This window comes from Arvicola amphibius, chromosome 5 (assembly GCF_903992535.2).
Source record: "Arvicola amphibius chromosome 5, mArvAmp1.2, whole genome shotgun sequence".
Lineage (NCBI taxonomy): Eukaryota > Metazoa > Chordata > Mammalia > Rodentia > Cricetidae > Arvicola > Arvicola amphibius.
In genome coordinates this window covers 139,501,174-139,631,784 of record NC_052051.1, presented here as the reverse complement: position 1 = coordinate 139,631,784, position 130,611 = coordinate 139,501,174, and the positions used below count along the sequence as shown (strand labels likewise).

General features: G+C 45.5%; 1 protein-coding gene across 1 annotated transcript; it reads left to right on the top strand.

The window, feature by feature from the left end:
- Positions 1 to 23,300: 23,300 nt before the first annotated feature.
- Alpk2 (alpha kinase 2) lies at positions 23,301 to 130,179 on the top strand. Its single transcript, XM_038330954.1, has 12 exons — positions 23,301 to 23,409; positions 28,450 to 28,567; positions 50,016 to 51,717; positions 90,166 to 93,415; positions 96,981 to 97,128; positions 103,807 to 103,934; positions 104,035 to 104,070; positions 106,876 to 107,150; positions 108,665 to 108,753; positions 114,505 to 114,722; positions 119,136 to 119,184; positions 129,214 to 130,179. The coding sequence occupies exons 1-12, from the start codon at positions 23,301 to 23,303 to the stop codon at positions 129,428 to 129,430; spliced, it is 6,339 nt and encodes a 2,112-aa protein (XP_038186882.1). The 3' UTR covers positions 129,431 to 130,179.
- The last annotated feature ends 432 nt before the right edge of the window (positions 130,180 to 130,611 follow it).

Below are 130,611 nucleotides of genomic sequence, written 5' to 3'. Positions count from 1 at the left end.
AGACTCAGAAAACACCGGGCTGGAACCACCACTGGCTTTGCTGTGTCTCCACCTTGCTGAAGACAGAAGGCTGGATCTTCTCAGCCTCCATAACAGCGTGGGTCTTTTCTGCATAATGCATTTGTCCCCAATTCATTCCATATTTTATGGAGAATCCTAATGAAAGTAAGGGCCTGGATTTTCCCTAGAATTCAACTTCAGGTGGGCCTCTTCACTGAACAATAGAGACCCCAGGACAGCATTTTCCTGAACACCAGAAGATTCACACACAAGGCAGAGAAATGAACACTGCTCTGACAACTGTTCTCTGGGAAGCCTTAGCTCCCGTGATGGCTGAGGGGCTGTGGCAGTGTGCTAATGATGGATGTGGAAAGGGAAGGTTAGGAAGCTAATGCTGTGGGCCTCTAACTTGTAATGGGATCTAGACAGAGAAGAAAATGGGCTCAAAGCTGAACACCAACAAAGCACACACATTTGGAGGAGTATGTTGTAATGCACAGATAGCCGGAGCCTATGCCATGCAGCCACCATTGTGGGTCTTCTACTCTAGAACTATGTTCTCCTTTTGCCTTTAGGAATCCAGAATTGAATAGCATCTGAGAGAGAGAGGACAAGAAAACAGAGAAAAGTGTTGACTGAGGATTCTGTCCCACCCGCGTCCTGCAGTCTTTCAGTCTTAAAGAAACACACAGAGGCCTACATTAATTATAAACTGATTGGCCTAGTATCTCAGGCTTCTTATTAACTCTTATAACTTATATTAGCCCATAATTATTATCTGTGTTAGCCACGTGGCTTGGTACCTTTTTCAGCAAGGCAGTCACATCTTGTTTGCTCTGTGTCTGGCTCTCTCTGTGTCTTGTTGCCATGCCTCTACTTCCTGCCTGGTCGCCCTGCCTATACTTCCTGCCCGGCTACTGGCCAATCAGTGTTTATTTAAAATACAAGTGACAGAGTACAGACCATCGTCCCACAGCAGAGAAAAATGTTGTGTTGGTGAAGGTATAGACATTGTCTTCTGGGGTGAGAGGGTGGTCAGCAAAGGTCAGAGTTTGTTGGGCTGGCAAAACTGAGCTCACAACTCACATGAGGACTGCCCAGGTTGACTTCAAACCTGTGATTCTTCTGCCTTAGCCTTCTGGGCTGAGTCATAGGGATGACAGGTATATGCAACTGTGTCTGCTCTTGAGCTTGTTACCATTGATTGCTGCTATGCTTCATCGGTCTCTGTTGAGCTCAGGATGTAGTTTTGTCTTTTATTATAGCAATAGCACACAGTGTCAATTGTCAGATGGGAAACCATTCCTCACATTCCTAGGACCTTACTCAGTCATGCGTTTGGGATGAGCCTTACATGGTTTTAGATTCAATTTTTATGCCTTATTAAGGGTAGTTTTCTTTCTTTTTTTTTTTTTTTTTTTGGTTTTTCGAGACAGGGTTTCTCTGCAGCTTTTTTAGAGCCTGTCCTGGAACTAGCTCTTGTAGACCAGGCTGGCCTCGAACTCAGAGATCCGCCTGCCTCTGCCTCCCAAGTGCTGGGATTAAAGGCGTGCGCCACCACCGCCCGGCAAGGGTAGTTTTCTTTCACGTTTCTTAAAAGTTTGGGTCTTTAGTTTTATTTTACTGTAATATCTTTCATTTTAGTAGCAGGGTAATATTGAAAAATGGTTTCTCTTAATTGATTTTTTTTAAGAGTTTACTTTCTTATTCCTTTACACAGCTCATACTTTTTATTGAAAATTTAAACTTTCAGATAATATAATTTAGGAACTCTAAATTTCCCCTTGTTCCCAAAGATTTTTGCTGCTCTTTGGTTTATTAATTTGTTTAGTTTAGTAGCTTGCCAGGGTCAACTCTGAAATTATTGTTCCTCGAAGTATATAGACCTGGATTTATTTATTTATTTATTTATTTATTTATTTATTGAGCTAAGAACCTCATCCAGGGCCTTAAGCTTGCTAGGCAAGTTCTTACCACTGAGATAAAGTTCCAACCCTCTTCTTTCTTTTTTTTTTTTTTTTGGGGGGGGGGGTGGAGTTATTTACTTTTTATGTGTATGAGTGCTTTGCCTGCATGTATGACCATACAGCACATGTGTGCCTGGTGCCCATGGAGGCCAGAAAAGGGCATCAGGCCCCCTGGAACTGGAGTTACAGATGGCTGAGAGTCACTATGTGGGTGCTGAGAATCAAACCCAGGTCCTCTGGGAGAATAATCAAAGCTCTTAACTGCTGAGCGAGCTCTTGCTTCTGCTTCATTTTTGGACATGTTTTTGGTTTGTTTCCTGAGATGGGCACTCACTAATATTATCCAGGATAGTGACAAACACCTGGACTCTAGTGATCCTCCTGCCTCTACTTCTCAAGTGCTGAGGAAACAGTTGTATGGCATTGCACTTTACCTTCTTAAATCTTTTCTTCCTTAAAACTTTCTCCTGGGGCTGGAGAGATGGCTCAGCAGTTAAGAGTACTGACTGCTCTTCCAAAGGACCCGGGTTCAATTCCCAGCACCCACATGGCAGTTCACAACTGTCTGAAGATCCAGTTCCAGGGGATCTGACACCTTCATACCAATGCACATAAAATAAAGTTAAATAAACTATAAGAAATATTTTTTAAAAAAAGAATTTAAACTTTTTCCTGACAATGTCCCCTGTGTCTGAAAACTTGACAGTATTTAATAACTGAACAGAGATTGTGCCCCAGTCCCTTCAGCCGTTGTATCTCCCATGTTCTGCCAATAGATTAGTGAGAGCCAAGAGGAGGGTAGTTAACTTTCTGCCGTTTTCAAGCCTGCCCTGGGGTTTGCTTCTGCAATGCCCTGACCTGAGTCTTCTGTTCATTCAGAGGCTATGCTGACAGCTGGGTTCTCTCTGATCTGCACTACCCGTGAATGTAGACTCCATTGCAGTCTCGTTCTTAAGCCAAGAACAGTGTTGACGGCCTTCTCCACTCACCTGCCACAAAGATTACACCCAGCACTGACACTGTTGAGTGCAAGCATTTCTGCTGTTTAAATCTAATGAGCACCCGTCACCTATGACAGTGAAAACGCCCATGACAGTGAAAACATCTGTGCCTGAACCTTTGTGCTTCAAAATGAGGGGAGGAGATGGGAACAGGTTCAGGCAGAGCATCATAGAGATTCACTATTAATGCCCCAAACCAAGAAGGTGGTTTTTTTTTTTTCCAAGACAGGGTTTCTCTGTGTGGCGTTGAAACTTGTTCTGGAACTCACTCTGTAGACCAGGCTGGCCTCAAACTCACAGAGATCTGCCTAACTCTGACTCTGGAGTGCTGGAATTAAAGGTGTGTGCCACCACTGCCTGGCACTAAGAAGGTTTTCAATCATACATAAGACATCAAATTGTGGCATGCCTTTAGGTGATTTCCGCAAGCATAGCAGCTGTGGTTGGTCTTATACTGTTTGGTTTTTATTTGTTTATTTTTGTTTGGTTTTTCTTTTTTTTCTTTTTTATTAGGATTTATTTTTATTTATGTGTCTGTGTGAGTGTATGTCGTGTGTGTGTGTGTGTGTGTGTGTGTGTGTGTGTGTGTTTTCCTTCTCAAACACTGATAGCTCCCTAAAGCAAGAGACACCTAAGTAGCTGCAGCTTGTCCCGAGGATTCTGGCAGAACCTCTGATGAGACATGTGATTGGTACCAAGCCTCAGCCAAGAATGTGTTCAGCAGGGGAGGGTATGACATCACTTCTGCCATCCTACACCAGTGTTCACAGACCTACCCTGCCAGAAGACGAATATGAGCAGATAACTTCTCCACGTACCAGTCCTAGCCCAAGATATGGGAGCAAAGAGCAGCTAAGAACCGAGTAGATTTGCTCTAAGTGTTCAGATTAGTTAGTGATCAACTCAGTCTCTACCCCAAAACCTCTGATGCCTTTGATCATGATGACATCCACTCCCTTGTGAAGATAAAAAATAACAAAAAGGATTCTGGGAAGAGGGATGTAAAAAACATCTGTAATAAGACTACATTTCTAACAGTACTCAGTAGAAGGGGAATCTCTCTACTGAAGAAATATTTTTCTTTTGCTTAAGCAGTGGTTCTCAGCCTTCCTAATGCTGTGACCCTTTAATACGGTTCCTCATGTTGTGCTGACCTCAGTAATACAATTATTTTGCTGCTATTTCACAACTGTAATTTTGCTACTGTTATGAATCATAATGTACCTGATATGCAGGATATTTTATGTGAACCCCGAAAGGGTCATGATCCACAGGTCGGGCACTGCTGGTTTATAGCATCAGAAAAAGAGATCACTGAAACCTCTTTTCTTATATTCTATTTTGCTTTACTTGAGATGGTGCTAAATGTTTTACCATTTTATTTTTATGCACAAACTTGTAGTTTTTAATGTAATAAAAATGTATAGGCCTTACCTTTCCTCTTCAAAAATCTTACTTCTATCTTTCCCAAGTAAAGAAAATTCAGAGCAAATATCCTGGCTAAATAGGACTTAATTCCACGTTTTGTTTGTTTGTTTTACTGATTTTTGTGAATCCATGCCCTTCAAAATCTGTTATTAAAACAAAAATTCTAGTGTCTGTGGGCTGATGAGATGATTGACAAAGCAAATGTGGTCAGACCTAATATATATATAATATATATAATATTTATATATATATATTTCAGCTTCATACATTATTTTACTTTCATCAGAATCTAAATTGCACAAAGCGATGGGTTTCATTATAACATTTCCATAATGCTTATATGTATGCTGCCCTGCTCACCTGTTAGACAGGGTTTCCCTGTAGTTTGTAGAGCCTGTCCTGGAACTAGCTCTTGTAGACCAGGCTGGCCTCGAACTCAGAGATCCGCCTGCCTCTGCCTCCCGAGTGCTGGGATTAAAGGCGTGCGCCACCGCCGCCCAGCTCTTGTTTCGCGTTCTTGTTCCTTCACCTCTCATGTCCTGTTCTACTTCTCTGTTCTAGCCCATGGTGATAAACACCATGATCAAAAGCAATCTGGGGAGGAAAGGGTTCGTTTCGTCTTAGAGTTTACAGTCTATTGTGGAGGGAAGTCGGGGTAGGAACTTGAAGTAGGAATTGGGGCAGAAGCCATGAAGAATACTGCTTACCAGTTTGCTCCCAATGCTGGATCAGCCAGCTTTTGTATAGGGCCTAAGACCACCTTCTCTGGAGGTGACACTGCCCAGACTGGGCTGCTGCCCCCTTCATTGACCATTAATGAAGAACATACTTACAGGCCAGTCACATGGAGGCACTTCCTCAATTGAGGGTCCTTTTATCCCAGATGACCCTAGCTGGTACCAAGTTGACAAAAAAGCCACGATCCCCAATTCTACATGTGATAGAAAATACATGATGCTTGTTGTGTTGCTTCTTTTCTAGTTGCTGTGATCAAAGAGCAGGCGAGAAGCAACCTGACTGAGGAACGCTTTGTTTTGACTTAGTTTGAGAGGACACAGCCCATCACAGTAAGGAAAGGCATGGCATCTGGTACGCGAGGCAGCTGGTTACGTGACATCTGCGGGGGGGGGGGGGGGGGGGGGGAGCAGCGGGGAGGATGATGATGAATGTGCTGCTTAGCTAGCCTTCTGTTCATTCATCCCAGGACCCTGGTTCCTAGAATGGCGCTGCCCACATTCAGGTTCGTTTTCCAGCCTCAGTCAAACCTTCTGGAAATACCCTCGCCCACAGCCAGAGGTGTTTTTCAGCAGTGAGTTCTCAGTCCAGTCAAGTTGACAATGATTAACGATCATCACATTTGACTTTGTAAGACTGGCTTATCTTGCACAATGATCTCCAGTTCCATACATTTTCCTGTAAGCAACATAATTTTAATTTCTTGACTAGGTGATTGAATAGTCCATTGTGCATACATGCCACATTTTCTTTATCCATTCATCTGTTGAGGAGCATGTAGGCTGATTCCTAATTAGCTCATTGTGAATTCTACTGCAGCAAACATGGGTTTGCAGATATCTATAGTATGACATTTATTTTTTAGGAGATAAATACTAGAAAGTCAAGGAATTGGTCATGAAATAAAAGTAAGCCTCAGAGTGAGTTTCAACTCTCCCACATAAGAACTCTTCTTTCCTAACCACTTCATATTGGTCTATTGTGTTGGGCCATTTGTTCATTTTTGACTTTATCCTCTCTTGTTTTGTGTGTGTGACATTCCTTTACTGTTATTGTTTTGAGTACATATGTTTGTTTATGTATTTACTGTGTCTATGTGCATGTGCCTCAGCACACATAGTGATGGAGGGCAACCTGTGGGAATTGGTCCTTCCTTTCTAGCAAGTGAGTCCCGGCATGGGTCTGAGGTTGTCAGGTTTGGTGATAAGTGCCCTTACCCACTGAGCCATCTCAATGGCCCGATTTGTTTATTTGTCCCTATTATTAAGTTTTTCCTCTTTCTCTGGAACAGACCTCAGGCTGAGAAGACCCAGGCATTTGGTTCTCTCTGTCCAGTCCCATGCCACAGATGTGTTTGCAAGAGAGCGGTTGTTACTTCAGGGCCTTTTGACTTTCAGTATCTTTCTTCTGTGTAGATAAAACTGAAGAACTGAACCCTCCATCTGTGCAAGCTTGACATTTGATTACTTCAGATTGTGGCTTTTGTCTCTTTTGTCTCTTCTGTCAAGAACAGGGAGGCACACACTGTAACTTGCATAGTCGCGTTGCTTTTGAGGAGCACAGTGCTCACCACAGAGGGAGGTTTCGGTCATTGTCCCTTTCAAAGTCACCCACTTAGAGGTGCTAATTTTAGCCACGTCTGTCTCACAAGAGGTTTCCTTCTAACTAGTCAGTTTCCAGGTATCAAGCATTAAAATATTTTTGTAGTGAGGCAAGGAGACTTAAAAAAGGACGTCTCTGGATTTTCCATGTCCTTTCTTGGGTCTAAACAAAATTCAAGGAAACGCCCATATCAAGACTGCTTTGAAACAGGAATAATTGCTGACAAACTGCCAGACTAGGGCCTGGGGGCACTTTCTATGGTTTCTCATGATCTTTTTCATTCATTTGTTCGTTCATTCATTAATTAATTACTTAATTTAGAGATAGGGTCTTTCTATGTAGCCCTGACTGGCCCGAAACTCATTATATAGACCATGCTGGCCCCAATCTCACAGAGATCTGCTAATCTCTACCTCCTAACTGCTGGGATTAAAGGTGTGTTGCTACCATGCCTGACTGTTTTTAGGACAAGGTCTTACATAGCCTAGGCTGGCATTAAACTCATTGTATTGCTGAGAATGGCCTCGAATTCCTCGGGGGGGTTGGGGATGGGGGGAACTCCTGTCTTTTGTGTCTTCTGCTCAGAGAATTTCAGAAGGAGACTCAGTGCCATTTCTAAAGGAACAACACGTGAGATCTTATTTTCATCTCCGTCCCTGGGGGTTTCCTTATCATGACTTCCAAATGCCTAATGCCTTCAATATGATTGCTGTCCTCAGAGGAGAGCAATTAAATCAAGGTCCTGCTTAGGCTGCGTGGAGCGCTGTCCTTCTCCAGCCGCAGTCAGCGAAGGCTCATCCGGATCTCAGCTCCCTGGGGCTGTGTTTCATCAAAGTCCCTTTGCCAGGGCCTCTCCGGCAAGCAAGCAGTGTCAACAAGTGTCGCACCTCCTGCAGAAAACGGCCCTCAAGTTTCGTCACAGTGATGCAAAAAAAAAAAAAAAAATATTCTCCGGCTTCAGCCGTGACCTAGTTCATTCAAGGGCAGGCAAAACATGCTCTCCTTCCAGAACTTGCTTGGACACGGACTTTTCCCTCCTAGGAAGACATGAGTTTTTCTGAAACAGACCCAACTGCGCTTTGATCTGTTTGTGGACGAGACCCTGACTCTGAGTCCCTGTCAGGGGACAAGGACAATAAAGACGTCCAATCAATGCTTCGCATACAGCCAGGGGACCCCGACAACAAGCCAGCCCTCCAATAACACCTCTTGGATCAACAGTATTGAAAAGTAAGTATGGAGACTTTCGGTTTTTAAATATATCACCGTTGACATTTTCTATAACAGAGAACAAAGGCAGGCTGTCTCCTTCTGAGACAGACGGAGGCTGGAGGGGATGTTGCGGTGTATCAGGCTTTAAAGTGGCCAAATGTTCAAGGTCTTGTGTCAAGTCGCCTCTGACCTCTATGATACTTGGGAACATTTTAAAATGTTTGTTTATTTTGACTTGCTTGTGATTGAAACCATTCCTTTCACACCACCTCTGTCTCAACAGTTAGAAACAACAAACATTAAAAAAAAAAAGGCCCAAAGGACCGATTTGTAAATGAAGATCATATCCACTGTAAACTTGAGGAATCAAGGCAAATATTTACTTGATCCTAGCCCCGGGCATTTGGATATTTTGTTCAAATATTATTCATTTTGCTTGGGATTTTCTGAATGATTAGAAAATGTTAGCTTTCTAGGTGGGCAGCTTTCTTGTGCAATAATAGCTCAAGTTGCTGGAAAGTCAGTGGGTATTTAAAAATGACTTACATAGACATTCACTGTCGCTAAAACGGATTAAAGAAACCTCGAGATTAAAAAGTCAGCCCAAAAGGGGAATCAATAAAATAAAAAGGATTCGTCAACATGTTACATTTTAGCAAATTTTAATAACTACATTTAAACTTCAGAACTTCCAATTAAGGGTGTCAGTTACAGGCGTCTGACAACCATTTAAAAATAGATCTAAGCAAGCCCAGCGTTTCACCTGCTTCTCCTCAGATTATCTCCTTTCCACAGCTTCCTCCTCGTGCAAAGGTAGCCTTCCTTCAGTCAAGCGGAACAATGCTTTAAAGACGTGTAGTCTGATTAGACCAGCAGGCCAGGTAAGGGGAACGAGCGAGAGCTGTGTGCTTTAGGGTTCGGCACTAAACCAAGGATCTGAGCAACCTTCTGTAGCAGCCGTTCGACACATCTTACATTAAAGCCTGCCGATGGCCAGTAAGCAGCTGCAGATACTGGAAGTCAGGATCTAAATGCATTTTAAGTTCTCAAAGTATATTGTCCTTTTAAGTGTTTATCAAACACGGGATCAGAATTGGGGGACATTTTTAGTAGAGTGGAGTTTGTATTCATATCAGGTTTTGAAAATAGCCTTGTGCACACTCGTGTATACACATTAGCATACGCAGGGAAAATGTGCCTGGGAGTTCCCTGATCTGTACGGCGCTGTAGAAGTCTTCAAGAAGAAAGGACGGGATCCAAAGCTCAATTTGGGATCTGCCTCTAACTCCAGCCCGGTTTTCTCACCTGTGAAATGAAGATAGCATCCATTTTAACAGGCTTGATAGAGGATGGGACTAACCAAACCCCCGCAGTATCGACGGCACCATAATTTCCCGACAAAAGTAGGCTGTCTTCATTAAAAAGTAGGATTTTTGCTGTTAAAAAGTCTCTCCTGCAGTACTTCAGGATATGATCACAGGAACTATACAAAGTAATAGGAAAAACACTTCTTATTGACAGTGGCACAGTGAAAAAATTAGCTACTTCGAGGAAAATTCTGTACTTGAAAACAATATATCAAAACTACAATTTTAAAAAAGGATTCTACCTTAGAATGTATTGATGATTAATAAGAGAAAATATGGTGTTTTTTTTTTTACTGAAGATGATATGCCTTTTTTAAGAGATTTTTTTTAAAATTGATTTTATTGAGCTATACATTTTTACTTCTCCCCTCCCTTTCTTTCCCCTCTCCTTCTCCCCTTCAACCCTTTTCCAAGGTTCCCATGCTCCCAGTTTACTCAGGAGATCTTGTCTTTTTCTACATCCCATGTAGATTAGATCCATGTATATCTCTCTTAGGGTCCTCATTGTTGTCTAGGTTCTCTGGGATTGTGATTTTTAGGCTGTTTTTTTTCTTTGTGTCTAAAAACCACTTATTTGTCTTCTGATCTGGGTTACCTCATTCAATGTGATGTTTTCTAGATTCATCCATTTCAGCCTGCAAATTTCAAGATGTCATTATTTTTTACTGCTGTGTGGTACTCCATTGTGTAAATATACCATATTTTTCTTTAGTCGAGGGGCATTAGGTTGTTTCCAGGTTCTGGCCATGACAAACAATGCTGTTATGAACATAGTAAAGCACATGCCCTTGTTAGATTGAGCATCCTTTGAATATATACCCAAAAGTGGTATTGCTGGGTCTTGAGGAAGGTTGTTTCCTAATTTTCTGAGTAATCGCCACACTGACATTCAATAGGGCTGTACCAGCTTGCACTCCCACCTGCAATGCAGGAGTGTTCCCTTTACCCCACAACTTCTCCAGCATAAGTTGTCAGACGATATGTCTATTATCTTAAAGGATAAGTAAAGATTTATCAGTATCATTTCAGAATACTTTTTCATATCTATTTGTACCATGTTAAAGTCTGAGTGTTAGGATAACCACAGGAATAGAAGGTAGGATAAATCTACATGTACTAGCCAATATCTGTGGTTATTATGGAAACTATGTAAAGCCAGGCAGGAGCCTAGCATTCCTCAAAAATTATAGTTTGTCTTCACATTGATTAAACAGGCCAAGTAGAGCACGGAAGGAGAGATAGGAATTCTCTAAGGAGATGTGTAGTTGGTGGAATAGAACTGACCCCACACCTGAAGAGGCCATTATGGAAGCAGGGTGGTTTCTAGTCTACGGAGGCTCACCATAGACCAGTGCTATGAACTCGGCAGTAGCTAATGAGTCACGGGAGCAGAGAGACAAGAATCTTGCTTAGGGCTCGTGGGACATCTGTATTGTCCCTTCCTTTTTTGAACTATCTCAGGGTTTTTCCCCAGACAGATAAGAATATCTTGATGAATTCTCTGCCTGAGTCACTGGAAGGTCACAAACAGTCCTGTGGTTCTCAGCTTAAATCTGCCCAAAAGGAAAACTAGAAATGTACAATTATATAAGAAACGTGGGTGGGAGCAATTGTGCTGTCTATGACTGGCAATAAAGAAAGAAAAGAACGCTAAAGAATGGTTAAGTTTGGGGAAATAGTTTAGTCAGTAAGAGTTGGTAAGGTTCTTGCCTTCCAAGCATAAGGAAATGAGCCTGATTCTCAGAATTCACAATTAAAAAAAATACTAGACAAACAAAAAACACAGGCATTATATAGGTGAGTGCTTGTCATCTTGATAAGGGTAGAGACAGGCAGATCCTGGGGTTCAGCAGCCAACCTAGCCTGCTAGGGGAGCTGTAGGTTGATGAAAGCTAGTGTCTCCAAACCAAACCAAAACAAAACAAAGACCAAACAAAAGCTAGGGTCACTAAGAAGGTTCAATGGGTAGAGGTACCGGATAGGCAACCCGATTTCAGACCCTGGGACCCACATCGTAGAATGCGAGAACTGATTACTGTCGGCTGACGTCCACATCCATGTCATAGCCCACAAATGCCCACCACCACCCACACACAAACATGTAAAAGTAAAAACATAGCGCCAACAAGAAATCAAAACCAAGGTGGATGGCATGTGGGGAACGACTACTGTGTCTTAAGACCTGCACACATATTCGCATGCAACCCCTACAAGTACACCAGTACACACGTACACACACGTGCTCATGCACACACATACACACACAGTCTAGCACCCTTATTGGAGTTTCTTTAGATGAATACCTAACCAGGACACCCTGGGCTTCGCGTCAAAACCTGGATGCCAAACTAACAGGACCCTCAGCTCTCGACAGCTCAGTCTGGGCACCAAGCATTTATCACCCCAGAGCCAGACCCTCCATGGGTGCTATGGTTTCATCACAGGACACAGAGCTCTCCTTGATCTTCACTTGATCTTCAACCTGCTCCTAGATAACCAGGGTCATCTCCTCCTCAACCCATGGCTTAGGGCCTTCTTAGGTCTAGTTGTTCTTCCAATTCCAAGCACACTAGAATCCAGACAACGTGTCAAATACCCACTGTTGGACTCCACTGAAGAACCTCTGGTTCTGAAGGTCCCACAAATTCTTGTGTTGTCCATATTCTCAGGTGATGCTGATTGTTGTGAAGCAGAAACCACCTCAAGAGAAGCAACTCTTTGGCTTGCAATTTCAAAAGACAAACCTTTTGGAGGGGCACATGTAGTTTTCAGCCATTGGATTTGATTTCTCAGAAATGCCAAAGTTATGGACACATTGTGTTAGAGCTTAAAATAATTCAGAGAAGAGAGTCCAACCAGATACTCTGTAGGTAACGAGTTCTCAGTCTAGTCCTGTGTGGGAGAGCAGTCCATCCTCTGGAAGGGGCTAGTTTTCTTCCAGTTGAGGGTATCAGGGAAGCCGTTAGAGGAAGCAAGTTCTTGTTTAAGTGATTAAGTGATTCTAACTGGGTGGGATTTGAACAGGTAGCTATGGAAGATGTGTAACAGAAGCAAGAAACAGTCACAAGGGCAGAAAAGGAATAGTTACGGAGTAAGATGAGTTTGGTTGTATTTTCCAGTTTCCCCAGTGCTCTCTTAGGGAAGCATTCATTGGGTAAACCATCCAGCCTTAAATCTATTGCTTCTGTCTATAATTGGGTGATCTCCAGTCTGTTACTTCTGCCTAAAACTTGGTTATTATGTGGTGTCCGACACAAGATCTGGAATGTAGGGTAGGAATTTCAGGAATCAGGGTAAAGGAGGAGGAGGTGTGGATACTTTAATATGTCTTCGAAAAGTAAAACAAGATTAGCCTACCGACCATCAGAACAACATGGGGATTTATTGCTCATACAGTGGAAGAAAAGTCTAGGAGATGGGTCAGGACTCATGTTCTGTCTCTGCTTTTCTGGAGGCTCAGCTTCTCTCTGTTTTGGTTTCAACCTCAAGCCGGCTTTCTCACAATATCTCAAGATAGATGATTTCTGTTAAAAAAAAAATCCACTCTGACATCCCCCTCCCCAGCCCACGCCTGCTTTCTCTTTTGTGCTGAGGGCAGAATGAATGGCCTAAGCTCGGCACGGTTTGGATTGCCTCCTGCACTAATTTCTGGACCACGCACACATGATTGGATCAAACTTGGTTACTGAACTGATCAGCACCAAGGAAAAACATGATCAGCTTAGACCAACCAGAGCTCACAGAGTGTGCAAGGTGGGTCTGACCACACCAAGTCACCAGGAAGATGAGCGGTGGGAGATCCAGGGGACAGCAATTAGTGACACACTGAAACAAGGTTTGGAGAAAGGCCTCTGAAGCCATCCCATTACTTCCCTTGGTTTAGAGTTAATAGTATGCCTTAAAGCAGTGATTCTCAACCTGTGTGGGGTGGTCACATATCAGATATCTACATCATGATTCATAACAATAGCAAAATGACAGTTATGAAGTAGCAATGACAATAATTTTATGGTTGGGGTCACCACAACATGAGGAATCATATTAAAGGGTTGCAGTGTTAGGAAGGTTGAGAAAGCCTTGGGATGAGCCTGTTTGAAAGTACAGCCCAGGCAAATAACAGTATTTTTCCACACAGCAATATTAACTGTCAGTGGAGAGAGTCCTTAGATGTAGTACTGTGCTCTGAAGAGTGCTAATTTCTTTTTCAAAAACATGTTTATTTCTTTTCATGTGTGTAAGTGTTTTGCCTGCATGTATGCATGTGTACCACATGCATTCCTCGGGCCTGTGGAGGTCAGAAGAGGCACCAGAACTCTTGAAACTAGAGTTACATATGGTTCTGAGTAGCTGTGAGGTGCCCAGCCATTTCTCCAGCCCCTGGAGCTCTTTAAATGTTTTAGATGTGACATTCTTTATCCCCAATGCATTTCTTGCTTCCTATGATAGTGCTGCCTCAAGAAAAACTGGAAATTTCTAAAGGGCTTATGATTCAAGGTTTGCATAAGCCAGGCATGGTGGCATATACCTGCAATCCTGGCACTTAGGGTGTGGAGACAGGAGGTTACTTCTAGGTCAAGTCTGTCACTGAGGAAGACGCTCAAGGTAGGAATCTGAAGACAGGATACCTTGCTGTCCCACACAGCATTACCTACAATCAGAGAACCATGGGAGATGCTGGTTAGTTGGCTCACTCTAAGCCCTTACTAACTGAACTAAATTCCTCATAAATCTAATCATTGCTGTTATTCGTAACATATAACTTTAAATTGCTTCCCATTTCATAAATAATTCCTACTGTTTAATTTAAATTGGGGTGGGGGTTGGTAAAGAGATGGCTCAGTGCTCAAGGGCACTGAATGCTCTTCCAGGAAACCTGGGTTTGATTCCTAACACACACATGGTGGCTCACAGCCATCTGCAACTCCAGTTCCAGGGAGATCCAATGTCTTCATCTGGGCTCCATGGGCATCTGCTATACATTGTGGGCAGACAGACACACAGGCAAAAACCACCTGTATACATAAGAGATATTACAAGAAGAATAACTGAAAACACAATATCTTCATGGCCTATGCCTGAATCTAAGGTAGTGGCTGGAGAATTCAAGGTCAGTCTGGGCTACATACATACATGCATACACAAATAGGTAAATATATAGATGATAGGTAGACAGACAGACAGACAGACAGGCAGATAGATAGATCTGGAAAATAAGGCAAGTAGAAGCAGTTTAAGACACTCTTTCTCCTAAAATACTTTGACAAGGTTAGAGGCGGGTAGCAAGTGAGCAGGGAGGCCACCCCTCGCCATGTCACGTGTCCTGTCCATGCATGGCTGTTTTGCTCTCTGTCTCCATATTGGCAGGGCCTTAGTTTTGGGTAATAAATTTAGGCTCAGTTCATTCTACCAAGAATCAGTCCTGTTCTTCAGTGTGTGGCAGTGAGCAAGTCTGAAGAGAAACTAATGTCCCAGGCTCTTCCCATGTCATCCCAAGTCCCATCAGCATTTTCCTTCTCAGCCTTGTTTAAGTAAATATTTCCCCAACAGGGTTGCCTTGGGGTTTGCTACAGTGGGGTGTAGTAGGAGACTGGGTGGATGGGGAAAACAAGGGGAGCCAGACAGGAGGTCTTTTCTTTTACAGTGTTTCTTCTGAAGGGTCTTGCTGATGCAACTGGAGATTGTACACAATAGCCTATGGCATTTAGCTTTCAATCAATTAAGAATTGTTAACTCACAAGAGTTGATCTCATTAGCCACAGGATAATGTCCCACCTGTGCATGTATGTATGCATGTCTCGTGTGTGTGTGTGTGTGTGTGTGAATGTGCTAGTGTGTGAGTATGCTGTGTGTAAGTATGCTTGTGTGAGTGTGTTTGTGGGTGTGCCTCTCTGTGTCTGTGCTTGTGTGAGAGACTGTGAGTGTGTGTATTTGTGTGTGTTATTGGGAATTGAATCTAGGGTTAGATGAGTACTCCATGACTGAGCGATAGCCTCAGCCCTCTTTGTACTTTATAGCAGGATCTCACCCTGCATCATCAGCTGACCTGGAACTTCCCATCCTCTCGCCTTGGGCTTGCCAGTAGGTGAACCAGAGACGCGCACCACTAAGGTGGGTTTGCTCTGTGCACTGCGAGCCTTCCTCTCTTCCCTGTCTTCTTCCCGCAGAGGCCAGGATAAGATGGATGAATGTGTATCTTTTGAATACATCAATAAGCATATTCAAGAAACCCAGATGCTTTCACTGAAAAGCTGTGTGACCTTGGGAAGATACTTATCACGTCTGTGTTTTTCAATATGAAATTAGGGAAGACACTAAGCTCTGATATGTTTGACCTCAAGATATTTTTAAAATCCCTCCATTAAAGAATTGAAAATGAGTTTAAATGGCAGAGGAGAAGCAAGGAGAGGAGAGGGAGCGGAGGGGAGGGGAGAACCAGTGGGAAAACTGTAGTCTACCGAAAATTAAAAAAAAAAAGTTAAAAAAAAGCTAGAGAAAGCAGCCACTCCAAGCCCAGCATCCACCCTGTCTTTAGCAGTGAACACACAAATACTGTAAAAGTTAAATTTTGTTACGTAAAACATGTAAATTCACTGTCCTTAAACAATATCATCGGGGCTGGAGAGATGGCTCAGAGGTTAAGAGCATTGCCTGTTCTTCCAAAGATCCTAAGTTCAATTCCCAGCAACCACATGGTGGCTCACAACCATCTGTGATGAGGTCTGGTGCCCTCTTCTGGCGTGCGGGCATACACACATATACAGAATATTGTATACATAATAAATAAATATTTAAAAAGCCAATATCATCGTGTTCCCGAAAGTACTCAGGACAGCTAGTCTACCACAGTTAGTGTATTTTTAAACATATTAAATATACAAACAAGCACATTAGAACACATTCATATTTTATTACTCTGTGTGTGGGTGTGTCTCAGTGTGTGTATGTGCACACGCGTATGTGCACGTGTTTATGCTTGCCAATGCATATGATGTGAGTAGAGGTCAGAGGGCAGCTTTGGTAGTTGTACTTTCTACTTTTACCATGTGGGCTCTGAGTATCCAGCTCAGGTAGTCAGCTTTGGTGACAAGTCCCTTTATCCACTGAATCATCTTATCACCTTGTCGGCCTCAGTTTTTTTTTTTAATGAAGGGCTAGCATACTTAATACTTCTATATTTCGTTTCACTCAGTAATATATTTTGGAGATTACTTTGTGTCTGTGTCATACAGAACTGCCTTAATTCCTTTTTAATATGCATTGCTCTTAAAGGATTCCATCAAGGGCTAGGGATGTAGCTGAGTTTTAAGTGTTTGTATATGTGTATGTATATGTGTGTATGGGTATGTATATATATATGTGTGTGTGCATATGTATACATATATGTGTGTATATGTATGTGTGCATGTATGTGCATATGTGTACATATGCATGTGAATATATGCCTATATATGTACATATATGTGTTTATGTATGTGTATATGTGTGTAATTGTATGTATGTATGTGTATGTAAGTGTATGTCTGTATATGTATACATTAGCCTATATATATATTTGTTGTCAATTAGTCTTCTTCCCACCAGCAGCCACTAACTGACCTTGTGTCCCTACTGTGTCCTTCGAATGTTTCCTATATAGAATCAAATACTGTAGGTCTTTGGGTCTGACTTCTTTTGCTGAGTATGATTTGAGAGCGTTTTGAGGTTCACCCATGTCACACCATGAACATTCTTGTTCCTCTCATTACTCAGTTGTATGACTATTCACCAGTTGGATATTCTGGTTGTTTCTAATTTTTGGTACTCTGAATAATTCTGCGAACGATGTTTGTGTGAAGCTTCTGTGTAGATGGATGTCTTCACTTCTCTTGGCAAGGATTTCTAGGTGCAGAATTGCTAGCTCATTAGGTATATCCATGTTTAATTTTTTAGAAGAAGCTTAAATTGTTTTTCACAATGTCTTTACTATTTTTACACTCTGCCGGGGAGACTCAGGGGCTGCTTCTGTTCTTTGCACGTCCTTACTGATATGCAGCCCTCCTGGCAGGGGTGTGGTGGCATCTTACTGGGACTCTGCTTTGGATCTCTCTAATGACTGAGGATGCTGAGCATCTTTTCACAGGTTTGTTTTCTTGTCTTTATTTTTCATGCACAACTTAGCGTCATACCTGAAAGACAGCATGACACTCAAGTGCCCGCTCACCTGGGCCCATGTCACATTGTGGTCCTGTCACTTTCACAGCTCTCTGTGATGAACCAAAAAACCAGCAACAACAACAACCCCAAACCAAAGGACAAACAACCCCCCCCAAAAACAAAACAACAACAAAAAACACCACCAAGCCAAACCAAACCAAACCACCACCACCACCACCACCACCACCACAAAACCCAAAAAACAAAACAACAGTAACAACAAAATCTGGACTTTTGCAAGTGTTTGAGATGCCTTCAAGAACCTGCCTATAGACGCATACTTTCTTTCTACCAATTTGAGCAAAAGACATTATTTTTATAATTTTTCAGACATCAAGCCCAAAGCCACAAATATTAGACAGTGCTTATACTGTGGTTGTTTTGCTATTCAGAAGACCTTTATAAAATGTGGCTAGTACTATATTTCCACCATCTCTACCCTTCCCTCTTCCCCTCCAACTCCTTCCATGTCTTACTGCTCCCTCCCACCGCAAGTCACAATCTCTTGTTTAATTGTGTGTATGTGTGTAAAACCTCTCAAGTGCTCATCTCTAAACATGTACATTATATGTAGTTTTTAAGAGCAGAAATGTATATATTTAGAATCTATACAATTTAAAGCCTGTATCAGTTTTTAAAAAGTAAGAAACTTGCCCTGAATCATACAGGAAAAAAAGAAAGGAAAGCAGGGAGAGATTGAAAATCTGATGTTCTTTTGGGATATTATGCTTTTTTTTTTTTAAAAAAAAAAAAGATCGATTTTGAAGCCCACCTATGACTTCCTCCGCTAATGCCATTAATTCAGCCTTAATTTGTCACCTCTAGCGCCTTCAATACCGTTTGTCATCTCTAGCATAGAACAATAAATGTGTTATTCTCACCTTCAGAGAAGCCTCGAAACATGAACCACAGCCCGACTTAACTGTCCCTTTCCTTCAGGGAACAGTCAGTGTCCAGGGACTGAGACTCGTGGCTGCTAACCCAAGCTTGTGAGTCAAACATACTGTCAGTGCTTTCACGTGTGGGGCAGAACTGGCAGGAAGTGGTCCCCTGTGGAGGAGTTGCAGCTCTGGCACGCGGGGCGGGGGGAGTTCCTCACCACCATTTCAGCTTTTGTGAGCCCTCTCTTTCCATTCGACCCACAGCAGTGGTCCTAGGAAGAAGAGTGGGAGGAAACTTGCTCTGCAAATTACTTTCCCAGTGAGCGCTACTCCAGGAGACATGTTTACCTGTTAATTGGCATATCACTTTACAAAACAGCAGCCCTGCGGTAACCCACAGCACAAAAGGAAACTCGTGAAAAAGCAGTCTCGCTCGCTCAAGAGCCTCCAGATTACTATTATATCAGCTGCCCACGTAACAGTCTTAGGAGGCAGCCGAGGTGGGCTCTGAGCCTTCTTCTGTTACCATTCCCAGCTGACAGACGAGGAAATATAGGTTCGATACTTGGCCCAGGTAAGCAATAGAGCAGCATCTATATTTGCTCCTGGCAGGCTAGGTATGGTCCGGAAGCCTAGGATGTCTTCTGCTCAGGAGAGCATTTTTCCAGCTGTGAGATTCCCCCAGAGTCACTGAGTAAGTCTTGAAGGAATGTGGAGAGTCAAGGTAGTCATCTTATTGCCAACAGTAGTTCCCAAGAAGTATTGCATCCTGGCCTCAAAAGGTAATGACGTTCATCAGCATGCGTTACAATGCAGACAGACTCAACAATACTGTGCTAAGTGGAAGATTCTGATTATACGAAGTGTCCAGAAGAGGCAAAGCCCACATAGAACCTAACAGAAATGGAATACAGCTTATGGTTGCTGAAGGCGATGTGGACTAGGACTGGGTGTAGAGGTGGTGAGATAGGGAGGTGTGAGGTTTCTTTTGGGGGTAATGGCGTATTCTAAAATTGATTGTGGTGATGATGGTTGCACAAGCCAGTTATAACGAAAGTCATGGAGTCATAACTTTTCAGTGGGTGAAGTGTGTGGTATATTAATTATCTCAATACAGATGTGTCTAAACATCACCCTGGGTCAATAAGTCACAGGAGGTGTCATTTCCAACTTGGAGTCACAAGTCTGTATGTAGGTTTGCCAAACCTTATTCCTTCCCTGCATGAATTTGCTAGACTGTTGCAAAATACCATTAAAAAGTGGGGCTCTGGGGAGGTAGCCCAGCAACAGGGGACTTCCTAGCATGTGCAGGCCCTGGGTTTGATCTCCAGCACTGCAAGGTGAAATTCAAGGTGAAAAAACCAAAAGTGCCTTGGATTTGTCCTTACTGTCGTGTGTGTACCTCTGATTCTAAAATGATCTTCTCAGTATTACTGAGCAATAGCAACCCTAACATCTTAAATACACCTTTAAATAAATAAAAAAAAATCTTGCCAGATGTGTGGCACATACCTTTAATCCCAGCACACAGGGGGCAGAGACAAGTGGACCTCTGGGAGTTCAAGACCAGCCTGGTCTACAGAGAGTGTTCCAGGACAATCAGGGCTGTGACATAGAGAAATACTGTCTCAAAACAAACAAATAAATCAATCTCAACCCAGTTTTTATAGCTCCGGCTTCTACGACCAACTTGAACCTCTAGTGAGGAACAACTATACCGTTGTTGAAGAGCTGTTTCTTCTGCCTGTTCTGCAAAGGTGGGCCCTCCCAGCAGCATGGGGATGACACATCCCCACTGACTTTTCTTGTTCTGTACTTATTCTGAACTATTATCACTGTAAGTCAACAATGCCCCTTGCCTCTCTGTCTCTGTGTATGTCTCTGTCTGTCTGTCTCTCTCTTCCTTCCCTCCTGCTCTCCTCTTTCTCTTGTTTTTTTGTCTTTTTGTGTTGGGGATAAGACCCAGGGTCTCCCCCGTGACAGGCAAATATTCAACCATTGAGTGACACTTTTGCCTTCAAGGTTTTTTTTTTTAGAGCATTTTCTTTCTCATAAAAGATGAGTTATAAGAATTTTCAAATTTTGAAAATTTTGAAACTTTTAAAGGTACTTCTTTCTGGTTAGGAACCTTTCCAATGACACATTACTATGACCACTAAGAAATATCCACAGGTTCATGTCTGTGGGTTTAACCACCTTTAGATCAAAATTATTTTGGAATAAAATTGCATATGTGCTGAAAAAGTAGACTCTCCCCATCCCCGCTACTCCCTAAATGAGGCTTTCTAACTACTTTTTACATAGCACCTGTGGCATCCCGGGCACGGTAAGTCATCCAGAGATGGTTCAAAGAACAAGAGGATATGCGTAGGTTATGTGCAAATACTTTATCATTTTATATAAAAGACTTGAGCATCCTTGGATCTTCATATCTCAGGACGGTCTTGGTAACAATCCTATGTAAAAAGTTAGGATAGGCTGATAGATAAGAATTGAATCTGGGCTTTATGGCAAAAGGTGTAGATTCCTCAGCCAAACATGCTTGTAAGCTAATCTAGAATGGAGTGGCAGGGGAATTCTCTTGCTGTTCTGTGGAAATAATTTGCCATATACACTGAGATAGGTTCACTTGACTATGTTGAATATGATGGGTTACTCAGGGACTCCAGGTGCTTCAGGCTCCCCAATCCATGTTTATAGAAGTTCTGTAAACCAAAATATTGGAAGTGTAGTCCCATGTCTCTTAACAGATTCCAAAAGGACTCACACTCAGAAGGTATCCTTTTTCAAATCTTCTTTTCCATTTCCCTTGACAGGTCCTAGCAGGCACCAGGCATGTCAAATTTCTCTTCCAGTCCAAGTGTTCATGGCTTTTCTTGCTTTTTGATGCTAACATGTACCACCTTCAGCCCTGCAGCATTTTCTACCCACTAAGTGAATCTGGAACCTCAGGCAAAGCACAGACCTGCAGCACATGGAGGGAAGATAACAGCAAGTTCTCTTAGATGCATGTCTTTGCTTGGATGCGCAGAGAGTGAAGGGTTTCCGTGCAGAGGCAATTTTGGACTCACCTTATTCTAAACCAAACAGAACATCTTAAAGGGAAGGAGACATTGCAAACCTCAACAATAGCTGGAGAGGCCTTAGAAGGCATTTGTGAGCAGTGGAACGTCCAGCCCTTATGAGTGGAATGTTCTGGAATGTCTACTAGGTAGTGTCACACAGGAACCCAGATCTAGATCTAGATGCCAAAGTCAAGAGGGCCGATACCACCCTAAATCCTGGCCCTACTTGAACAGGGAGCCCCTTGGTCTTCCTGAGCTGGGTCCTGCCAATGAGGCAAGGGTCCTTCCACACTGTGAAGCCCCCTGGACTTGGTCTCCTCTCCTCACTCCTGCTCATCAAAGGTGGGGTGGGTGCCAGTGAGACCTGTGGCTAATGCTAGGAAGCATTTCCCTGTCAGCCATCTCTCCAAGTATTAGACAGTCAGGAAAACCGAGAGGAAAGGGCAGAAACTAAGTGGGTGAAAAGTTGAAAGGTTGGCATTTGCGCCTTGTAAGGGTGACAAGTGAATGTTAATAGTTCTGAGGCTGACATCTAGGCTGTCTTGGGGTCCCAGCTCCCCTAGAATGACCATTTACAGTTTCTAATCTCCTCTTCTCCATTCTTGCTCCCCACACGATGGCGGTTCTTGCCCTCTTTCTGAGCTCTATGGTGTTTGAGGGTTGAAAGGGGAAGCGGACTCCTGTTGTTTGGATAGACACGGTTCTGATTTCAAGCTCAGGCCTCTCTCTACAAAGGACAACTTTGGCGGGAGACGCTGACATGAGTCTATAGGTAGAACAGGAAAAACAAGTCCTCTGGATTCAGACCCACATGCATTCTCAGGGCTACCAAAGAGCGATGCAAGTGGGGACCCGAGTTGCTCCAGTATCACTCTGCACAGTCCCGAAGGCAGGCAGCCTCAAGGCAGCGGCCACTTGCTGTGATATCTTCAGCAAGTTGACGAAGCTTCCAGAGCCTCATATTCCTTGTGGATGCAATCTTAGAGGCACTGACAACCACTCCTCAGTTAATTTAGGAGTCATTAAGTGATCTGGCATCACCTGGTGACTAGCAAGTCTGTGATGTCTGTGTCTACCAAAGAGGGCGTGCTTTGCTCCAAAGCACTCAAGTCCAGCACATCCCCTCCCCTGGGGTGTTCAGCAGGATCAGTAGTTTCCAAATTTCAGCGTCTCTCCCAATTGGAGTCAACTTCTTTTGGGGAAAGTAAATATATGTATGCATTTTGTGTTTTTTGAGATAAGATCTCATCCAGTCTACATTGGCTTCAGCTTGCTGTGTATCCAAGGATGATCTTGAATTCCTGAACCTCCCATCTATACCTCCAGAGTTTTGCAATTCCATCCTGGTTATGTGATGTTGGGCGTGGAACCAGGACTTCATGTGTGTGGAAAGGTACTCTCTCAAAGTGAGCTGTAGTCAGAGCCTACATAGCAAGAAGAGAGAGCCAGAGAGAGCTGCAGACTCATGGGCTTACTCTCTCTCAGCTTGGGCTCTCATAGCTTTGGAATAGCCCCAACACTGTTCAATTTGTGGTTCTCAGGTAGGGCTACCCAACTGCACCCCAATGGACACTTAACATTGCCATGGAAGGAAGTGGAGTGCCGGGCGTCTAGCGGGTGGAGATAAGGGAGACTGAAAAATGTCTAGGGATGTGTAAGGGGGGCTTTTAACACACCGTCCCAGAGGCTCTCTGCTCTAGGAAGGCTGCTTCGGGCCTACCGTCTCAACTGCAGTTGGCCAGCAGGGCCACACCACATGGCACCTGGGACGCCAAAGGAGGTGAGAGTAATCACAGAACATATAGTGATGGCAACCTTGCTTGTATTTCAGATCACGTGGCATGACAGGATGACAGACCCAAGCTGCCCCCAGAGGCACACACTGTGTTTTCTATCAACCTTACTTTCCCAGAAGGTTCCGGAGAAGTCTGACGTCGTGCTTCGATGCATGATAGCTGGTAATGACCCCTAGACTAGCCACCACTCCCCCTAGACTAGCTGCTTCTCAGACTAACTACTGCTCATCCTAGCCTAGCTGCTAGTCAACCTAGACTTACTACTCATCCCCCCACCCCATGCCTCTCTGCCGACCAGGGTGATTTGTCAAAGGCAATGAAAACTACATTTAAGAAAATTACCTTAGGGGCTAGAGAGATGGCTCAGAGGTTAAGAGCATTGCCTGCTCTTCCAAAGGTCCTGAGTTCAATTCCCAGCAACCACATGGTGGCTCACAACCATCTGTAATGGGGTCTGGTGCTCTTTTCTGGCCTGAAGGCATACACACAGACAGAATATTGTATACATAATAATGAAAGAAAGAAAGAAAGAAAGAAATAATAAATAAGTCTATTCCCAAACATTTAAAGAAAAAAGAAAATTACCTTAGAAATTTATTTTGAGTAATCAATTAAGCAACTCAATCTTCTATGATGTTTTTCAAGTGACTTTCTGGATACTCAGTAATTGCCTCACCTCATGCTGTGGTTCTTGGTTAGGCAGCCCCCTCACTGGCTGATTTTCTTTTTTTTTTTTTTTTTTTTTTTTTTTTTTGGTTTTTCGAGACAGGGTTTCTCTGTAGCTTTGGAGCCTGTCCTGGAACTAGCTCTTGTAGACCAACTGGCTGATTTTCAAGCAATCTACTTGTCACTTGCTGTGGCATCCAGGAACAACTTGGATAATTTCATGTCATCAAACTGAGCTCTTCTCACAGCATTTAGCAATGTCTGCAGGTTGGCTAAATTTGCCTCCCACTGATGCCATCCTCAGGCATGCTGGCAAATAAAGAATTTAAAACCAAAGCAAGAGGTGCTCAGAGGAGGTAAGGCCAAAGATGGGAACTACCCCCGGACGAATGACTAGAGCACTCAGAGCTGATGACTGGGTATTAGTGGCCCAATGGTAAGGGGGTTTCATTAAAGGTAAGGGGCCAGAGAGGTGACGCAGGTGATAAAAACACACACAGCGCGAGCCTGACAGCCTGAGTTTGTTTCCCGGGTCCCAACAGCAGGAGAGAACTGACTCACGCATACTTCCACAAATGTGTTGTGGCACTCTGAAGACACATGTGCGTGTGCACACCCACACCCACGCCCACAGAGACAGAGAGAGACAGACAGAAAGACAGAATGGAAAGATAGAGACAAAGATTCACAGAGAAAGAGACACACAGAGAGATACACAGAGAGAAAGAGACACACATATGTATATACACACACACACACACACACACAAAGGGGAGAGAGGGAGAGATACACACATGCACATACAGAAATAAAGAATAAAAACAGTAATTTGACAGAGAAGTGGGTTTTTAAATCTATGTAGCTGATTCTTTTCTTTCTTAGATTATATCGCTACTTTTGAAAACATGGAGCACTACACCCATGATGTTTCCTTAGGACAGGCAGAAATGGCTTACCCCCTTAGCTTCTCTTCTGAACTCAGAGGAGAAGCGTGGCCATAGAAATAACCACCCTCTGCGGAAGTCAAGGTCTTTGGTCTGGATGCTGGTGTACCCGTCCACACTCAGTCTCTCCAGCTCCACAGCTGGCTTTCTCAGAGCTCTTGGATGATTGCTCAGACAGAAGGAGAGACCACGCTGACCCTGAACCCTGAATCTTCTGAGAGAACCTCCATGTGTTTAGACACATCCTCAACTCGGTCACTGGTCCTCAGACATAGTAGCTAGATCATTTAGAATGGTTCAGGCAGTGACTCATAGAGAGGTTCAAAACAAGGGGAGGAAGGTGGAGGAGTATTGCACAGTGGTAGAATGTGTAAGACCCTAGGTCCCATCTTTAGTGTTGGAAAACAAAGGGAGGAAGAAGCTTTAGGTGAGGTGTCCAGGAGAAAAGAGAACCTTCCGGAAGGTACCACTTTCCTAAGAGCATCTCATTTCTGGCTGATGGTGTAGGCTCAGACTATGCACAGGGAAAAACCCTGGCTGCAATCAGGAAACTGGAGAACAACCAGCCCTGATCGTTCTGAATTAATAGCCCTGGAGGTCAAAATGTTCGAGGGGCTAGCTCTCACATACTTTACATTCTTTCTCCGTGTGTGTGTGTGTGTGTGTGTGTGTGTGTGTGTGTGTGTGTGTGTGTGAAGCCCCACACATGGTACAAAAGGAGGAATTCAGCGCTTCCTAAGCAGGGGCAGGAGGAAGCTGGCTGAGTGAGGGGCTTGAGACAGGGAAGAAGAAGGGGCAGAAATGGACCCTGACAGCGTTCTCTTCTGTTGGTTTCCAGGGAAGTGCCTCTTTACTCTAACATCTGCCCATAGAGAGTTGAGGCAAGCAGCTGCCAGGCTAGGATACGTCCTTGCATGTGGGCCTCTGTGTTTTTGGCCTTGGGGGCAGCCACACAGGCACCTACCTGGAGGAGAAGGTAGGAAAGCCCCACAGCTGCTTAAAGACACATATGTGGCCTTGGCAAGCAGACGAGGAGCTGGACCCTGAGCATTCTAAGGTCCTGCTGGTACGGGTCTCTCTGACTCTTAGCATCCTGACCTTGTTTATCTCCCTACCTCTTTTATATATAGCCTTAGAAGAATAGAGGCTTCTTGGGGCTTTCTGAGTTGCTTGTCAAAAATTACATGATATAGGAACAAAACCCAAGACTGTTCCTGGTGCGGCTCTAGAATGGTGTGTTGTTTTCCAACCCCTGAACTTTGCTTCCTGCATAGACAGCACATTTGGTGATTCTTAGTGGCACAGGGAGTGGTGAGAAACCTCTTTGGGACACACTGGAAACCTTCTTGCCTAGTAACAGGAAGACAAAATTCCTGCTGTGCGGGTTAAATTCCTCCCTTGACCGTTAGCATTCACGGCCTAGCTAATGGCCACCAGGGAGGAATGAAACCTTCCAAGGGAAGAGTGTCGCTGGGTCAGCTTTTGTGATAGCATCATTCACTTATGTATACATAAGTCCAGTCTAGAAGGTTTATGCTCTGGACTTCTTCTTTCTTTAGGAAGAAAATGGATTTGTGTTCTTGTCCCATTGAAGCAACTAACCAGGCTCAACCCTACTTAACTACTTAACTTCCGAGATCAAAAGAAATGGAGCACATTCAGAATGGCATGGCCATAGACACACTGGAATTTTTTTCATTATATTCTATTTATTTCTGTGTATGTGTGTGTGTGTGCAGGCACATTTACACTTGCATGCCATAGCTCACATGGAAGGTCAGAGGACAATCCATGGGAGTTGGTTCTTTCCTTCTATCATGTGGGTCCCAGGCTTGAAACTCAGATAATCAGGCTTGGTAACAAGTGCCTTTACCCACTGAGCCATCTTGTAGGCCCATATAGAAATACACACACACACACACACACACACACACACACACACACACACACACACATATATCTGCTTTGTTCTTTCAGGCTCAGGTTTGAGTGCTATTACATATAATTTCCAGTGAGCTTGAGGCGTAGCTCAGTGGCAGGACTTTTGCCTGGTTAGGGTTTCTGTTGCTGTAATAAAACACCATGACCAAAAACAAGTTGGGGAGGGAAGGGTTTATTTCACCTTACACCTCTAAGGTCACACTCCATCTCATTGAGGGAAATCAGGGTAGGGACTTCAAGGTGGAAACTGAAGCTAAGACGTTCCATGGAGGGGTGCTGCTTACTGGCTTGCTCTCTGTGGCTTGCTCAGCCTGCTTTCTTGTAGCACCCAGGACCACCAGTCCAGGCATGGTGCCACCCACAGTGAGCTGAGACCTCCCACATCAATCAGTTAAGAAAATGCCCACAGGTTTGCTCACAGGTTAATCTGGTGTAGGCATTTTCTGAATTGATGCTCCCTCTTCCAAAATGAGTCTAGCTTGTGTCAAGTTGACATCAAACTAGCCAGCACTCTCAATAATTGCAATATTAAGAATTGCACCACACACATAAAAATTTAATTTTCTCAAAGGTAATGTGAGGAGCTCGAGAGATGGCTTAGAAGCTAAAAATGTACACTGCTCTTGCAGAGGACTGAGGCTGATTGATTTCCAGCATCCACACTGGTTGGCTCACAACTGTATCACCAGCTCTAGTGGAATCCTTCTGCCCTCCTTGGGCACTGACACTCATGTGCACATGTTCCTGTGTAGATACAAGCATTTAGCTAATAATAAAGATAAATCTTTAAAAGAAACGAGAGCAATGTGATCTCTGTGTAAAATTAATGATCAAAGGTTTTGTTAACTCATTAATGTCTATAAGAACTAGAGAATATTAAGCCTGAAAAGCTGCATATTTATAGGCATTTAAAAATGTCAGGAGCACATACATGGGTTAGGTACAATACTACTTACTATCCTATGGGGCAGCAAAACCTTTCAATGTTATCTTTCTACTAGACTGATATTATTTGTATCTCTGTTGGGTAAAACCTACAAGATGACAAATGAGGTCACCGAATCTAGAAATTTTAATCAGTCCTATTGCTGAGTTACTTTGGCCCCATGTGACATAGAAAATCAAATAGATATATCTTTATCTCTTGAATATTTTTTGAAAAATTGACCTTCTCTACTGTTTATATATTTAAATTTTAATTCTATCTATCTATCCATCTATCTATCTATCCTTTATCTGTCTGTCTATCTATCTATCTATCTATCTATCTATCTATCTATCTATCTATCTATCTATCTAGTGGAATGGGGTAGGTACATGCATACCACAGAATGCATTTGGAGATCAGAGGTCAGAGGCCAGCTTATGGGAGTCAGCTCTCTCCTTCCACCACGTGGGATCCAGGAAGCAAACTCGGCCATCAGACTTTAGTGGCCAGAGCCTTTATCTACAGAGTCATATCTCTGACCATTGACCATAGTTTTGGAGACTTACTTTATTTTGGATAATTAAAATATATTTTCTTATGATTAGAGACAGTGCTTTTATTCTGCATTTCATTAACATATCCCATTGTGCTCATGCCTAGGCCTTCTTCTTAATTCCCATTTATAGCTTTACAACTTAAATGTTATTGTTTTTCCCCCCTTAGGTCAGCCCAAGCCAGAGGTGACTTGGTACAAGAATGGTGAAGCCATACAGGAAGGAGGCAGTGTTTCCAGCTATGAGTTCTTTGAGAACCAGTACATTCATCAGCTCCATATCTCATGGTAAGCAGCGTGGCTTCTGTGGACTGTTCACTAATAGTCTGTCTTCCGTACTGTGCTGGCCTGTGAGATCAGGCTGAACAATTTCCTTCTGAGGTCCTGATCTTAGATGTTACTGGCGGGCAACAGTCAAAGCATCCAGCAGGGACTAAAGTGTTCCCTCTATATGAATGGATTATCTGAAGATTTAATCAACCATGGGTTGAAAATACTTTAAGAAAAATTCTCACTGGGGTGAGTGACAGTTGTATGGCTTGGTCTATTTGTGGGACCCCTGGCAGTGGGACTAGGCTTTATCCCTGGTACATGAACTGGCAGTTTGGAGCCCATTCCCTATGGTGGGATACCTTGCTCAGCCTTGATGCAGTGGGGAAGGACTTGGTTCTGCCTCAACCCGACATGTTAGGCTTAGTTGACACCCCATGGGAGGCCTTACTCTCTCTGAGGACTGGATGGGAGGTGGGGAAAGGTGATGGCAGCAGGAGGAAGGGAGGGGGGACTGTGGTTGGTATGTAAAAAGAATAAAAAGAGAGAGAGAAATCTCATTGGGTCTGGACATGCTTATCTCCTTCATTCCCTAGATCTGTGATTATTAACCCTTTGGGGCTGAGCAACCCTTTCACAGGGGTTGCCTAAGACCATTGGAAAACATAGATACTTACATTATGATTCATTACAGTAGCAAAATTATAGTTATGAAGTAGCAGTGAAAATAATTTTATGATTAAGGGTCATCACAACATGAGGAACTGTTTTAAAAGGTCAAAGCATTAAGAAGGTTGAGAACCACTGACCTAGCCAAGATAGTACACTAGTAATTTATGTATAATTTACATCATATTAGGCATTAGAATTAACATGGGGGTGCTTTGTACAAATACTATGTCATGTTATATAGGAAGAGACTTGAGCATCCTCAGGCTTGGCTGTCCTGGAACGAAGATCTCCCTAGGATACTAAAGCGTAACTATATTCATTGTGCTCAGTAACTTTTAACCTTCTCTAGTTTGCCATTGATAGAGTTAAATTTTATCTAGAATTATTCCCCTTTATTAGATGAGTTTTTCATCTACTCTTGTTCTCTCTGGGAAGTTAAGAAAATGTGATAAGATTTCAGCACTGTTATCCACCCTTCCATATTGGATGAAGGAGATAGATGTGATTGACCAGAACCCACAGCAAGTGGGTAAAGGAACTGAAGATAGAAACCAACTTTCAGGCTTCGTTTTTAGGAGGTAGAGGCAGGAGGATCAGGAGTTCAAGACCTGAGATGTGTGAGATCTTGCTCCCACCTCAAGAACAAATAAATAGCAACAGTTCAGTACAGTAGTTTCTAGGTCTTTTTGTTTCCCTGGGAGATATTTGATTTCATGCAATGTGGAGGCCAGAGATGTAGAGAAGATGCAACTGTTGTTTAGGAACTGTTAGGGAGTCTGTGCCCTTGGTCCCTGTATTAGCTACCTTTCTCATTGGTGTGATACCCATCAGAAGACATTTAAGAAGGAGGGATTTATTTGGAATGCAGTTTGAGGGGACACATTCTGTCATGGCAGGGAAGGCACAGAGAATCAAGAGATCTACTAGTCATATCACGTCTGCAGTCGAGAGTGGATGGGAAGTGGGCTGGGTGGTGAAACCTCGGTGCCTGTCTCCGGTGACCCACTTCTTCCAGTGAGGCACCACCTCTTCAAGGTTCTACAACCTTCCAAAACAGCGTCGCCAAATGGGGAGAAAGTTTTCAAACACACGAGCCTATGGGAGATATCTCACACTCCCATGTCAGTCAGTATTCCCCAAAGCTACCAAATGCCCTTAAACAGCTCTAGGGAGGCTGGCAGCACTGTGGAGCATGGGAATGACTGGTAGGCATGAATGTGTGCCATAGGCCAGGGTCTGAGATAAAGAAAGCAGGACTTGAGTTTCATTTCCATGGCTTTCATTTTCTTGCTCCATGACCTTGGTCAATTGCTTAGCCTCTCACTTTCTCTGTCTGCAAAAGAAAAGTAAGAGTACGAGAGCTAAATACGTCAGTTTGTAAATTTTCATGTAACAGGCGTAGATAGCTACGAGCTTGCTTTCTGTTTTTGGATGTTTTTATTGTGTCTATTTATTTTGTATACTCATGTGCCCTCATGCACAAGTAGAAATCAAGAACAGCTCTCAGAAATCAGTTCTCTTTAACACGTGGGCCCCAGAGATTGGACTCAGGTTGGAGGTCTTGGCGGCAGGCACGGTTCCCAGCAGAGCCGTCTCCCAGGCACCTCCGCGAGCTTTCCCACCACGCGGCTGGCATCAAACTAAAGCACATCCATCAGACGATGCATCAGGCCTTGCACCTGACGTTGAAGATGGAGGTAAATAACAAACACTGTCTACATCCTCACAAAACGCTCACTCCAGCATGGAAGACAGGCAGTAAACAAATGGAGCCATTCTCCCCTCACCAGGTCAGATCTAGCAGGGAGCTAAATTGATTTTATTGAGCTATACATTTTTCTCAGCTCACCTCCCTGCCTCTCCCTTCCTCTTCAATCCTCTCCCATGGTCCCCATCCTCCCAATTTACTCAGAAGATCTAGTCTTTTACTACTTTCTATGTAGATTAGATCCATGCTTGTCTCTCTTAGTGTCCTCATTGTTGTCTAGGTTCTCTGGGGTTGTGATTTGTAGGCTGGTTTTCTTTGCCTTATTTTTAAAAACCACTTATGAGTGAGAATCTATTATAATGGTCTTTCTGTCTGTCATGGCAGATGATGTCACTCAATATGATGTTTTCTAGCTCCATCCAATTGCCTGAAAATTTCAAGATGTCATTATTTTTTTCTGCTGTGTAGTACTCTATTGTGTAAATGTGCCACATTTTCCTTATCCATTCTTTGGTTGAGGGGCATTTAGGTTGTTTCTAGGTTCTGGCTATGACAAACAAAGCTGCTATGAACATAGTTGAGCACATGTCCTTGTGGTATGATTGAGCATCCTTTGGATATAGACTCAAAAGTGGTATTGTAAAAAAAAGTCCTTACTAATGCACAGTAATCTGCTGAATTACCTCGTGGACTATCTGAATTTGGACTTGGGAATCATTAAACGTGATCCCTGAGCCTTCACAAGCACTTGTGAAGCACTTGGGGGGAGGTTTACAGACCCAATCTGCAGTCCTGCTCGGTGGCAGTTTTAGTTGCTTTTCTCACAACTGTGACAAAATAACCAACAAAAAGAAGGCAGGAGGGACTTGGGTTCATGCTCTCAGAGGACACATTCCACCGTGGAAGGGAAAGAATGATAGAGCATCTTGGTTTGAGGCAGTGGGAGCCTGTAGCTTATACCAGTTCACACATCTTTATGGGTCAGCAGGTTGAGAAAGGACCAGAAGTGGGGCTGGAATATAACCTTCAAAGGCCAACTTCCAGTGACCCACTTCCTGCCGCCCAACCCCACAACCTCCTAAAACAACGTTACCGTAAGCTCAAACATACAGGTGTGTGTGTGTGTGTGTGTGTGTGTGTGTGTGTGTGTGTGTGCGCGCGCGCGTCTTTTTCAGATTGAAACCACAGCAGGGAGCAAACACTGTGTTTACTGACATTTGGTTTTTTTCTCTTTTGAAACTCCTTCTCCATTCCCACCCCCAGTTCTCAAAGTCTCTTCCTGGGGAGATGCATCAGTGCTTGCCCAGCACCAGGTCGAGGGTGTTTGTCAGGGATTAGAGATAGCAGAGAGCTAATAAAGTATCCAAGAGGAAAACACCAACCATGCCATGAGCTCTTACATACAGCCTGAAAGCATTTTGGTTTTTTTTTTTTTTTTCTTTAAAGATATAGGAATTGGGAGGGGAGGAGGAAAATGCTACGGAGTGTTTTCTAACGCATAATGAAAGCAAACAGCACCAATGTGTGTGTACAAATGGGAAACGGTGTGACCTCTGATGAAATAAACATAAAATCTGCCCAGGACCAGCACCTTGAGAGACTGATCCTGCTCTAGTTAGGGTTATCATCGCCGTGATGAAACATTACAGCCAAAAGCAGCTCGGCGAGGAAAGGGCCTGTTTGGCTACGCCTCCATGTCACAGTTCATCACTGGAGGAAGCCAGGACACGAACTCAAACAGGGCAAGAACCTGGAGGCAGGAACTGAGGCAGAGGCCATGGAGGAGTGTTGCTTACTGGCTTGCTCCTTCCAGCTTGTTCAGCTTGCTTTTTTACAGAACCCAGAACCACTAGTCCAGAGTGGCCTCACCCGTAATGGGCTAGGCCCTCCCCCATCAATCACTAATTAAGGAAATGTGCTACAGGCTTGCCCTCAGCCTGGATTACGGAGGCTCCCAGCACTCTGATGACCCTAGCTTGTGTAAAGTTGACATAAAACCAGTCATAAAAAAAAACAACATAAAAGCATATCTCTCTTGGCCATAAAAAGTATTTTTGTTGTTGTTGCTTTTTTTTTTTTTAAGTTTTTACATAGGGTCTCACTATGTAGGCCTGGAACTTGCTATATAGACCAGGTTGACAAGAGGCAGTTTTTTGAAGGTCATGGTCACATCCTACTGGGTTGAGAGAGAGAGAGAGTATATGCAGATTGCAAGTCAGATGATAATAGAAGCAGCCCTTCCGGCGTGCTCAGCAGTTCTGCTCTGGTATTTGCCTGGGCTGGGGCAAGCCTGAAGGTTGCAAGAAAACATTTGCACAGACACCACGACACGAGACAAGGTGCCCACGGAATGTCCAGGTGAATATTATCCCCCCAAATCTATATACACTTAGAACCTCAGACTATAACCTCGTTTGGAAATAATGTCTTTGCAGTTGCAATTACGTGTCTATGAGGTTAGAGTAAGTCCTAAATTGATGGCAGGTGTCCATAGAGAAAGAGAACAGCCAGAGGAGGTGGATGCTGAGAAAGAAGGTGAAGTAGCTGCGAGCTAAGAGTTGCCAAAGACTGCCAGCAAGGCAAAAGCAAAGAAAGATTCTTCCTGAGAGCCTTCAGGGGGAGCCTGATTTGGATGGCCCTTTGACTTTGGATTTTTAGTCTCTGGATGCTTGAAAGAATACATTTCTATGGTTTATGTCACAGTTCTCTGTCATACTATGCTGCTGTCCTGTGTGCAGATAGAACAGAGGCAGCATTCCTCTTGCTTGGCTGCTCAAACACTCCGTGTATGGGTTTCCTGGGGCTGTTTGTTACAACAGAGAACTGTCTCCCAGCACATAGCCTGAGTTTGTCCAGGTCACCTGGGAGTCATCTGCAGGTCAAAATCAAAGAATATTTTCAGACTGTGCCCTAAACTGGACATTGTACCACCTTCCTGTTGCTATAAATATACCAGAGACAACTAAGAGAGAAGGTTTTAGTTCACAGCTTTGGAGGTTCTGGCCCACGATTGATGATGGCCGCTTTGCTCTGAGGCCTGCAGAGAGGCAGTGCACTCTGATGGAGCAGCTGGAACCGGAGGAAAGCCCTCTACTTCAAGGAGCCCAAAGGAGAGAGGAATCACCTGGCATCCTACAGTACACTTCAAGAGCATGCCCCAATACCCAAAGGCCTCCCTTACTCCCTCCCATTTATTTCTTTATGTTCATTCATGATGTTTGAGCCAGCATGAGTTCTGGTTGGTCTGAAAGGTTTAAAATACATTTACCCATGTGTCTGGTAACTGATATCACTCCATGTCTCCTCTGTACTGACTCTCATCCCAGAGGCAGGAACTAACTTTCTTTCAGGACAGGAAACAAAGCTACAAGCCTTTGGTGCCCACTTCAACACCAAAACCACTACATTATTGTGGCCAAAGAAAGCCACGTGGATGGCTCAGATTGAAGAGACAGGAACACAGACAACTCTTTGAAGGATGGAGTGGTAAAGTCTTGTGTCAGCAAGGTGTACATCCTCAGATTGTACAAATGGCCAATTTTGGGGGTAAAAAATCGTGTGTGTGTGTGTGTGTGTGTGTGTGTGTGTGTGTCGTGAGGTGCACACGGAGGCTGGAAGAGGGCTCTGACTGTCCTACAGCTGTACTGACAGGCAGCCGCAAGCCACCTGATGAGGGTGTTAGGCATGGAACTCCAGTCCTCTGGAAGAGAAGTCCATTCTCTTAACCTCTGAGCCAGTTTTCCGGTCCCACCATAGCCAAATTTTATACTCTATTATATCCTCCATCCATGGATTATCTAGTGGATCTTTAAAAATCTCTGTCTCCATGCAGCCTTGTCTCACTTAAAACCAAACCAAACACGACCCCATCCCATGACTATCTTCTTTTTGTGGAATACTTTTTTAAATCAATTCTTAATCCACTCATTTATTCAACAAGAAGTAAAAGCCTTTAGCACACTTTAGTCACACATCCGGTAAGGGGTGCTGAGTCTTGTGTGATGTCACATTCTAGTGGGAGAAACAGGCATAAACATAAATGGCTATTTATTAGAAGAAAAAATATGATATTTATTATATCCCAGACACTAGATTTTATATGTGTTATATATACGTTACATATTTATATATATCACAAACATATACTTATATATAAACATATGTTACATGTTTATATCTTATAGAACATATATTTATAATATATTGTAATATGTAACATATATCTATATATGCTATATATATTTATATATGTGTTTATACTCATAGCTGCATTTGAAAAGTTGTCTTAGAGGTAAATCTGAAACTGGTAATTTTTTAGCCTTATTCTCTCTCTCTCGCTCTGTAGATATACGCACACACAAGTGTTTGTACACGTGCACATGTGCGCAGGTATATGTGAAGGTCCGAGGTTAATACAAGTATCATTCCTCCATTACTTCTTCACCTTGTTTTTTTAGACAAAGTTCTCACTGAACTTGGAGCTCATTGATTGGTCTAGATTGGCTGGCATCAAGTTCTAGCAAATTCTCCTCTGTCTACTTCCCTAGCACTATGATTCTAGGTGCCCACTTTTTATGTGGGTGCTGAGAATATGAACTCAGATCCCCATGTTTACACAGCAAGCCCTTCACCAGCTGAGCATCTCTCCAGCCCTTTTGATTATTGGTTACATTCTGCTGAGCAGACAGACCTCAAGAGCCTTGGGACTTGTAACATATTTCTTAAGCTACTTCAGTCTGAGAGTTCAATGCCAGAGCTTGTGGTCTGAATCTAAGAACTTTGTCCAGTCCCTGAGAAAACCATCAGTCCATTTCTATACACAATCACCCAAAAACCTCTCAGCACTCTTAGGTACCCCAAAGCCCTGAGTGTCTAAGTGTGAATGAGGCTGGGAGGAATTTAAGACTCAGTAACATCCTCCTTTCTCAAGGAAATACCTCAAAACACACACCCAGCTAACAGTAGAACTGTCACCATCAACCACTTACAAAAGGCAGCATCATTTCCTGCATGAAGAGAAGAATCTGAGGCTAACTTGTCTGTATTGATATTTCAAGCTGTCTCAAAAAAATCTTTTTGGAGAGGGTTGTAACGCAATCTTAATTAGTTTTAACAATGAAAACCTGGAGTCAGATATTGACGGTGGAAGCTGACAGATCAGGGGAGCAGAGCAGCCAGCCAGCCACCTTCTTACCTCTACAAAATCTCAGGCCGAATGGGCAAGATCCTGTCTCTACAAATCCTCAGACTGAATGCTCTGTCTCCCTGCTCCTTATATTCCTCTCTGCCCAGCCATATTCCTTCCTGTCTCCACCTCCTTAGCGCTGGAATTAAAGGCATGTGAATCTCAAGTACTGGGATTAAAGGTGTGTGCTACCATTGCCTGGCCTCTATGGTTAGCTAGTGACTAGCTCCACACTCTGATCTTCAGGCCAGCTTTATTTGCTAGATCACAAACAAAATATCACCACATTCTCACTATGTGGCCCTGGCTGACCTGGAACTCTATGTAGGACAGACTGATCTCAAACTCACAGAGATTCCCCCTGCCTCTGTCTCTGCCTTCAGAGTGCTAGGATTAAAAGTGTGTACCACACCACCTAAAAGATGCTTCTGCAACCGATTAAAACTGGCATTTTGGAGCTAAGAAAGAAAGCTAGTTTGGAGCAACAGCACTTTTCTTCTCTGTTCTTTTCTTGTCGGAGGTAAAATATCACTAACGTGTCTGATCAAGACCTCACTGGTTAGAAATAAAGATGACTGAATCTCATTATGTCTTGGCTAAGCGGCTATGGTTTTCATCCAAGGCTGGAAAGCATTTTGTGAACTCTGCATTCTGTGTGCTTAAGTAGGTCTAACAAGTCTTAAGGATGACTGGTAGAACTTCCCAGCACCTACAGGGCCTCCGTTCCCAGCATGGGGCTTCCCTGACATTCTTCCTGAATGAATTCAGAAGCTGTTCCTCATATCCATTTACTCTTGCCATGCCTGGAGTCTGACTTGAATGGGTTCTGAGGGTCTGATGAGAATCTCCCATTTAGTCTCCTGGATGATAGATCTCTTTGAAGAATTCACTGTCCATCATCACTTCCCAGTTGTGACTTCAGTAGGCGAATACCTCAGAGAATGATCATAGGTCAGCCCTTAGCGCATTTACTCAGCTCTTCCTAGAGACAGACGGTTGGTAGCTCTTCTCACGATGATGCTAATCCTTTAGGACAAACCTTGTGAGTCTTGGCGGTAGGTAACATATTGATTCAGGAGCCCCTTTTCAGACCTTGGTACAACCAGGGAAAGGCTCACTCATCGCTAGTCACTGTCTCTTGCAAGGTCCTCCTATCGATGTCACCTGAGGACTGAGAGCGGATCAGGAGTGTTAGGGACATTCCTGGTCCCCCTCTGTCATGAGAGTCACAGCCCAGAGCTTCTGAGGATTGAAAAGATGTAGAGTCTCACCGAGGCAGAAACCACAGCATTCTAGCACTTAAGAGTGTTTGGCCAACATCCACCAAGACTCTTAGTAAGAGGGCATGGGATGATTGTGGCCGAGCTGAAACCAAACCAGGCCTGTGCGTTGGCAGGACTATAGAGACTGGAACAGGACTGAGGAGAAAGCTATGTGGGCGTGCAGCACTGTGGGGACAGAGACAGGATGGAACACAGGGTCCATTTGTCAACAAGTGTCTTGGTAATGAGCCACCTCAGACAAATTTTCTCCCCCTCATGGCTTACAGCTGATGACATCTCAGCAAAACCCGCAGTCCTTCTCTGTTGCATATTAGGGCCCAGAAACTTCTTCTAGCCTCTTCTGGTTCATGATAAACCCTCACTCTGTGGTAGAACTGTCACCTTGTGCCTCTATTTTGTTTGGGTCTGGGCTTTATCACCTTGACTTCCTGCCTTGTCCTCTCCCTTGTACTGGCTCCTTTGTCTCTGAGTTCTATGACACTGGGTCAGTTGTAGAACCTCCAGCCCTGGAACATAAAACCAGGCTCAGCTGGACCTCTGCTGAATAGAAAGCCAGAGCTCTGGACCTTTTCAGAACCCTTTCCATAACATGCCACACATAAACCTAGAGATGGGGTGGCCTATGAGAAGGATTTGAATGAGGGGTGGTCTGACCAATGCTGCTTATTTATTTATTTATTTATTTATTTATTTATTTATTTATTCATTCATTCATTCGTTTATGTTTTTTGTTTGTTTGTTTGTTTTTCAAGACAGGGTTTCTCTGTGTAGCTTTGGAGTCTGTCCTGGAACTTGCTCTGTAGACCAGGCTGGCCTTGAACTCACAGAGATCCACCTGCCTCTGCCTCCCGAGTGCTTGGATTAAAGGAGTGCACCACCACCGCCCCACTTGATGCTGCTTATTTTAATCAGCTTGGGCTACCCAATAAAATGCCATAGATGGAATGGCTTAAACACACAAATGTGTTTCTTATTATTCTGGAGGTTGGGAATTTCAAGATTAGTGTGTGCTGTAGTCAAGGTCTCGGTTTGGTGAAGGTCTAGTAAGGGTGGGCTATCTTCCTGAATTGCAGAATGCCAGCTTCTTACGGGGAAGAGGTAGAAAGCATGATCCTCCTGTCCATTCTTGCAAGGGCACTAATCCTGTCACAAGGTCCCCACCCTCATGAATTTATCTAAACCAAATCACTTCTAAACATTCTATCTGTAAACACCACTACACTGGGGATTAAGATTTGAGTGAGATAACCCAGACCCAGAAAGACAAATATCACGCGTAATCACTCATAAGTGGCTTTTAGACATAAGGCAAAGAAAAACCAACCTACAATTCATAATCCCAAAGAACCTAGACAACAATGAGGACCCTAAGAGAGGCATACATGAATCTAATCTACATGGGAAGTAGAAAAAGACAAGATCTCCTAAGTAAATTTGGAGCATGGGAACTATGGGAAAGGGTAGAAGAGAAGGGGAGAGAAAGGGAGTGGAGAAAAATATATAGCTCAATAAAAATAAATAAAAATTAAAAAGAAAAAAGAATTCAAGAAGCCAGACATCAAAATATTAAATAATCAAATTTAAAAAAAGTAACCCATGTGCTTTCTGTTCTCATAGACGCGTTTATATTTTGTAGAACTTTTTGTAAATGAGATTGCATGGTGTGTTCTCTCGTATTTGTCCTTCCTCCTCATCCCCACCCTCACCCCCACGTTAGTATCCTGAGCATCATCCCTGCTGTGTGGCATATGGTAAATTCATCCCTTTTGCTGTGTTTCCACATTTCAGTGTGTGGAGGAACCACAATGTATTAATCTGGTCACCTGCTTACGGACATTTGGGCTCTTCCCAGTCATGATGCACAGTTACCTGCAACTTTGCTCATTGTGACTCTCTGCTTCCTTGTATGGGACCCACATGGAATGGAAGTGCCATGGGAGCTAAGACTTGTCCTATCTGTTCCAGCACCAAATGAGTGTCTCTTAGTTGGCAATCAAAGAAGTTTTGTGGCCTGCTTACAGTTGCAGCCAGTGGGTTTTGCTCTGGTCTTCAGGACTTGCCCAAAGGGAGGGAAAGAGCTATTCCACACATAGCTCCCCAAGTCTGGGGATGTGATTTGAGTTGTGGAGGCCTCCTGGTGGTTGGCTACCAGTATTTTGGAGAAGTGGCTGTATAAAGGCATTATGAAGACTGAATCACTTTCAAAGGTTCCCTGCCCTAGCCACAGAGCACCACTGGGTTAGTCACTCTTGTCCTTTGAGCAACAAGGTAAGAAGCTCCCAGTCATTCTGTGGCTGCCCCTGTCCTTGGCATCCTGCATCCCCTGGGCTGGCTGCCCCCCAGCAGGTGGGTGTTCTTCCTCCAATCAGAGTTGCTGGTTACACTTAACCAGTCTCCTGCTACCTGCCACACTGTCCCCCTGCTTACCTCTTTGCCTGCCAGCTGCTGCTCTATCCTCATTTACCTAGCGGGTACCTGATGCCAGCAAGGCTGACACACGAGCTGCTTGGTCAGGAAGCTGAAACTGGTCACAACAGGCACCAAAGCCCTGACAGAGCTGCAGGCAAAGAGAAGCAATTAAGTTGGGATTGATTTCCCTCCTGCTCGGAGCAAGTCTGAGCCGGCTTTTTACAATCTTACTGTTTGTTGTTGTCATGGTTGTTATCATTATTATTAGTGGTGCTGGGGATGGAACTCAGGGTCCCACGTTAGCTAAGTCAGCTTAGGTGATGAGAGAGTTCTCGGTTCCGGTTTTGCTCCTTCTTCCTCCCTAGATCCAGTAATTAGTTTTGATATTTACTTGCTTGATTTTAAAGGTGACACCGATTCTGAACAGCTATGGGATTCTTTACACATGGCTGTAGCTTGCAGGCTCTAACGTCCGGGAATTCAGCCCAACTTGAGTAGTAGGCCAAGTGACATCTGGCAGTTTTCTGAAAAATCTCATAAGGGGGCTTTCACCTTTCTTGAGCTCATGGTGTCAACAGAGCTGGGAATGACTGACTTTGCTGACTGATTTCATCATCAGCATCAGCATCCCTGGCTGTCATGGCAGAAACCCATCACCAACTCTAGACCTAGCCAATCCAAGCCTGAACTTTAACAAGACCTCAGGGGATTCATGAGAACAGTTAAGCTTGAGAAGCCCACGAACTGAGGATTGTCTTGCTTTCCGTGATACTGGAAGACCAAACCACACGGATGCTCAGCCCCGCTTACTCTCCAATTATAGTTTTGTTGGTCACATCCAATTGGTTTGGCCCTCTTGTTACACTTTAACCCCCCACCTGTGTATGTGTGTGTGATATGTGTAGGTCTATGTGTGTATTGTCCATGCATGTGGGTATTCATGGGTCACAGCACACATATGGAGGTCAGAAGACAACCTTTGTGCATTGGTCCTCAACTTTCCACCTTGTTTGAGACAATGCATAGGTCAGGTTAGACAGCCCACGGGCTTTTGGAGCTCCCCTCACTCTCCATCTTCCGTTTTCCCGTAAGAGTACACTAGGATATTTCAAACATTTCTGTTGCTGTGTCTAGCTTTTATGTGGGTTCTGGGGATCCAAGTTCAGGTGAGCAGGCTCATGTAGCAAACATTTTTACCCACTAAGTCATCTTCCCATCCCCCACTTAAGTATACCTTACAATTCAGCGCAGGCCCAGAGAGATCACAGGACCCATGTGAAGTAACAAAGCTAATTAGAATCAAAGCTAGACTTGGAACCTAAACACTCTGTTTCCCAGGACTCCAGGCCCATGATATGGTTCACAAAAGCACATCTTATTAGTTCTTCCTGCAAAACAAAGTCTACTGACCTGTGGGTGGGAAGCACAGTACAGTAGGAATGATGGTAGCACTTCCTCCAAACATGAGGGTTCACTGAATGTCTACAATGTGCCAGGGACCATTCTAGAAACTGGTGACAAACCAATGTACACTAGAGTCCCTGGTCTTCTGGGATAAGGGCAATATGAAGAGCCAGACATGTAACAAGCCAGCAAGAAAATGATGCATCAGGTTAAAAAAACAAAACAAAACAACAACAACAACAACAAAAAAACAGGTAGAGGGAAGGCAGGGCTAGGGAAGGAGATCTCTCTGGTGGTGTGCCATGAGCAGAGAGGTGGAGGGAGAAAGGGGAGTGTGATGTGGTCATCGTCCGAGGTAAGAACATCCGCAACAGGGTGAACCTGGGAGCTGGGAACACTTCACACCGCTGACCGTCTTAGCCTTATTAGCAGGCACTAGGCCCCAGGAAGAGATCCTGTTTTTAAAAAACAAAACAAGGTAGATGACTCCTGAAGAATGGGACCTGAGGTTGACTTCTGGGCTCCACATGCGTGTGCACACATGTTCATGTGTTATTCACACATGTGTATATTCATCCGAACATACATATATACATGTGCCAAAAACCATTTTTTTTTTTTTGGTTTTTCGAGACAGGGTTTCTCTGCAGCTTTAGAGCCTGTCCTGGAACTAGCTCTTGTAGACCAGGCTGGTCTCGAACTCACAGAGATCTGCCTGCCTCTGCCTCCCGAGTGCTGGGATTAAAGGCGTGTGCCACCACCGCCCGGCCCAAAAACCATTTTTAAAAGTATTTTTAATGCTCAGCCGGTCTGGTGGCTACTGACTCCAGGAGGCTGGTCTTGCTTTAAGCACTTCCTAGCAATTAAGTCCCTTACTTTGTGTCATTTCCCAGTGTGGAAGATTCATTATCATCCAGAGCTGTTGAGAAGCTTATCTAATGCCACCCAGCACGTGACATATGTGACTCCAGGCACACAGGCGGCTGTCCCCTAGCCATAGGGCACTTGGAGAATAGTAAAAGCAGGCCTGCCCTGCAATTTGCTCACATGGTTCCTGATGCCGCTGTGTCTCCTGTGCTATGCTCCATGCAGTAGCCCCTGTCTTCTGGGCTGTGCATTGTTTGGCAGACCCTCCCGCATGACCCAGTCATCTACTGCTCTGCAGAGTCCCTCTACCCGAAATGCCTTCCCTTGTTTCCCACACAATCTAACTTTAATCCTTCCCTACTGGGTTCAAGTTCCCTGTGCCAGCTCTACTCCCTGAAGATCTAGGCCACCTTGACCTCTCCCCTGCTAACGGCAAGAAGCCTCAGCTTGCCTGCTGGAATTTGATGACACTTGGGTTTGTAAATCATGCATGCTCTCATTTCATTCCCGAAGTAGCAGCTCAGCTCCCTTGCAGGAGCGACTAAATCTTATGCTAATTTTAAAACTTCCTTTATCAAGTCCTGTGACTTATGCTAGGAACGTAGTGTTGATTGTATTGGAGAATTGGGCGTTACTGATCAATTAGGGCTGCAGGCCCTTTTGCAGAAGAAGAGCCTTCTCTCCCCACCCCTGGTCAGTGGTATTCAATGCAGTGAGCATCTTACACAACTGTCTTCCATTCTGACCTGACTGGATCTTTAATCTGCTTTCCAGCAAACTGGAGCCTTAGGTCTAAACCCCTCAGTGTAGGTTGGAAGACATTTCCCCATCTCGGCTCTGCCATTTCTTAGCTGGTGACTGTATCTCTTAGTTCACCTGGATCAATTTTTCTAGCAGAGTTCCCATCTCTGTCATTTGGGGTGTTAAGAAGACCCCTTTGCACTCCTTAATGTGCCCTGGGAGGCAGCTCAGGGCAGGACCTGAGGTTTTGATCCCTAGAACTCATGTTTTTAAAAAACAGTTGGGTGTGATGGCATACATTTATAATCTCAGCTGGGGAGGTGGAGACGTTGGGCCTCTGGAGCTCACTGGCCAGACAGTCTGGCCTAATCAGCAAACTACTGTCTCAGAAATCAAGGTGGACATCTCCTGAGTATTGACACCTAAGGTTGACCTAAGGTGTCCACACACACACATGCATGCACCCCTGCATTCGCCCATACATACATTCTCAGGCATACTCTCCTGCCCCTCCCACACTGATTAAAATCAAGGATCCTGATTGAATAGTAAATGATGGGATTTCCCTATGTGCCTATCTATCCCTGTCCCTTACTCTAAATAAGGAATGGTTAAATGTTTCTTGTGAGCATCTAGATATTCCCCCCTTCTCAGTTCTTCTGTCTGGGTCGATCTCTACCCTCCCAGTCCCAAGAAAATGCCATCTTTCCTTTCAAAACTATGCATTTCCTACTCCTGCTTCAGTACCCAAGAAACCTCCACTCTCTCTGTTGTCTGGTCCAGAATCCATGCAGTTGACATGACTTTTAGTGGCTCTTATATTTTAGCTATTTATATAGACATTTCATTTCCCTATCAGATGGGAAGGTAGGTTCTATAGCAATTAACCATTTTTTCCCTATCTTGTGGCTAACACACTGTGGTGGCTTAAATGGTAATGTCTTCAATAGGCCCAGATGTTTGAAAACTTTGTCCTCAGCTGGTGACACTGTTTGGGTAGGCTTTGGAGGTGTGGTTTTGCTGGAGGAAGTATATCACTAGGGCTGGCTTTGGTGTTTCAAAGCCAAGTGTCATTCCCAGTTTGCTCTCTGCTTCCTGTTTTCAGTTCAAGGTGTAAAACCACCATATCGCCTCTCTGCCATCATGGGCTTTTATCCTTCTGGATCAGTAAGCCCAAACAAACTGTTTCTTCTGTAAGTTGCCCTGATCATAGTGTTTTATCACAGCAATAGAAGAGTAACACACACACACACACACACACACACACACACACACACACACACACACAGTGTGTATAATAGACATTCCCTATCAGGTTTTCATCTGAGTCACTGAAGGCAAGTCACATCTTCCCCAGGTCTCATATCCAAGATCTACTGAATATGTCATTTCTCCATCTATGAGGAAAGACGAAACCTCATTTCCAAGCATTTGGTGCAGGATTACAATAGGGATTGAGTCAAACAGGGAACAGGGAGATCACCCAGAGATCAATATCCTCAGGAAGCCACCAATGGGAAACAATGGGAAGAGTAATAACGAGGTTCATCACAGACCATAGGTGGGTGGTCCCTGGTACCCAGAGCTGCAAAACACACGCAACCTGGAAAGATGCCCAAGGCTAGCTTCTCCCTTCCTCCTACCCATTAGTCCCCTGTCTTTCTTTGCTTGTATACAGCAAAAATTCAGCCATCTGGGACCCAGGGAGGTCCAGCTGCAAGAAGTCAGCCCTGGTGTCATAGAGCAGAACAGTAGAAAGACAGATGTGGCTGAGGGCCAAATGGGCCTGGTCACAGCTCCTAGCTTCCTTCTAGCTCTTTAGTTGTATGGTTCAACCCATTGGTTGGCTAGATTACTGAGTGGGTTGGTGAAGATATGATCAGTGATTTCCTCATTCACTTTGAAATGTTCTTAGCTGGTTATAGAAAATACAACAAGGGAGTTCTATGTGTCTCTGGCACTGTAATTGTATTACTATGACAAGCACAGGCGTGAGGCCTGGAAAAATCCAAAGCTTTGGGCTGAGGGCATAGTTCAGTGGGATAGCATATGCTAAATATGCACAAAGTCCTGGGTTTGATTCCCAACATAGAAGAAGGAGGAGGAGAAGGAGAAGAAGAAACAAAGGAGAAGGAGGAGAAACAAAGGAGAAGGAGGAGAAGGAGAAAAGGAGAAGAAACAAAGGAGAAGAAGGAGAAATGGAGGAGAAGAAAGAGAAGGAGAAAAGAAGGAGAAGAAGGAGAAACAAAGGAGAAGAAGGAAAAGAAGCAGGAGAAGGAGAAGGGGAGAAGAAAAAAGGAAAAAGACAAGGAGGAGGAAGAAGAGGAGGGGAAGGAAGATGGAAGGAAGAAATAACCCAGTTTCTTCTCCTTTCTTTAGCTATTTCGAATAACGTAATGAAGATCAATGACAGCAATAGGGAGCCAGGGATTAAAATACAGACACAGCCTAAGAAAATAGAATGACCTTAACCTGGTTCTGTGACAAGGTAAGGACACAGTTGTCATCACGGAGTTATTTACTGAGTTATGTCCTCTCTTCTCTCCTCGTGGCATGCCTAGGCATGGCTCAGGCAAACCACAGCCTGGCTGCAGGGAGAAGACCCTGCAGACATTTTCTTCCCAGCCCTTGCTCTCCTCCACTGGAAATCTGGGTATGCGATGAAGTGGAATGGCCCTGGCCTAGGGTGGTGTCTCACATTCCAGATCTAGAGGGAGTCTAAGTTTTACCTCTAGCCAGGAGGCACAGTTTAATTCTCAGCAATGGGTGGGAGGATGCTTGGCATCAGGGAAGTGGCCTCAGAGCAGACACTGAGGAAGAACAGCAGCTATGGCTGGGATAACTCAGTTTTCAACCCACATGGGATTCCCTGTCCTGATATTGTGTGTTTCGGTCAGGATTTCATGTGCCCCAGATTGGCCGCCAACTTATTGTGAATCTGAGAATGACCTTGATATTTTATCCTCTTCCCTCTACCTCTCAAGGGCCAGAATTACAGGTGTGTACAGCCTTATATGCTGGCTTCTTTTGAGTCAATTTGACATTGACACAAGCTAGAGTCATCAGAGAGGAGGGATCCTCAACTGAGAAAATGCCTCCATAAGACCAGGCTGCAGGCAAGCCTGTAGGGTATTTTCTTATCAGTGATCCATGGTGGAGGGCCCATGTTGGTGGTGCCATCCCTGGGCTAGTGGTCTGGGATTTTATAAGAAAACAGGCTGGGCAAGCCATGAGGAGCAAGCCAGTAAGCAGCATTCCTTCATGGCCTCTACATCAGTCCCTGCCTTGAGATTCCTGCCCTGTTTGAGGTCCTACCCTGACTTCCTTCACTGCCATATAGCTGTGGTTAAAAACAATGGAGTATTATTTAACATCAACTCTGTGAACATATTAAACTTGACCAATTTTATTAGATCTTAACAATTCAGTAAAAATCCTTTTGATAACTATATTAAAAGACAGAATACATATTCACAAAAAATCCACTGCTGAACTCCTTGAAGCTATGACTAAGAGCATATGCATTATCATCTAATTTGCAAGCTGAAGTAGACACTTGTTTTCCAGAGAATGATTTTACTTGGGCAAGAAGCAGTGGACAAGGGGCTGGAGTGTAGGTGGGTCAGTGTGCAAAACTGTCCTGCAGGTGTGAAGATCTGTCTGCGGATCCCCAGGACCTATGTGAAGCAGGGCAGAGTAACCCGCGTCTAATCCCAGGGTGCCTAAGAAGGATGGGTGGTGGATACAGGCATTCCCAGAAGCCTGCAGGCCAGCTAGCTCATGCCACAGTGATCAACGAGACATCCTGTTTCAAACAATGTTCCTTCAATGATGAACTGTGATGTGGAAGTATAAGCCAAATAAACCCTTTCCTCCCCAACTTGCTTCTGGCTCATGGTGTTTCATCACAGCAGCAGTGACCCCAAGGAATTTCCAGGATTCACCTCCTCAGCACCCTCATCCCATTGGTGGAGGTAGCCTTCTCCTCCCCAAATTCAATCTCATCTTCCCCTTGATTCAACCACTGAGTCAGAATCTCTGGCCATGGGGTCCAGGCATAAATTTGCTTTCTTCTTATAAATCAAAGAGATGATGCCCTCAGCCTAAGAGGCTGCATACATGATGAGATCAGGCAAAGCCATCGCCCTGCGAAAGCCTGTTCTGGGAATTCCTTCTTGGGGTTTTAGGAATCACCTCGGGGTCTATAGGTCTCTCTGCCAGCATCTTTTGCAGTTTCTGTATGCCCATTAGCCTCACATTTTAGCTGGCTACCACTGAAGTCCTTTCTTTGAGCTATCTTGCCCACTCCAGAATATAGCCTTGCACGGAATGGCTCTCTGAGGCTCTCTGAGGCTGCCGGTGATAGATGCGAGATCTCGCCCATCTCCTTGACTCTCTTCAGCTCTCAACAAAATGCCAGGTATCAACACATGTTTCCCACAGGATTGCTAAGCGGCAGAGTAGGATGGAGACTTTGGATAGAAATGCTTCATTTACACAATACTTTCTCTCTACCTTACTGTTTCCTTTCTCTGAATGGTAGTTTTCTTGACGCATACACAGACCCAGGCTTCAGAGGTCAATGGATCACTGGTTTATCCCAGTTTATCATTATGGAGGAATTACTTAACTTATTTGCACCCCAGTTTTGCATGTGGCTGTAACTAGATTGTTTTAACATAGAAGCATACAACAGATACTGGTATTATGCCCAGTTTCCCCCCCCTTTCTGTGGGATGCTTAAAGATAATGATCAAAGATACATCAACCAAAAAGCAAAACACAAAGCATCCATTAACCAGTGGAAAGTTGGTCCTTCTTAAGTCCAATTCCTTTTCCTCTCTACTCAGGGTATGGAGGGAGGAGTAGAAATTTGATATTAACTGAAATATGTGCTTTAAATTATTTTAACTAAACCATGACAATCTGATATAGCCAATTCAATTATTAACTTATTTTCAATATGGTTACTTTTGCCATTTATCGAAGATTATATTTATTTTCTCTCCTTGATATAAATGAGTATTTGTAGGCAAAACCAGGCTTTCGGTTTGTGATCTTTCTGCCTCAGCCTCCCAAGTGCTCGGGTTAGGCGTGTGCCACCACACCTGCTTCTCCTCAGATCTTGATCAATTGCTCGTCTTCTATGTGTGGCTCTGTGTGCCTCCTGGCCTTGCTTTCTTTCCACATCTCTCTCCATTGGTCATAGTCCCTTCAGGGTTTTCCTGGCACCCATAGGTCAGAATGGCTGAACTACATAGGATTTTCCTGTTGTCCACAATGGTCTTTGATGTTCCCTGTAAACCCATAACTGAGGACAGATCTCCAGGAATTAATCGAGAAGGCTCACGAAGGGAATGGTGGGTATAATAGGATACTCTGCAAAGGTTGCTTTTCCTCAGATGACAGTTTAGCTGGACAGACTGGAGCCTAACTAACGAAGAAAGGGAAGCAGTGGACTGGAGGGGGTTGGGTGGCCGTTACATGGGAATGACTCCTATCTTTGAAAACACATTTTAATTCCTCCATCTAGAAGTTGTGACTTATGAAACTCAATGTTCTTTTTAAAAAGTAATTTTACTTATCTGTTTAATGTGTATAGGTGTTTTGTTTCCATGCATGTCTGTGTAGCATGTGGATGCCTGGTGTCTGTGGGGACCAAAAGAAGGCATCAGATCTCCTGAGACTGGAGTTACAGATGTGGATGCCAGGGATTGAACTTGGGTCCTCTGGAAGAGCAGACTATGCTATTAGCTGCAGAGTCATCTCTTCAGCCTTTGATTTAGGAATTTTAAATAGAGTTCTAAGGATCCCTCCCTTTCCATTTTTTTTTGTTTTTTGTTTTTTGTTTTTGTTTTTGTTTTTTTTGAAACATGGTCTTTCTTTATAGTCTGTTGTGGCCTTGATCTTGCTGCCGTCCGTTATCTTAGCCTTCCCAGCGCCAGAGTTACAGGTGTGAACCCCCATGCCTGGCAAGCTTTTAGGATACTTATGCTCACGCTGGGGGAAACTAAAGGCTACTCGACCTTGACACTTTCATATTCTTGAAGAATACTCCGGGCAAAGAGCTTTCTGCTTCCTAGAGTCCCCCACACTCTTCCATAATAAGCTTGTAAAATAGACTGCTGCCCTAAACTTAGCTCCCCAGGATGTCCTCCAAGGCAGAGTGTCGGTCATGACCACGATCAATCCATCTAGAAACTGACTACCATCTAAATAAAGCGTCCTTGAAGTTGTAACTGAATAGGTGAGTGAGTGCTCCCCCACCCCCACCAAACTCCCATGATTGAAGGCTTATGAACATATATAGGGCAAGAAGACAAAGGGTCCCCCCGCCAAGGGAGGGTGAAGAGGGACTCAGAACTACAGGGTCAGAAGTACCCCTATCTATCTGTCTAATTCAGCCCACCTGAGTTAGATAACTGTACACATTTTAGACAGAAAACAGACGGTGAAAATCTAAGTCTCTCGGAAGGCTCCCTGCAGGGAACAAGTCAGTGAGGCCTGTCAGGTGCAGGCTCCTTGTGGCTCCAGTCAAGAGAGGAAAGAGCCGAGCCATAGGAGCGCTGTCCCTCTTGGAACAGGGAGTGCAAGCTTAGCTTAGCGTGATTCAGAGCTCTCCCCTGCTGGGCCAAAGCTGGACACCTGACTTGATCCACATTAGTCAAGGTGACATGTGGACACACATTTCCAGCAGTGAAGCTCACGGCTGTGAGTTAGATTTTTCAGTCCTATTAAGGAGGAAATGGCACCGACCTTCCGACATACAACCCCATTATGGTGTTGTATAGTTTCTTTGACAAGAAATCCCACTTCTTGGAGGGAGGAAATGGAAGGGGAAATGACACAGCTATAGTATAGTCTCAAAAAAGTAAAACTTTCCTTTCTTTCTCTTTTTTTAAAGTTATGTGTCTTCTACAGTCTTTAAAAAGAGCTACTGCAGGCATTGTTTGAGAACATTGATATAGAATGCCTTTATTATTTGTATAGAATGCCTCTCGCACACAATGCTGTTTGAAATTCAAGAGCACTAAAGCTAACTTAAACAGTAAAATAAAAATAGACTCTCTCTCTATATATATATACATATATACATATATATATTTCCTCCTTCTCAGTATTTTCAGAGCTGGCCATTTTCTCAAACAGCAAGATGTGACAAATGTCACCACACTTACCTGTTTGTCCTTTTTCTAGCTGTACCCAGAGCGATGCTGCTGTTTATCAAATCTCTGCAAGAAGCTGCATGGGGATGATCTGCTGCTCGGCATCCATTGAGGTCCAGTGTCTGCAGGACGCACAAGTGTCTCCTGAGCCAGGAGGTGGCAGGGATGCGGCTGGCAAACGTGAAACAGAGAGACATGAAGGCGATGGCATAAAGCACACAGACGAGAAATGGAGCCCTTGTAAGGGAGGAGAAAGTGTGGGGGGTTGCATGTCAGCTGATTCCTCCCCCCACACATCCAACCATTCATGTTTGCCCCACATAGAGGCCATTTATGACTCTGGTGCTTCCAATTCTGAGAATTCTCTAGATGTTAAAGAGACAAGACAAAGGATAGAGCCGTACAATTCGGATAACACACAAGAAAATTCCTTTCATTCAAATAACACTACTGGAAAACAAGATGTATGTCAGCATAGGACAGGGCATGCAACTGAGCCGGGGTTATTTGGTGATGACCTAGGTAGCGAAGGGGCTAATGAGGAGGGTGTCACCCCTCGTCATCAAAACCCCAGAGCACAGAAATACATCAGTTTTAGTCTCCCACTGCCGGAGGCCACCCTGTGTCCTTACCCAGGTGACAGCAACTCCATCAGTGTGCAGCCCAGTCCACAGGTTTCCAGCGAAGACTCTGACAGTGACTATGAACTTTGCCCAGAGATAACCCTAACCTACACGGAGGAGTTTTCGGATGATGACCTGGAGTATCTGGAATGTTCCGATGTTATGACAGATTACTCTAATGCCGTTTGGCAAAGTAGCCTGCTGGGGACTGACCGAGTTTTTTTATTAGAAAGCGATGACGAAGAGATGGCATTCAATGAGTGTGGTCTGGGTGGGCGTGAGCATTTCCTCAGTGAAATGGGTTGTGGGCCTCGGGTGTCGGGTGACATGGGGCCTATGAATGCCACCACTGGCTTGTGTCCTTATCACTCACAACCCCAGGAAGTGGGGGTCAGGAGCAGCGGCGCCTCCAGGCACAGTCCCTTACCCCTGAATGCAGGAATGACTCTTACTCTGGGACCTCACCAGGATGGAACGGCTAAGATGACTGAACCGGGGAGGGCTCCACTCCCTACTGCTTCCGAGGCTGTTGGACATGATTGTCCAGGAATTCGGGGGGAAACCAGAGACAACCCTGAAGCAAGAGAGGAATTCTCCAGTGACAGTCTGCAAACCATGGACAAGGCAGAGACAGAGGCAGGGGTGAGGCCCTCGTCTGGGGGGTTAGAAAAGTCAGAGGTGAAGCAGGGTTTTAAAAGCCTGGCTGGGGAAGGATCAGATGAAAAGCATCCGGGCAGCAGAAAGGCTGCCCCAAGACCCACCAGGGCGAGGCGGCCCGGAATGAAGGCAAATGCCAAGAAGCAGCTACTGAAAGACCATGCTCCAAAAGACACGCTTGATCTGCTCCCCAAGGAACCGACTAGGCACCCCTTAACTGGGAACTATGGACAAGAGCCCACACACACCGAGGCAGGAGCTGCTGGCTGGAATTCCCACTTCCATGCAGAACCGTGTATTCCGCTTCCTGCAGAGCAAGACTCCAAAACCTCTTGGCGGCCACCGGCAGACCCACTTCCGAAGGAAGGGGCCACAAGCTTGGGGAGAGGAGGGAAGCTGTTTAATCAAATATTTGAAGCAAGCCGGATATCAGACCAGACTGACCATCTTCAGGTAAGACCTGCTTTGTTTTGTTTATTTTGTTTTGTTTTTAAACGGAGAGAGGAAACGTTGTGTGTGTGTGTGTGTGTGTGTGTGTGTGTGTGTGTGTGTGTATGTGGTGTTTGTCACTTCAAACTCACAATTCTTGTACTATAATGTAAATCAAAATAAATATTCCAGGCCGTCGGAGTAGTTGTGAATGGCAGCTGCTGTTTCGGCAGCAGAAGGAAATCTGGCTTTGACAGAAGGCCCAGATAAACCCTGAGCCGTCCTAATTATAGCGGAGGAGAGATAGGGTAAAGTGTACTAATGGGATCCTGGACAGCTGGGAAAGAAATCTGATATTTTGCCTACGGCATGTGTTTTACTAGGCGGTGCTCAGTATTCCGAGAGTTTCTCAATTACTTGTTCATGGTGTTGCCTTTAAAGGGAGGGGGATCCCATTCTTTCTGGTCGTTTTTCAAGTACACTTTGAAAATGGTAGACTTCGGCTTTAGTCAGAACCCATAATGCAAGTGGCAGGTTTGCGGTGGGACTGAAAAAGTTACAGGATCCACTTGCCATGCAGGAGAAAGGAGGAAAAGCTGATCTTGTTGTGCGTGTGATACAATGCTTTTGATTGGGCATTTGCCTTATTTTTGCTTTCCTTAGACCATAAAGTATAAAAGAAGCCAAGAAAATGCCAAGAAGAAAGTGTATTGTCCCCTGATAATGATTTGGGTATGATTTTTAGTTCTGATTTGAAAGAGACAGAATTATAGGAATAATTAATGCATAGAGAATATTACATTTCCTATACTTGTAGTTTTAATTATGTAGTTTTATAATAGGTTTTGGGCTGATGATATGCTATGGACAAGATTTGGCTTTTGGAAACAAATGTCTTTAGGAATGTCTGTGTGACTGTATGTATGCTTGCACCCATGTATCTATTAATCTATCTATCATCTACATATCCATCTATCATAATTATTACTATTATTACCATTTTACTATACTTCTTGTTATTCCCAAACTTGAAGAAACACTGATATTTCTTACTGCCTGGGGATCTATATTAAAAATCTGGTATAATTTTTATAGAAGACTAAACAGTCCAAAGAAATAAATCCCTAATGCAAAGTAGCTGAAATTGATGAGAAGAAATAATAAATCCCAGTGCTCTGGATTCCTAAAGGCCCTGTCATAAAATAGCCAAATACAAATGTCTAGACCTGAACTCTAGATGAACCAGTTGCTCTGTTCTGCTGGTGACATTGGCCAGATGGAGCCACCGTTTCTCCTTTCTGCAGGCAACCCAGCTTGGTCCATTGTGTTCCTTAAACATCCCACGGATCGGCTCACACACCACGGCCACAGGTCTATGCACAGGACGGGTGAATGGAGGAGCTTTGGCTAACTGCTAGTCTGAAGTGCCAGTGTTAACCCTTTCATGCCATTGAACACAGAATGCCCCTTTCTAGTCCAGCTAAGCACCTTTCTACAGTTGGCTGTGCAGTTAGAACGTGTTCCCTCAAAGAGGGCCTTTCCTCTTAATAGATGGAGGCAAGAGGAAGGTGGCAGTTGACCATGTTGGCTTTACTCTGCCCTACGAGAAGCAGGTTCTAGATCTGTTAACTGTGCCCAGGAGGGAAGGGACCCCTGCTTTCCTCAGTTTGTGCCCTAACCAGAATTGGAGATGTGAGCATCTGTGGCCAGCAAGCTGGTTTACTGAAAATGCAACTAACTAAAATGCCCAGTCTTTGGGACCAAGTCTGGACCCATCTGTCAGAGTTCTTTGTGGATCCACATCCGTCCCACCTTGACTGATGTTGTGCAGTGTTATTAGGTGATTAATGAAGACCCTGAACTTCCCTGTTCGGAAAAGTGACAGAAAAGTGGAATGTTTGGGCCAGTGACATTTCTTCTCTTTAGATTAAAGCCAGAGGATTTTTCCCTCTGGGTTTGGCATATGTAAAAAATGCAGATTCTTTTAGCCCTGTGAAAAGTTTCTATTTAATTATGGGAGAGATCTATATTTCTTACACTCTATAAATCATGGCCAACAGATAGCAAGTGGCTAATTGTTATTGCAAATTTGACATAGAAATAGGGAAGTCACTGGGAATTCTATAAACCCTTGTATAATATGATCCAGGGAAAAATGACTTTTTCCATAACTAAGTTCAAATGCATTTTAAATATTATCTGACTCCTGAGGTTTGGGCACCTAAGGATTTTTGAATGCTTTAAAATCCTGCCTTCGGATTCATATTTATAAGTTTTTCCATCCTCGAGTCTAGTCTTACCCACTTACCTCGAGCCGTCTCTTTGCAGGAAGTGACTGGCAGCTTATCTTTTAGCATTTTGTCTTCATCTGAACATCATCAGGTTTAGCATTCTGAGGAAAATTCCATGCCTCTAATTGCCCGTTATTCTGTAAGGGCCTCCTGCAGAATATCTCCTGTCTGACTCACGAGCCTCCAGGTGTCTTTACTTTCTGTCGTCCCCCGTCTCTTTCACAAAGCAAAGCCATCTTGTTAGGCATTGTCTTGAAATAGTTACTGACCCAGGCTAGGATTGGAAAGCCCCCAGTTTCTCTACATTTATGGAAGATTCCAAAGCGCCTTCCAGTTTGGGAGTGGAAAACAGAGAAGGGTACCCCAGGCTAACTTGAATCCTCATCAAGGATCACACTGCCAACTCTTCATCTTGGTTTGAGCTCATGTTCTTGATCCCAGGCCTGAAACTCTGCCCATCTTAAGTTTCTTTCCCCAGCCACGCTGGAGTAAGCTCACCCACGTCTTGAGTTCACAAGGCCTATGTCTGCCTCACTTCACCCCAGAGAGCTTCGTGTTTCTTTTTGCAATTCTGAGACTACAAATGGACAGTACGGGTGTGCAGTCTCGGGTCCTGGGAGTGAAGATCTGGTTGACGAGGAGTTAGCACTAATCAGAGGAAGCGAGCCAACTCTATGGGGGAGTAGAATTTGTTTGGTGTGTGTCGTATCAAGTGCTAGAGTTGTGGCTGCCACATCATAGGCGCCCAGTCATGGAGAGAATACGTAACCTAGGAGATTAACTACCTGGTTAGGCAGGATTCCAGCGATTATTGATTATGCCACAGTCTTTACTTTCCAGAGCCCAGTCTGCCATTATTTCCACATGTGAGATGCTGCTGTCAGCCTCCCACAGAGAAGATGCCCGTCCCTTGGCTCTTCTAGTCCTGGGAATGGTTTGGTTTATTCTAAAGCCTAGCTATATAAACTGTGGGTTGTGACCCCGGAGTGAATGTAGGGGTCAGGAAACATTTAGCAATGGCAAAAGGTTTCTGACCATGCAACAACCCCAAATTAATTCCAAATCAAGCATATTAGTTGCATTAAATGTGTAATATGTGCACAATGTAATTCCATTATACATATTACTACAGCCTGATTCAGGGGTGTTTCTGACTGTAGTGGCCCATGTCACACTGTGGGACATCACTGCAGCACTGGTTCCGAACACACATGTACAATTTGCGCTGGGCATACCATCACACCACACAGCACCAACCCATGCGGCTGAAGTACCTCAGCTCAGATGGAGGTTATTGTAGCTCAAGAATTTCAGTGTTCTTACTGTATATATAAAAATTTCTGCTCTTAAAGAAGTAAGAACAAATATGGAAACCGAGACTTTTCATTTTTCCCTATTCTAAGTTTTCAGCATCAATGTTTGTTGGATTGTGTTGTGCTATATTGTTTAGTCTTACTGACTTGAGTTTCATTCGTAGAATCCATGGGGGACTGTGGAGATGGCCCAGCCAGGAAAGTACTTACTGCATAACCATGAGGACCAGAGTTTGACCCCCAGCACCTGTAGAAGCTGGGGTTCCTGGGGAGGTAGAGACAGAAAGGTCCTTGACGCTTGCTGGCCAACCAGTACAACTGAAGTGACAAACTCTAGGTCCAATAAGAGACTGTCTCAAAAACTAAAATAATAATAACCTATAAGGCTGGAAAGATGGGTCAAGAGCATAGGTCCTCTTGCAGAGGAGCTGAGCTCAAGGTGCGTCACAGCTGCCGTGGATCCTGTGCCTTCCGCCACTGCAGGAAACTGCACTCATTCATGTACTCCACCCTCTTCACACACGTGCACACACACACACACACACACACACACACACACACGCACGCGCGTGCACACACACACACACACACGTGTGCATGCTCCCCACCGTATGAATACACATGCATATACAGATCCTTAAATAAATTTTAGCTTGGAATTTAAGACAGCATATACAACATTTTTTTTCCAGAAAGAGCCCTAAAAATAATTTTTGCCACCTTGCACTACATATTTATGCAACGCGGAAGTCTCATTATTGACAAGTATAAAAATCAAAATATCTATTAACTCTAAAAATCATTAAAAATACTTTCTACCTCGCGGAATCAAGTACTCAACCAAGATTTCATTCTTTAGGTAAAATTAAGCAGGCATAGCTATCTCGTTAGCATGCAAATTTACTTTTGTCTTTAATAAGTGGTAATATTGCTTATGTGTCAAAGAATTGATGTGAAATATTATATAATCAGTAAATAGTATCCATAAGTGCTTGCTTTGTGTATTTGGTTTATGTGCCTATGTGTATACCCTCAGATCATATACAATCTCTTGGGCTGAAAGGAGTTGGGATTGCAAAAGGTTTGGGCAACCCAGTTCTAGAGCATCACGCCTTGCACCTAGGATTCCCCTGTGCACACTAGTGGTTGGTGTGCAACTTTGGCTTTTAATGTCTTGGTGGACACATTCCTTGGAGAAGTGGGCCTCTAATTCCTGGTAGAAGGGGATTCATCCTGGAGGGGGCATGGCTACAGGTATCCCTCAAGCAGGGAAGAGGCTAATTTGTGTCTTATGGGGGTGGTCTCATGCCAGGTGTGGGAGTTGTAATCCCTGGAGGTGGGTTTCCTCCGCTAACACATGGGGTGAGGTTTCCTATCCTGGTGGCTATTGGGTTGACATTCCAGCAGTGCTAGCAGTGACAGCAACCACAGCAGCTGCTCCAATGCCTCTTTCCTGTGGGTCTAGACTTAATGGGATGAACCTCCAGCTCCTCAGATGGGGCCTGTTAATCCAGCAGGATCCTGAAAAATAGGTACGCCATCTGGTACTCCTCTACCAGCCCCCTTCCCAGCCTCCAGAACTGCTGTGATAACACCCAGGCAATATGGGTATTGTCAGGAGGCAGGACCTCCACAGTCATGGGTACCTAGTTCTCTCCGTGCTGCAACACTCGACCCAAACCTAGTTCCCTTCCCGTCCTGGCAGGAGGGAGCTTTGGCAGCTACAGAGGATCAAAATGATATGCTTGTCAGGTGCTGGGGCAGATCTTGTGGGGCACATCTCACCCTTTAGTTAACATGCAGCGTTATGCCCCTCTTTCCCACAACCATCACTGCTGGTCCTAAATGCTTAGGGGAACGCTGTAAATAAAAGGGCAATTTGGGTTCTCTTGGGAATAACGCAAGCTTGGCCGAAACTTCACAGACAACGGATAGGACCCGTTTGCCTAGAAATCTATGGCCTTGATGATCCAACATTGCCTTAACCTTAAGCCTCTTGTGCCTCAACAAGAGCTACCGACTCAGTTCTGCCAGGAAATCAACCACGGGAGCTTGCTGCTTCTGAGAACGCCGTGGGAAGAGGTGTCCCTCCCGGTTGCTCAGGGAGGCTGTCCTCTCTTGCTTTCCCCATTGCTAACTTTGATTTCTCCTTTTGGAGAAAGTCACTGCACCCTTGTCGTCATGCTTGGTACGGTTGCTCCCTACCTCTTATCTGCCTTTCTGCTATCTGTGGTTTCAGAAAGAGATCATTCATAAGAGTTAACTTGTAAGGCATTCTGAGCAGTGTAATAATATCTTGTGTCATCTAGTTTGGCCCCATGTAGCATATAAACCCCTCCTCTGTGCAGAGACCCACACAGCATTCGTATTCACCCTATCCGTCCCTTAGGAGCCGTCTTGATTGTCTGACTGCTGTGGTATCACAGCGCTTGCTCAGATACCTCATCCAGTAATGGCCCTTGAAGTATAGGAAGGGTAATGTTGCCCCTCGGAAAAGCCAAACAGAGGCCACTAAGTGCTTCCTTCAAGAAGTTTCCAAAATTAATAAGGAAAGGGAAGGAAACCGCGTGCCGAGATACCTAAGACCTGCGGTAACAGCAGAAGCCCCGTGCACGGGTGCAGGAGGAATAAGACATTTTGCTCATTATGCTGTCATGCCCCAGACTTCGAAGTCACAGCCTTGGACCACGGTAGAACAGAAAAGGCCCTGAAGAGCAGGGCTGGATGCCGTCCACGGCTGCAGACATCACCAGAGGTCCAAGAATGTGTCTCCCATGAGCAAAGGGGGTACTACCGGACAGAGTGTGGGCTTGAGCCTTGGATCTGTTCTCCGTCCTGCTACTTTGTGACACTGAGGAAAATCATATTAAACCTTCTCGGCTTCTCACCTGGAAAGCAAATAGTGATAATGTCACTGCTAAAGTGTCATAAGGGGTCTGGAGAGACGGCTCAGCAGTTGACAGCACTTGCTGCTCTTGCGGTGGAACAGGTTGCATTCCCAGGACTCATATCAGGTGGTTCGCAACCTCCTGTAAACCTGGCTCTGGGAATCCAATACCCTTTTCTGGCCTCTTCAGGCTCCAGGTACACATGTTTTATATATATACTCAGACATACATATAAAATAATAAAAATAAAAAATCTATTTTTAAAAGTATTTGCATAGCACTATAAGTTTGAGACCAGCTTGGTCTACATAGCAAGTTCCAGGCCAGCCAAGGTTTCAGGTTTGACACCATGTCTGAAACAAACAACTAAATGTCTGAAGGATTCAAGATTATATATAAAGTGCCAAACACAATTAATAACTAATGATATTACCACTTTATAAAATTATTTTTCTCTTCTTTTGCTTTTGTTATTAGATTTTGGCAATGCTAAGGATTGAATCTCTCATGGTTTGCATGCCTTAAGCAAGTACTCTATCCCCATTCATAATTCATGCCTTACTAAAGATTTTTTTTGAGGGCTAGCTACAAATGTTATTTACTTAAGGGTTTTTTTGAGATAACTGTATATTCACATAAAAAATGACTTAGAATAGCTGCATCAAAGAGATCTCCTATGTCACCTTGAACTGTTCACTGGACCCATATCCTTCCTACCCTCTCCTTCTCTATCCCAGGTGACTGCTGATCTGCCCTCCAACCCTAAAATCCTATAGAAACTGAATTAGAAAGTATGTTACCTCCAGGGAATTTTCCCCCTTAGCACAATTCCCAGTTATTCATCCAGGTTGTATGTACTGGAAGTTCACACCTTTTCTTGCTCAGCAGTCTTAGGTGAGGCTTGTGCATCCTGGAGTTTGTTTAATGACTTACAGACTAAAGAATGTTTGAGTCGATTTCTGTTTTATTGTCATGGATAAAACATTTGTTTTTAAGTTGTTACTTCTGTGAGACCAGAACTGGGTGCCCTGGCTTTCATTCCTGCTGCTGTATAAAATACCTCAAAAAAAAAAAAAAAAAAAAAGAGCAACTTAAGGGAGAAAGGATTTGTTCTGTTCACAATTCCAGGTCCCAAGGAAGTCAGACTTAGAGCAGCTAGTCACATCACACCCGCAGGCTCGCAAATGAACATGCCCAGCTCGCTTGCCTGCTTCTGCTTCTACTCTTCCCCGTTTCTCCACTATACAGTTCAGCGCCCCATGCCTAAGGGATGGTGCTGCCCATGGCGGGCTGAGCTGGGAGGATGGAAAGTTCCAAGCCAGTTTGGGCTGGCTACAGAGTAAAGTCAAGGATGGCCTGAATATATCAAAACCCTATCTCAGAAAGTTCCAACACAATCTCCAAACCAAAACCAAAACAAAATGGTGATAGAGCAGGGATTCTCAACCTGTGGGTCATGACCCCTTGGGAGGGTGTCAAATGACCCTTTCACACAGATATTTACGTTACAGTTCATAATAGTAACATAATACAGTTATGAAGTAATAACGAAAGTAATCTATGGTTGGAGGTCAGCACAACATGAAGAACTGTATTAAAGGGTCGCAGCATTAGGAAGGTTGGGAACCACTGTGACAGAGGCAGAGGGGCAAAGACCTTGAAGTCTGCATAGTGCAATTCCTACTAAGTATTGGATTTCTGTCCCCTAAAGTTTCCAATTGCTGTTGTATTGTAATGTGGCAGTTTGTCTTCTGGGCTAAGTAGATATGAAATACTGGAAGTATGACTGAAACTTGGGGCTCCCCTGCGTCCGGCGCATGTGCTTGGGAGGCAGTACAAGAATGTGCATATCTGAGTTTGGAACCTGTGTTGACTGACCTGTCACAGGCAGGGTGCGTCGGAAGTATCCGGCAAGTAATTCCGAGGGGTAGCAGGACAGGAGAAATGAAAGCAGCGCCCCCCAACCCTTCATGCAAGACAGGTTTCATAACAACAGTTAAACAGTGGCTGCAGAGGACTGGGAAGCCAGCTCCCCGGTGACAATGGCAGGAAGGGCAGAGGCTACCCTGGCTCATCTTTCTCAGCGCGTGGCAGTTGAGCCTCCTGTCAACACCACCCCAAGGCAGGGAGGGACTCAAACATTTGTTTTGTTTTAAATCACAAAACCAGCTACACCACGTCTTCCAAACACCGTTAGCCGTTCTGGATGGGCAAGATCCTGTTCAAGCTCACTGCAGTCACTGTTCTCGGTGTCAACAACCAAACGAAATTAGTACTTGCTGCCTCAATCTTTCTGTGTGGTCTGTGGGTTATCTGCTTCTAAGTTCAAGTTTTCCAAGCCCCATGGTCATCCATGAATCAATCAGATTTGCCTTTATTTTATTTTTTAATTTTTAAATTTACTTTTTAAATTTAAAAACCATCTTTTTTCTTTTCCTTCTCCTCCTCCTCCTCCTCCTCCTCCTCCTCCTCCTCCTCCTCCTCCTCCTCCTCTTCCTCCTCCTCTTCCTCCTCCTCCTCCTTCTTCTTTTGATTTTTCGAGACAGGGTTTCTCTGTAGCTTTGGAGCCTGTCTTGGAACTCACTCTGTAGACCAGGCTGGCCACGAACTTACAGAGATCCACCTGCCTCGGCCTCCTGAGTGCTGGAATTAAAGGTGTGTACCACCTCTGCCCGGTTTTGTTTTCCATTTTACATACTAATCCCAGTTTCCCCTCCCTTCCCTCCTCCTGTTCCCTACACCTTCCAACCCCCCCACCCCCATCCATATCTGCTCCTCAGAGAGGGTAAGGCTTCCCAGGGGGAGTCAACAAAGTCTGGCACATCAAGTTGAAGCAGGACCGAGGCCCTCCCCCCTGTATCTAGGCTGTTCAAGGTACCCCCTCCATAGGAAATGGGCTCCAAAAAGCCAGTTCAGATTTGCCTTTAAACTCCATCCTCTCAGATGTTCCTGTGAGCACCTACATTCCAGAAGCCCTGATGGGCAGAGCGCAACATCTTTCCTAGACTAGAAAGCTCTTAAGCGTCCTGGGATGAAGCACAGTGGTAGAGTGCTTGCCTAACATGCTGGAGGCCCTGGCTTCCACCCCCAGTATGGCGATAAAAGTGAATGAATGAATGAATGAATGAATGAGCAAATATCTGAAGGCGTTTTCCTCAGTTCCTTTTGAATCTCCTGAGACTTGCCTCCTGTGTTCTGTCTACCACCAGAGGTCCACAGCCCTCAGGTCTGTAGTGAGGCTTGGACATTGAGAGTTTTTACAGCTCTCAGCTGATTCTTTAACCTCGATGGTGCAGGAATCGAGGGGCGCTTTAGAACCGTGTGTGATGCCTTTTGAAGTTGTACCTTGGAGATTCTGATGTCAGTGTGGCTAACCCTGTGGAGGAGGTTGGGCATGGTGCCCTTATGGAAGCTCAGCTTGCTTAAGACACAACCCGGAAAGAGAGTCTTGGGGCATACATGGAGTGAGATGCAGGGGTCACCCTGGGGGCTCCAACTTCAACCCTGCTGAGCAGAGGAGGTATGGAGACCTGAAGGATAGTTATACTCACCTTAAAGCTTTCCAAAATTTTAGTCATGGAACAAAGCAGTAGATGATTTAGTACCTACTTTTCTAACGGTAGTCATGGGGTTGTTCACCTAAGTATGTCCAGCCTATGGTCCATGAGACACAGGCATCGTGGGATAGCTATAAATGGGGCCCCAAACAGAACTGTAAGCAAAACTGTAAGCTAACTTAAAATGTTATGAGATATTTTGTGTCTGTGTGATTTTTTTTTAAAGTTCAATTGTGCAGTTCTTGAGTATGAGCATTGTAGATAACAATGTTGGATCTCAATGTCAAAAGGTTAGACAAGTCTGGGGCTAAAATGTTTCTGCTTTCCTGGGCTATACCTCACACCCAGCAAAATTTCACACTTGGCATACGAGAACAGGGAAGTAAATTCCTTGTGGGTCATTTGGAAAATAGATCATTCTAGAATCTGAGATAACTGGTTGGCTACCTGTGAGAGCATAATGATAGCATGGCGTGGGCTGCAAATGCTCACCGCCTTTTAGTTGGGGCAGACAGAAGTCAGGAGCAGATCTCGGAGCCCGCTTACTGCACACACGCTCTTAGATACTAGGCCAGCTGCCTACAATCCAGACCCTGGAACAAATCTCTCGACAGGGTCCAGCTATCACAGCAAAAGCTGGTAAAAGTCATCTCTACTTTCTGCTTGAGGTTCTATTCTGTAATTTATTCCAGCGACTCCCATTTATTCCGGCTACCCACTCTGCCTAGCAAGGTATTGCACAGGAACCAACTGACATCATGCTGTTGTTGACATAGCTCAGAGCTGGTATTCCCCCACACCAGTTCATTACAGAAACATTCCAAAACTCTGACAAAGGGACATCTCCGAGGACCTAAGGAAAGTAAACTTCAAGTTTGCTCTGAGTCTATGGGGCCATTTTGAAAAGTGCAGGCCTGGGTCATTTATACAGAGACACAGGCATCTGAGTCCCACACCAAATCTGCCTTTTTAGTAAACTCCCAGAGTGACTCTTGAGGGTACTTCAGTTTGGAAGCCGTGTGCTTAACTAGGCAAATCCAGAGAGACTACTGCAATCTGGGTTATTTCTGTAAAAATTCGCCCAGTGTGGAAACAATGGGAAGACTGGGGCTTGCAAAGCTTAATCCTCCACCCTCTGAGGAACATGAGCCCTTCCTCCCTCACGACCACAACTTTTCTCCCCTTTCTAGCTTTAAGTGAGGCCTGTGCTTCACCTGTCCGTGCAACTGAAATAAACACAGACCCTGGTTTACTGTAACTAATCCAGAACAGGTGTGTCGTTTGCAGCTGAGTTTTATTTTGAGGAGTACAGCAACAGGGATTTTGACGACAGCAGGGGAGCTAGCAAGAGGAGGGTCATTGGACTTTCAGGGTCCCTTTAACTCACCCCTCACCAATACTTGTGGTTGAATGGTAGGAGGAAGGTCATTGGGTAACCCATCCTGCACTACTGCTTTTGGCTGGAGCTAGAAACCAGAATCAGGTTTTATTGGCTTGTTTGGGTGTTTCTCTGACTGAAGATGAGCTTGCATGTCTGAAACAAGATGGGGAAAAGGACATTGAAGTAACCAATCACAGACTGGGATAAGTGATAAAGCTGTAGTCATCAAGGCAATGCAGCCACCAAAACCTAAGTAGATGAGTCAATATGAATAGAGGGTCAAATACCACACTGAAGTGGGTTTACAATAACACAGCCTTTCAGATTTTAGGGAATATTAACCCATGCAGTGCTGACAACTAGGCAAGAAGGAAAATATTGATGCCTCCCAATGGACCTCAGGGAGTTTCTAATGGGTCTCTTGGTTAAACAATTAAAAAATCCTATAAACCAATAAGGAAAACATTAGAAACTATTCTTTTTTTTTCCTTTTTAGTTTTTTATTTTGTGTAACAGTTCTGGTTGTCCTGGAACTAGATCTGTAATTCACAGAGAGAGAGAGAGAGAGAGAGAGAGAGAGAGAGAGAGAGAGAGAGAGAGAGAGAGAGAGAGACAGAGAGAGAGAGACACAGAGAGAGAGACAGAGAGAGAGAGAGACAGAGAGACAGACAGACAGAGAGACACAGAGAGAGACACAGAGAGATAAATTACTTTTTTAAAATCTCAAAGGATGATACCATCAAGTTGAGATTATGGGGATGTGGCTATATTTGCTAACAGGTGCATAGTTTGGCAGTTTTGTTTTGATTTTTTAAGGGTAAGAGAACTGTTGGCCATGATGGGGCATTTTCACTTCCCATTATCTACTCTTAAGCAAGCCTTCACACTCACCCGCAGACTCTGTCACATATGGGTGCTATGAAATTCGTCATGTGTGTCGGAACTTTTGATCCCGTGACACACTGACATCATGTACAAAGTTCATGATCAAAAACCGCGATCCCATTGCAAAACAAAGAACTGATCACAGAAAGTCTCATACTGTTTCAAGTATGTTTATGATTTAGTGTCTGTCCCCATTCGTCACTGTCTCCAGCTTCATGCAGTCACATGTGTGGGCCACAGGTTGACAAGACCTGAAAGGCCATGTTGAGAGAAATGTCTAGACAGACTACATAGCCTGTTCAAACAATGGCCACATCACAATTTAACAAGGCGTATTACAAAGTAATACATACCACATGGTCCAGTTTGTGTTCCAGAGCCAGTCTGTCATAGCATGTGTTATATCAGATGATAGCAAATTCTGGGGGGAGGGGAGGGGCAAGAAACCCCTAGACACTTCTGGTAGAAATATAAACTGCTATAGTCACTCGGGAAACCAATGTGGTTCTTTTAAAAAACCAAAACCAGAACTCCATGTGGTCTAGCTATATCATTCCTGGATATAAACCCAAAGAACCCTCAGCTGACCCTGCACAGAGACCTTTGCCTGTATGTGTTTATTGCCGAACTCTTCACACTAGCTAAGAAATGGGGCTGACCTAGCTGTTCATCAAAAGCTGTGTGGAAAAAGAAAGTGTGTATATACATAATGGAATTCCTGTCGCTGTAAAATGAGATCATGATATCTGTAGGAAAATGGTTGGAACTGGAAGTCATTAAGCAAGATAAGCCAGACCCAGACAAATTAGTACAATTTCCCGGGCAGAGTCTAGATTTGTATTAATGTGTATTTATATGTGTGTGTATATAAATGTGTGTGTGTTTGGGTATCTAGGATGTCAAACTAGAAAGTAGGGTGTGAGAGTAGAGGGTGAGATTGTATTGGGGGGGAGGGGAGAGAAGGGTAACAAAATTCACACGAAACAAAAGCAGAAGAGGGACTGGAACAAGTAACAGACCAGCAAGAGATTTCACTGGAGAGCAAAGTGAAAGCACAGGCAGGTGAAGCTGCTTCGCTGCAGCAGGCTCTCAGAGCTTCACTCAAGGCCGCTGGGTTGCAATTCGGAGCGTGCTTTCATGGGTCCAGGTGGAGGAGAGGATGTTACTGAGGGGCGAGGCATGGGTGACTTCCTGTTTTGAGTGAATCTTGGGCTACATAAGCCCTTGTTTACTGTGCATGTTTTCCACACAATGCATCTGGTTTTTATCGTGCGCACACCTGATTGTGTTTAGGCATAAGATGGCTCGCTCAAGAGAGTTTGCCTGTAATTCAGGCTCCAGGAGATCCAATGCTCTCTTCTGTCCCCCAAAAGCACTGCATACAGGTAGTGCATATACAAAACACACATAAAATAACCCCCCCAATTTTAAATGGACAAAGGGCTCAAACAGTTCCTTAAAGGGTCTGTAAATGTGCCACGAATTTGCCAATCCCCTTCCCCTCCCTTCATTTTCTCCCTTCTTCCCTGTCTCAGTCTTCAGAGACTGTTCTGGAAGCTATAGTAGCTTGTGCTGATAAGCCTGTGGGCAAACAGGTTTTCTCCTGCCCTGCTGGTGGGTGTGCAGATTGGCATGCCCTTTCTAGCTGCAATGAGGCAATTTTTTTTATCAATATCAATCCATTTTTATCAATTAAAATATGTATGGTGACGCAGTAATAAACCTGATAAAACTATCGGGCTAACAAAGCCATCCTAGTTTCCGAGAGCTTTGTATGCATTTAGTTTATAGCAGAGTTAGTCTTAGCAGCCCTGCACTCTTATGGATGACAGTGCTAACACCATGCCCATGGTGTGACATTAAAATGACAACCAGATAAGCATTTTCCTAAAATGAAGTGCAGTTATTAGAACTAAACAGAAAGTCAGAGGTCCTGTTAGTTATGTACTTTGGAGGTTCCATGGTGACACCATCTCAGAAACGTCTTTTCTTTTCTTTTTATTAAAGCTTCTTAGAAATTGTTTTTCTTTTTGTGGGGATGGGGAGAGTGTGGGACTGAGATAATATTTCAATTTCTATACCTGGTCAGAAGTTTGCACTTGAAGGTAGGAGAAGCAAGCATTGTGTCAACTGTACAAGAAATATGAATTTGCTGTGTGTATAGTCCCAGGCTCAAAGCGGGCAATTGGCATAACCAGGGTATATGCATTTTAAGTGGCAAAATTGGAATTCAAGTCCCATAAGGAAGTCAGGTGATTGTAAACCACAGAAGAATGGAGGCCGAGACAGATTATGGCCCCCGTGAATTACTACTGTTTTAGTTAGGGTTTTATTGCTGTGAAGAGACATCATGATGGAGGCGGTAACTCTTAAAGAGAGGAAACATTTCATTGGGGCTGGCTTACAGTTTCTGAGGTTATCATCACGGTGGGAAGCATGGTGGCATTCAGGAAGACATGGTGCTGGAGAAGGAGCTGAAAGTTCTACATCTTGATCTGCAGACAGCAGAAGGAGATTACCACACTAGGCCTAGCTTGAGCATATAAGACCTCAAAGCCCACCTCCACAGTGACATGCTTCTCCAACGTGGCCACACCTCCTAATAGTGCTACTCCCTATGGGCCAAGCCTTCAAACACATGAGTCTCTGGGGGCCATTCCTACTCAAACCATCAGAATGATTGCAAGGAAACAGCATCATTTGGGTAAAAGATCCTATTGACTGGACCATTTAGGAAGTGACTTAATTATTCCTGATGCTGAGGATAGTGCCTGCCCCACAGTTCTGTGATCCACCTGGCTGTTCAAGCATCTGATAACTCTCTACTGCCTTAGAACCTTCTTTGTGATCTGGAGGTTGCTTGGCCACACTCACCAGCACATTTGAAAATCTAGAAAATTCTTAATCAAGGAGGGGTAGGAATCATTAGATAATATCTTAGTCCCACATTCTTCTGCCCTCCAAGGTAGGACGTTTACTCGTGCACTCTTTCCCAGAAGTGTTTGGTTTGGTTTTTGTCTTGTTTTCCTGTCTCCTAGTTCTGCTGTCCCATGTTTTCTGGGGTCAACTCCCAAACAAACTACATGTAATTTCACACATCAGGATCTGCTTTTCCTGTGACGGGATCCTAATTAAGACAACTTCCTAAAGTCTCTCATGAGGACTTCATAAAATCTCCCATACCCTAAAAGACTACGGCATCTCCCTGTCTTTGCGATGGGATTTCACGTAGTATAGGATTGCTTCAGACTCACTATGTAACTGAGGATGGCCCTGAACTCCTCATCCTCCTGTCTCCACTTCCCAAGTTCTACAATTACAGGCATGTACTACTGTCCCCAGTTACATGGTGCTAGAGACAGAATCCACAGATCCATGCATCTTGGGTGAGTAGCCCATCAACTGAGCTGCATCCCATGAGGGCATTCCCTTCAAAGGGTTGACCTTGAAGGATGCTGGCCTACTCATGAGTGCCTCATGTTCAGCGTTCCTTGTTTCATAACCATTTTGAGATTCTAATCTTCCCATATGACCATGCAGCTGTGATTTATGACTCCTCCCTGTTGATTTTATTGACTTTAGAGCCTTTGCAGTAAATCCTACCCCCGTGGGATTGGCAGCATCCTGGTTAACGCCCCAGCTAGACTGTAAATTCCTTGTGGGTAAGAGCGAGGCTTTATTGGGCACAACCAGTACCTGTCAGTGAGAAGATGTAAGGAAATATTATGTGAAGTGGCAAAAAAGTTTCAGAAACTTTGTAAATACCACCACCCAAAAATAAGCATCAGAATCATATTAATTTATTGCATAAATATTGGAACAGTAGTTTACAAGCCACTTAGTGACCGTGGAGCCACTGAGAATTAGGACCTGGAAAGTCATCAGTATGTAAATTCCTCAAAACTCAGATTCTATTGCGGCGAAGAGACACTATGACCAAGGCCACACTTATCCCAGAGAGCATTTAATTGGTTTCAGAGGCTCAGTCCATTATCATCATGGCAGGGAGCATGGCGACTGTAGGCAGGTGTGGCGCTGGAGAAGTAGTTGAGAGGTCTTGATCCATAGGCACACACACACACACACACACACACACACACACACACACACACAACGCAACATGCAGAGAGAGAGAGAGAGAGAGAGAGAGACCCACCTTCACTAACACTCCACTTCCTACCCCAGCCTTTCAAGCAGCTCCACCCCCTGGTGACTAAGCATTCAAATATATAAGCCCACGGGAGTCATTAGCGTTGAAACAACCACAGAGTAAATTCTCCAACTCTAGAAAAACAAAAACTCTCTGCTCTGTTTCCATATGAAATGAAAGCTGCAGCTTGCCTGGGCCCATTTAACGGTGCGGTGCGGAAGCAGACTAGCGCCCTTAAAGGCTTCACTCTCCAGCCCTCACAGGCTGCGAACCTGTCACCATACTACACAGAGGAGTGGGGTGGGGGTTATTGAGCTTGAGACTAGATTATCTTGAACTCTTTGATCCTATGTAATCACTAGGGTCTTTATAAATGAAGAAGGAAAATAAGAGAGGAGTCAGGGAGAAATTTGGAGATGCTGTTTCGCTAATTCCGAAGGTAAGGAAGGTACCGTGTGCCAGTGGTTGCCAGCTCTTGCTAGAGGTTGGAAAAAGAAAGTTTCCTTTAGAAAGAACATAGCCTTGCTGATACCTGGATTTTAGCCCGTGCTGGATGGATTTCTGAACTCTAGGATTCAAGATAATAAACTGATGTACTTCTTTTTTTCTTTGTCTTTGTGATAGGTTCTCAGGTAGGTGTATCCCAGGCTGACCTTAAACTCTTGATTCTCCTGCCTCCGGCTCCTAAGTGCTGGGATTATAGGTAGGTATCAACATGCCCATGAGTTTTTTAACTCTTCCAGAGTTGGGGAATTCACTCTGCCTGAGTTTTGAGGAATTTGCATACTAACTTTTCAGGTACTTTAAATTCAAGTACATTCAATCCGCTAACTGTGGTAACTTTCTAGAGCAGCCATCAGAAGCTAGTGCAGACAAATGGGTGATCTGAGAACAAAGTTGTCCAAGGCAAGGCAAGGCATCATAAGTCTTTGGGTTCTACTTCAGGCATCGTAAGTCCTGTTGTTTTGGACTTGGAAAATCTGTCATGGAAAAGAAAACACGTCTACCTTGGATGGGGCTAACTTGATTTTTGGGTCTTCAGAAATCTCAGAAAATAAGGCCATGACCAACATCTCCATGACAAGTAGCTCCAAGATGGGTGATGGTTCCCAGGGAACTACTTAGAAGACCCTCATAGACCCAGAGCCACTGTTCCCAGGAACAGCGGGCCAGGTTAGCTTTGTGGAAGGCCATGTCCAAACTCTGATTCCTGGGAAGCAGAAAAATGGGTGGAGATGGTGAAACCTGGTAATTGGGACAGGTGACTTCTGGGTAGCTCCTTATGATCGACACTGTGGGTAAGAACGCTCACTGGGCAGTTGGCCTGTACACGGTAAGGTATTAGGCAGCATTCCTGAGAGTGGTAACCCCCCACCTCCCACCCCAGAAACGACTGTCAAAGCTGTCTGCCCACAGTTGTCTGCCACATACCTCCCAGAGGTAAAGCAGTAAAAAGTCACCTTGAGTTGCTGAGCTCTGGCTCAATTCCGTCACCCTCCTCAGGGACAAACAGCAATGAAAACAGATACTTCTGGTTCCGATTTTTAAATCAGGTCTGTCCAGTTAAAATGGATGCCGGCCACACATCTGTAATCTTTTGATAAGGACATTAACAACTTATAACTATGAACATCATGTGATTCCAGAACATCTTCATTATTCTCCAAAGGATACAATTTCCTAATAGGTATGGCTTAGAATTAGAGGTTAGACCCTGTCCTTGGCAAAACTCTATTTATTTCCTGTCGCTGCAAATTTTCTTATCTGGGACCATCTCATATAAAATAGAACCATACTTCGTGTAGCTTTTGTGAGCATGGTTTCTTTCACTTGGTGCAGTATTTCCATGTGAAAATATCGGCTGTATTTCTTTTTATAGCCGAATAACGAAGTCCATGGATTGGATGTATCTCTTAGCCATCAGGAGCTGGGCATTTGAATCCCCTCCACTTAGTGGCTAATTCTGCATAAGCATTCACGCTTTAGTTTTAGGGTAGACACATTTTCAGTCCTTTTGGGCAAATATCTGGATTTGAATCGTTGGGTAACTCTACATAGCATACTTAGTTTCAAGTGAGCTGTACCCTTTTTTATATCCCCATTGAGATTGTAGTTGAGAATAGTGCAAATGCAATTTTCTGTATTTCAAGGGCATTTTTTAAATGACAAAGACCCAGTGAAATAAACTTTAATAATATTTTTTGAACTCAATATAATCATATTATTTTAATATGTAATCTATGTAAAAAGTGTTGATGAGGTATTTTGCATATTTCTGAGTCTTCAAAACGTGGCATTTATTTTATACCTGTAGCCTACCTTAATTGGACGCTAGCTATATACAGTTGGAAACACTTGATCTGTATCTAGCATTCGCACAACTGCCAGTTGAAAGTATAAATTAGTGCATCCAAAATGTTACAAATCTACTTCAATTTTTTCCAAGCAGAATCACATATATCAGTGTTTTATGTATATATTCAGTAATTAAAATTGAACAAGTTTTCAATTCAGTTTCTTTGTTGTGTAGGCACATTTCAAATGCTTGCTAACTACATCTGGCCAGAGGCTGCTGGATCACATGGCCCAGCTTCATGCTATTTTTGTTACTGTGATTTGTTTGTTTTTATTTCTGTTTTTGAGACAAGTTCTCTGTAGCTGTGGCTGGCCTGGAACTCACTATTTGGACCAATGGTTCTCAACCTGTGGGTAGTGACCCCTTTGGTGTTGAATGGCCTACTCACAGGGGTTGCCCAAAATTATTGGAAAACATAGTTATTTACATTACATAACAGAAGCAAAGTTACAGGTATGAGTTATCAACAAAAATTTTATGGTTGGGGATTACCACAGCACGAGGAACTGTACTAAAGGGTTGTGTCATTAGGAAGGTTGAGAACCACTAATTTAGACCAAGACCAAGCTGGCCTTGAACTCATAGAGATCTCCCTGCCTGTCTCTGCCTCCTGAGAGTGGTATCATCAAAGGCATGCGTCATCGTGCCCAGACAGACGTTACTGAGTTTTAAGAATGACACAGTGCTTCAGGTCTCAGCCTTGGTTTTATTTTCTCTTCTGCAGCTGATCTCCTCTTCCCCTTTAAAAACAGACTTTATTTTCTTAGAGTAGCTTTAGTTTAAAGCAAAGCTGAGTAGAAAGTACGAAACTTCCCCAGCAGCTCTTGCTCTCTCCCCACCTCCACCCTAGGCCAGGCTCCCCGTCCCTCTGGCCAGTGAAGCCACAGGACACATCACAGCCATCCAGGGGTCACAGTTCTGCTTGGGGCTCACTCGATGTCGTTTATCCTATGGGTTTAGCAAGTGTGGACGTACCACGTAGCCACCATTATGATTTGTGCCTCGGTTCCAAAGGAAAGGAAGGATTCCTATATGCTGTGCATTCCTAGCTATGGCCTGCTGGTTCTGTGCAAGTGTCAAACAGCAGCACTTGTCACCGAGGTGTCTTTGGTCACTTATCCCTCCGCTCTTGCAGCCCTTATTTGTAACCACCAGCATGGGCTAAGGTGGCCCTTGTTGCCAAGGCTTAGGCGTTCCAGATGGCATCCTGGCAGCCCTGTAGCTTGTTGGACAGGCTCCTCTGTGTCTCTTATATCATTTGAAAAAACAACATGCCACCCTGCCCTGGGGCTGTCTATCAGGTTACCAGCAAGCTACAGGACAAAGGAGGACACATTCCCGTCTACTTTGAGGTCACAGGTTATTGGCCTTGGGATGTCAGATGTGGAAGAGAAGGAGAGGAAAGGGCTTAGGGTTGGGGATAACTTTTTATTCTGAGTTTTTTAACATGCCAAGTGAAAAAAGTGTTTTGTTGTTTCGTTTTTAATTTTATTTATTTGTTTGTTTGTTTGTTTGTTGAGACAGGGTTTCCCTATGATTTCTGGCTGCCCTGAAACTCACTCTGTACACCAGACTCGAGCTCAGAGATCCACCTCCCTTGTCTCAGAGGGCTAGGATGAAAGGCCTCCCCCCACCCCAGCTCTGTTTTGCAGAGGTGAAGGACAGCTGCACTGTGGCCCTTCCTCCATTCCTCCCTCCCTCCCTCCCTCCCTCCCTCCTCCCTCCCTCTTTCTCTCCCTCCCTCCTTCCTTCCATCACCAGGGGCAGGGATCTGCAGTTTCTGGGCATCACGCAGGAGACTGCCTTTTCTCTCCAGGGGCATGTCACCATGCAGCTTCTGCCTCAGCAGGTCTGGGGAGGCCTGGGGTGTGATTCTAACAAGCTCCTAGGGATTTCCAGTGACTCGGCTTTGAGTAACAAGGGCTTAGGGCTTTCCCCAGAAAGTATTTAGCCTGTCCTTCCTCCCCCAGCCCCCAGTTTCCAGTTGCCCAATCACTAATCAGTGTTGAAATATGTGCTGGGGACTCTGCTAAGCCCTCTGTTGGGGTTAGCTGGCTTCATTATCTCAACTGTCCCATGAGATAAACCCTGTTCTTATCCAGGCTCTGTGATTTGAACCGACTCCTTCCTAGTCTCCCACTGACTTAAATAGCATCCCCAGTTCCATTTGAGGTCTGACACCCTTGACTCTCTTTGGAGCTAAAACTTATCAATGAATTTGGTCCTCTCTCATGAAGGCGACAATTTGGGTGGCGGAAGTAGGAGGGCACATATTTGCCACTTTGTACCCTTTCTTTCTGTATCACACCATAATGTGCTCATGCCGGGGTGGGGGGCAGGCGTTCTGTGCTGTTTGCTTTTGCATTGCTGTGATGGTATCCCCACGGAAACTGCGTCAGGGAGGAGAGGTTTATTTTTTATTTATTTTTTATTTATTTAGTTGAATAAGATTTCAGTGGATTATGATGGAGAAAGTAAGGAGAAACCGAGGTGTGATCCATGGACCAGGAAGTAGAAAAAGGCCAGAATCAGGGGATGGGCTAAGCTTTCAAAGGTCTGTTCTGTTTCCACCAGTCAGGGCCCATCTTACAAAGGATCCACAAGCCCCCAAAATATTGCCATCTACTGAAAAACACTTTAAAAATACGAGCCTGTCAGGGACATTTCAGCTTCACAGCCCTAATTACTCATTTGAGTGAATTTGACTAGTTTCAAAAAAAATAGTAACAAAACGAACCAACAAAAACAAAAACAAACAAACAAAAAACAAAAACACAAAACCAAGCCTACAGTCCTCATAGTTAGAACCATAAATCCGATGACTGGATCCATTCCCAAGGCAAGCACTCAGGGCGGGGTGATGAAAGAGGTCGTGGTGCTGGCCACGTACATCACATGTTTGGGAATGTGCAAAACAACGCCAGTCTACAATTCACCATCAGGTGACAAATGTCACAAGTGACAATGCTTCCTGGTTGGAGAGGAGTTTCAGAGAGTAGGAGGCCTCTGTAGTAACATTTAAATAAGTGGGTAACGTTGGTAAAGAGCCTCACTTGAGGCCAAGTGTGACAACTTCTTCCTCTGGGATAGCTTGCCATGGTCCAAATTGTACACTGCTCATCCTCTGTGATATTGCATATTAATAAGGAGCAGAAAAACCAGACAGGACAAGAGATGTTTGCATGTGAGCATTGTGGGTACTCAGATGCTATCTGCCGTCAGACCTCAATGCCATCTCCTCAATCTGTGCTGGCTGCTATAATCGTAAAAACGTGAATTTGAACACACATTCTAAAAAAGTAGTGGGCCATACTTCCAGATCCACACACTAAGTAGACCTAATTGTTAAGGAGAATTTATAAGAAGAAGCTTGGCCATAGACAGTGTTTACTGAACAGATAAACTTCCAATCAAATTAGCTATAACTATAAATAATGCCCAAGTTAGAGTATTAAGAGGCTTAAGGGAAGGCAAGGGCCAGTTAAACTTGAATGTGATATGCATAGAAATAATAATATTGGGAAGGTTGGGAAACTGGTAGGTCCTTTATGATCTAAGAATGGGAAGAAACCCAGTCAGCTGCTGAACAAGAGACACACAGCTCTGTCCAAATGCTTTTGGCCACCACCACACAGCACCCGAAGAAGCCACTATCCCCAAAGCTTCCCTTACCTCACACATGTTCACAACAGCTCTATGGTCCTACCTTGCTCCTCTAGGTCAAATAATTAACAAAGGCAATTCAGGCAGCTTTACAGCAAACCACACAGAAGTCACTGGAAAAAACTGAGTGAAGCTTAGGTGTAAGTAGGCTGAAGGACAGTTCAAGCCACATACCCTCTTTAGATTCCAAAGAAAGTCACCTGAGTTTGTTATTGATCCTCATTTACCCACAGACTATGACAAGATGCATAAGCACTGTCCATGAGCTGTGGGTATGCTGGGGTCACTGATGGGAGGTGACCTTTGTCCTGGCCCATGTGTCTTCAGGACTTCTGGCCCCTGCTCTTTCAATGCCGCTCCAATATGCTCCATATTTCAAGGCACCACGCAGCCATGCCCTCAAAGGGCCTTTACTGTGTCACCCAGCAAGCTCTGGGAAGCTGGGAGCTGAGGCATCCCGTCTTTATCTTCTTCTGAGTTGTCAGGCCAGTGATTTCTCTACTCCTCCTTCCTCCCGGGACAGTGATTTCTCTCTCCTTTCAAGTCTCTGGACAAAATGTGCCTTTTTTTTAAACCTCCGCTCATCCAACAGATACTTCTTGGCTACTCAATAGCATTAGAACTGCTTGTATTGCTAGGGGTGCATCAGTAAGCAAGGCCAAGTCCAACCATGGGGGAGAGAGGGAGACCTTAAGGACACAGGCATGTCCTGCAGCAGCAGCTCGTGATGGCCCCTGTGGATGCTGACAAAGCAGGAAAGAGGCGGTGAGGGGCGCTCCTCCGGAAAAACCGCTTCATGGGTCCTTTCTAGCATCATTTGGTTGCTGGCAGTGCCTGGTGCTCCATGGCTCGTGGTTCATCACTGCAGTGTCTGCGTCCATCCTTGCACGGCCTTCTTCCTCCTGTAAACCTGTGAGTGGGCTCAGATTCCTTTCTCCTTGTGACACCAGTCATTGGGTTAGGGACCAGTCTACTCCAGCGTGACCTTATCTTTGCTTGATTATCTCTGCAAAACTTTGTTTCCAAGTTAGGTCATGTTCACTTTGGGTCCTAGGGGTTAGAACTTGACTGCATCTTTTGGGGACTGCAGTTCAGCCCTGTCTCTCTCTCTCTCTCTCCAGCTACAAGCTGTACTTGGGCTCATCTTATCTGCCATTGTCATCGCTTTCTTTTTGATCATTCTTGTCAGAGAACAAGTGCTGAGCCTAAGTCTCAGCCACTTCCCTAGATGGAAGGTAAGTTCCAACAACATCGATTTTTCCTGGTGACGTTTAATATGCTTAATATTGGCAGTCAATTTAACAGGCTCTAAAACACCCAGGAGGCAAGCCTCTGGGCACACCTGGGAGGTACTGTTTGATTAGGTTAGCTTCTGAGCATGTCTGGGAAGGATTCTCTTGATGAGGTTGAGGTGGAAAGGCCACTCTGAAGGAGGGCGGTGTCATCCCCTAGGCTCAGCCCTGTAAATGTAAATAAAAAGAGGCTAGCTGAGTGCAAACATTTATCGCCACCTTCTTCCTAACTCTGGATGCAATATGACTTCCCCCACCATGATGGACTGCATCCCCAAGCTGTGTGGCCAGAATAAGCCCTTCTTTCCTTAGGCAGCTTTTGCTGAGTATTGTTGTAGCAACCGGAAAACTAGCTGATACACTCGGGCCATGCCTGGAGCACACAGGGCTTCCAGCGTGTATTTGTGAAATAAAGGAATTGAAAATAAAGATGTGTAGTCAGGAGATTAGCCTGCTCTGCATCTCCCCCCCCCCCCCCCCCCCCGCTACACACGCAACCATTTTCCCAGAACTAGGATGAATTTTCCCCATCCCATGTCATTTCCATCCCGGTGAAGCCCACCTCTATAGTACACTCAAGTGCTTCCGCAGCTGGGATGCTGTTCCGTGAGCTATTTGGAGACAGACTCTGAATCTGATTCATCGTTGAAGGTCCAAACAAACACAGGGCTTACCCTATTGGTTGGCTTGAGCTCAATCTAGGCAGAGTCAAGACAGAAACATGAAAAGCCGTGTTCCCACCCCCTCTAATCCACTGCCGCCACCACATCTGTCGAGCTGGGGAAGGGAAGGGAGTAAGAGTTGGGGTAGGAGGTAAAATTGCAAATTCTGTAAGTTCCCCTTTCTGCTGATGTTTGAAATTTTATCTTTCTGAGTCAGCACAGGTATTTTGATACTGTCTTGAGTTCTGGGGCTTTTTTTTTTTTTTTTTTTTTTTTTTTTTTTTTTTTTTTTTTTGTTAAGTGTTGGTTTAAAAACAAGTGCTTTCACATTTACCGTTCTGTACATGGGGTTGAACCAGAAAATAAGCACCATAAGAACCACTTAGCTCTTCATCTCTTCAATTCCTGCTTTGGGGTTGAAATCAGAGGACAAACTAGTGGGACTCTCTGTCTCCCTTGGCAGCTGGGAAACATTCAGCACGGGCATGGGGAGCTCTTTACAAGAACCTCAGAAGTGCCCAGTGCTGATTCCAGGCTACGGAAGGCTGTGCTAGTGGCCAGGATGGTGACAAGGGGTAGATTCTTGGTTGATTGGATTCTACTTCCAAGATAGTCTTTGCTGCCTATAGACCCAGGACTCACCTGCTAGAGGAGAGCAGCTGTTAAAATATCGTTCTAGACTTTTCTCAAGTTCATGTCACCCAATGAAGTGGCAAAGCTTCGATGCAGGGTAGGGATGGATAAATGGATGTGGGGTAGGATGTGGTTGGGCCCGCTGGCTCTGAAGAGAATGGCAATGGATCAAAGTGTCCACTTTAAGTGTACATTTACCTAAAATCTTAAAAGGAGACTTTATTTACCAAGAAGGTCTTCACAGGTATTGCTAGTCAAGATGAGGTCAGACTGGGTTAGAGTGTGCCAGAACTGTATCTTTTTCAAGAATAGGAGGGGACACAGAGAGAATGTGAAGACAGAGGTGGGGTTTGGAGCATTGCATCTACAATTCAGGGAACTAGAGGATGGTGGGAGTTATAGAGGCCAGAGGAGACAAGGGGAATCTTTACTTAGTACCTGCAGAGGGAGCACAGCCCTGGGGATGACGAGGTTCTAGACTTGTCAAGTCTAGAACCTCCAGAACAGAGAGAATAATGCATGTTGTTTAGAGTCACCACACTGTGGTCACGTGTTACTACAACTTTTGGGATCTATGTAGTTGCTAATGGTGTAACGAGGTTGTGATTAGATCCCCTCCTCCCCAGTTTCTCCTTTAGAACCTCCTTCTAACACAGCTCAGGACACAAAGGTCACTGAGGGAAGAGGTAGGATTGGCGATTGGAGGAAGAAACAATAATGAGTTTGTGCTGAGGGAAGCAAACAGGCCAAAAACCGGATTTTGGGCTTTATTAAGCAGGATAATACTCTCTCCAGTTGGGCTCTGGTACTGTGCAGTTTTCTAAATTTCTCTCTCTCTCTCTCTCTCTCTCTCTCTCTCTCTCTCTCTCTCTCTCTCTTTCTTTCCTTCCTTCTTCCTTCCTTCCTTCCTTTCTTTTCTTTTTTTTGAGGGACCTCTGGTTCTTGACTTTCTTTTTCTTGGTATCAGAATTATTAGCACAGGCTAAGGAATGCTATGAGGACAGGGGAGTTGCCCCTACTTCCTTTTTGAGATGCAGGAGCTGGTAGCCACATGTCTACCTACTCATGGAGGGGTAGCAGAGGACTAGCATGTAGGAGCCTAATAGTCATCCCCATGGGTGTCTGAGATAGTAGATCAGAAGCAGGCATAATTAGAGGGAAGTTTTGTTATTTGTCATGCATCCTATAAATCCCTGCATGTGATTGGGAACCCATGAGGGAGGCAAGATTGGTTCCAGAGATAAAAGCAAGGGAGAACATAGATGAATGCCTCTGAGAAATAAAGTGTGAGGGTGTTCAAGTTATCACACGTAAACAACACTTCACTTCGATTTTTGCTCAAGGCATCTAGGTGCTTTTTCTTTCTTCTTTGTTCCAAAGTATTTCCCCACCTACCAGCTTCCCAGAAACTTCTTTGTGAATCATTAACTGTCTTTTCCTCTACAAAGCAGGGGGGGGGGCAGCTTGTTTGGATGGGTCGACCTAAAAGGGCCTCTAAATTTTTAGTGTTACCTCTTCTCTGGTCCTCTCTGGGGATGCAGCTCAGCAGTGCTTGGGTAGCATGCACAAAGCCTTGGGTGAATCTCTAACACTGAAAAAAAACAGACATGATGGCTTCTGCCTGTGATCCCAGCATTCAGAAAGTGGTGGCAGGTTGGTGAGAAGCTCAAGGCCATCTTTGGCTACACATCGAGTTTGAGGCAAACCTAGTATACACAAACCCTACTTAAAAAAAACACACACACACATGTGTAAGGGTTTTAACCCTAACTCTTCAAATGCACCTTGTAACGCTGTAAATCCATCCACATCTTGATGCCAAGGTACCCATCCTCAGTATATGAAGCCAAAGTGATGCCGCTGCTCCGATGTCTTCTTGGTGCTATGTGCTAGAAACCTTGACTATCGCCGGTGCTTCACATGATAAAAAGAGCAGCACAAAATATCCCTGGTTCCCTACCCAAAGGAGAGCACAAGGCTTCAACTTAGGCCTCTAAGAACCAGGAAAACCCAGCACTAAATTAGCGGCGATGAAGAAATCTGGTTCCACAGAAGATACACATTAATCAAGACATGCAATCCAGGGGTTTTTTTTTTTTCCCAAGAGGGAGATCAGTGTCTCAACAGGGATTCAAGAGGATACAAGAACAGAGAGTGTGAATAAGTGAGTGAGGAAGCAAGGGGAAAAAAAACCAAGCCTTCCTCCTTCTATCAGCAAAGAGACACTAAACCAAGATCAGACTGGATGGTTGACCACCCATCTGGAACCATTCTCCAGAACCCACCATGTGTCCTGCACTAAATTCTGTCCTCCTTTCCCAGAGTTTCAGTGTCCCCAAGTCTGCTGGATAAAGCTACCTGGGAACATCGTCAGGCTCATCTTCGCCTGTCCAGGAACCACACATGCTGTGACTGGCTTACAGGAGACATGGCCTGTTTGTCAAAAAACCACACAGGAGAGCCTATGACTCTCCTATTGACCTAATGAAGGAGACATATGGATTGTGTCAAGCCCAAGCCTGCATCCTCTTCTCGCACAGCAGGCAACCTATCTAATATTTGTGTTTGTACTCAGATTTTCCAAGTGCCGAGTGGCATCTGTAGTGTGCACTTTGAAGCCCACGCTGAGCCGGCGAAACACACACATAGTAACTGTGACAACTGTTTCCTGTTTCTGAAGTTTACAAGAACTTGTTCTGTACGAGGTATTATTGTCAGTGTAGTACGGTAATTGTCACTCCCTTGGTTTTGATTTTGCTCAGGCTCTAGAAACTGCAAAGAGCTCTTGATTTGGAAACATTCTCCTAGAACCTGAGTTAGATTTAGTTTTTCCACTTGTTATCCAGTATCATATCTGCAATGAAGTTTCGACCTGTGGGAAGTAAACACTACTACACTACTCACCCAGGCTGGTAGCCTACAGCTTGGATTTGTTCTGAGCCCTTTGTCCCTGTAGGAGGGGACTGTGGACCAAGGAGGTCTGATGCCCTCTGAGATAGCATGTGGCCATCTTATTAAAGGCAAAATTTCTGACAAGCCATGTCTTCCCTGAGCTTTCAAAGCAGTCAATACCCCACAAAGAGGAAACAAAACTGGGGTCCGTGGCCATTGGGCTTCCATTCTGTGACTGTGGTAGTTTTTACTGGTTCTGGACCTGCAGCCTCCAGAACACAGCAGGGCCAGCATTAAGACCATCTGCCCGAATAGATTAGCGATGAGCCGAGGTTGCGGATGCACGCAGGAAGGAGAAGCAGAGGTAAAAGGCAGATCTAGAAATCATGAGGTACATGTCTGGTGCTCACCCCTGCTACAGCCCCCCAAGCTTTCCCAGGTACAGCTCTGGGCCCCAGTCACTCATTCTTGGATGTGTTAACAGGTTGCATCCCTTAGAGCTGCAGAAAGAGATTAGGTCTAGAAGCAAAAAAGAAAACCTCTAGTTCATTTTGTTGTCTGCCTACTAGCAGGGCACAAGACACCAAAACTGCTGTCACCAAGAGGAAAAATAGACTCAGAGATCATGTGGATCTTTCCATGTGCCGCGCGGGTCCAGGACGAAACAGGGGGTTCCGAGTTCTGAGCTTCAATCCTTTTTCCACTGCCCTGCTCTACTTTCCTTTCACCTCCTCATCCAAGTCCTGCTCCCTTCCAGACATAAGAAAAACAGACCAAACCCAGATTCTGACTGTCCAGAAGTGCCACGTGTAGTTGGCCCCGTCGTCCTGCATGTTTGCCTTTATCCAGATTATACTCTGTGGAAGGCTCACCCTCTCGTCTTATAGTGAACTTCAGATGCAGCATAGTCACGAAAGGAAGACAATGGCTTTGCTTTCCTTTCCTTTCCTGTTGCATGTGTGTGTGCATGTGTGTACGCATTTCGAATGTGTGTGGGCCCACATATGTGTGGAAGTGCATGCCCATGTGTAATCAAGTGTGGAGGCCAGAGGTCAGTGTCTTTCTCTGTCACTCTTCATTTCATGTACTATTTCAGAGTTCCTCCTAGGAACTCCTAGGGTCCCTGTCTCCTCTTTCCGAGTTCTGGGATTATAGGCAAGATTCCGTGCTCACGCGGCTTTTGTGTGGATGATGGGGGATCCGAACTCTGATCCTCCCTCTTTAAGGAAGCATTTTACTCCTCTCTGCAACACAATACTTTATTGACTCACCCTAAATGAGATGGCTACTCTCTCTTCTTCTTCATCTTCTCTCTTGGGAAAGGTGGACACATCTCTTGACAACACACAATCTAAGGCCCTCAAGTCCTACCTTCGGGTACCATTTTATCAACATCGCCTGGATTAAGGCATTTAGCAGAGAGTCTGCGTGTGTTGAGGGCTACACGGGGCTTAGTTATCAGCAGTACAAGTGCTCCTCACACCACTCCCATATCATGGAAGAAGCACCCTTAATACATGAAGCTGCTGGTTTGATTTCCAGTGCCTCACGCCCACACGCATTCACAGACATTCTGCACATGCAGAATGCTACAATTTGAGGAAGTACATGTGAGCCCCAGAAACCCCCTTCTCTCCCTACAGGAGATCCAATAGGTATTTTACAAACTCTCTAACTTTTCCAAGAAGTCAAGACAGGACTAGTAAACACCATCTGCCTGGAGATTTGTCTCCTGGAGTAGAGGAGAGAAGAAAGGCCATGGAAGGGACTGGAGCTTTTGGGATCTCATTTCAGGACTGAGGGTTTTTGACAACCTCACATAAGATAGTGACCTCCACGCCACTGCGTATGACTTTAGCATTCAAAGTCTTTAAGTGAAGCCTCTTTCTGGGCAAACAGGCACTACCTAAAAATAAACCCAAGGTCTTGAAACATTCTTGTTTGCCTTTAAGCTTTCTTTGGCTTGGGACTGGACTGTCTATTTTCAGTTTTGCAGCCCTAGGTGGTATGGATTTGATCTACCAGATGACAAATGGCCTAATGACACTGGGCCAGTCATGAGGCCATAGTGAGCTGGTTATGGAAGGGGAGCTGGGGATAGCCTCATTTAAAGATTCCTGGAACCACAGGAGAAATTGATGGTGTGTAGACAGCCCTGGAGGACATAGTGCTATTTGGACCTAATCCAGCTAAGGACAGAACATTAAAAGCACGCTAAGAGAAGAATACAAAAGGGAATTGAAGTAGGACATGGTAGGACATGCTGGTGCTTCTCAGTGTTGCCCAGATAAAACAAGTGCCCTAGGGGCTTGGTTCTCCTGGCCCTGGGTGGTGTGTTTGGCTTCCAGAGCCCTGATGATCTGTCTTCTTCTCATATTTCTCCATTCCTCCTCCCTGACTCTACCTCAAGTTCACCTTGCCTTGGGCCCTTTTGATCCCTTGGCATCTCTACCAGGCCCTTGAGTTCTCTTCCTGGGAGCCACACCTCTTGCCCTTTGTGACTCTATCCCTCCAGTTAATCTCTACCAGGGGCTGCCTGGAGCCTCTGGAGGCCTATGGGGTGAATCTCACATGCAATTCATCCCTCAATAAAATATCATCCTCACACCCGTCAGGAGGCTTTAGCTGTCAACAGACTAACAGCAGCCTAGACATAAGGACCTGTTTGTTATAAGAAGCCCAGGAGCAGAAGATATCCATGTTGTTCTGGTCCGTAAGACCCCCAGTTCTCTCTCTCTTCTTGTCCCACTTGCCAGTCATAGCTTTTCCTTCTTGTCACCCCAGGACTGGGTTTATATTATATTACAGCTGTGGCAATAGGTTTCCTATTTTGACTAAGGAAAGGGGAAGAAGACACAAAGTTCCTGCCAGCATTTGTAACCGTTGAGCTTTAGATGTGTCTCTCAAGAGTTCACGACTGGGAAAGTTAATCCTCACATTCATTTGCTTGCTGTAGTATTTGGAGGTGGGGGCCATTGGGAAGTCATTATAACTGATGAGGTCCCGAGACTGTAGAGAGCAGAAAGAGATACGCTTGCTGTATCTTGATAACGCGATGCCCTCTGCCATGTTAAGATGCAAGAGAAGTCTCTCCACAGGTTCTGGGCAGATGCTGGTACCACACACTCTTGACCTTCTCAGACTCCAGAACCAGAAGTCAAATAAGCTTCATAAATGACCAGTCCTACGTACTTTTTATGGCCACAGACAAAGGACTAACGTAATACTTTACAGAAGGAAAGCAAAACTTATGCAGAAGTCCTTTGGTGAGATTCTCCGTATATCCTATTAGACAGACTGACCTCTGAGTCCCATCAGGCAATATAGGAGTCTGGGAGGGTATAGGGCTTCCCAGTCTCCCTGGTTGGAAGTGGTAAGAGAGGAAGGGATTGGGGATATTGTGGTGTTAGTCAGCCTGTAGTTACCATGCCTGCCGCTGCTGAGGACAGAAGATCCCTTCAAGCGCACAGAGGTGTGCAGGGACTTTCTCAGCATAGATACATACAGCCCAGAGGCACAAGCCATGCTTTTTGTACTGTAGGAATTGTCACTAGAGGAAGATGAGAGTTCAGGGCTCAGCCCCCTCCCGCAGCCCCCAGCCCCAGTGCTGTCCCATCCATTCTGCCATTAGCACAACTTGTCAAGAAACATTTTCTTTTCCATGCACATCTGTGCCTCTGGATTATAAGCTATTTGAGAGCAGGGATCTTACCTCATGCTTTCTGTTGTTAGAGACTCAAATTAGCATCATGCCCTTTGCTGGAATCTGGGGCAGTGTTGTGAACGATGGGGAACATGGCCTCGAACATCATGCTGTGGACAAAGAGGCGGCACTTGTGCCATGAGACCACAGCAGGCATACTCAGGAGGCAGGATCTGGTTAATGCAAACAAGAGAAAGCAATGTGTTTGGGAAGAGTTTCCCGTGGAAAGAGCTTTAAGTTTTCAAGCATAATTTTGCTTTCAAAGGGGACTGGCAGCGCTTCTAATTTTACTTTGCCATTTTTCTCTCCTTGTGTGGAGTCATCTGTTCGCTCCTTCAGTTGAGCTGCTTTGGCCCCTTCTCCATGCTAGACCCCGAGACTCAGGAATGACTAGCAAGAGTTCCTGCTCTTACCCATGGAGGGGAAGACACGTCTACTAGCCTTGCTTCATGTCAGAAGGACCATTGTGGTGTCTATGTGTCTCAGAACTCAGGAGTTCTGGGTTTATATTAAGGGATGTTACCAGCCTTTGGTGTGGTTGGGCTTGTTCTAACTCTGTAATAAGAAAATCTAGATTTAGCCAGGCATGGTGGTAATCGCAACTCCTGGGAGGCAGAGGCAGGAGGATTAGGAATTTAAGAACCTCTTTGGTTATATAGCAAGTTCAAGGTCAGCCTGAGCTTCAAAAGACTATATCAAAGCAAGAAATAAAAAGGAAAGAGAGGAGAGGGAGAGGAGAGAGGGAGGGGAAGGGAGGAAAGGGAAGGAGAAGAGAGGAGAGGGCAAGGGAAGAAAGGGAGGGAGAGGAGAAGAGAGGAGGGGAGTAAAGGAGAGGAGAACATGGAGAAGGGAGAGGAGGGAAGAGGAAGGGAAGGAGGGGAGAAGAGGAGACGAGGGGAGGGTAGAAAAAGGAAAGCTGTGTTGGGGGCTGAAGGTGAAGTAGTGCGAGGCTCTGTGTTTGATCTCTATCAACTGGAGGAAAAGCAAAGCTGACTTGGTAAGGGTTCAGTATCCAGACAAACACGGCTTTAGGTCCTGGCTGCAGCGTTGACTCTGGGACCCTGGGGGAGGTTTCTGACCCCTGAGCATTGCTGAGCTCTTGTGTCCTCCCCAGCACTTCTCAGCTCCCACTGTGTCCTTCGCTACATGGTCCATGGTCGTGGAAGTCAATCCATCTCCTCTTAAGTGAGCACAGCGTTAGGCTCTCTCAGCAGAGATGAGGAAGTTGAGGAAGAAGGGGATGTTGCTCCACAGGAGTGCCATAGCTGATGTGGGCGTGTATTCATCATCTAGTCTGTCCAGCTATGGGTCCAGTACCTGGTCCAGCCACAACTGGGATTAGCCTAATGATGACCTTCCTGTGGCCAGCTCTGTTTGGGATTTGGGGTCCTAAATGGTCCATCCTAAAGGCCTCATGGCTGTAACAAGATATGGCACCCTCAGAGGCCATACATAGCCACCAGAGACTAGTGCACACACAGAGAGACGGATCATTCTGAAGATTCCCCATCTGCCACTCATGGCCCACACGGTCTGAGGCCTCTGTCTCCATGCTCGCCAGGGCCTGGACTCCACTGCATACGCGTGCCACTTCATGTGATCCCTGGTCCCTGCCTGACCTCGGAAGAGTTATTTGTTGCTTTCCCAGCAATTCCATTCCCGCTCTGGCCTGGCTAATCCAATGAACTTCTGTGCTACCCGGTGGCCTGACCATCTACCTCCCCCTAGGACTGCATCCCATGCACGCTGTCCTCCTCTGTCACTTCCTTCATGCTAGGACACCAGAGAGTTTCCCTCCATCTTCTAGTGTTCTTCCACCGTAGCTAAGAACCCTTTGCATCATTTCCCTTACAGGGCCTACTGTATGCTTCCATCTCCTGCTGGGAGTCAGGCTATCCGCCTACGGGTTAATAGAGGCAAGAGCATCTGTACTTCACGATTATTTTCAGAACAAGTGAGGAGGCCTTTGTAGAGCTCAGGGCTCTATTCACAGGAGCTGCTCCATTTCCTCTTTGCCTTATCTGCTTTTTTTAAATTTTTTTTTACCCAGAACAAGGGAAACAAATGTCAGTATCTTCTGGGTATTAGGCAACCTGCCAGGCACCTGACAGGATGATGCTGACGTGCATGTGGCTGGCCTTAGAGGAAGAGACAGTGGGTCAGGGTGGCTAAAGTGGTTACCTGGGGTCTTGTGTAGCGTAGTGGATTAAGCTGGAGCTAATGCAGGCTGCTGGGCATCCTGTCTACAGAAGACTGTGACAGGAGCTTCCTCCTTCAGCCATAAACACTCTCCTTTTGTTTTGTTTTGTTTCCATACAAGGTTTCTCTCTGTAGCAGTCCCTGGCTGTCCTGGAACTCATGTTGTAGACCAGGCTGGCCTCGAACTCACAGAGATCCACCTACCTCTGCCTTCCAAGTGCTGGGATTAAAGGCGTGCGCCCAGCTAACCATAAACACTCTTTGTTTTCACCCAAACGAGAACCACTTTATTACATAACAGCTCTCCCTCTCTAGCCCAGAGTTTTCAATACCCCATCCACTCAATAATGGATGCAGCGAGCAGTAGATTTTCATTCACTGGGTTTCTTTCATAATGACTGCCAAGGAAGGTCTGACCCACCGAGAGGGTGTGAGCCTGTGGTTTTCCTCTCTGCGAGCTGGCCTCTGAATGAGACAGGCCCGTCTTTCTCTCAGAACTGACAACTCCACACCTTAGAAGAAACGGGGAGTGGACCATTAAGGCTCAACCCTCAGAAGAATCTCACAGGTTTCCGCCTCCTTCCTAGCAGGGATTACCGGTCTTCACTGCCAGGCTCAGTACAGATTGCCTATTTCTCTGTCAGTGTGGTCATCAGCCATGAGTGGCGAAGAATCAATGGTGCACCTCACAGGATTTCACATCAGAGGTGTGGCCATCACAGTTTGTGGCCTGGAGTTAACTCCTGAAGTCCCACGGTTTTATGTGCCTACTAAGGTTCCTCGGGTACTCAGAACATCTGGTCTCAGTAGCTGTCCATTGTGTGCTCGTCAGATGAAGAATTTATACAAAGACCTGCCACCTGCAGGCCAGAAGAAGGTGTTGGATCCCTTGGAACCTAAGTTATACGTGGCTGTGAGCCGCCTGATGTGGCTGCTGGGAACTGAATCTGACTCCTCCGCACGAGCCACAAGTGCTTTTAACTGGTTCCCATCTCCCCAGCACCAAGATTAATTTTTATTTATGTATGTGTATCTCTCTCTCTCTCTCTCTCTCTCTCTCTCTCTCTCTCTCTCTCTCTCTCTCTCTCTCACCATGTGTGTGTGTGTCTCTGTGTGTGTACATACCCTATGTGTGTGAGACCCCGCAAAGGTTAGAAGAGCCATTAATTGCCTGGAGCTGGAGTTACACTTGGTGTGAACCACCTGACATGGGTGGCTGGGAACTGAACTTGGGTCCCCTGGAAGTGCTCTAAACCACTGAACTGTCCCCATCCCCACAGGGGTTTTATTTCAAAGCCAACCAGGGAAGGCATGAGCACACTGCCTTAGCTATCATAAACTTCAAGTGTGCTGCAGCACAGGTGGGAATCAGAGCCACCTGAACTGGGACTTCCTTGTCCTGTTCTCTCAGGCATCAGCTCATTTATGCAGTCCTGGGGCTTGAACCCCTGCCCCCACCACCCTGGATCCCAGACTCTCTCTTTTACCTTTTGGTTTGAGCAGGATGAAGTTGCCCAGGCCTGAACCTCACTATGTAGCCTACACTGGTGTTGAACTTGTGATCTTTCTGTCTCAGTCTCCTTCATAACTTGGATTGCAGGCTTGTTCCACAAGGTCAGCTTCAGATATTCATTTCCTTTTAGAATAAGCCTATTGCTCTGCCAATGTAGTAGTCGTCCAGGAAGGGGTAAGGGTAGATGATCTAAATGGAGTCCTTTGGAAGAAATTGCATGATGTTGGGCAACTAATTCTTTTGTTTGTTTGTTTTTTGTTTTTCAAGACAGGGTTTCTCTGTAGTTTTGGGAGAACTGTCCTGGAATTAGCTCTTGTAGACAGAGATCCACCTGCCTCTGCCTCCCCTAGTGCTGGGATTAAAGGCATGCGCCACCACTGCCTGGTGGGCAACTAATTATCTACACAGCAGCTACTTCTAGAAAGTTCATTGGTACTAATGAATCTGTGATGATAGCAAGACCTTAAAATAAAGGACTGTTGTGGGTGGGGGAGACACGGGAGGAACATGGATGTGGCACATGAGTGGGGGATATGTATGGGGAACATGGGTGGAGGCCATGGAGGGTGGATGAGCAGGGAGACATGAATGAGAAGGGGCATGAGTCGTAGAAATCTGTGTGGGAAGGGACATGGGTGGGTAAGCACATGGGTCATGGGAGTTCAGGCAGAACAGAGGCCCAAGAGGAAGGTGTGGTATTTTCACAGGGAGGTCTCTAAAGTTCTCCTTTCTGGCCAGAAGCTGCCAAACTTTCTGTGCTTAATAACTTGGTAGTTTTGGCCGTAGATCTTTATAAAAAAAAATCTGAAACAATAGAGCAGATGAAGAGAATACTCTCCATATGTAGGTACTCAGGCCCAGGGAGGAAACCATCCCAGTGGGTCGGAGGACAAAGGTTGCCCGTGGCTAGTTCACAAGTACCACATTTCATCTATTACAAAAATTTTGCACACTCCATAAAGGCCTCGCTCCTCACTTCCTCCAAACTACTTTTGCCATTTTCAGTGTTCTATCTTAGTCCAATGACTTTTTAAAAAAGATTTAGAAAAAGAGTAAACACATCCTTACGAATATCCTACCAGTGTGTACCATCACAACTGGCAGAAGCAGGCAGAGCTCTCTTTTTTGAAACACCAGTATTGGAATGAATGGTGTTTTATGGTTAGAGCCTCTTGGCCTGCCTTTCTCCCTCTCTCAGATAGACAGGCTGGCCTCAAACTCTTCATATAGCAGAGGATGGCCTTGGAGACCTGACCCTCCTGACTCCCCCTACCGAATTCTGGGATTACAGGTGTTTACCATCCCACCTGACAAAAGTCTCCTTCACAGTAAGGCTGTCCCTAAGCTCAAAGCAAAACTCTTGTAGAGTTAGAAGTTTCGCAGGTGACCTTGAGCCACAGTAGCCCCCTTTGGTACATCTTTCATTCCCTTAGTCTTTCTTTCAACAGTCATTGAATGTCCATTGTGTGCTTTCTACGCTAGAGCCTTGATCACACATAGAATGGGCGCTCTTAAAGACATGCCCTTGCCTGGACCACTTTTTAGTATGTTGGAGGCACTCAATGACTATTGGTTGGATCAGTAAATAGTCTTAGTCCTTATGAAGCTCAATAATAAATTTCTTCTTATGCAGTTTGTACTTTAATGCCAATGAAATCCAAGTCCACTGGACACAAGAGAAGCTTAAAAGAAAACAAGAGAGAAATCACTGGTAGGCAGAGAGCACCACAGGGGCCTGGGGAAAAGGTGTGGTGAGCTTTGTCCCACTTCCCGCTGGCGGTAGGTGCAGGAATTAACCAATAAGCCTCTGGATTGGAGCTTCCTGTGGCAATGAGCATTTCAGGTCCACCTTGTTGCAGGCTAGGAGAGTGACTGCTCTCTCTGTCTTCTGCCTATTGAAGTAGGGCTCTACAAAGCAAGAGTCCCCGGGGCGAAGATGGAGGGGCTCCCCAAGAATTACCTCTGCTCCTCTTGGCTGACCGAAATGGTCAAAAGGCTAAAAGTTTCAAGAGACAAGAACATGGCCAAGAGTTTTCTTTCTCCTTAAATAATATCTAGAATCACACATTATTCAGACAGTGCTGGGCTGGGCTTAGCGTTTAGACTGTAGGATTTCTCCCTTCCCCTCCCCCTGCCCCTCTCTAGCCCCCTCCTTCTTTCTTTCCCCTTACAACTTACATAATCATCTCCTACTTCTGGAGAAGGTGGCTTCTTGTCCCAGAGCCTCAATGAAAAGTTCAGAATTTTCAATCTGTTCTGGGTCAGACTTGATTGGCAGTGCTGGTGTCCAATTGAATCTCCCTTGCTCCACTAGAGGCGGGCTTCAGGGACAGGCCTCACGCTACTCTTTTCCAGCTTTATTTTCTGAAGTTCTGGGGAAAGGGAAGGATTCTACACTTCAGGGATTTAGAGGAACAGGCTTTTCTCACCGCCTCCGCATGCATGCATGCATACATGCATGCACTTTTGGAACGGGAATCTCGCTATGTTGCCCCGGTTGGTCTTGAACTTCTGAGATCAAGAGAACCTCCTGCCTTGGCCCCACGAGTACTAACATAACAGACATGGACTACCACCATATCTGACTCTCTCTCTCTCTCTGCCTTTCAGTAACAGTATTAATCAGGAAGCTGTACTATTTAGGGGACAAAAGTTGCCCGTTGCTTCTTTGTGAGCAATGCTGGTATCATCTGTAATGGTGACGTGAAAGTCATCACTCAAGAGAGATGCCCACAGGTCTTGCTGTGATTTGTTCCAAACTAGTTTAGCGTTCCCTTTATTTCCATCTTTTTTTTCCTCAGGGAGAGGGGGAAAATCACTAAACTCATGATGATTGCCAGGAGGCTTTTTGCTTCTAATGGTGAGACTGGGCACGAGTCCCCCTGGATTACAGAGTGGTTTAAATTTACAGTTTCCTGGGAAGTGTCTAATAGCCAGAGTGAGTTTGGGGATTAATGTTCAGATTTCCGTCATTTTTGCTATGGTCCTTGTCATTTGTTACAGTTGTCAAGGATTAGCACCCCTGGGGCTGCAGATAAATCCTATGTGGCCTTTCTCAGGAACATCCTATTAATACCACTTTCCATTTTTCCAGCTGCAAATCCAGGAAACCACTGGGGAGAGAAGTGATCTCGACCAGACGCCAGCTTTCTCCCTGCCTGCTGGGGAGGAGTCTTCATTCGCCGGGACCACAACAAAGTTTGTCTCCAACTTGAGTGAGATCAACCAGGAAAATGCATCATTGGCCCCATACCTGGACCCGGAAGTCACTCCTCAAGGGCCCCAACAGGAAGCCAGACAAAGCAGAGAAGGCCACAGGCCTGGTGCTCTCTGGGCAGAACCAGCACATGAATGGAGCACCCTAGAAGGCAACGATGAGGAAGTGCCCCTGGTTCCCTCCTCATCGCATCTTCCTCTCCCTCCAGGTGACAGTGCCCACTGCTGGGAGCCAGAGGCTTGTTTCTCTCAGTCCTCTGCTCCCTCCCTCACCTTGGAAAATGTGGGCAGTGGGGCAAGGGGCAGAGAAGCTTCATGTGTGACGGGGTGTTTTGAAGCCGGTGACCAAGAAACATGTTATGATACCATGGATCTTCCCGTTGGAGCACCAGCTGATAAATATTTGCCTGAAGACATTTGCCCTGTGGACTTGGAACCGACAGAAGGGCAAAGCAAAGAATGTGATTTATGTCCTACTGACAAGACACTGGCTGTTCTTCAGACACAAGGTTCTGAGTCTCCCCAGTCTACATATGAGAGCAGCAAGGATGGAAAACCAGCCGAGTCCCCACTTTCTAACAGTGCCTTCACCTGGGACTCATCGCAGGAGGCCAGCGGAGGTGCTGTGGGGGAAACGCCATCTGACCTGGGGAATTCTCCCTCCATCTTTTCTTCCACAGAACCCTATGACTTCGGGGGGCTTGGTGAGACACAGCCCCTTGGTGAGAACAGCTCCTTTGTGGACGTTAGTGAAGGAGGCTGTAAAAGCTCTGATCTCAGTGTTCCAGGTGCCATACACACACTTCCCGATTTCAGTTCAGTCGGGGGATGCCCAAGAGAGCCATCAGCAGAATCAGCTGCTAATGTTGATTGCCATCAGGTGACCAGGAAGACCGAGGACACATTAGCTGATGCCACCAGAGTCCACACCATCAGTTGTCACACTGATTCAGCTCTTGAGGACAGCAAACTTGATGATGGTGTTGACCAGGCCTCATTTGATGCACCAGAGGCAAATAATTTTGAATCTCTTTCCAACATACAGCCAGGTCATTCTATAAGCAGCTCTACTAGTGAGATGACCAGAGAGACGTTAACCGTAGCACCCAATATTCCAGGAGCTTGTGGCCACTTCTCACTGCCTGAGGGGCAGGATCTGTGGAGTGCTCCCTTTCAGACTGATAACCAGCCTGGGTATAAGAGCCAGCTAGTGGAGGGAGGCCACGGCAGAAGCCTTGAAGAGGACTTCCAGGAAAAGGGAAGTGAAAGAAAACAGTGCACATCCCACCAGCGTTCTCTTTCTGCAAATGATTTCCAAGAAAATCTTTCCCCAATACCTGGCACGCAACAGGAGGTCAAAGCGGAACCCTTCGAGCACCCCCTAGCAGATTCCAGGGAAGAAACTGGGCAGAGCACCGACCCAAGGACCAGTGTCTCAGTGGCAGCTGAGAAGACTATGGAAGACGATAGTCAGTCGCTAAGCAATGCTCCATCTCTCCCTGACAGCCTCCTTGAAGAAAAAGAAGACTTAGGACTAGGAAGTTGGGCTGTGGTCAGCAAAGTGAAGATCATAACGCTGGAGGCTCCTGATTTTGAAACCTGGCAACCAGAACAAGCCATGCATTATGGGTCCAAGGAGGCAGAAGTTGGTCTCACAGCTCCTAGTAGGGGCTGGGCTCTGTCTGACATCCTAAGAGCAGGTACTAACAGGGACGCCTGGGCAGGTGAGGCACCAGCCAGATGTGCATATTACAGCAGCCTGTCTTCCCAGTGTCTGGGCCAACCCAGACTCCTGGAGTCGTCCGTAGACCCTGTTGAGGAAGAGGGGTTGGAAGTCACAGTCTCTCCTCTAGAGGCTTCCAAAAGTGGGGAGATGGAAAGTGTTGAAACCAGGAATGAAGACCGGGAAGGAAATGAGAGGAAGCTACGCGGCCCTGCCTTCTTTCGACAGTTTGTGAACGTTCCTAGCATCCTGGAGTCCTCTGTGGATCCCATTGATGGTAGACGTGGGATGGAGTGTGTCTGGTCTGAGAAGCCGGAGCCCTCTGACTCCAGCGTGGAAGGGAATGAATCCACCGACAGATACACATGTCGGAGGGCAGACATCCAACCTGCCACCCTGCGGGTTCCCCATCCCCAGAACAGTGGGGAAAGCATTCCAAATGAAAGCACAGTCAACCAAAATCACGTAGACAGAGAGTGGGCAGACGCCAAACAAAGTCGGGCTGACAAGGCAAAAGCAGAGACCCAGGCTGCCCTTTGTCAAGCCCAATGTCTTGGTGAAGAAAGACAAAGAATTCCAAGCGTATGCAACATGAGCCAAGATGGCAGTGACCGAGGCCTAGGAGAGGCTGGGCAGATGATAAAGGACAAGGCCGAATTAATTTCCCCCGTGTCACCTCTTTCTAGTTGTCTCAGAGGAGTGACTCCTGCATCTGCTGAGGTCGAGACCAATGACACCACAAGCCACATTTACGGTGAATCTGTGCCCAGAAACCACCAAGATGTACTTCTTCCGTGGAAGGAAAAAGGAGCCATGGTGAGTGAGTGTGGGAAACCTGTGCCCTCTTCAAGTGATCTCACACACACACCATGTACTTCATCTTTCAAAAGAAATGTCACACGCTTGTCCATAAGCCATGGCGTTGAGGAACTGAAATCGAAGGAGATTCAGATTGTGGAAACCAAACCTCTAACCTCATCCCACTCCCCAGCAAAGACCTTGGCTTTCATTTCAGGAGACCGTGAGTCAGAGAAAGCCCCTGAAGGCTTCTTACTTAAGGACCTGTGTCAAAAGGGCTCCGCCCTGGCTAGCAGGAAAAAGTCCGGAGAGGAACAGCAGAAGCACGCGGTGGCCCAGACCAGCAAGGCACCTGGGGCCCGATCAGCAACGGCTGGGCCAGAGGAGGACAAGAAAAAGCAAGAAGCCTCAGGGAGTGGACATTTATCTGCAGGGGTAAAGAAGAAAATTCTCTCCAGGGTAGCAGCCCTGAGACTCAGACTGGAGGAGAGGGAAAATATGAGAAAGAACTCCATTCTGAAGAAAACGCCGAAGTTTGAAAAGTCCTTGTCCCACGCTGACGAGAAAAAAGACTCCCAAAAGGCCCCTTGCAAAGTGGAAGGCAAAGGTGAGGCCTTGCTGCTTTTAGTATTGTTGAAGGGCTAGGCGTGAGCCTCCTGTGTCCCTTTGAGTCCCTGTCAGTTCAGGTGAGCATCCGTTGGGTGGGTGTGGACGGCACGACTGTGACCAAGGGTCTCCAGGGTCTCAGACTTGAGCAGGGCATCGTTTCACTGGTAAGCTTGTTCAAGTGCAAGATTCTGCACACCACCACAGTTTCTGACGTTGGGCGGGGGCGTCCTCAAAACCCTGCACTTGTACCCAGTCCCCAGGTGACTTGGCAGGAGATGCACACCAGAGAACCCCTCATCAAGGCTGCCTGCTGGTGCGTTTGATCGAGGGGGATGTGGCAAAGATGCTTTGTGGTTTAATTATCTCTTTTAGAAATCTCCTTTAAAAGATGAGCAGCAACACTGGTGTAGCAAATCTGTAAGACTAAAACGACCACACGAAGAAACATTTCAACTCAATTTGAGATTCTCTTTTTTAATCATTGATTGCCCCCCCCATTAAGTGTAACTCAAGGGAACCTTGGTTTTTCTTCCAAATTTAAGTATAAAATTTCTTCCCAACTTCCTGTCTCCAGTACCCGAATCTACCCAGGTTTCAGTCCCTTTAAGCCTCAAAGACTTTGGCATCACTCCTTCCATTTGGCCTAAGGGACTGTTCAGCCTTGCCCATCCCACAGCTACATTCTTTTGGAGTTATCCCTTCCCATGCTGCCTGACAGCAGAAGTCTGCAAGAATCAATACACAGATGAGGACCAATGACCTGGGAAATGATTTACTATTATGGGTTGGTTGCTTCATAAACTCTGCCCTTGACAAGACCTTCTTTTTACAATTAGTTCTAATTACCGTGTATGAGCTTCTATCAGTGAAGAATTTACTTCATGAGCTGGGTGAGGGCACATACCTTTAATCCCAGTACTCAGCAGACAGAGGCGGGTAGATCTCTGTGAGATCAAGGCTAACCTGACCTACAGAGCAAGTTCCAAGAAGGCTCCAAAGCTACAGGAAAACTTTTAGCTGGGCAGTATCACACACCCCTTTAATCCTAGCACTTGGGAGGCAGAGGCAGGTGAATCTCTATGAGTTGGAGGCCAGCCTGGTCTACAAGGGCTAATTCCAGGGCAGCTAGGCTGTTACACAGAGAAACTTTGTCTGGAAAAACCAGAAAAGGAAAAAAAAAGTCTACTTCGGCAGTGAACACTCTAAAGGTCTTGGTTTTGCTTTCCAGCTTTTCCTGTGTTTGTTCTGTTGTTTAATGTGCCCACTAGGAAAATACAACAGAGAGGTCTTCAGTTCTGGTGCAGGGGGCTGGCTTTGTGAGACCTGGGTCCTCATCTCCAGTCTATGTGGGTCACATGAAGATGGGTACTGCCTTGACTGTGTGGACCCAGCAGCCTGATGCTCTCCTTCAGAGCAGCCCTGATTTAATGCCCTCCCACTGTGACGTGGTGGGGTAGAGGCGGGTGAATGTCCTCAGGTGATCCTGAGAGAAACGAAATGGACGGTGGGTGTCCTGTCCTTGGTAGCCAAAGCGTAGCACAGTGGAAGCTTCCTGTATAACAGGAGAGTCTTTTAAAATTACATTTAGGGGTGTGTGTGTGTGTGTGTGTGTGTGTGTATGCGCGCGCGCATGTGTGCATGCATGCTTGCATGAGTGCATATGTGTGTGTGTGCGTGCTTGCATGCGTGTGTACTTGCACGTGTGTACATGTGTGTAAAGACAGCTTCCAAAAGTCAGTTCTTGCCTTCCACGGAGCGGGGGTGAGGGTGGGGGCCTCAGGGATTGAATTCAGGTGTCAGGCTTGGCAACAAGAGGCTTTGCTCCACCAAGCTGGCTCTAGTTGAGGATTTTTTTTTTCCCTCAACCAGGCTGGTCAGAAGGTAAACCTAATGCACCTTTGCTCTGAGGTGGTGTCTGCCACACGAACATGATCTCGGCTGACTTTGTGTTTCCCAGAGTCCGTCATTCAGCTCTGCCCCTGTGCTATACCCTCCTCTCCATGCCAAGATGTGATCAGCTCCCATAACATTGGCAGCAACCCCACTAAGGCTCTGATTGAGGGATTTACAACTCAGCCAGCCCGTTTCCACTTTTAGCGGCCAGAGTCTGATTTTATTTTATTTTTTTATTTTTTAAAATATTTATTTATTTGTTTATTTATTATGTATACAATATTCTGTCTGTGTGTATGCCTGCACACCAGAAGAGGGACCAGACCCCATTACAGATGGTTGTGAGCCACCATGTGGTTGCTGGGAATCGAACTCAGGACCTTTGGAAGAACAGGCATTCTCTTAACCTCTGAGCCATCTCTCCAGCCCCAGAGTCTGATTTTAAATTTCCTTCTGATATCTTATTATCTGTGGGGTTGAGGAAAAATTGGAAACAACCTAATGAAGCACATCCACATCCACTGTAACAAACTTCGAGGCAGCCAAGTGAGCGAAGCCTTGAATTGGTACTTCTGGCTGGCCTGTGGACCAGACAGCATCCTGTGATGATGCGTTCTTTTGTATTACCAACGCTGCAGCGTTCTGCCCCACCTGGACTGTATTAAATTGATCACACTCCCTCAGTGACAGGCCTGATGAAGTGTTCTCCCGGCTGGGTCACACCGGCCTCCTGTTGTTCTAATGCCTATACCGCCGCCCAGTGGCTGCCCTTCCCAATTACACATTTGCCCATCAGAACCTGCACTCAGCTCAGGATAAACTCAAGCGGCAAACTCAAACCTCAGCCCCAACCTGTGGGAGTCATCTCCTCACCATTTCTGCTCCGTTCAGGTAGACATCACTTTTGCCAGTGAGGTGGATGCCAGACACATGCGTCCAGTCCTCCAGACCATCTTCACAGACAGCTGCACATGTGCGTGCATGCGCACGTGTGAATGAATTTTATCCCACAAATAATTTATTATTGAGTTGTCTTTTACATTTGGGGGTCTTAACCTCACTTACCTTCATAGTGCCGATTTCATTCCACTGCTGAATCACCAGCTCTGATTTTGATCTGGTAATTATTTAACAGTATCTTATTTGGGCCAAATCCTACGGACTAGGCTTCTATAATCTGCTAGACCTTTCTCCTCTTAAAGAAAAAACATTTTGGACTGGAGAGCACTTGCTGTTTTTGCTGGGGACCCAGGTTCAATTCCCAGCATTCACATGGAGGTTCACAACCATCTATAACTTTAGTTCCACGGAATCTGATGGCCTCTTCCAACCTCTGCAGACACCAAGCACACACACGGTGCACAGATATATGTGCAGGCAAAAGTCTTGTGCATATAAATTTAAATAAATCTAAATTAAAAACCAGAAATAGCTGAAGCTCTATTTTGCTAGGAGCATTATAGACCTTTGGAATTTAAGTAACAAAAAGGAAGTGCTTTCTGTTAGGATGCTTCATCTGTTTCCCACGGTTGCATTTGAGCCAGCCACGGCTCTCAGGTTGCTCCATTTGTAAGTTAGGGACCTGCTCCCTGTCTCTCAGGGTTGTTGCTGATAACCGAGGTGAAGTGTGAAAGCCTCTCGTCTACACTAACCTGCAAATGTGCTTCCAGCTCCAGTGCTGCTGAAGAAGATCCAGGCTGAGATGGCTCCCGACCGCTCTGGAAATGTAAAGCTGAGCTGCCAGTTTGCAGAGATCCACGAGGATTCTACCATCTGCTGGACGAAAGATTCGCAGTCAATAGCCCAGGTCAAGAGAAGGTGGGACGCTTGTCCTCCCCGACTGTCCACTTACTTTTGCCCTGTTACTTAGTGTGGTTGTCAAAGAAAACCATAAGAGGAAATGAGAGGCAAGCTGAAGCAGAGATTCCGTATCCAATGTCATTGGATATAAAGTGCCCCTCCCCCGCCAAGGGCTCAGGAGCTAAAGGCCTGATTGACAGGTGATGGGCTTTAGAGAACCAATTAGAAGGTGAGGGCTCTAGCGGAACTGGCCAATCCTCTGATGGCTTCATAACTTGGTGGCATTACTGGGAGGTGGTGGAAACTCGGATGTGGGGCCTGGTTGAAGCAGGTTGACTGGGGTGTGTCTTTGAAGGCGTCTAGTCTGTAGCTCTTGTCTCTCTGTTACTTGGCTGCCGTGAAGTGAGGGCTTCCAGCCTCCATGCCCTTCTTCCCTGATAGAGACCCAGAAACATGGAGTCTACTGGCCATGGCTTGAAACCTCGAGTCAAAAGGAAGTCTTTCCTCATTTTACATAGTCTATGTCAGACATTTCTGTCAGAGTGAAGAAAGGCTAACCTGGTATCCAAGAGGAAAGCAGAACTGTCCAGCTGTCCAGACAGGGAACATGGCGGCTGGCTCTTGCTTCAGCTCTGCCACCTTTGAGTTGTGGAAGTTGCAGACTCTCTGGTTACAGTTTTTAGTCAGGATACATACAGTATAACATTCTAGTTTGAAGCCCTCCGGGCCGAAGTTTACAAAACTCTCTGGAACTCTAACTTACGGATGTTTTCTGATTCAAAACACCCCATTAATCTAACAAAGGTCAAATAAAGTTAAGGAGAAAACAGGGGTGGAGGAGAGCCACAAGGTCACAGAAAAGTAAAGCTTTTGAGGAAGAGAAACAGCTTCCCTTAAGATAGAAAGAGCATATTATACCCGGGTCCTTAAGGTGTCGCAGGAGTCAGAGGAGATGAGTGTGAGCATCATTGCCAAAACACATCATGTAGGCCAGCCCACTCAGCTCCCTAAATCAGTCCCAGTAATGAAGGAATGCCTGTTCAAAAAACCCGGTGCAGTCCTGGCTCATCTGACAAGTCCTCCAAACAAATCAGTGGAGGTCAGTGGAACTTAGGCAGCTCCCACGAGCTTCTTCCAGCCCAGAGAGGCCCCAGGACAGCTCCCAGAGTCCTGAGGGGGTACTCCTATCCCTTTGATCTCAACAGGAACAGACTGAAAAGGTGGGAAATACGAACCCCTATATTCAGTCAAATATTTCCGCTTGGAATGGATGTCTGGAGACTATTTCTCGAATGTTCCCCATTACCCCGCCTGACTTGTACTTGGCTTAAAAAACAATTATAATAGCAAAGAAGTCTTTGATTTTTAAATCCTGGCAGCTCCCTAGAGCTCCATTTCTAATGTACTCATTATTGATTTTAATTCTTTTCTGAAACTGTCAATCAAGGACAATTAACTGGCACTTCCCGCAATTTTTAATTAACTCTTCTCATTCTAGGATTAGATAAGTGCTGGCACTTTCCAGGTCCTTTTTGCTTCTAAGAAATATTTCCAAAATCCCAGCCTCCCTCTAGGAGCAAGCGTCACTAGCAAGCACTCAAGGCCTTTAAAATCTTTGTAACATTTGCTTTGTTTCTTCTTAGAAATAGCTTAGATCAATTTGTGTTCGTATTGCTACTTGAGAAAGTTTGTAAGTCACAACGCCTCTGTCCATAGACAGATCGTTTGCATGATTTCAGATGGTTTTCAAAAGCTTGTTGATTCCTCTCACCCTTACGTCCAGCTCGGTACATGATGTTTATACGTCCCTACCTGAAGTAGCTCAGGGCCTTATTGCGTCAGCTGACTCGCCATCATTCTAGTGAAATAACCCGAGATAACTTCCTCATAGTGGAGCTTATCTTTCTCACCACTGTAGAGGTTCCCTCTAGGACTGGCAGACCTGTCACTCTGGGTCTGTGATGGGTGTTCCCGATGCCAGTGAGAGGGGCAAGGCCTGTGTTAGATGAAATGCTGACGTCATAGTTAGGAGTGCCACAATCCCCCTTGAGGACATGTCCTCAAAAATATAAAGATCAACTTCTGTTTTTAATTTTTATTGAGCTATATATTTTTCTCCACTCTCCTCCCTTCCTGCCCTCACCCCTTCTGCCCTCTCCCTTAACCCCTATGACTAAGGAGATCTTGTCTTTTTCACCTTCGTATTTAGATCCATGTATGTCTCCTTAGGGTCCTCTTTGTTTTCTAGTGGCCTGTAGGTTGGTTTTTTTTTTTTTTTGCATTATGTCTAAAAGTCACTTATGAGTGAATACATATTATATTTGTCTTTCTGGGTCTGGGTTACCTCACTCAATATGGTTTTTTCTAGATCCATCCATTTGCCTGCAAATTTCAAGATGTCACTATTTTTTACCGTTGTGTAGTATTCCATTGTGTAAATGTATCACATCTTCTTTATCCATTCTTCAGTTGAGGGGCATTTAGGTTGTTTCCAGGTTTTGTGGCTATTACAAATAATGCTGCTATGAACATAGTTGAGCATTGAGTATGTGTCCTTGTGGTATGATTGAACATCTTTTGGGTATATACCCAACAAGAGTATTGCTGGGTCTTGAGGTAGATTGTTTCCTAATTTTCTGAGAAATCACCATACTGATTTCCAAAGCATCTGTACAAGTTTGTACTCTCACCAGCAATGGAGGAGAATTCCCCTTACCCCACATCCTCTCCAGCATAAGCTGTCATCAGTGATTTTGATCTTGGCCATTCTGACAGGTATAAGATAGAATCTCAGAGTTGTTTTGATTTGCATTTGATTTGATTTGATTCACATATGATGGCTAAGGATGTTGAGCATTTCCTTAAGTGTCTTTTAACCCTTTGAGATTTGTCTGTTGAGAGTTCTCTATTTAGGTCTGTACCTCATTTTTTTATTGGATTATTTGTTCTTTTCAGGTCAAATTTCTTGAATTCTTCATATATTTTGGAAATCAGACCTCTGTCTGATGTGGGGTTGGTAAAGATCTTTTCCTAATCTGTAGGCTGCCATTTTGTCTTGTTGACCATGTCCTTTGCTTTACAGAAGCTTCTCAGTTTTAGGCGATCCTGTTTATTAATTGTTGCTCTCAGTGTCTGTGCTACTGGGGTTATATTTAGGAACTGGTATCCTGTGCCAATGAGTTCAAGTGTATTTCTCACTTTCTCTTCTATGAGGTTCAGTGTGGTTGACTTTATGTTGAGGTCTTTGATCCATTTGGACTTGAGTTTTGTGCATGGGGATAGATATGGATCTATTTTCATTCTTCTACATGTTGATATCCAGTTATGCCAGCACCATTTGTTGAATATGCTTTCTTTTTTCCATTTATATTTTTAATTTAAAGACCAACTTCTATGCCTTACCTCCTAAAGGACCCACTAGCACCACCCTGGGGATAAATCTTTAGCATATGCACTTTGTGGGGGACATTCAATACCTAAACTATAGCATTTTGCCAAGGTATAGACTTCAAAGAGATGAACTCTCTCAAAGGTGAATTTAACATAACAAAGGTCTTAAACTCATCAAATGAGAAGGAAATAAATAATATGGTAAAACTGTTCAAATATGCATTTGAGGAATGAAGATGTAAATAGCCAATAAGATAAAAGGATATATAAGACATATTTTCAAATAAATATGAGGTCAGCTTATGTTTAATAGGCACTAAACTTGTGAGTTATCTTTTCTTTTGCACAGAAACCTTCAAGTCAATATGTGACTCAAAACTGTCTGGGAAGATCATTTTGTTGTTCATTTTTGTTTTATGAGCTGGGATCTCACTAGTTGCCCAGGCTAGCCCTGAACTTACAGTCCTTCTGCTTCGACTTCCTTCATAGTTGACAGTATAGGCTGTACCACTGCATAGAGCTGGATGTGTTCTATTTTAAATAATGAACAGCAAAGGCAAATGCAGAGCAATCTCCTATAAGCAAAGTCACCTTGTGGTAAGCCTGTGATGACTTGTGACCTACCAGGATCATGCAGTCACCTCTGGCCTCTGTCCAAGTTTTATGTAGTTTCCTTATAGGCTACAGTTTGGAAACTGGGAGTCAAAATGTGTTCTTGTGGGCAGGGCTTGTAGACTATAGACACATCACAAAAATATATAAAAAGTTTTTAAAAATGCAGTGGCAGGCACTGTGTGTGTGTGGCAGTGATGTGTCTTGGCTCCGGGGAGCTTTCAAGTTGGCAATCTCTAAGGCTGTTGTGGCCATTCAGACTGTTTTGGCTACTAGGAACCGAATAGACGCTTGGGAGTGTCATGAGATTTTGAAGGAAGCATTGTGCACAGGGAGTGGTCCAGCTGATAAATGGGCAAGGTCTTTATGCTGGACTCCAGACAACAACAAACTGGATGCTGCTGAAGGTACATCCCCATCAAATGATCATGGGGAGGGAAAACCAAGGACTGTTCACTGCTGAGTGGGGCTGCCAGCTGCCTCTGGTTTCTTGGGAATCGGGTTGGGTGATGTAGTGTCTCTGAGGAGGCCGAGATAGGCGTCTCTCTATCCAGCCAGTTTCACCTTTGGCTATGTGCTTTTGGTCACACTCTTGGTGTGGACACCTTTGACATTCGTCTTCACAGCTTAGCATCTTCTGTTCATGTAGCCCGGCTGCCCTAAAGACGGGGATTCCTTCCTTACAGAGTAACAGGACTCAATTCTCCTCTATGACTCAAAAGACACAGATTCTCTTTTGCTTTCCGTAGTGGCATTGCCATATTTCCTCTGAGTTAATGACTGCTTTTCTTCCCCATCACTATATCCCCATGACTAAACATGGAACGGCCCTCTTTGGGATATTAAAAAGTGGTTTTCCTCCATGGAGAAAGTCCATTGACACTACTGAACCTCACCCTCATGACACATGACTAAGGTGAGGCCTTTTGTTAGAGACTCACATGCCTGGTGTCTGCCACTCCCCATATTCCAGTCAGCAAGCAACCTTGTTTTTTCTGGGTTCATGCACTGAAGGCTGAGAATGCTGCTAAGTAGTGTGTCCAAGATCCACCACAGGATTAGAATCCAGGCCCTTCTGAGTTCTCAGTCCTTTTTCCCCACAAGGAACTGGGGCAATGAGAGAAGGCAGCAAGATAGATGGGGTCTTTCTGAATCTGGACCAAGAATCAGAGAATTCTTGAGCTTCAGGGATGATGCTGATGGGACAATTTCCTTGAGTTTAACCCCAGCCTTTTAGGGGGATCTTATTACCCCTTCCCATGACTGTTGCTGTGTGGGTTATGCATCCCTCGGAGTGAGAACAGGGGAGAAAGTGATAGGATTTAGTGGGCCTTGTTTTCAACCATTGGTCTACTCCTGGTGGGACCAGTCAAAGAGCTGAAGTCTACTGAAAAAAAAAAAAAAAACCAGCCAACAATAAAGCATTGTGTTGAGAGAGCAACTGAGACAAAACTGGATGAATGGGTGCTGGTCAAACTATGAGGCCAACCCAAAGGAAGTGCAGCCTGTCTGCCATCCTTGTGGGAGGACGCAACTGCAATGTTTTAGTATAGTTCTGTAGCAAAGCGCATTGTTTCCAGTGTTTGAATAAAGGCTGCAGCTCTAACCATTGGCGTAATTATCCCCGACTTAAGGGCAGGAATCAGAAGTTCCTGGGGGAGCCAGCCTAAGGTCAAGCCTCCATCTCTTTGTGTCTCAGTTCCCTCATCATCTGAGGACCGGCAGCAGGGCTTGTGGGTCTCCTAAGCTGTTCTGAGGATGAAGGCGGTTTTTTTATTTGCCTGATACATTATCTGTCACCGCTGTCATTGTCATCATTGTCCCATCGTCTTTATCCACCATGCCATCAGTTTTTGTATTCATAGGAATTAGTAATTAATATTGGGCAGGAGGATGGAGGGATAGACATAGTCACTAAGTGTACATTATTTAAAAGGGCCCTGACCATGTTTGAAGGAAGACTGGGGCAGGAGAATTGATTGCTTGGGGGCCTGGAATTTGAGACCAACCCAGTGAGATCCCATCTCAAAACAAAAATCACCTACCAAGTAGGAGCCTTCAGTTCTGAATCCTCACATAAAGCTAGGAGCCACTTTCTTTTGCTTTTTAGTGTATCTATGTCTAGATTTGGGTTTAGAGTCAATGACTTCCCTCATTCACAGGATACCTGTATGGTCAACCTAATTCAGATGAAGTTGAAGCTATGCTAACCGCAGCACCCAGATTTTTAGCACTCTGGCTTTCCTGATGTCAGCCCTCCAGAATGTTTCTGTGTATTCTTGTTGTGTGTTGGAGTAAGAAAACCAAAACCAGGTGGTGGTAGCACATGCCTTTAATCCCAGCACTTGGGAAGCAGAGGCAGGTTCTGTAAGTTTGAGGCCAACCTGGTCTACAAAATGAGTTCTAGAACAGCCAGGGCTGTTACACAGAGAAACCCCATCTCAAGAAACAACAACAATAAAAAATTAATAATAAAATAAAAAAAGAAAGAAAAGTAAAAGACTATTAAACCGCAATGCAGTGATCCTCTCTATGTGTAAATACGTTGTTTAATTAGCAGATTGGGGGAATCTGGTCTATCAGCCAGCCCAATGGCTGAAAGCACAGGGCAGGAAGACCTTAGCTCCTTCCTTCTTGAGAACACTAGAACTCCAGAATGCTGAAGCATGTGAATGTTAATGTCCCCTATTCCAGCGCAGGGGACAACTCCAGTGTTTCCTTGGCCATCGTCCAAGCTGGTCAGAAGGACCAGGGCCTCTATTACTGCTGCCTCAAGAACAGTTATGGAAAAGTCACTGCTGAGTTTAACCTCACAGCAGAAGGTAAACCTCGGCTTCTTCTCGGCTGCTCGTCAAAGCCCCAGGCCCCTGCCAACTCAGAGGGACGCCCCGTCCTGACTTTGGTCTCTTTGTTTCCTTCTAGTTCTCAAACAGCTTTCCAGTCGCATGGAATATAGAGGTAAGTGACACCAGCTGAACTGGCAGAGAGTGGGCTCTCCACCAAAACGCAAGCAGCTCCTCGAACACACATTGCTCTGTGCACTCGCCCAACCAAGTGCACTCTTCTGTCTCCCAGGAAGGGCTACCATAGATGCCCGTGATGATGGCTTAGGATCCGTTTCCATGGGGCTGGAGGGGCCATTCTCCCAGCTATAATTTTAGTAGATTTCAAACACCTAGAAATGTAGTGTTTGTGGGAAAGACTGAACTGCAGCCATGCAGTTTTGGAAAATTGTCCGGGGGAGTTTGGACTTAAATTTTTCCTCTAGGCATAAATCTTGCTCGCGTGAAGCTTTCTAGTCGGTTACGCTTACGTTTTGATTCTTCAGTTTTCTTTTCAGCTAAGCAGAATATAACCTTGTTTGATTGCATTCTAATGAAAAAGTAGAGATGTGTTTGTTTTTGTGCTGTCTTTCAGCGCATCTGATGTTCTATAGTCTAAAAGCTGCTCCTAGACATCCATGCGGCCTCTAGGCTATGCACTGAGTTCCCATAGCCTGGTGCACTCTGAGCTTGCTGTGTTGTGTGTGTATCCTCATCGGGGCAACATCTGTGGGGTCCTGCCTGGCTTATTCGTCTGCACTTGAAGGGAAGCATGAGGATTAAGAAAGAAATAGACGAGACAGCTGATAGAGTTGGGAAGGCATCTAGTAAATACTGAAATTCGCCTCGTGTTTATTTCTCACAGGCTTTATGTACCCTAATCCAGAAATGAGGGGAACGTCAAAAGGCTTCTTTACCAAGATACAAAGAACAAACCAAGTAATTACCTTCTCAATACCCCAAACACAGAGTAACCACACCCTAGGTCAAAACATCCTGTTAGTAACCACACCTTAGGCCAAACCTCCTCTCATATACTTTGAAGTAGCAAGACTAGGCCTGAGCTCTCGACTTTTAGTCAAGGTGGGATGAATTCACACCCGTGGGCTCCCACAGTCGTGTGGTAATCCCTCTGGGAAAATGTCTTGTCAACCTGCACCCGCCTACCCCTACCCATTGTGCTGGGAGAGTGGGAAGGCGCTCGACTATGATCTAAATTACCCCCACACAGCCACTTTTTAATAAGATGTGGTTGCTGGGAAGAACTGCACACAGCAACAAAGCAGCTCCACACACCCCTGCAGCCAGCCCTGCATCAGCACAAGCGTAGACAACCTCTGCCACAGCATAGCACCCTGGACCAATTTCAGGAGAGAGAAGCATTGGTGGTCATATTGGGTGAGCATCTGGAAGATGTGCTGCGTGGCATTTAAAGCAAAGAAAATAACTGAGACCTCTGGAAAACAAGCCATTGGAGAGAATCAAGATATTCTAGTGTCTAGCACACAGAAAGCAAGAGACTGAAACTGCTGGGTGGGATGGTTGTATCTGTGACCCCGGCTCTGGTGTGCGTGTGTGGTGTGTGTGTGTGTGCCTCACTAGATAGTGAGTTTGAAGTCAGCCTGGTCATATGAGACACTGTCTCAAGAGGCAACAAAACAAAATAGCAAATCCCTAGAATCACGATTTAGAAATAGCCTAGCCAACACTGTGATATTACAGACTAACAGGAGTATTTAGGAGCCTGAGGCAAACAAATTGTGAATTCCATGCCAGCCTGGGCTACAGAGCATGATTGTCAAGGAGTGGGGGAAGAAGGAAGGAAGGAAGGAAGGAAGGAAGGAAGGAAGGAAGGAAGGAAGGAAAGAAGGAAGGAAGGAGGAAGGAAGGAAGGAAGGAGGAAGGAAGGAAGGAAGGAAGTAAGGAAGGAAGGAAAGAAGGAAGGAGGAAGGAAGGAAGGAAGAAGGAAGAAGGAAGGAAGGAAGGAAGGAAGGAAGTAAAGGAAGGAAGGAAGGAGGAAGGAAGGAAGGAAGGAAGGAAGGAAGGAAGGAAGGAAGGAAGGAAAGGAAGGAAGGAAAGGAAGGAGGGAGGGAAGGGGGGGGAAGGAGGGAGGGAAGGAAGGAGGGAGGGAGGGAGGGAGGGAGGGAGGGAAGGAGGGAGGAAGGAAGGAAGGAAGGAAGGAAGGAGGAAGGAAGGAAGAAGGAAGAAGGAAGGAAGGAAGGAAAGGAAGGAGGAAGGAAGGAAGGAAGGAAGGAAGGAAGGAGGGAAGGAGGGAGGGAGGGAGGAAGGAAGGAAGGAAGGAAGGAAGGAGGAAGGAAGGAAGGAAAGGAAGGAGGGAGGGAGGGAGGGAAGGAGGGAGGGAGGGAGGGAGGAAGGAAGGAAGGAAGGAAGGAAGGAAGGGCTGAGAGACAAGTGCTGCTGGATCTCCTCAATGGTGTTTTTCCTCTTCTGTTTCACCATCCTTTAGACTTGCTTTTGGTTACTCTGCATGTCTCTGCTTTTGTTTTCCAGATACACAAAAGTCTTTCCTGGACTCCCCAACTTTGTTCCAACCAACCTTCTCTTTTACACAGCCCTCAGCCTGTTCCCCTCCTCCAATGGTTTCTCTCCTCACTCCTGTTAACTTTCTCTCTGTACGGCACTAACCATGATCTGTCCCTCTGGGTTCTACAGGTCACCTTTATCTTTATCTGCTTTTTGAGGGGGGATATTTGAGACAGGTTTTCTCTGTGCAGCTTTGGAGCCTGTCCTGGAACTTGCTCTGTGGATCAGGCTGGCCTTGAACTCACAGAGATCTGCCTGCCCCTGCCTCCCTAATGCTGAGATTAAAGGCGTGTGCCATCACCTCTGTGCTGTCTTTATCCTCATAAAGGGATAGTAGTTAAATCACAGACTAGGATTGGAGATGACCCCGCCCACCGAAATCTGTGCTGTGTTGTAGGATGTGAAGAGATAGAATTCAGCCAGCTCATCTTCAAAGAGGACGTCTTCAATGACAGCTACTTCGGGGACCATCTGCGTGGCCAGATCTCCACGGAGGAGCTTCACTTCGGGGAAGGGGTGCACCGCAAAGCTTTCCGCAGCACGGTGATGCAGGGCCTCATGCCCGTCTTCCAGCCCGGCCACGCATGCGTGCTCAAGGTGCACAACGCTGTTGCCCATGGGACCAGAAACAATGACGAACTTGTGCAGAGGAACTACAAACTCGCTGCCCAGGTGGGTGAGTGAGCAGGGGTGGCTCTCTGGGTGAGAGAATGGAGCGTAGCATGGGATGAAAATGAGAGGAGTATTTCCATACGGGCATTTGGCTTCTTCAGGGTGAGGATTAAGGCTGAATGTTTGGGGGACAACATTGGCTTCTCGGTTCTCAGAAGGAGTTGGTCTCATCTCAGGGACACTTCCTCTTGTCACCTGGGGTTCAATGGGCTATGATCATGTTGGTCCCCAAGGCAAAAAGAAAAAATCCCCTTGGGCAAAGGGCGATATAGAAGGAAGGTTTCTAAGTGACAGTAGATGCTAGGATCCCTGGGGATAGATAGAACTAGCATTAGACTATGAGGGGGAGGTGGGGAAGGGGAAGAGGAGGTCCTGAAGGGTCAGGATTCGTCTTGTTTCTTGCTTTCCTGGGTTTGTTCAAAGTCCTGCCTATAAAGTCTAAGGAAAGATTGAGTGAAGTGTCTAGCTAAGTGTCCTCTCTCTAAAACTGAGCTTGGGGATGAGAGGAGAAAGGGAAGGAAGGGGCATCTTATTCCTGCCTGTGCCTTGACCCCTGTGCTTAGCCTTGCCCCCCCCCCCCCAGTGGTTGGCCTTGACCCTAGCAGTTCACCTTGACCCCTGCGGTTTGCCTTGACACCAGCAGTAGCTAAGCTGCTAGGGTTAGGTCTAGATTTTTTTCCCAGTGTGCCCCTTTAAATTGTTACCCATGGAATTAGTAGACAGGACTTGGGCAAAGCTCCCATGTACCATCAACCACTGGCCACCCATAGAGCTGTCGGGTATGGAAATGTGTGGTGCCGTGTGCTAAAGGGCAGCCCCTGTGCTCCAAGGAGACAGAGTTGCCACTTACTTGTGTTGCCTTCACCCTGGAAACCAACCTCTTCTCTTCTTCCCTTCCTTTCCCCTCCCCTCCCCCTTCCCTTCCTCCCTTCCTCCCTTCCTCCCTTTCTCTCAAGCACACCCAGTCATGGAAAGTCCTGACCCCTGCTCACACAGGCCTTACAGGGCAGAAAGCAGAATCCACTTGGCATTCCTAAGGGTCAGTCTTATCAAATGTCCGCTATTGGCTATTCAAATCACACCTCTGAAAAGGAATTGGGGAGGACCCTGGAGAAAACCAGAAATGCCCCTACCAACCACTGTCTGACATCATGCCAAAGGGCCAGTCCCCTTAGGTCAGGGACAACCTTCCTCCATGCTGGTTCTAGAAACATAGAGAGGCCATTACCTGACCATGGCTTGGGTAAGTCACATCTCAGAGTACCTGTATAACTGGCACCACAGTGTAATTTTTGTTTCTGGGGTACAGTTTAGAGGGAGAACTCTTGCCTGACATCCACAAAGTCCTGTCAAGGGTCCCTAGCTCTGAAAAAAGTTGCTTCTGTGAGGCCAACTGGATATGATGGGCCTAGGAATCTATTCATCTGACCAATCTCAGAAACAGGAATTGTCTTGCTGAGCAATATTCTGAATTCTTCTAACTATCTGGATTACAATGTCTTTGGGGGATACAGGAATGCTACGTTCAGAATACTGCCAGATATTACGCCAAGATCTATGCTGCTGAAGCTCAGCCTCTGGAAGGCTTCGGAGAGGTGCCAGAGTAAGTCTGCAGAGCCTGCCTTGGGTGACTGACTACCTGTGACTTGCTGTGGGTGTGGAGGACTTAGAGGTAGGAGGGTAAGAAGGACCCATTAGTCAAGTGTTTGTCTCTCTGATTCTATACTCCATGGGGGATCATATGGCTGCTGCCCTGTTCTTGTTTGATCTCCAGAGGTATAAGAGAATACCTGGTAAGGATTATATTTTTAAATTAAAAATGTAATTATGTGGGGCTGGAAGGGTGACTAAATGGTTAAGAACACTGGCTGCTCTTCCAGAGGACCTGGGTTCAAACTCTTTTCACATGGTGGCTTGTAATTGTTCCGTCCTAGGGGTTCTGATGCCCTCTTATGGCCTCTGTGGGCACTGCAGGCAAGGGGTGAACAGGCAAACATGCAGGCAAAAACACCATACAAATCAAAATAAGTTAATTTTTAAAATGTAAATTATGGCTAATTTGTGCCTGTGCATATGGGGGCGCAGATGCAGGATTCAGAGAAGGGGATCTATTGTCCTGGAGCTGGAGGGACAGGTGTTTGTGAGTCACTACACGCGGGTACTGGGAACAAAGCTAGAGTTCTCTGCAAGAACAGGAAGTACTCTGAACCACTGAACCATTTCTCTGTCCCCTGATAAATATTCTTAATTTTTTTTCTTTTTTTATTACACTGCCAGGGAGACGGCTCAGGGTTTAAGTTCACTTGGTGCTCGTTCAGAGACCAAATTAAATTCCCAGCATCCACATGGTGGGGACTCATGACCATCTGTAGCTCCAGTTCCAGAGGATCTGGTGCCCTCTTCTGGCTTCCACAGGCACTGCATGATTGTGATGCAGACATAAGTGGAGGCAAAACACCTGCACACACAAAACAAAACACACATTTTTTTTTTAAAAGTTTATATCATTATTGTGTATGTATGCACATATGCAGTGGGGCGTGTGTGCCATGGCACACATGTGGAGGTTAGAGAGTAGCTCTGTGGAGCTGGTTATCTCCTTCTGCCTTTCTGTGGTTTCCAGGGATTGAACTCAGGTCACCAGGCTTGTAGAGCAAGTGCCCTTACCTGCTTGGCCACCTCACCAGCACTGTTATTAAGTAAATATATGGATGAATAGAAGAATGAATTCTGCCACATTAAATAGATATCATTATATCTACCATGTTAAATTGAAAATTGGACACATCCCCATGCATAGATTTCACCTTCACTGCCTTGTCTTAACAGTAAACAAATACATGAGAACAAGAAACTGTCACATCACAACCAATAAGCTATGGTGACACCACAGGGAAGACCAGGGACACTGGAGCAGAATTCACCTCCCATAATCCTCTGGGCAGAAAGAATATACTTTATCCACTCATTGCATGAGTATTTTGAGGCTCAGCAAATTCCTGAGAGTCTGGAGCCTGTGTTTATTATCTGTTTATGTGATAAGGCTATATTTGCATGCTAAGTAGAAAGAGAAAGGGCCATGTCAGGACACTGGAGATACTGGAAGAGCAGCCATTTATACATCAGTGAAAACAAGAGGGGAGGAAGGAAGCAGTTCTTGTTTGCATGCTCCCGCTTCCTCAGAAACCCTTCCCCTTGGGTGGTATGATGTAGCAGGATACCCCGTCCTTTCTGCTTTCTGCCAGGAAGCATGTGACACACGTGTCTAGGACAAGCAGCTCCGTCAGCAGCTTCAGCAGAATTAACAATGCTGCAGAGGAAGAACTGCTTTTCTGTTAAACACAAAGCTAGGTGTTGGGGTGAATTCGGTTTCATAATGTAGGAGCTTGCCCCGTATCTTTCTTGTTCCCTCTTTTTCTTGCCTCTGTTCTCAAGTTCTGCCTTAAGGGAGAAAAAGTAGAAACTGTAGCAGAATTTTTAGGGCAAAAGCCCACATTTTGGCAGCTCCAACAGGCTAGGTTTGGACACCTGCCCCAGGATGACCAGTGAGATGGTGAAAACCAGAGAAAGGAGATTGAATTCATGAATTGGGAAGAGGGATGAAAAAGAAGACCCATGACTCCAAGTTCATCCTTGGGTTGCTGACAAGAGCTGTAGGTTGAAATACAAGAAAAACCAGGCTGTGGGAACGCATGGGAGGGAGGCAAAGGCAGGGTGAACCTCTGTGAGTTAGGGGCCAGCCTGGTCTGTAGAGTGAGTTCCAGGATTGACACGGCTACACACAAAGAAACCCTGTCTCAAAAAAGGAAGACAGGAAGAATTGTGGCAGGAGGCTAGCAGCATGCATAACTAAGCAAGAAAGAGGGCCAGGTGCATGCATAATTAATCCTTTATCTTTGCTTCTGCAAGGTGAGGCAGGGTTGCTACTGCTGTCACCTCTGAGGATGTGACCTGCTTCCTGCTGATGCTCTAGGATGTAGTTGTGTCCCAGAGGATAACTGACCTATCTAGGGCGTGGTCTGTCTTGAGAGGTTTTGCTGCTTTTGGAATCCAGGTGTTCGGAAGATGCTGATTTCTGTGGCTTCAGCCTTGACCTGGTGATGAGACAGGTTAGGTAGGCAGGCACTCCTTAAGTTTTGAACATGCGTAGGCAAAATCAGGCAGGGCTCTGGCCCCAAAGCAAGGAATCAGACACAAAATGAAGGCAGAGCTGCCAAACTTTCAGCCTGCTTTTAGTTACCTTGTGGCCCTAAGTGAGGAGTCAATGTTTTTGTGCTTATTATTTTTATTATTACATTTTTATGAAGTATGTGTATGTGGGTTTGTGTGCACACATGTTCACACGTGTGCATGTGTGTGTGTTACAATAAATGTGTGGAGGTTAGAGGACAACACATAGGAAAGGGTTCTCTCCTGTGACCGTGAGGGTCCTGGGATTTGAACTCAGGTCGTCAGGCTTGGTGGCAACTGCCTTACCCAGCGAGCCGTCTCATTGCCCCCATGAAAGCAGTTTCTAAGTGCCCATCGTTAAAGCAAAGCCGTAGCATCCTAGTTCAGGGGCAGACCCAAGTTTTGTGCAGCTTAACTCTTATACCACATGGGGCCCCTTTAAAGGAAAAGAACACATAATAGATATCAAGATGGGTTCAGGGGCCTGGAAGGGTGGGCTCAAGTAGGGAGTGGAAGTTTGTTTGATGTCATCCGTATTCACCAAACAGGCTGCATCCCTAAAGACAGATGAGGACATTTTTCTGTCAAAAACTTTCTCCTGCAGTACCCTAGGAGAATTTACGGCTACATGTGTGATTATAGCATACGGAAGGGAAGGATGTCTAGGCCGGATACTCACTGACCTAAACTGGAGAATGCTACATCAGGGATGCATACGTGTGTGCCCTGAGCTGGCCTTGCACACTGCTAGGCTTCCAGTTAAGCTCATATTGCTGGGATCTGGAGGCACTGGACCACAGTCAACCTACCCTCCCAAACACACACATGCACATGCACACACACACACATGCGTACACACACACACACACACACACACACACACACACACCCCATATTTACTTCCAGAAATGGGTCCCAAAAACAGTTTTCTTTTTAGGGAACTTTTGGGATCTCGAAGACAAAACACTCCATACTCCCTGTAGTTTTTGCTTTCGAATTCATGAATATCAATGGCATCACATTGTCTATGCAAAAACTCCAACCGGGCAGACACCAAGCTAATTGAGATTGTGAGTAATGCCCGGACTTTGTTCTTGTTCCCCAAAGGCTAAGGAATTAATAAGAACCCAGACGAAGCTTGAATCCTTTTGTTTGGTGGGTAATTGGCTAGAAGGAGTCTTCAGAGGGTCCCCTGAGTCTTGCAGATGTGACAAAGCTTGACAGACAGACAAAGGCTTGGTGACTAACCTATTTTTTTTTTTTTTAGAGATATGCAGCAGGGCCACAGCTCCAAATATGCTCCCTCCCATCCCATCGGAGGGTCCCTAGACACTTCTTTAACAAGACACAAAGGCTGGCAAAGAAAGCCTTAAGAGCCTTTCATTTGCTCCTCCTTCCCCCTGGAAGTTTCTCTCCTAAGACACCCTCATGGCCACCCCCAGCTTTCTGCAGGTCTACTCAAATGTCCTTGATTAATAAGCAAGGACTTCGGAGTCTGAGTAAGAACGACAGCCCCTTCCCCGCCCCAGTGCAATCTCCCCGGTACCACACCAGACTTCCACGTGACATTTAACACCCTGCAGTTTGCCATTGCTTGTTACCTCCATTTAAATGTAAGTTTCATGGTTAGGGGGCAGATGAATGGGAAAGAGAAATAAAAAGGACAGGACTTGGGAGCTCCTGGGTATGGTGGAAGAGAACGTTTATTGTAGACAGAAACAGAAAGTGTAGGCAGAGATAGGGACATCAGGGAGAGTCCAGAGTCAACATGACCCTCAGCTGGGCCATATGGGGAGATGAGGGAGGGGAAAGCAGAGAGTGGAATCAGGTGCTGCAGCCAGGAGGCCAAAGGAACAAAAGGAGGCAGGTAACCAAAATGTCTGGATTATATAAGGAAGAACTTCTGTTGGGAAGGGCAGCCTAGCCCCTGGGGGCGGGTAGAGGGCAGAATATGCCAACCATACCCTGTAACAGGTAGGGACTGAGGGGTGCTAGGAGAACCTGGTCCTAGCATCGAACCAGGTCTGCTTTGATGTGCTAAACAGGCATCTCAGCCATTTGTTCCCGAGTGTGAAACTTTACAGCCAGGGCTTGTTTTCTCTATTGGTGTTTGTGAAAGACTGTCTGGAAGAGTGTTAACACACGGAAGCCACTAAAAATGAGTGTTTGCTACTGAATGAAGTATGAATAGGTAAGGGGTGGGTGAGTGGATGGATGGATGGATGGGTAGGTGGGTGGATGGATGGATGGATGGATGGGTGGGTGAGTGAGTGAGTGGATCGATGGATGGATGCATGCATGTATGTATACATGGGTGGGTGGATGGATGGGTGGATGGATGAATGCGTGGGTGGGTAGATGGATCGGTGGATGGATGGATGGATAGGTGGGTGGGTGGATGCATGCATGCATGTATACATGGGTAGGTAGATGGAAGGGTGGATGGATGAATGTGTGGGTGGGTGGATGCATGCATGCATGTATACATGGGTAGGTGGATGGAAGGGTGGATGGGTGGTAGTTGTTGATCCAATGGATTACTGATATAAAATGATAGAGCCTGGGATTGTGGCTCAGGACTATAATCTCAACACTCTGGAGGCTGAGACAGAAGGGGCTGGACTTCTAGGCTAGTCTGGGCTACCTAATGAGTTTGAGGCAAGCCTGGCAAGACCTTATTTATTTATTGGGGGTCTGATACCCTCTTCGGGCCTCCATGGGTACCATGCACACATGTAGTGTACATGCACGCAGATAAAACATCCATACACATAAAATAAATTTAAAAAATTAAAGCAAAGCCAAAGCTGAACGCAGTAGTTCATGTGTTTAATCCCAGCACTTGGGAGGCAGAGGCAAGCCAATCTCTGTGATTCCCAGGCCAGCCTATTCAGTATAGCAAGTTCCAGACCAGCTGGGGCTGCATAGTAAAACAATGGTCTCAAAACCAAACAAAATGACATTAAAAGCAATGACAAAGAGGGTTTCAAACTAATTCTAGAAACAAAAGTAGAAATGAGTCTTTTGGTTCATTAAATACAATTGAAGGCAATGCAAAAATATAAAATAAAACAATAAAACACGGAGTGGAACCTAGATTGACTGTGTGCCCTGCTGCTCTAGGTGGCAGGAATACCCAGGCACTTGTGTTCCCCTCTGAGAACCATGTCCTCCTCCCTGACAGGATCATCCCTATTTTCCTTATCCATCGGCCCGAGAACAACATCCCTTATGCCACAGTGGAAGAGGAGCTGATTGGAGAATTTGTGAAGTATTCCATCCGCGATGGGAAGGAAATCAACTTCCTCCGAAGGGACTCGGAGGCTGGTCAGAAGTGCTGCACCTTCCAGCACTGGGTGTACCAGAAAACCAGCGGCTGTCTCCTGGTCACAGACATGCAGGGTGAGTAGACCGCACCACCCAGTTCTGGGGATACTGTGGGCTCTGGGGCATTTCTGCGGGTAGGAGGGAGGAGGGAGGGGAAGGAAAGAGGAGGAGAGGCCTACTGGGTACCAACAAGCATCTTCTCCCTAAGATGTTATTCACGTCCAGTTGGAAATGAAGCTTGGCAATGGAAGATTGGCCGAATGAAGTAATAACATTCATATCAATGACTACCAGCAGTGCCTTCCACTATAAAAGGTTGAGATTAGCTTCGTTGTTACACCCCAAAATTCAGCACACGTGGAAGTTCACATGTACTGCCATGAGTGAGTTGAGATGTAGTCTTTATTTCCCAATAAATGAAAGTGTCACTGTAACCTTTAGATCTTGGGCTCTCCTGTGGAATTTGCAGTGTGCTTTCCAGGTGCAGAGAAATTTTTAGGAATGCAGCTTCTTATAGGAAATGGACATGTCATAATCAGGGTTCTTTCTGCAACAGACTGGAGGCAAGTATATCTGGGTATCCCCAGGGAGCTGGCTTCAGGACCTCTGTGGAAACGCACTTCTCTAGATGCTCAGGTCCCTTGTATAAGATGGCATCGGGTTTGTATACGTCTACGTATTCTGTATACTTTGAGTCATCTCTAGATAACTTCTAGCACCTAATGCAACGTAAATGTCCTCTAAGAGAGTGTGCTACATCAGTCCATACATGCTCAACATATATTCAATATTTTTAAATATTTTCAGTCCCCGCCCACTGATGTGGAGGAAGAGAGCTACTGTCTTGAGTGCTTATAGCTCATTTGAGAAAGAAGCCCAGAAAATGGCAGTAGAAGACAGAGGAAGCACAGGCAGTCAGTAGAACACGGTCAAACTCCCAGTTACTACCGTGGGCAACTGTGCTCTGCTGGAAGCCTGCACTGAGCACACTTTCCAAAATCTCCTGTTCAAGTATGGGGAAGCAGGAATGATCACCCACAGCTCCCTTTAGCACCAGCCAGATGTTGCTCACGGTGGTGGCATTGATTTCCCTGTATTCTACTCTTTTTTTTTTTTTTTTTGGTTTTTCGAGACAGGGTTTCTCTGCAGCTTTTTTAGAGCCTATCCTGGAGCTAGCTCTTGTAGACCAGGCTGGTCTCGAACTCACAGAGATCCGCCTGCCTCTGCCTCCCGAGTGCTGGGATTAAAGGCGTGCGCCACCACCGCCCGGCTCCTGTATTCTACTCTTGCTGCATTGGCAAAACTAAGATTTTAGGCAAAGTGGTACCCGCAGGTGGAACCAGGCAGAAAGGACAATGGTATAAGAGCATTATCCCATAGCACAGAGAGACAGAGACACAGAGAGAAACAAAGGCACCAAGAGACAGACAACAGATAGACAGAATTTGCAAAAATGTGCAGAGAAGTACAAAAATGCCCACATACCCTTTGTGGAGCTTTGCTAAGTGATCACAGCTCATGTAAGTGCTGCACATTATCAAAACTAGACAGTGAACCCTGATCCAGCAGAGTGGCTAGATTTCTCCAGCTGTTCCATGCATTCGCTTTTCTGTGCTTTTTTATTTATTCTCCATGCTAATCCTGTATAGAATATACTATGCTCCCATTTTACAGATGAAAAAGCTGAGAGCAAGAGCAGTGGTTTAGCTACTGCCAGTCAGCTAATAATTGTAGAGGAGTCCAAGACCCCAACCTAGATTTTCATTATCCAACCTAGAGTCTGGATAATGCACTACTTTTTGCACAAAATGTCAAACGAACAAATTTGCAGTCAATTTACTTTCCAGGCTTCTCAAGTATCCCCTGATGTTAAAAGGTTCTGATGTGTGAATAATATCTTCTACAGGGTCTGAGGGACTCCCAGGAATGACCACACACACACACACACACACACACACACACACACACACACACACAAATGCACGCACATTCTGAACAGACAGCTGTTTGTTCTATTGTGATTCCGGCTGTACAGTTGTTCTTCCCAAGCTGTCACCTTCGGAGTTAATTTTGCATTAAATGCATTTTGTCTGCGGAAGAAGAGCACCCTGGAGCTTCACGCAGAGCTAGTTTTGCTCCCAGGCACTGGTAAACAACTGCGATGGAATATTACATCTCTCCGCAAATGATGTGCGCGCTTAAATGTGTTGGCACAGTGCTTCATAACAGGGCTTATTTACTGTCTGCTGCTCGGAAAATCTTTCCATTGCCATCGTCCTTGTGGCGCCAGCTCACACATCATCTGTAGGCAGTGTCTTGGCTTTGTACATACCACAGTTAAAAGTAAGGGAAACCAGACCGAATGCAATTGCCGTCTTCCCCGGGTGCATTTGTTTGTTCATAGAAGCTTGATGGGACTGTAGCTTTGTGGGGTCAGGGGTGAGTCTGTGGCTTAAGACCCGAGACCTGTTGAGGCCACGATCAGCCGCACCTCAGTCTGACAGGTATGTGCACATCAAATTGAAAGTACTGCCCGCCAATGATTGTTGGAAACCTTTGTTGAATTACTGGCAAATAATTAAACCAAGTGAGCTAGGTTTCTGGAAAATTCACCATCTCTTATCTCTCATTTCTCCAAAGGTACTATGAGACTACACACACACACACACACACACACACACACATCTACGCTTCTAGGTGAGTTCTGGGAACCTGGAACTGTCTCCCCTGACCCTGGCACCCTACTTTGCTAAACCAAAAATGGCAGCTCCCAACTGTGAGGGCAAGGGAGGACACTGCCCAAGCTCAAGCTCAAGCACCTGTTGCCAAATGACTTATAAAAATTGACCCTTCCTGGAACTTAGAGCTACGGTGTTTAGATAGGACCTTCCACGGAAAAAGATATCCAAAGGGGCCTTTGCAATTTGGCATCTTTTAAAAACCATTGCACTTCCTACAAATGAAGCAATATGAAGCAGGCATTCATGTGTTCCCGTTGTTAGTATCTTTGGAAGAGTGAGCTGATTCAGCTTTTAAAAGGTTCACTGGGATGTCCAAAGTGCCATGCTTAGCTCACAGGCACGTGTACAAAAGCTGCCGGGTGACTCACCCATCCGACTAGCAACACGGCAGCATATCTTCCATGCTCCTGGTGGATTCTGCCTTCTGATTGCCTTCCCTGGGCCTCTGGGATGCAGAGCCGTGGAGCCAGGTTGTCATCCATTCTCATCCCAGCGTTGGCTTTAGAGAGACCTGGGACCTCCTTCCATACCCCAGACTGGTTTGCTACCTACCTGCCTGCTCCGTGGCCAAGTTACCTGCTTGGTGGCAGGGATATCACTGCTTACAGTCCAGCTCATATAGAACCAGAGACAGAGATGTCAGAGGTGTCCAGCAGGTCACCACTGGATTGCACAGGTGAGGAGTACCGAGGCAGGGCCAGTGCCCAGAGCCACCGTCCTAGGAAGTCAGAAGCAGGAAGACTACCTGGATAGAGCAGGAAGATGCTAGAAAGGCCCAGGGACCTCTGCAGCCTGGGCATGAGCACTGATGCTCTTCCTAATTGCTAGCCTGGGAGACAGACGTTAAGGATACTGACTGAGGCTGGGGCAGAGGGAAAGTGGGCAGTCCTTTACTGTGGCAGGATGCTAGAGGACAGCAGGCTGTTCATTTCCCTTGCACCTCTGTCTCCCTAGATGCTTTCCACTGCCCTTCTGGGAGCACAGTAGCCAAAGGGGCCGTGTGGGCCTGGGTTTCCAGCAAGGACATCGGTGGATTTTTGCTGAGCCAGAGTAGGAAACTCAGTAGCGGTTTTATTGTCTGGGGTTTGGTATTTCCAATCACCACCATGATTTAAAAGTCTTAAATGGCTGGGCCATGGATTTCAAACGTCACCATCCCCAGGCCAATGGCTACAACTCCACCCATAGCCTGTGAATGTTTACTAGGATCTGGAAATTCTTCAGCCAATGATAGGAAATTATCTTAGAGGAAATGAGAATTGTGGATGTGGAGTTTGCCTGAGAATATGTTGCCTTGAACTTGCTTATTTTTGCCATTGACCAAGGCGGTCCATGCCCACGCTTCTCCTATTTAAGGGTTTCCACTTTCAGTGAAGAACAGGGGACCAGATGTAAGTCCAAGAGACATCATTTCTTGTGAGAAAACTCATGGGGAAAGTGCCTAGTCTCAAATTCATCAGAGAGCAACCGAGTCCCGGCTCCATCCTAGGTCAAGGATAAGTCTGAAGGAGGTCTGCCTTGGGTACCTGCTGCCCGAGTCACGGGTCTGCCCTCCCCACCATTACTCCCCACACCAGGTGCAGGGCAGACAGACTGTGAGTCTCCCTAGGCTCTGGGGGTAGAACCTGGGAGGTGAGTACACATGGACCTAGAAAGGCGATAAGCTGTCCCATCCAGCCTGGGAGAGTCCCTGACCAATCCTTCTCGTGCTCCCTTTAACAACTTGACTGCTGTCTTTTCTCTGCAGGTGTGGGGATGAAGTTAACTGACGTCGGCATAGCAACACTAGCTAAAGGGTGAGTAGGAAAAAGTGAAGTAGCTGTCATTTCACATTGGGTTCCGGGCAAACGCTGCTTGGCTAATGTGGACCGAGTGGATTTCTTGTCTTTACTGTGGATGACAAACGGTCTTGGGAATTAGTTCAATTCATTTCTTTTACTTAAATAAAATATTTATGGACTTTGTTCTCGTGGGGAAACACATTGCTTCCTAACTTGGAGGCAAACAAGAATGCCTGCAAACACATTGCCAGACTAACTGGCTCCTCGGAGGAGTCCTGGTGAGAAAGTATTCTGGCATCCCTGGGATGTCTTTCAGCCCAAAAGCTCCAGTTTCTACACTTACAGTCGTCTCTATTGAAAGTTTTTGTTGTTTTGGTTGTTGCAATTGAGCACAATAAGTTTTATATGTTTATATTTAGTCCATTTTCCCTCCCCCCAAAAATCCTTCTGGTGGCTCACAGGCACGAGAGATTATTACAGAAGCTTGCATCCCTGGCTGTCTAGCTATGTCCCAGCTGCCTGCCTGGGAGCATAGGAGCCATTCAAATGCCTGTGACTGGGTACCAGCGCAGTTGGTTTTTCTTCCCTAGTCTAATGCAAGGATGCTGGTCTGCTCAGTTGTCCACTCGGTGACACTGCGACTATTAGCCAGGCTCTTAACAAACTGTCCCATTTTGCTGCTTCACCTGGGCCCCTCTGAAGAGAAAGCGGCTATTCGTGATTTCTTCAAAAAATATTTTTAAATGTATTCTGTGTGTGTGCACGTGATATATATATGTGTGTGTGTGTGTGTGTGTGTGTGTGTGTATATATATATATATATATATATATATATATAGAGAGAGAGAGAGAGAGAGAGAGAGAGAAAACGAACACATGTCCACGCCACGGTGCATGTTTGAAGGTGGGAAACCTATCCTGAAAGTGGACGGTGCCTTCCCATGCAGATCAGAAAGGAGAGCACAAGCTGAGCTCCCGCACTCCTCGCTCTTCCCGACTGTGGATACAATGTGGCCAGCAGCTTCACTCTTCGGCCACCTGCCCCAGCCACATGCCGTGATGGGCTGTACCCTTAAACTGGGAGCCAAGATCACCCTTCCTCCATAGGTTGCTTTTTGTCAAGAGTTTTGCCATAGCAGCGAGAAGAGTAATAAAAACCACAGGTTTGATTCATGAAGTTGTGATAGCCCCGGGCTCTCCAATTTACTTACAACCAAGACAGTCTGGATGTATCTCACCTGGTGTCTTCCTTTTGGAAACCGGCTCTGTGATGGTGAGATCTTGTGATAGAACGGTTATCTCACGCCCGTCTCACGGCACCAGATGGAGGCCTGGTCACTGTAGGCTTCCCGGCATTTGGTCATGACATTGGGCTTGCAAATAGAATGTGTCAGAGAGGTTATGATGTTGTGGGGAAGGCAGGAGCTTTTGAGAGAGACTTGGTCCAAATCTGGGCCAGGCCCTTTACCTCTTCTTCTCTTGGTGGTAGCATGGCTCATGGCTCCGTATGTCTGTCTGATGAGTGGGACGGCTGGATAGGCTCAGTTTCCTCCTGTTTGTGACATGTTGTGCCTGATGTTAAAAGCTGTTCACTTCAGCGTCTGCCCTGGGTGAATGTTCCCGTAACCTGTGGTACCCTACCTGTGAAAGCCTTTGGTTGTCAGAGCACTTTCCCAAGTGGAGTCTTCTCTTAAGACTCGCTGCGGTCTGCTGAACAAGACAAATTCCATCTCAGCCAGACCTGGCTTGCCTGCCCATCTGCCTAGGGTCATTGTGGTTTGCTGAGGATCCCCCTGGCTAATCTACCTCCAGACCCTGTCACTGATGTTAGCTCAGCAGAACTCCCCACTCCTGCTCACCCCTGCCTGTTGCCAAAATACACAAAATTCCACAGCATCACCTAAAGCAGTGGTTCTCGACCTTTGTGCTGCTGAGGCCCTTTGGAACAGTTCCTCATGCTGTAGTAACCCCCGCAACCATAAAATTATAACTGTAAGTTTGCTGCTGTTATGAATCATAATGTAAATATCTGATATGCAGGATATCTGATATGTGACTCCTGAAGGGGTCACGACCCACAGGTTGAGAACTGCTGGCTTAGAACAACCTCCTAATAAACCAAAACTGCTTGAGAAGTCCCCAGACCAAAATAAGCTCAAGAGGCTGGTGATTTACGACGTCTTGTGAAGCATGTCAACGGCTTCCAGGAATGAGAGAGCTCGAAGCGGCACTCCCCCTCCTAATTTAAAAAGAAATCTAAGCCCTTGGTTTTGTTCTCAGCTTTTATGTTACTCTTCTAGCCTGGGACAGTTGCCCAAGGCCCATTAGAAGAGAGGATGGATGGAGCCAAGGGCAGAATGCTGCCTGCAAAGTGGCACTTATGACTGCTTTCCCACCCAAGGAGAGGTGGGAAGGGAATTCTGCAGTGTTTGAAAGGACTCTAGATCAGCTTGTCCGGGTTTTAAAGTTTTCTTTACAAGCTTAAAGAAAAGTCACACATTTAAAAAGAACTGTATTTTAGAAGCTTGATTTGAAAAATCAATAAATGGGGAATCTCTCAGAGGATGAGGGGTGTTAGGGCTTCTTTACACATATTTATTCTCCGAGTGAACTGTGACAACCATACCCACCACCTAGATTCCCAGGCTCCCCTTCCCTCTGGAGCAGGGCAGAGCCAGCAGTGATCTAGGGAGGGGAGGGAAGGGGAGGGCCAGTAGCATTCTCTGCATGAAGGAGGTGGGTACACAGGGGGCTGGGTTAAGCACCCTTGATGTGCAGGGGTTTATCTCACATGCTAGAAAGCAAGATCTGTTTGAAGAAATGTTCCCTTCGAAGCCAAAAGCTGCAAATGGATGGAGAACAATGGTAGCCCACTGGGAAAGGGTTCAGACTCAAAGATGCTCTGCAGATTAGACAAAACTGTTCACATTGAGCACCAAGGAACAGGGGAAAGAAAGAGGGGCTGTCGACTTTCCGAGTACAAGGGATGAGCTGGGTGAATGAGGATCCATTAGACACAGTTTCTCTATTCTGGCAAGCTTACGGATGAAAAGCCTGGTGACGGAAAGAGAGAGTTGCAAATTCTATGGGAGGCTAGTCCCCAGCAGCACTTGGCTGTAGAGAAGAACATGGTCCTAAAATGTGGAGCCCTGTGTCATTTCAAGACATTTCCAGGCTGCAGGGGTGAAGGGGAAATAGCTAAACTGGCAAAGTGTTGGCAAGCATGAGGACTTAGGCTCAGGTCTAAGAATTCACACACACACAAATACACACACACACACGTATATACTATATATATGTATATACATAGTCAGGCATGATGGCTTGCACTTGTTATCCCAATAACAGGGGGAGGGGGCAGAGACAAGAAGCTCTATTCCAGTTGGTCAGGCCAGTTGGAGACCTTGCCTCAAAAGAAAAAAGAAGGTGATTGACACATGAAGAATGACACTGAGATTGTGTTCTGTCCTCCATACAAGGCATGCATTTATATGCACATGCATGCATACATGTACATATCCCTTATGTCTCAACCTGAACATTTATTTATCTCACATCCTAATAAATGCAACCTGTCTTGTTCTCTAATGGAGTTAGAGATATTCAAATGAAGATTGAGATGCTATTTGGTGAATAAATAATCTATTCATAATCTCATAAAATAAGGAACCGTTATGATCTTCTCATTGCAACTTTCATTTGGCATGATTCTTAAAACAGCACTGTCACGGTCCTCCTGGACTATCCTACGATTATGTCTGGAGGTGCCATCCACCCTCCAGATAGACTGGAGAGCCTGGCTCTTGGATTACATTTCTGAGCTGAATTCCTCAGTCACCTAGAGTCCTCTGAGAGAGACAAAGAAAGACACTCAATTTGGCAACTAGAGATTTGGAAAATTAACCAAGACACGCAGGGGAACAGATCTGTACTGGTTACCAGGGACCCTGCAAGCATCTCTCCAGGCAATGGAGTTCCCCAGGAGAAAGTGGAGGGGGTCATGATTTAGCCACTAGAGGGTAGCAGAGGCTATTCTCTGCTCTCTTTCTGGGTTTAAGGGGAAAAAAAAAAGGCTCTAGTCACATGGTTAGATGGAAGTAAAACAAAGAGGGGCACTCTGAGCAGACATTCCCGTCAGTACTTGCTGTGGCCACATGAGATAGTTATGACTAGCTACCAGGGACACCTCTCAGTATGGCTGCCTGCCGGGAGGTGCCTGTCTACCTTCGGAAGGAAGAACAACCAGGTGTAAGGAGGCAGGGAATTGTCAGGCATTCCTGATATGGAAACCACATTTGAGAGACTCTCACCACCCAGGATGCTTGGAGGTTTGCTAGGGAAAAAAGCCTTTGTAGCGGTGAGCTGTGTGTGTGCTTGGACCTCCAGGGCCCAGCAGAGCCCTACATAACACATTTCTCCCCAGGTAGAAGTAACATGGTGTTCTTCTGGCCCCTGCCCAGAAATCTTACAAACAGTGGCTCTGTCAAAATATCTTGTATGTTTTGTGTGGAAGGCCAGGTGAAGTCAACTCAGAAATGATTATAACTGGAGTTTAAAAAGCAAAGATCCAATAAGTAAAATTTAGCACAGCTAAGGTTTCTAAAACTGAAAACTGTGTGTGTGTGCGTGTGTGCGTGTGTGCGTGCGTGCGTGCGTGGGTGTGTGTGTGTGTGTGTGTGTGTGTGTCTAATACAAAGTTCCTTATCCCACTGTGCTAGATTCTTAGGCCACAAATGCAAATGTTTAAAATTGCAAGAGTTTATGGTTTCATAGCTCTGGAGGCTGAAAGCCTGAGAGGTGCCAGGAGGTGTCTTAGCTTTTGTTTTTGTCTTTCTGTTGCTGTGATACAAAACTCTGACAAAGGCCACTTAAGAGAGGTTTATTTTGGCTCATGGTTCAAGGGTGTGTTCCTTCCTGGCGAGGAAGCAGAAGGAAGGAGGGATGAAACACCTGCTCTCATGCACACTCAGGATCCAAGCGCAGGGAATAGTACCTTCCATAGCAGGCAATCTTCCAACCGCAATTAATTTAAAATGACTCCCCACATGCCTGCCCAGCGGTCCTTCTCCTAGATGGTTCTAGATGCCACCAAGTTGGTGACCAAGATTAACTCTCGCAGCAGGACTAGTTCCGTCTGGAGTCTGTTTCAAGCCTGTCCCCTGCCTTCCGGTGCTTGACTGTACTCCTTGATGGTTTTTTTATTTGTAGATGCATCACTAGAACTCCGCCTCAGACATTGTATCGGTTTCTCTCATGCGCCTCTCTCATTTCTCTGCTTCATATGTAAATATCAGTAATGCTGGAATCCAGGACCTGCTCTACTATGATAGGATCTCTTTCTAAGTCATTAGATCTACAGTAGTCACTGTTTACAAATAATATCGCCCTCTGAGCTTCTTGGAAGGGCAGAACATTTTGGTTATCTGCATGTCTTAATAACAGGAACGGTAGCGATGGGTTTCCGCATCTGGGTTCACATTGGGACGATGTCACGAAAGCCGAGATCAGTAGTTCCCACCAAGCCCGAGGGCAGCAGATGGTGTATGTGGCTTGCACGTCAGGTCATAAACTGAGGGCTGTTTCCTATTGCTTGGGTAGATGACAGCTTGGTGAAATTAGACTTGCGTCCTCTGAATACATCTGTGGTTGATTGGTCTGAAACATATGGACCTTGCCGTATTTTTCTTCCCAGGCAAAAACCATTTCACAATAATGGTTGCCAGTTGGAGAGAACAACAGGGCAAAGCCCAACATCCAAGTTGGGACAGAGACCAAATTTAGAGAGGAGAAAGATTCTGAATTCTGTAGACACCGGGTGGCAAAACCTAAAAACTGCGTGTACCTCTGGTAAAGTTGTGGAAGGCTCAATATTGCCTGAGTCCAACTTGAAAGTGTGCTCTGGTGGGAGCATGCCACCCGGAGGTTTGTGTGCTTGAAGCTTGGTCTTTAGTGAGCAAAACTGTAGAACTGTTGAGCTGTGGGGCTGTTCATCTTGGGAAAGCAACAGGAAAAGATTGATGTCGGTCTTATGGAATGAGGTGCCACAACCCAAGGCCACAGTGCACACTTGGCCCTTCTGGCCTTTTCTCTACCATATTGCAGTGTAGCCACAGGCTCTCACCAGGATGTCGAGGCCACATTTGGAATCTCTAGCTAAATAAAGTCCTTTTCTTTACGCATTGCATCTGGGTAGCGTTGCTTGTTATAAAAGCAAACAGAGAAAGAGAAATTCGGAAATGTGATGTGGAAACCCATCTGGGCTGAGATCAAAGAGCCCTGCTGGTAGGGCTGGGATCTGTTTACTTGTTCTTTGAACAGTCATAGTAAAAGCCTGCTCTGGACAGGGACCTTGGATGTAAAACAGCGTCTGGCGAGAGATGGCACCCATGGAGAGATGTCGATATGCACTCCTGATTCTACGGTGTGGGTCTGCTCCTCAGGACACAGAGACAGAAGTGAAAGACCCATTCTCATGCTGAGGAAAGGGTCCAGGAGGTTCCGTGGAGCCTGTCCTACAGCCCAAGCTTTGCAGAGGTTGGGTGCTGAGAAACATGTCCCAGACTGTGCAAGGCTGCCTTTACCACGTCTGTCTGTGTGTGACACCCTATCCAGAGGCAGTCAAGTTCTAGTTTCTCCTATGTCTGTACATGTGTGCCCTGGGTTGTCTCCCCCAACACACACACACACACACACACACACACACACACACACACACACACACACACGGTGAGGGATGCTCGGGCAGGCAGGAAATGCACACAAACTAGCATTTGACATTTTCTGGAGTCTTCTGCAGAGGACGATAGAGATGGAGAGCTGACGGGCTTAGCCTTGGGAGTCCCTGCTCTGCCGCACTCAATTGCTGCATTTGGTTGGCTTTTTCTTCAGTTAAGTGCATGTGCCCTTTGGAGAGCAGCTGTGTCTCCTAAGGAAATGGCCTCCTGGAAGCAGAGAGGAGGAGGGGCAAGCCGACCGTAGCTCACCTGTCAGGATGGAGCTGCAGGCCTACACCAAGGCTGCAGGGAGCGGGGAAGGCTTTCACAGCCCGGAAAGTGTAAAACCTGGTGCGCATCACCCGGGGAAAGCAGTGGCTTCTCTTTGGCTTTACTCATGAGCGATAGCCTCACACTCACACCCAGCCATGGATGTGCAGTTCCTGTGTCCACGTTCAGGAAAGTGCTATGTCTAGTTTCATCTGCTGTTCCTGTCTCAAAATCCTCAATACTTTTTGAACATCTTTTTGTTTTCCACTGGACTCTAAAACATCAGGTCAGTAGCTCTATATTCCAGGCATACCCTCACACTTGTCTGCTTGTCTGTCACTGACCCTCCCACCTCCTCCTGCTGGAGGGCCCCGCCAGTCACAGCAGTGCCAGGATCGGTAGCTGTAACCATCCATGGCCAGGAACTGAATCTTTACAATGTGCCATCCACTATGTGGCCAGGTGGGTAAGAGGCATTTTCTCATTTCAACCCTCCACCACCCTATAGGGTGACTCTCCTTTCTTTTCCTCCCATTTGAAAGCTGAGACAATGGGCAGATGTTTACAAGATGCTTACCAAGGCTCAGCATCCAGGCTTACTGAGCCAGCAATGAGTATTTCACCAGCATCCACGTCGCTGGGGTGATTAGACACCTATCTTCTCCAGACAGGAAGTCCATGGGCTGGCTGCTGTGCAGGTTCACTAATGGACCCATTGCCTCCAGCACAGTGCTTGGCTGGGTGCTCCGTGGATCAGGAGTGGAAGAAAGTCGCTGGTCCTTCCTCCTGCATGTCTATATGTGAGGACTCGGTGATGACTCAGGGCAACATAAGAGTAGAACACTGGAAAATATTGACCAGTCATAAGAAGGCACTCAGGCTTGAGTAGGGTGCTCACCTCACGCTGTCCTTGTGGAGTCTAAAGCCCACTGAGCCCCAACTCCTCTGCTGATGGCACAGTGTGTGTGTGTGTGTGTGTGTGTGTGTGTGTGCGTGTGTGTGTGCGCGCGCGCGCGCGCACGCGCGCGCGCGCACATGCAGGATGTAACTTGGCTGGGAAAGTCAAAGAACTGAGGATGGATGGTGAGCAGGACTGAGAGACAGAAGGGAAGCAGGGCATCCCATCTAGAGAGCAGTGGTTCTCAACCCCCTAAATGCTGTGACCCTTTAGTACAGTTCCTCACATTGTGGTGAACCCCCCCACACACACAAGATTTTTTTTCATTGCTGCTTAATAACTGTAATTTCATTGCTGTTATGAATCACAATGTAAATATCTGATGTGTGACCCCGGGTAGGTCACCACCCGCAGGTTGGGAACCACTGATCTAGATGAATTTGCCTGAGCAAACTCTTGGAAGGTACATGCATGACCTTTCCTGAAGGTGACAGGTCAGGGGGCTAGAGACAAGACCAGCAGCAGGACTAGGGGAGGGTGAGGAGTTTGTTATCATCTTAACATCAGTGACACTTTAGACAGGAGGTGACCCAACTTACTACACTCATGACTTTTCTTATCCATTTGACAAAACACCTGACTACAGCAACCCAAGGAAGAAGAAAGTAAGTTGTGTGGCTGACAGTTTTAGAGCATCCAACCCACAGCCACGTGCCCAGAGCATCGTCATGGTAGGATTTGCAGCAGCAGAGTGTCTTCATCTCATAGTGGGCAAGAAAGAGAGGAATGGATGGGAAAAGGGCCAGGGAGGGAAATATGCCAGGACCTACCTCCAGGACCTAGTTCCTCCAGTCCCAACTTCCTCTGAAGTTTCCAGAACCTCCCAAAATAGCACCACTCACCCGGGGACCCAGCATTCAGAATAGGAGTCTCTCGGAAGAATATTTCTTCCCCAAGTCAGTGTCTTTACCTTTTGTAGAGGTCATTCTTGTGACAGTGTATAGAATGCATTGATGGGAAGGGAACAAATGGGTGCAAGCCGGACTGCATAGGTAGATGTTACTTCCAAACCTTTAGTTGTGGAGATCCACGTAACTTCCAAATATTTAACTGGGAAATTCAAGTAGCAATCAAATGAGCTCGTGTGTGGTGAGGAGGACCAGTGGAATGTCTCAAGGGAGTGCCAGTCATGGGGGAATTTATGGCTGCTAAATACCTTTTTGGGTCAGCAATACTTGTAAAGAATGGAGGTGGAAACTGGAGTTAGCACACAGGACTTGGCGTTTTGGGGCAACTTGATAGAAAAGAATTGCAGGATCATTTTGCCAGCTACAAAGTTAGTATCAATCGTCTGCCTTCCTTGTAAATTCTGCCTAGAGCCCAAGGCCCTGAGTCTGTGTCAATATATATATATATATATATATATATATATATATATATATATATATATAGTTTTGTTTTGTTTTTGTTTTGTTTTGTTTGTGAGACAGGGTTTCTCTGTGTAACAGTCCTGGCTGTCCTGGAACTCACTTTGTAGACCAGGCTGGCCTTGAATTAACTGAGATCCTCCTGCCTCTGCCTTCTGAGTGCTGGGATTAAAGACATGTGCCACCACCGCCCAACCCGACACCATATTCTTTCCTTCTCTTTTGTGTGCATATACGTGTATACAGTGTATGTGTTTGTGTGTGTGTGTGTGTTCATATGCAGGTGGGCAGAAGCCAGAGGTTGATCTCAGGTGTTCTCCTCTATTGCTCTTCCACCTCATATTTTGAGACAGGGTCTCTCGCTGAACCCAGTGCTTCCTGATTGGGCAGACTGACCAGCCAGCAGGCTCTAGGGATCCATCTAACTTCCCCTCCACCCTCCCAGCACTGAAGTTACAAATGTGTGCTGCCACATAGGGCTTTAGACAGTTGTGAGCCACTATGTGGTTGCTAGGAATTGAACCCAAGTCCTCTGGAAGAGCAGCTAGTGCTCTTAACCTCTGAGCCATCACTCCAGCGCCCCTCCCTTTCTTTTAATTGTCAGCCATGTGGTTGTTCTTACCGGGAATAGGAATAAATATATTTTCTACGTACCATTAATTTCTCTTTCAGATATGTCTTTGAAACCAGTAAAATGTCTTCTCTTTAAGTGGTTTCTTTTCACGCTCACATACAGGTACAAGGGATTCAAAGGCAACTGCTCTATGACCTTCATCGATCAGTTCAAAGCACTGCACCAGTGTAACAAGTACTGTAAGATGCTGGGGCTGAAATCCCTCCAAAACAACAGCCAGAAGCCCAAGAAAGCAAGCATCGGGAGAGGCAGAGCGCAGACAAACCCAGCATCCGTGAAGACACTGGAGCCTGGGACACCCACAGAAAAGAAAGCCTAGCTAGCGTCTCTCATCCCTTAGGAACCAGTGACCACCTGCCGGCAGCACACTGGCTTGCATGTGGACACCTGCAGACACACAGGACTAGAACCTGCAGCCTGCAGAGCGTGTCCCGGTCCTCCCCAGCCCACTGCCACTTGCCGTCTGCCAAACTGACTTTGGAATGGATCTCTGTGACTTTGGAATGGATCTCTGTGCTGGGAGACCCGTCAGTTCTGTTGTCAGCTCCAAAGACAGTCCACTTTTTATGTACACAGCTAGTGTCTCTACCCATCTCACGTCGTGTGTCTACTTGCGTGTTGCACGTGGTTTGTTGTCAAGAGTGCCATGCTGCCTGGCAACTGTCCACCGTCAAAATCCTTCTCACCTTGTCTTCTCACCTCAGGATTTCTGGACATTTCTGAAATCATGAATGTCAGATGTCACCTATGCTAGCTAGCTATTGTTGCTGGAGGTGGCTTTCCAAGTGTGAGGCCATCTCCAAGCACAATTCACACAGCCTGGCACAGTGTTCTGTTTCAATAAATTCATATTTAAGCAAAAAAGGGTAAGGTGTACAGGTCATCATAGCCACTTGGCCGTTAGAATCTGTGCTTTTTCCGCATTCCTCCAAGATTTTGTAATTTAAAAGTTTCCTAACAGGTTTATTGTAACACTCAACATTTGCACCTGTGTTTCCTCATCTTACAACTGAGGTTCTATCCCTTTCTAAATGTGGTCTCCCTGGGGTGCTAGTTAGGTAGGGGGCAACTGCTACAGGGATCCTGGACTCCCTTAGTCCTCATGGGTCTCCTCTAGGCCACACCTCCTTCCCCGTGGTATTCTGGGAAGGGCAGAAGCTATGGTGGATGGGCCTTCAGTCTTCTCAGACAGCTGCCTTTCAGCAGAAGGCTCCTGGCTTCTTTAGCTTTAAAACACTGTTCTCCGCTGGGCCTGGTGGCAGAGATGCATCCTAGCAAGAGGATGGAAAGTTCAAGGTCAGTATGCATAACTTGGTGAGTCCCTGCTTCAAAGAGAAAGAGTACCACGGGCTGGGATTATAGCTCAGTGGGAGAGGGACTAGAACAAGACCCCGTAGTCCATCAAGCCAATGTGAAGCAAAACCCTTTTCTCTTAGGCATGAGATAGTTGATGAAAATAGGAACACAGCTGAGATTTTTTTTTAAAGAAAGGATTTGAAG

Coding starts and splice junctions, on each gene's coding strand:
- Alpk2 (XM_038330954.1), top strand. CDS start 23,301: ATGACAGACCCAAGCTGCCCCCAGAGGCACACACTGTGTTTTCTATCA. Junction 104,071..106,875: donor CAGTCGCATGGAATATAGAG/GTAAGTGACACC, acceptor GCTGTGTTGTAG/GATGTGAAGAGATAGAATTC. Junction 107,151..108,664: donor ACTACAAACTCGCTGCCCAG/GTGGGTGAGTGA, acceptor TGGGGGATACAG/GAATGCTACGTTCAGAATAC.